The sequence below is a fragment of the Bacillus rossius genome (genome assembly GCF_032445375.1).
Source record: "Bacillus rossius redtenbacheri isolate Brsri chromosome 4 unlocalized genomic scaffold, Brsri_v3 Brsri_v3_scf4_2, whole genome shotgun sequence".
Classification (NCBI taxonomy): domain Eukaryota; kingdom Metazoa; phylum Arthropoda; class Insecta; order Phasmatodea; family Bacillidae; genus Bacillus; species Bacillus rossius.
In genome coordinates this window covers 7,215,474-7,359,652 of record NW_026962011.1, presented here as the reverse complement: position 1 = coordinate 7,359,652, position 144,179 = coordinate 7,215,474, and the positions used below count along the sequence as shown (strand labels likewise).

Sequence of the window (144,179 nt, the reverse complement as noted above, 5' to 3'; positions counted from 1 at the left end):
AAGCTTGATTTTGGTAAATATATATCGGTAGGACATAGTGTGACTGTGTAAGTAGTATAAAAAAAATGAAAACAGTAAAACAAAATAAACATAACAGTGGCGATGAACAAATAACGTTTCCAAGACTGTAGATAAATCATATCCAAAAATAGTTCACAGAAGTTTTACAATATTCCAAAACCAATAAAACGCTATTATTTATTTTCTGTAAGATAAGTTACGTTAAGTTGGTTTCGCTGATATTAGAATGTTAGAAATTTAAAATAACTTGATTAAAAACAAGCATGAATGAAACTACTTGGTTTGTTTAAAGGGTTATTGGCGGGCATTCCAGCTGCAATTATGACATGAGTTATTATTCTTGGTTAATTAAATTCACGAGAAACCATTTTAGCTCAAGTAATTATTTCGTAGAGTGAAGCTATTTGAGCCGCGTAGGCTTGATGAAAAACGTCGTGAAAGTCTCCAAATACAATTGGTGAGAAACTCACCCATGTGTACCTATCTCCGTAGCGTAGTTGCTTTAAGCACCCAATCGGATTCGAAGAGTAGTTATAGGTATCGAAACCAAAATTAGTGTTTAATCATGTGACGTATTTAGTCGTGAGTTCATGTTAGGTTTCGTTGGTTTACCCCCCTCCCCCCCCCCCCCAAGCCGATATATGACTTGCAAAGCGTCACCTGATGTTTGTTTACGGGCACTGACAACCAAACACTTTCGGCAGAACAACAGTGGCAGAATTATAAGCAAACTATTGATACTACTTGTTACAGTTGAGGCCAGTTAAATTATAGACACTAAAATTACTTAAAAGCGAGGGCCTTAATAAACTCATTCCAAATCACAATACATGTGATAGAAGTTAAATTTCTTTGGCAATTCAAATATCAACTGGTAAAAATATCGTAAGGGGTAAAACGGAAGAAAGAGAGAACGAAGACAATATCCTAAAATCTTATAGTATTAATAAGATTTATGGAAAGTATTAAAAAGATCAAAATGAACATATTGCAGTCATAATATCATTAACAATTTTTAATACAATCAATATTTAAATGCCATTTTACACATTACATCCAATTTTACTCAGGTTTTCAAAATGCATTTATATATATATATGTATATGCAAATGTGAGATGGGATGACGTCAATAATGCTCCACGCGTGACCTAGCCAGTCCGCGCTGACGAGGAGCACAAGGCTGTCGGACGCCGATCTGCCTCCAGTGGCGCATCCAGCCGTGGACTCTGGGGAGGGCGGGTGAGCGCTATTGAATACCTGCCATTTTAAATGGGAAGGATGACATTTCGAATAAAAGATAATGACCGCTTGAACGGCTATTTAAACACATTTCTGACGTCTTGAAATGTAATAACAAAAAATTAATAATTTTTATATTTAGAAAATTGCATGCAACACATAGTAGAATAAAAATGTAAAATTTAAATTTATTATTAAAACATGTACCATTTTTAAATGTCAGGTGCTGAATGGAATAGATTATTATTTGCTATCTCCCCAGTATATTTTAGTTCTAGTGATTACTGTTATTGCTACCGGGAGGGGGTGGGGGGATAGAGTAAAAATTTCCCCAATTGTTCCTCTCAATAAGCTGCCTCTGTCTGATTTTTTCACAATTATATACTGTTAAAATGTTTCATCTAAAATATACGTGAGAACATATGTTACAAATTATCCTTGGGGTCGTCTTAATTTTACGTAGGGCTATATCTGAGTACATGTATGGATACCAATTTCTACTACTTCGAATATGAACTATCAAAATTATCTTGGAGCATTAAATTTAAACATTAAAAAAAAATTGCTAAGTCTTAAAAACATGTGAGCGAGTCTTTCAGTACTCACCAGAGATGGTTAACATCTGAGCTCGGTAACGAGCGAATACGTGTGTTCTCATTTACAAGATATACTTATAATAAGAAAGTCGGAGACAAAATTTAGCGCAGTATTCTTAAAAAAAATTATGCAGAGCGAGATAAATGTACGCAAATTGTGTTTTCAACTACATTTCTGGACGCGAACCACACAACAAGTTCTACAACCCGCCGTGCCGCTATAATTCGCTGCCGAAGCAGCTACGTCGAATTTAACTCATTTGGTTCGCAGACCGAAATTTTAATCTGTATAATGAAACGGCTCTGACGAAAGCAAAAAAAGAAAACAACTTGAAAAAATTCTAAATCCCGGCGTTGGACCTGATTTTCGAAAAAAAAATATATATATATAAAAATGCTGCCCACTTTGTTCAAACTGATTAAACAGTTGATACTATAAAGTTTGCAATTAGTTTTGCAAAGTTTTGTTCGCGCCATCCGCTATATGTAGCAGCACCGTGGTTACAGCATTTCCGTTCCAGGCGAGTTTTTTTGTTCCATCCGCGAAACTACTCCCACCAAATGCCGTAGGCCTATGTCGAGAGCTACGATGTTTCCAGCTGTCTGTTCACCATTTTTTTTGTGCAACAGAAACGAAGCTCTTGTAAGTGCGAGCACGGGGTGGTTTGTACGAGGATCCGGTCTCCTGGAACTACGAGTTTCTTCGTCGTAAGTTTAGTGTAATCGCTAACGGTACACGTTGGGGTCCCGCGCGGGAGAACGGGCGGTCCACATCGCGGCTGTCGCGGGCCGGGGTCGAGCAGCCCGCGGCGGCCTCAGGGCGCGCGGATCTGACCTTTCCGCCCTGGAAGAATGCTTTAATCAACTTCATCAACTTGATACCCATGGAAATAAAATTTTTTTACACCCAGAGGAATTGGTTTCAACGTAATTACTTCATTGCCCAAAAGGTCAATAAAGTCCCTGAAAACAAATATAATATCATAATTAAACTTTTTTTTCTTTTTTCAAGTTTATTAAAGTTCTGTCAATATCCCTCCCCCCCCCCTTGTTTTTAATCTTACCATATTTTAATCTGCAAATATTTGCTTTGACAGTGTAATTCTGCTGAGAGCATAAATTAAAGTTAATTAATCGAAATTTGACAAATAAAATTAGTAATAAAAATAATTATGTTGAGAGGGAGCGAAATAAAAGAATTTAATTTTCTCTCGAATACACAACTCTGGAAAATATTTAATAATGTAGACTTATTTCATCGTTCAGTTTAAGTACTAATCACTTAAACTCCAATACAAATTATGAAAAAATATATATAATTCACGTTCAATTGTAAACGTAATTGGCAATCACACGAGTTTATTTAATTTTTATTTTTTTGGCTCCCGAAGAATACATACTAATTTGGCACTCTATACATTTTTTTCCCCTTCGGCTAAACTTTACAATTGGAAAATATTTTATTCTTGCACTCCAGGAAAACAAACGTACATCTATAACACTGCGCAAAAACGTACACAAATAAGAGTTTTTTTTTTTTTTTTGTAAACTAGTCTGTTACATCGGTGTGTTTTACTGTCATGATATTTGGCTGGATAAAAAAAAATCTGAGCTATATTTGGAAAATAAAACGCTATTAAGGGATAGTTTAAGTATTAAGTGGAGTGTTTTTTTTAATTTAATACAAACCCTTAGTGATGAAACGAGACGAGACGTGGTGCTGCGCCCTGCCGCACGCCCGGGTGATTGATTCGTCGCTGCCGCGCTCGGCGCGCTTGTCGCTGCGGGCGGGCGATACGAGGCTCCCGTCAGCCTCTAGCGCGCGATACGGGGGCCGAGCCCTGGATTAATGCTGCGAGACACCCGTCGCCGTGCGTCGCTTGGCGATACTTTATATATGCGCGACCAGGCCAGGGGTGAGACAAATACCCTCCGTCTGCGCATGTGCAGGTGTGTCCAGCAGGCTGTGCTGCTGTTTGTTCGACCTCTTCATCAGTAGAAAATCTGCAGGGGCATACACTAGTGGGAGTATAAAATTAAACTATCATTTACCACTTAACAAAATGAAATCATTTTAAAAAGAAACAGCTGATAAAGTGGGTCTTCCACCCCCCTCCCCTTCATCAAGAAAGGAAATTCTGCGTTCGCTCTTGGCACTGCCATAAAAATTCCTCTCCAAATGCGACCCCGAACACAATAGCCGTTTTGCGCTATCGCGTGTGTTTCACGGTAACGATCGACCGCTCGAACTTTGGACGCACCCAAAAAAAAAATAAATATATATATATATATATTGCAGCAGTGTCGTTGGGATATTTTTTCATCATTCTCTCCCATGGCCCAGGTTTCCCACCGAGTGATTACTACTTCTTCAAGCCCACGAAACAGTGGCTTGCGTTTCCACGAAGGGCAGAGTTGCATTTCGCGACGCCGTTACAAAATGGCTTAGTTCCCAGGTGGAAATTAGACTCGAAGAAGGCATTTGAAAATGTATTAAACATGTGCCTGAATATTTCGTGATCGTTGTAGTTCTAAATTGTATATAATAAAATTTCTCTAACTACGAGCGTCTGACTTTGAACAGCAAACAAAGGGGTTATTTTTTCGATGTAAACTAATATATTATTTAACGTGAGTTTCCGTCAGAGAGAGAAATTTTGTACAGCAATGTTTTGGGTGGAAAAAAAACACTGCTGAAAGATAAATTTTTTACAAATTTTCGTTACAAAATTTAATAAAGATATTAATCTATATGAAACTGGTATCTACTTTATGGAACTTTTTTATAAGTATTTTAGATCTCGGTATACGGCATTTGTATTTATATTCTATGTCCAACAGTGTACATGGCTCGTATCATATGTCTAGCAGTGTACATTACTCATGTTGTATTTCAAACAGTGTATACTTCTCATATACAATATCCAGAATCGTAGAAATGTACACGGCTGTGTATTTCCGTGGTATTACGGAAGGGCGATTCAGCAATTTCTAATTTTCAAGTAGAATAAAAAGAGTCTAGATTTTTGTATATTTAGTATCCGATGTTGTATATTTAGTATTTTTTAGTATCCGATGTTGTATATTTATAGCACTGTCAAAGTTTTATGTAAATAATATTATCTGTAATTACATAAAGTCGTATTGTTATCCTTCTAAATAATTACGAAATTTTCTTTTGTATCTCCTGAAAATCTGAAAAAAAAAAAATAATAATATTCTCTCTCACTGATCGTAACACCTGAAATTTTTACGAATCAAAGGACTTAAGCAATTTCTGCAGCAACCGGGGAAAAAATGCAAATACACGATGCGAGATACAATTACATAGGTATGTGAAGAAGAAAAAAAGCTCCTGTGGTTTTTGGAATTCACCGGTCATTTCGGCTGTGAAAACAGGAAAGAAAAAAATGAACCAACCGAATATATTTTGGTTCGTTTCACATCTGTGAATGGAGGAAAACGAAATGTGCGACATCCCGTCGCTGTGTTCGATTCGTGCATGAGAGCGTGGTAATTTCCCTTCTGGTGGGATGGGTATTTCATTACACGCGTACATCCGTGCATCTGCATGCGATTCTGTGAGAAGTCCATAACGTGGGGGTATTGGTAAAAGTTATCAAGTCCAGTTTTCTGAAAGCTGGTGCATTTTTTTTTAATAACCAAGGCAAAGAGAACGTTTTCTGTGCACATAAAAATAGTCAGGAAGTGTAAAGCATATTTCTTGTTAACGTTTCCGTCATAGTAAAATTCTCGTTATTTACCGATAAAAAAATTCTCTCACATGTTTCTATTATCAGCAACAATATTCTTTTCCATGCAGAGACTTGATTTGGACCGTAGTGTTTCGTGGGAAGAGTAATAAACACGATAGTTTATCTCTATCTTAAGTGAGTGAGAAATGTTTTGGAAAGGCCCATGTGGTTGTACCGGAGGAATATTAAAAGCACGTGTATGTCAGGAACTGGCCGTCAATGCAGGACGGGTCACCCCGCAGAAAATAAACACAGCGCGGGGATTATCTCGAGATGCCGGCCACATCAAAGAGTCGTTATCACCTGGCCCGCGGCCCCGATACCAGCACTAATGGCGGGCAGGTGTGAGCGCGCGCGGAGGGTAAATCTGAAATTGATAATGCCGCGCGTGAGAGCACCCTCAGCCCGCCCCTTTGCGGGGAGCGACCCGCGATTACAGAACACAACCTGCGTCACACCTGACGGCCGGGACGTGCTACACGATCTTTCAACTTCCAGATATCGCCCGCAAAATATTTCCAGGAAGGAACGCCTTTGGTAAACTTTCTTCGATTACTAACGAGATGTCGCTGGTTGAGTTTAAGTGACACCGTGTGTTAAGTGTCCTCTAAAAAATAACTTATTACAGTTAGTTCATTTGGAGGTATTGACTACTTTACACGCAAAATTAAAAAAAAAATCTTATCTGCAACTAAAATACCATTGTTCATGTTGGAAATAAAAAGTGTGTATATGGTTTGATAAATTGTACCTATGCCTACATATTGTTTCATATCATCTGCCTGATTAGCAAAATATTTATGTCTTTAAGGACTAATTTCATAACTGAGACAAAAAAAATACTTGTTAATGAAAGCCTTACTACTAGTTTTAACAAACTGTGTGAATATCTTGTAACGCCTCAGGTTTACCTGTTAACGAGAATTAATAATAGTGTTAAGAGACACTAGCGAAAAGCTCGCCAGCTAGGTCGCGCGATTGCCCGCGGGTGGGGCGCGGACCATTAACGCTACTCGCCTAATCTGATTAGCAGTGGTGCCCCGCTACCATTCCCTCCCCCCGCCCAACCTGGCTGAACCATTCATCAGCGCTTTTTCGTTGAGACCGGGACCTCGCTGCGGCTCTGTGGGTTGGGCACATTCTCAGAGCCCTACCTTCGTGAAATGGCATAAGTAGGACGCAATTGTTCTGGGAGCTTCGGGTGTCAAGTCGACCCTGATGACGCGACTCTTCGAATGGGAGCGAGACAATTTCGGAAGGGGGCTGAGGTGTATAAAACGGCAACGCTCGCCCCCGAGGCAGTAGGTGAAGAGGGCGAGTTACCTCTTGGGGAGCGAAGGTGGATGACGAGACACATGCTTCGTGCACGGTGAGTGGTGCATTGGAGACCGAAGCATCTAGAACTGAGGTGTGTGTGACGGACGAGTGAGTACTGAGGCAGTGAGTTGAGACAGAGGTGTGCGGTAAGAGACGAGCAGCATAGCGAGCCACTGTCGAGCATAGCTCCAGTGGGGAGAGTAAATTGTGGACCTCGTGAAAAAGCTATGAATTTGTGAATATACAATTAAAATATTATAACTTAATAGTTTAAATATTAGATAGTAATTAAACTGTGTTTAATCAATTGAGCTATCATTTTATAACCTATTTTCCCACTAGTAACAATACTAAATCAAGAAAACACTCATATATAAATCCCTTATGTTAAATAAAAATCGCAACAACGTTTTACATAAACAAACAAAAAACAAATTACAACAAATAGGATTTAAGTAAACGAAGATTGGAAATTTTTGTTTGTTTTTTTAAGACAAATTGAGTTAAAAGATTTGGTTGAATATTTTTTTCCCCATTTAGAATGTCCCCATCATCAGGCTTGGTGAGGGCGTGCAAAACAAATTTATGAGGTTTGCTTATTAGGCCCACGATATATAACTGAACTGCATCGCTTACTTAATCTGCATGTTCTTCATATGAATTGTTTACAACGTAGAGGGAAATTTTACAAATAAAAAGCTGATTAGGGAAGTCGTGCATTGATCTGGTAGTCAGCTAATAAGTAAATTTCCATAGTTAATATCTTAAGCCTAAGAGGAGTTACGTGGTAATGCTTGACTATAATGACTTATACAAGAGCTTTAATCATAATTATGCATTCGAGAGTGCACATCTTTAATCTAAATCCTGTAACAGTACCGCTGTGTCCACACACGAGATATTGGGTGCCATGCCTGTTGAATTATTTAGGAACCAACGAGTTTCTGTGCATGCTTAGCTGTCCAAGCCAGTCATTCCTCAGTTAAAATAATGTCAATCGCCAACATTCTACCCATGTACACATAAATGCAACACTTCATAATTATTGTAGGCATTCAGTGATAAACCGATGTGAAAGTGAAAGTATCACTAAACATTTTGTGAGCCATACTTTAAAAAAAAAATGTGGTTGCGTGGCCACCGCGTGCGTTAAAATGAAACTTCACACTTTAATAATCATCCTGAAAGATAAAACAGTTATATATTACTTAAACGAAGAATCTGAAATATATATACACAATAGAGGTTCACACTAGTGGTTCAGAATATAATGGCGACGAATAACATGCAAAGAATCTGACAGTAGTTTGACACTCTCCTTTCTTCGTTTGTTATGTCAACCCTCCCTCTCTCCTTCATCGAGAGCTCCACCCCTGAACGGTTTGCATTTTTTTTTTCGTTACGCTCCGATGAGTCATCGCCTGCACTTGCCCTGCCAGCTGTCAACAAGTATCGCAACAAAAAAAAATTGGTTGTCTGTAAAGTTGGTTTACGGACGATAGTTTAACGTGACAACATCATAACAAAACATTGATGAAATGATTGCATCCTACTTTATGAATAAAATTTTTACTTTTTACTTTTTTACTTTAAAAATAAAAGGATAAATACTTGAAATTATACTAGCAAACAGATTTTTAAAATGAAAGAATAATTAACCTTTATTTCTGAAATTGTTGTTTTAATAAGCAATGAAAACCACATTAACTTTTCATTACACTTTATAAACAGTCGAGTGGAAGAGAGATAGATTCGGCGCAAGCGTACAATGAGCGTAACGGGACACCGCGTCACGGGACAATGAGCGTAACGGGACACTTTTTCGTGCGTGCAGCCGGCGTTCATCGATTTATTAGACGTTGTCACGTCAAAAAAGTCGAGACTCCATGAGAGCGGGAGCGTGCTGAAGAGTCGTCGACGGCTCCGCAACTCGTCGACTCGTCGACTCGTCGACTCGCCCGCACGTCGATCACGCGCAGCGGAGCACGTGACGTTGGGCGGTAACTCAATTATTCCTAACTCGATTCCGCATCGGGCAGCGTGGCCTCCGACACTTTTCACCCTCGTTGAAAATTCTGAAAGAGCGCCGCGTCGCCGTCGAAAGAGTGCGGCTTCCTGACGGCCGCGGATTCGCGCACCAAAGCGCGACTTAAAAACAACTTCTGAAACCGACGCGATATTTAAATTATTCAGCCGAGCTGTGGAGAGTCCAACCATAGGGGGGGGGAAGGGAAGTCCCAGCTCGTTACCATTTCACAGAGACCACGTGCCACGTGATGAGACTGAAAAAAAAAAATGTTTCACATCGTCTTTGACTACAATGCAGGGAACCTAGACCAGAAGGCGTTGCGGTCTCTCGGGTGACGATGGACCTTGATTCCAGACATCAGCGTGCGAGGGCAGCGGGAAGCGATGTCCATGCATCTGCTGGGTTTTCTCGGAATGCTCCCCCACATACAGCCACAGCATTCCGTCGCCGTGAAGTTCAGATGGTGGTCAGCTAGTGGTCCCACCCCAACAAGATAGTCAATTATTTTATTCATTTATTTATTTGTCTTATTTTTACATGTGACGAAGTTAAGGCATGAACACCACTTTGTCTTGCACCTAACCACATATTTAAATATACATATTACTTTTACAAAAAAACATTAACTAGTAAAACAAAAGAGTTATCACATAAAACAATTTATAAGCTAAGAAAATAACTCAGCTTAAACTACTGGGAAAAGTATAATTAATTAATTTGTCATTAATATTTATTAAAATGTTTGTATTATTCATTTAAATTATATTTTAATCTATTAAAAGCCATATTTAATTATATTTAATTTTTTAATATCTAAAACTATATTTAATATGTTTTAGGTTAGTATTTATTTATATTTTTATATTTAATGCCATATTTTATATGATTTTCTGTTGGTACTAAACTTGGAAGTTTAATTGGTAGATGATTGATCAGTTATGGCTGAAATTTTGTTAGTGTGTAATTTAATGCTTGATTCCTAGAAGTCATTGAAAACGTGAATTTTTCCAGTCTATGCCTATTAAATTATTGTATTATAATATATTAAATGGTAAGCGCTAGTAAACTTGTCATGCCTCTCAGTATCTACTACCACTGTTAGCTGTTGGTGCTTCAGAAAGTGATATAAAAACCGCCTGTATTCACTTTTCACGAACGAAGAAGCAAGGTTTTACTGTACCAGAATTTTAAAAGTACATAATGAGATCTTAGATATTGCTCAAATTCTATCGATAGATACCGGAAAAGTTCGCGAATTCGTTTCGCGATAGGCTAAAATACAAATAGTTATACATCAGTGCTGCCTCTGCTATTGGCTCGCAACTCACCTGGATGACTCTGGGCCAATTAGAAACACCAAACCAAAGCTTTATCGAATCACAGGCTGCTACGTTGGGACGTCTCACAAGACAGCAGCCAATAAGTGGGTGACATTTGACCGAGTGTACGTATAACTATGGAGTTCATCCTATGGGGCATTGAACCCGCGAATTTTTCCGGTCCCTATCTATCGATGATAATTTCACTAGAAAAATAACTAGGTATAGAAAAATTGTAATACAATTTTGAACTAAAAATAATATGATATTAGTGCTAATATTTTAAGAACCTGTACGCGGTACTTATTTTATTTATTTACTTTCCAGTGTTTCGCAGAAACACTTGAAGCAAATGGTTTCTTTCTAGAAGGTTCATTCCCTTCACTGCATCCCTCGTTTGTATTATGTTGAACGTATTATTTGTATTGTGCTAACCGTCTCTAATGTCCTCGCCACCGACGAGACGTTAGACGCAAATAAATCGATTCACGACGGTTCAAACCAAATAAGGAAACGCACCCTTAGTGGTAGAGCAGCTTGATTGTGGATTATATGACGAAATGGCGGGGTATGTAGTTACGTGTTCCATCCAAACCAATAGGTAGGTAATTCTTAACGTAACCGGTTTTTTCCCCATCCTCATTTCCAGACAAACGTGGTTGCATTTCCGTATCACACACACACACATATATATATATATATATATATATGTGTGTGTGTGTGTACCCAAATCAAAATCATAACTAGTGACTAACATTAGCCTGTACAAAAGAAATAAGTTAAAAATGACTAAAATAGTTTTAGAATATATTAGATAATACATGTGATTATTAACGTAAAGAAAGTAAACATGTTACATTTTTTTCTTCCCTATTTGCTCTAAGACCAAAATATAATATATTTTTTGTAGTTTTCCAAATCAGGCCAAAATGATACGTTGATAAACAGCTAAAAAAAAATATTAGTATGTTGTTCTCACCTACGGATTACAAAGTATAATGCCACATTTAAAAAAAAAAAAAAAAGAGTAAAATTTTAAATGCAGTCTGAAATTGAAATAAATGAGGGCGATACTCAAAATTCAGCAGCAAAATACAAATTCTATCTATTAAAATAACTGCAGTGGCGATCAACAAGGAAAATTAAGTATGGAGCTTAGTTTGGTAAAATATAAAAAGATGAAAAGAAAATGCATGCGTTCATGTACGTGCAGCGATGAAACTGAATGTTAATTGGACATCCGAGACCAGTAGGTAATAATATATATGAGGCGTGGTGAAAATTTGCAATGTAAATTGGAATGCATTTGCCCCGGACAAAAACATTTCTTTTTTCTGAGAAGCTTCTGCGTAACAAAACTGTATGCGCATTTTTTAAAAAAATCAGGGTAACATTCCAGTGTCACGTATTTTTTTGTAGTTTGCTTTTGTAGTTACCGTTCGAGATATGGCACTCTGGAACTAATAAAACCTGCAGAACAACAATACTGGAACCACAATAGCGCCACCCGAATAAATTATTTTCCTAACCAATTCCGTTCAACACATCTGTGACTAGGTCGCGACAACATTTATGAAGCAGAGACAGGCTTTCCAATTAGAAAGATTTTATTTATTCATCGCTTCACGGGCGTGTCAGAGAATTTTTTTTTTTTATTTTTTTTTTTTTTAGAATATGGGTATACTGATGTATTGGTAATATTATTATTAGAGTTTATTTTTATGTTTTGTTTACAAAATTTGTTTCTGAAATCTTTTAAATGTATTCACACACAGTGATCATGCTAAGTTAAATCAATTAGATATCGATTAGAATAAACTGTACACACCTATGGATGTCGTATGTTCGATGCATAGTTAATGATCGAATAGAAATTTTAACAACACAAACATTTAATATTGTTTGTTACTTGGGTAAAAACTGCATGATTATAATACCGCCTTATATTGCTGTGGCATCGCATTCTGCGCACAACGTCCATCACTTATTTTGTTTTTACGATAATGTGATGAGGTCTAAATAGTTCAATGTTATCCTCCAATGCTTATGTATTAGATTTATCTTAAACTATAATACTAGTTGCCATTTTATATTTGCTATAGTTGTTTAAATGCTATGTTTGATCAAAATTGAATTTGAGAATTATTAAAATAAAATTTTGAAAGGATGTGCAAACAAGCTTTGAAATTTTAATTTAACAAATTAACTAATTATTCTTAAAAGGTATTTCCTTGCAATATTTTTTGGTACTTTGTTTGCTAGAAATACATTATGCTTTAGTTCGTAGGATAACGATTTTTTACGAATAAATGTACATAACCATAGCTCTACGTGCATTGTTACTTTTAAAGTTCTGACGTAGCAAATATATAACACTGGCTAATGGTCAATATAATAAAACTAACCACAGGATAATTACATTATTGTAACTAAATTTGCATTTACTTTTTTAATTCATGCTCTAAATATTAAAATCTAAAAATTAGTTGTTTTTCACTGCTCTAAGCAAATAAAAAAAAATAGTTTCAACAATTTTTTATTCTAACTTTACTGACGGAAATATTTTACACAGTTTCGTGTTTAGAGTGCGTATTTATGAACATTTATCATTTGTACAACACGTGATGATAGTTTTAATCAATGTGTTGTCGAAATAAGTTTTCTGTGTATGCTGCATTCGAATTATGAGCCAGTTTGAAGGAGAGTACTAATAGTCCAGTCAAATTAGGCGTAAAGGTGGACATTTAAAATAACAAACCAGGACCACTGGGAAAATGTCGAGGACACCTTCCTTTGCGTCCATACAAAAATCCCAAAAAATCAGGTTGCGGGTTTTCCGCCATTTTGAAAAATACTGTCGCAATTTTGAATTTACACATATATATACTAAAAAAATCGTAGCAACTAAACGGATTCACTTTTAGGGATGTTTTTTTTCCCTACATACTTCCTATAAATTTATCTTTCCATAAATGTTACTATACACATAATTTCTTTACCTGATGTTTGCGTTTCGTTGTTTAAAGTATTGCCGTTAATCGTTGTTTTTACTTTAGGCTGAAAATCTTAAGAATTTACACCAATACGGTAGATCGCATTCAAAAACGTTTCAAACAAAAGTTGTAGAGCATAAAACAACCTATCGAAAACAATTTTAACATATAACATACGCAAATAATTAGCCTTGTAGAAAGTGTTTCTCTGCGCGGTGGCGTTAGCTTACAAGGGAAGTAAATACACAACATATTACAGCAGAATTGTTATCCTAAATTTTAAACATTAAAGCGTTTTTCTTTATAAAATGTTATCGTAATGCCCATCAACTATTATTATGAGTAGTATAGGATAGGGGCTCCTGGCACACGGGTTCTGGGTGTGGTGCCGGTGCCGGTGTCCGCCATCTTGGATTGTGACGTCACGGCGGCCATCTTGGATGGTTGTGACCTTGACCTTTGACCTTGACCTTGAATTTGATCCTCAAAACGGGTCAAAATTTGCCAAAATTGGGCAAAATTTGCCCAAAATTCCTCAAAATTCGCCAAAATTTCCATTTCTGTGGAAAAAAATTCCGCCAAAAAATCTCAAAAAATTCCACAATTCAAAAATTCCCGTTTTCGAGAGAAAAATTCCCGTTTCGAGGGAAAATTTCCCGTTTTTAGTCCTTAAAAATCCCAGCGGCTAGAAATGTCCATATGTAGGCTTAAGCATCCATGTCTACAGCCTACGATAATCCTCTGACGTCATCATGGATTATGACGTCACTGTTGCATTTTCCGTTACGGCCGCCATCTTTAACATTTTTATTTATTATCCGATTTTAATGAAAAATTTTTTAAAAAATATAAAAAAAATTCAAATAATAAAATTTTAATAAAAAATATTTAAAAAATAAACTTTTACGACACGGAGTTCGGAGTCCTCGGTTCGAACCCGGTGAGGGCAAAAAAATTAAAAAATGGCGACCGATCCTTCCCTCACAGTGACTGCTGGCATACTGACTCCCACCACTTTTTTCATAGCATATATCATCCGGCAGTATGACGTCATGTACGCCATCTTTAAATTTGGACGCCATCTTGAAAATCTTTATTTATTATCCGATTTTAATGAAAAAAATTCCAAAATTCATCAAAAAATTAACGTATTTGAATTCTGTTTGATTATACCGATGTACGTCCTTGGTTAGAAACCGGTGAGGGCAAAAAATAAAAAATAAAAACGATCAGATCCTTCCTCCACAGAAGCCACCTACAGACTGACCTACCACCAATATCAAGGTATATATCGTGAGCTGGTATGACGTCATGTCTGCCATCTTATCACCGTCCGCTGAAAACCATCATATTGTTTTCGTCTGCTGGAGTGTGCTGGCGTCATGTTAATATAATTTTCTGTTCACCATACCTTTAACCTCGTCTATTGGCATTGAACTTTGTCATTGACCTTGAACTTTAACCTTGACCTTGAAATTTGGCCTTGACCTTGAAATTTGACTTTGTCCTGGAAATTTGACTTTGTCCTTGTCGACCATCATGGATCCGACATTTTATGTTCAGTACATGCTACCAGAGGATACCACCTGCTGGAGTACGCCATCTTGTGTGTGTACTTGTATTATAGAGTACATTTCCATCTAGATAATTTTATTCTAACCCGCTAGAGTGCAGTAATCATTTATTACCGAGGTGCCCCCGCCATCATGAAATTCGACCGCCATCTTGAAATCATGTAATAATGTAGCTAGAAATTCGGGAAAAAATCCAAAATTCATTAAATAAATCACTCATTAACTTACATATCGATTCGATCCGCTCCAGTCCTTGGCTCGATCCTCGATCGATGAAAACATTTAATTTTATGAAAAAAAATAATAATTCCAATAAACCATGTTCAACATTCATAAAGAGACTTTAAATCCTCTACTACCATCATCCTATCAGACGTCAAGACTACCATATTGGAAATTCGTAATTGTAATGCTAGAGATTCGGGAAAAAGTTCAAAACTCATTAAATAAATTTGTAATCTATATACTGATTGATTAGATCGACTAAGGTCCTTGGTTAGATCCCTTGTCGATACAAAACAACTTTAATTTTAAAAAAGTACCAGAAAAGTGTAAGGTTCGAGGAATAAAACACCTAAAAGTCTTTTACAAACATAATATTTATTACACAATTTCTATCCTACTACAGAATCACTTGCGAAAGCCAGCAATCTTATAAAAATTTAGCCCTGCATAGACGTACAACGACTACTTCTTAGCTCCAAATGGCTCCAAATGCTCCAAACGGCCTCCAAATGCTTGACAGCTCCAAATGTTTCCAGCAGCTCCAAATGCTCCAAATTCTTGACAGCTCCAAATGCTTCAAAAGGCTCCAAATGCTCCAAATGACTCCAAAAGGCTCCAAATGCTCCAACAGCTCCAAAAAAAAAGGCTCCAAATGCTCAAACAGCCTCCAATGCATAACACAGCTCCAAATGGCTCCAAATGTTCCAAACGGCCTCCAAATGGCTCCAACAGCCTCCAAATGCTTAAGACAGCTCTAAATGACTCCAAATGCTCCAAACGGCCTCCAAATGCTTGACAGCTCCAAATGTCTCCAGCACCTCCAAATGCTCCAACAGCTCCAAAAAAAGGCTCCAAATGCTCCAACAGCCTCCAAATGTTTCCAGCAGCTCCAAATGCTCCAAATTCTTGACAGCTCCAAATGCTTCAAAAGGCTCCAAATGCTCCAAATGACTCCAAAAGGCTCCAAATGCTCCAACAGCTCCAAAAAAAAGGCTCCAAATGCTCAAACAGCCTCCAATGCATAACACAGCTCCAAATGGCTCCAAATGTTCCAAACGGCCTCCAAATGGCTCCAACAGCCTCCAAATGCTTAACACAGCTCTAAATGACTCCAAATGCTCCAAACGGCCTCCAAATGCTTGACAGCTCCAAATGTCTCCAGCAGCTCCAAATGCTCCAACAGCTCCAAAAAAAGGCTCCAAATGCTCCAACAGCCTCCAAATGCTTAACACAGCTCCAAATGGCTCCAAATTCTTGACAGCTCCAAATGCATAACACAGCTCCAAATGGCTCCAAATGCTCCAAACGGCCTCCAAATGCTTGACAGCTCCAAATGTCTCCAGCAGCTCCAAATGCTCCAACAGCTCCAAAAAAAGGCTCCAAATGCTCCAACAGCCTCCAAATGCTTAACACAGCTCCAAATGGCTCCAAATGCTTGGCAGCTCCAAATGCTTCAAAAGGCTCCAAATGCTCCAAATGGCTCCAACAGCTCCAAAAGACTCCAAATGCTTCAAAAGGCTCCAATTGCTCCAAGAGCTCCATCTTGAATTGGTTCCAACTGATTCCTATTACTTTTATCGAACTTGGCATGATTACTAACATGTCTTTATCAGTATACATTTTGACTGGCAGTGGTAACGTTTTTTACACCTTTAAGTTATAAGTTTTATTTAGAAATCAGATTTCGATAAATGATAGCTTCCATCTGGAAAGAAAATATATTAATTTATCTTCAAGTTTATACACATACATTTAATTTAATCCATTATTGTATGTAGCCAGCTTCCCTCAGTTCTTTGAGTATGAAGGATATTTCTTTAATGTTCGAATAGTTTCCTGCACAAAGCGATCCATGTAGTAGTCGTAGCCTGTTAACCAATATGTTAGGATCTTCCCATGAGGTATAATCAATCTCTTCTGCTGCCTTCATCATCCTTGCATGTTTATAATAAATATTATCTCTGGTGTCTATCGTTTTAACACCAACCACAAGATCACTTTCGTCATCTTGCCAGTGATTATCACAAGCTTGATCAGGATAATTTATTTTATTACGTCGTTTCCATCGTTTTGGTCTCAAACCACCATCACAGTCTTCGCTCTTGCATGCTTTTGGTGCTTCAGTACAGTACTCAATCATGCCAGCTTCTGATGTGTCACCACAGTCTTCAATCATGTCAGCACCACAAACTAGATCAGGATTATTTGTTTTATTACGTCGTTTCCATCGTTTTGGTCTCAGACTGCCATCACAGTCTTCGATCTTGCCTGCTTTAGGTGTTTCAGTACAGTACTCAATCATGTCAGCCTCAGATGTGTCACCACAATCTTCAATCATGCCAGCCTCAGATGATTCATCAAAGTCTTCGACCTTGTAAGCTTCAGGTGGTTCTCCATCTTTCACATTTTCATGGAGACGACTAGATATTGGAGTAAATATATTTTCATTTCTAATGTGGTTACAACTTCCTTCGTTTGTTTTAAATTTTAAATTATTATCTTGATCTAGATCAGTAATTTTAGCATTAGCTTTTTCGCCTTCGTTCCTCTTCAGCGATGTTGTAGCCCAGTCTTCGTTATCTTTATTCATCTTAATTGTACAGGTCTTGTAATGTCTATCCAAGTAATATCTTCTACCAAAGGATTTCTGACACTGACTGCAATGAAATGGTTTTTGACAAGGACCCAAATTACACTCGCTTCTCTCATGTCGTTTAGCATTCTTTCTCAAGGTAAACACCTTGCTACAGTATCTACAGTGATGACGTTTTGATACAGCAACAAATCCCGTTTCAGGATTCATATTAGTTATTGAGACTAATGCCAGATGCAAACTAAGAGTTTTAAATTAGATATATTACTTAAATAGAATTTTTTAATTATTTCATCAGCGAGAATTAATTTATCTCATTCAAAGGTACTTGTTGCAAGTAGTTCTGCTTTTCAACAACAGATGTCGCCACATGTTACTTGCAGGTAAATAATATTTAGTTCTTTTATGCGGGATGCGGGATGCTCACTAACGATCGCAAAAGAAGGATGGCCTCGCTAGACTCCAAGGAGAAGGAAGTTCGTCCATCCTGTTAGTGCTTCTTAGATTTCTCAGAGATTATTTGACTGAGTAATGATATTTTTTATTTTTTTAATTTCCACCTGATAAAAATATTACAAGTGCTGATTTATTGACAGAATTTCAATAATTAAATGCAACCTTGAATAAAAAAATGACATGACTCATTAAGTAAAAAATTCTTCATGCAGAGATCAATTCCTCATCAGTAACCAGAAGCACTCGGAGAAAACCATCAGATGTCTAGTCAGGAATAATCAGAAGCACCCAGAGAAAACCATCATAATATTGTCAAGAATAAACGGGAGCACACGGAGAAATCCACCATAATATTGACAAGAATAATCAGGAGCAGACGGAGAAAACCACCGCAAGTTTTCTTTGATATCATAAAATTTCAGGAAAAAAAATAATAAAAAATAAAAATAAATTAATAAAAAATAAAAAAAAAAAACAAAAAAAATACATAAAATTCTGGCTTGTACTAGAACTCTATCTTTGTTCAACAATGAGAAGTTCACAAGCTAGCAGAATATATTTATGTATTTTTTATTTTATTTTTTTTAATTTTTTATTAATTTATTTTTATTTTTATTTTTTTTTTCCTGAAATTTTATGATATCAAAGAAAACTTGCGGTGGTTTTCTCCGTGTGCTTCTGATTATTCTTGTCAATATTATGGTGGATTTCTCCGTGTGCTCCCGTTTATTCTTGACAATATTATGATGGTTTTCTCTGGGTGCTTCTGATTATTCCTGACTAGACATCTGATGGTTTTCTCCGAGTGCTTCTGGTTACTGATGAGGAATTGATCTCTGCATGAAGAATTTTTTACTTAATGAGTCATGTCATTTTTTTATTCAAGGTTGCATTTAATTATTGAAATTCTGTCAATAAATCAGCACTTGTAATATTTTTATCAGGTGGGAATTTAAAAAAAAAATATCATTACTCAGTCAAATAATCTCTGAGAAATCTAAGAAGCACTAACAGGATGGACGAACTTCCTTCTCCTTGGAGTCTAGCGAAGCCATCCTTCTTTTGCGATCGTTAGTGAGCATCCCGCATCCCGCATAAAAGAACTAAATATTATTTACCTGCAAGTAACATGTGGCGACATCTGTTGTTGAAAAGCAGAACTACTTGCAACAAGTACCTTTGAATGAGATAAATTAATTCTCGCTGATGAAATAATTAAAAAATTCTATTTAAGTAATATATCTAATTTAAAACTCTTAGTTTGCATCTGGCATTAGTCTCAATAACTAATATGAATCCTGAAACGGGATTTGTTGCTGTATCAAAACGTCATCACTGTAGATACTGTAGCAAGGTGTTTACCTTGAGAAAGAATGCTAAACGACATGAGAGAAGCGAGTGTAATTTGGGTCCTTGTCAAAAACCATTTCATTGCAGTCAGTGTCAGAAATCCTTTGGTAGAAGATATTACTTGGATAGACATTACAAGACCTGTACAATTAAGATGAATAAAGATAACGAAGACTGGGCTACAACATCGCTGAAGAGGAACGAAGGCGAAAAAGCTAATGCTAAAATTACTGATCTAGATCAAGATAATAATTTAAAATTTAAAACAAACGAAGGAAGTTGTAACCACATTAGAAATGAAAATATATTTACTCCAATATCTAGTCGTCTCCATGAAAATGTGAAAGATGGAGAACCACCTGAAGCTTACAAGGTCGAAGACTTTGATGAATCATCTGAGGCTGGCATGATTGAAGATTGTGGTGACACATCTGAGGCTGACATGATTGAGTACTGTACTGAAACACCTAAAGCAGGCAAGATCGAAGACTGTGATGGCAGTCTGAGACCAAAACGATGGAAACGACGTAATAAAATAAATTATCCTGATCAAGTTTGTGGTGCTGACATGATTGAAGACTGTGGTGACACATTAGAAGCTGGCATGATTGAGTACTGTACTGAAGCACCAAAAGCATGCAAGAGCGAAGACTGTGATGGTGGTTTGAGACCAAAACGATGGAAACGACGTAATAAAATAAATTATCCTGATCAAGCTTGTGATAATCACTGGCAAGATGACGAAAGTGACCTTGTGGTTGGTGTTAAAACGATAGACACCAGAGATAATATTTATTATAAACATGCAAGGATGATGAAGGCAGCAGAAGAGATTGATTATACCTCATGGGAAGATCCTAACATATTGGTTAACAGGCTACGACTACTACATGGATCGCTTTGTGCAGGAAACTATTCGAACATTAAAGAAATATCCTTCATACTCAAAGAACTGAGGGAAGCTGGCTACATACAATAATGGATTTAATTAAATGTATGTGTATAAACTTGAAGATAAATTAATATATTTTCTTTCCAGATGGAAGCTATCATTTATCGAAATCTGATTTCTAAATAAAACTTATAACTTAAAGGTGTAAAAAACGTTACCACTGCCAGTCAAAATGTATACTGATAAAGACATGTTAGTAATCATGCCAAGTTCGATAAAAGTAATAGGAATCAGTTGGAACCAATTGAAGATGGAGCTCTTGGAGCAATTGGAGCCTTTTGAAGCATTTGGAGTCTTTTGGAGCTGTTGGAGCCATTTGGAGCATTTGGAGCCTTTTGAAGCATTTGGAGCTGCCAAGCATTTGGAGCCATTTGGAGCTGTGTTAAGCATTTGGAGGCTGTTGGAGCATTTGGAGCCTTTTTTTGGAGCTGTTGGAGCATTTGGAGCTGCTGGAGACATTTGGAGCTGTCAAGCATTTGGAGGCCGTTTGGAGCATTTGGAGCCATTTGGAGCTGTGTTATGCATTTGGAGCTGTCAAGAATTTGGAGCCATTTGGAGCTGTGTTATGCATTTGGAGCTGTCAAGAATTTGGAGCTATTTGGAGCTGTGTTAAGCATTTGGAGGCTGTTGGAGCATTTGGAGCCTTTTTTTGGAGCTGTTGGAGCATTTGGAGCTGCTGGAGACATTTGGAGCTGTCAAGCATTTGGAGGCCGTTTGGAGCATTTGGAGTCATTTAGAGCTGTGTTAAGCATTTGGAGGCTGTTGGAGCCATTTGGAGGCCGTTTGGAACATTTGGAGCCATTTGGAGCTGTGTTATGCATTGGAGGCTGTTTGAGCATTTGGAGCCTTTTTTTTTTTGGAGCTGTTGGAGCATTTGGAGCCTTTTGGAGTCATTTGGAGCATTTGGAGCCTTTTGAAGCATTTGGAGCTGTCAAGAATTTGGAGCATTTGGAGCTGCTGGAAACATTTGGAGCTGTCAAGCATTTGGAGGCCGTTTGGAGCATTTGGAGCCATTTGGAGCTAAGAAGTAGTCGTTGTACGTCTATGCAGGGCTAAATTTTTATAAGATTGCTGGCTTTCGCAAGTGATTCTGTAGTAGGATAGAAATTGTGTAATAAATATTATGTTTGTAAAAGACTTTTAGGTGTTTTATTCCTCGAACCTTACACTTTTCTGGTACTTTTTTAAAATTAAAGTTGTTTTGTATCGACAAGGGATCTAACCAAGGACCTTAGTCGATCTAATCAATCAGTATATAGATTACAAATTTATTTAATGAGTTTTGAACTTTTTCCCGAATCTCTAGCATTACAATTACGAATTTCCAATATGGTAGTCTTGACGTCTGATAGGATGATGGTAGTAGAGGATTTAAAGTCTCTTTATGAATGTTGAACATGGTTTATTGGAATTATTATTTTTTTTCATAAAATTAAATGTTTTGCATCGATCGAGGATCGAGCCAAGGACTGGAGCGGATCGAATCGATATGTAAGTTAATGAGTGATTTATTTAATGAATTTTGGATTTTTTCCCGAATTTCTAGCTACATTATTACATGATTTCAAGATGGCGGTCGAATTTTATGATGGCGGGGGCACCTCGGTAATAAATGATTACTGCACTCTAGCGGGTTAGAATAAAATTATCTAGATGGAAATGTACTCTATAATACAAGTACACACACAAGATGGCGTACTCCAGCAGGTGGTATCCTCTGGTAGCATGTACTGAACATAAAATGTCGGATCCATGATGGTCGACAAGGACAAAGTCAAATTTCCAGGACAAAGTCAAATTTCAAGGTCAAGGCCAAATTTCAAGGTCAAGGTTAAAGTTCAAGGTCAATGACAAAGTTCAATGCCAATAGACGAGGTTAAAGGTATGGTGAACAGAAAATTATATTAACATGACGCCAGCACACTCCAGCAGACGAAAACAATATGATGGTTTTCAGCGGACGGTGACAAGATGGCGGACATGACGTCATACCAGCTCACGATATATACCTTGATATTGGTGGTAGGTCAGTCTGTAGGTGGCTTCTGTGGAGGAAGGATCTGATCGTTTTTATTTTTTATTTTTTGCCCTCACCGGTTTCTAACCAAGGACGTACATCGGTATAATCAAACAGAATTCAAATACGTTAATTTTTTGATGAATTTTGGAATTTTTTTCATTAAAATCGGATAATAAATAAAGATTTTCAAGATGGCGTCCAAATTTAAAGATGGCGTACATGACGTCATACTGCCGGATGATATATGCTATGAAAAAAGTGGTGGGAGTCAGTATGCCAGCAGTCACTGTGAGGGAAGGATCGGTCGCCATTTTTTAATTTTTTTGCCCTCACCGGGTTCGAACCGAGGACTCCGAACTCCGTGTCGTAAAAGTTTATTTTTTAAATATTTTTTATTAAAATTTTATTATTTGAATTTTTTTTATATTTTTTAAAATTTTTTTCATTAAAATCGGATAATAAATAAAAAAGTTAAAGATGGCGGCCGTAACGGAAAATGCAACAGTGACGTCATAATCCATGATGACGTCAGAGGATTATCGTAGGCTGTAGACATGGATGCTTAAGCCTACATATGGACATTTCTAGCCGCTGGGATTTTTAAGGACTAAAAACGGGAAATTTTCCCTCGAAACGGGAATTTTTCTCTCGAAAACGGGAATTTTTGAATTGTGGAATTTTTTGAGATTTTTTGGCGGAATTTTTTTCCACAGAAATGGAAATTTTGGCGAATTTTGAGGAATTTTGGGCAAATTTTGCCCAATTTTGGCAAATTTTGACCCGTTTTGAGGATCAAATTCAAGGTCAAGGTCAAAGGTCAAGGTCACAACCATCCAAGATGGCCGCCGTGACGTCACAATCCAAGATGGCGGACACCGGCACCGGCACCACACCCAGAACCCGTGTGCCAGGAGCCCCTATCCTATACTACTATTATGAAACGTGTTTGTGGAACTCTGCATGTAATTTTTTAACCCGAACTATTTGTTTTGCCTTATACCTGGATAGAGATAGATCTGACATTCAGTCATTCATAAATTGGCTTCATGACTTCAAAGACTCTCAGATGACCTAACTTCTCTTTCCAGTGGGGTGATTGGAGACAAATCTTTAAACTGTGACAAAGCTTGGGAAGTTGGCCAATCAAATCTTAAGAACACTGTAGGCAAATGTTTTTCTGAAGTTTACTACCGTCGCACAGACAAGGTGAAGTGTTAGACAATGCAAGTAAAGCTGTAAGAGTACACAATGAAGAAATTGTGATCAACCCAAACCAACTTTTCCACAGAATGCTGTGCCTTGTAAGCAGTGGCGTAGCCAGGATTTGTGTATAGGGGGTGTTAAGAAGCATGCCACACCCCCCCCCCCCCACTCCATATTAAAACGGGTGATCCGGGGGTCCTCCCCCGGGAAAATATTGATTTTAAGGTGTAAAATAGTGCTATTTTAGCAGTTTTCGGCACTTAAATTTAAATTTTGTAATGGTAAAATTATTATTAATTTTAATATGAAATTTGTTTGAGTGATGAATAAGAAATTAATTAAAGATTTGGTGCTAAGGGGGGGGGGGTTGAACCCCTAACCCCCCCCCCCCCCCTCCTGGCTGCGCCCCTGCTTGTAAGAAGTGATGAAGAGCATACGAACTGGCTGCTCATCCTCCATCGCTGTTTGATGATGTATCTATTCGTAAGGGCACGAAGTCGTCTCTTGTACATGTCCTTGATGAATTGTCGTCAAATCAGTTGTCTCTTCCAGATAATGCAGTATATACAATTGATGGTGGCCATTTACTGCACAAAGTTGTTTGGCTTCGTCCAGCAACATTCAAGCAGATGTGTCAGCAGTATGTTAAATATGTTGAGGACCATTATGTTCACTATAATATCGTATTCGACGGATATCAAGCAGGACCCAGCACAAAAGATGTTGAGCTTCTACGCAGACAAAAAAATAGAAATTCAGTAAAAGTGTCGAAGACAATATTCATGTGCAGTGTTCACAACAAGACTTTCTGTCAAACAAGACTAACAAAGATGGATTCATCAAACTTATGAAAAAACATCTCCAAAAAGCTGGGTGCAATGTTTACGAAGCATATGGAGATGCAGATACGGCTCACACATGTTGATACCTGGTACGAAAACAAAACCAGATCGCATATATAGCAGTCAGAAGCTGCAAGCCAGTTTAGGGAACATGAAGAAATACATGTTGTTCCTTCATGCAATTACAGAGTGCGATACCACTTCTGCTCCTTTCAACAAAGGGGAAAAGAATGCATACAAACTGTTTTTTTGATAATGATTTGCTTCAAAGTCAAATTGAAGTATTTAATAGTTCATCATCATCCAAAGATTCAGTTGCAGATGCCGGAGAGAAATTTTTTCTAGCAATGTATGGCGCTAAGGGACAATCTGATCTCGACACAGCAAGACATCACCTTTACCTTAAGACTGTGGGCAAGCAGCAAGTCAGTGGTAGCTTTAACTTAGCAAAACTCCCGCCCACAACGGCAGCAGCACGCCAGCATTCCCTACGCGTTTATTTACAAGTGCAGCAATGGAAACATGTGGATCTGTCGCCCACAGAATGGGGCTGGATGCTTAACAACAGTAGGCTCCTTCCAGTTCCAACACTACAAAAACCTGCTCCAGACAACCTCATGAAACTTGTAATGTACAACTGCAAAATTTCATGTGGAAAAAACTGTGAGTGCAAACGAAGTGGACTTGAATGTTCTGGTATGTGTGGTCAATGCTCTGGTATGTGTGGTCAATGTTCTGGATATGGCTGTAGCAATAGTCCTTTTATAAGCACCAACTGTGAATTTGGTGAAGAAGAAGAATTTTCTGACATTGATGTGCAAAGTTCATTAAATTAATAATTTCCTTTCTGTTGATTCCAATTTGATAGGACAAAATTGAGTGTCTGAATTTTCTTTGTTTTCATATGTTTAATTTCAAGTTCTTCGATTCTGATAATAAGGAATCATGTTTACCATTCAGTATATAATTGTTTGTTAATTCCTTAATATTTATATGAAATTTAATTCTGATGAAACATCTGCAAAAAACATTTATATAAACCACAAATATGTCCGTCTTGAAGGATGCAATGACTTTTAAACAATTGTGACAATTTCAATATGTTGTACAAAGTGACTTTCATAAAATTTTTTGGTGACCATTTGCATTTACACATAGTTAACATGTCAACAGCATTCATTAACATTTTGTTTTAATGCTTAATAGTATTTACAAGACTTGCAGTGTATTTATGTAAATAACAGAGAACATGCTGACCAGTAAAATATATGTTTTACAGATGGAACTGGACAAATTATATTGACATTAAAACTGTACTTTCTGTGGTACAGTGGAAATAAATAAAAATTATAGATTTTGAAATAAATTTTTAAAAAAATCAGTTCACGAGTTTTATATCTCATAACATAAAAATGTATTTCCGAGAATATTATTGGTTATTAAAAAAGAGAGGGCAGAGTTAGACAATAGTAATTTTATACTACTTTATTGACGAGACTTAGGATAACATTGCATGAAGAAATACACTTTGATGTTTGAAATTTAGGATAAAAATTCTGATGCAATATTCTGTGTATTTAATTCCCTTGTAAGCTTTCGCCACCGCGCAGAGAAACACTTTCTAAAAGGATAATTATTTGCGTATGTTATATAATAAAATTGTTTTCGATAGGTTTTTCTAAGCTCTACAACTTTTGTTTGAAACGTTTAGAATGCAATCTACCGTTTTGATGTAAATTCTTAAGTTTTTCAGCTTAAATTAAAAACAACGATTAACGGCAATACTTTAAACAACGAAACGCAAATATCAGGTAAAGAAATTATGTGTATAGTAACATTTATGGAAAGATAAATTTATAGGAAGTATGTAGGAAAAAAAAATCCCGAAAAGTGAAACCGTTTAGTTGCTACGATTTTTTTAGTAAATATATGTGAAAATTCGAAATGGCGACAGTATTTTTCAAAATGGCGGAAAACCCGCAACCGGATTTTTTGGGATTTTTGTATGTACGCAGCGGAAAGTGTCCTCGACATTTTCCCAGTAGTCCCGGTTTGTTATTTTTAATGTCCGGGTTTGCCTTCATTTTTGCCTAATTTGGACTATAAAGCCTACAAACCTAAACACAGCCGTAAACCTAAGCCATATTTACTGTGTCACATGTTTAAGCCATCCTCTCCGCTAGGGCACGCTAATTCTCTCTGCCACAAGACATGTGTAAACATCTTAGCTCTCGGTATACAAGATTTGGTAGCAGTAATTTCGTGAACGGAAATGTGACTCCAAGACGGCGGATCCACATGTAGTGACATAAACCCGTGTATAGTTATTTGGTAAATATTAGGGTACTTACCAAACGTGTTGGTGTGCCAAATAAAACTATTTGATAGTTAAACTACCCCGGAATATATTTGGTATCTAAGATAGTCATAGTGAAGAGTAATCTAAAGTTTTAAAATACCTAAGAAGACTGGATTTACATTGATTATAATACATAAACACCTTTTAGTGTGTAAACGGGCTCGATAGCACAACGATAGAGCGCGCATCTGTTAACCTCAAGGGACATGGTTAGAATTATTTCACTAGATTTTATTACATTTTTAATAACATTATAAAATATAATATAATATTGTTGAATAAGCTCAATATAGTTATGGTTTGTTTTTAGTAATTATTTACACTCATTTCAGTCGTTTAAGCAAAATCAAATATACAAACATATAGTTAGCGTTATAATATGGATTTTAAAATGTTTCAGGTTAATATTTTAGTAATGTCATAGAATTATTACTTCTGGCGTGTGTGGAGGCTTTATAGTATTAAAATTTTAATAAACTTTATCAAGATGGACAGTAATTAATTAAAATTCCTTGTCGAAAATGAGGTTAAAAGCCGGGATTAGAATTTTTTTAAAAGAATTTATCGCTTTTATCGTAGCCGTTTCTAATAGTATAACATTTCTGACTGTTTCGTGCTGCTATTTGCAACGATGGTGGCATGCAACGTTTAAGATACAGGCAGAGAATTCTAGTGACGGGCGCGGAAAGTGTGTGATTAGCGTCTAGAAATTGTGGTATGAGCTTGAAAAGCGAATATTTTATTGATCAGTATATTTATCACACTCGGTGTTATTTTAAAGATTTTTACTTTAAATTTCATGTCCGCGTTTATTATTATTATTATTATTATTATTATTATTATTATAAGTATTTGCAACACGAACAACATGAGAACACATGAATTTTCTCGTTGCCACCGAGGTTATATGTTTACACATCAATGACGAACACTGAAAGACTAGTTCACTCTTCTTTTTTTTTTTTTCAGAATCCCTTGAGGCTAAATGGCGTCAACTTAGGAGCTGGAGTAATAGTTACGGCCACCAGTGACGTTCATAAAGGTAAGTAAGATGATTTGTGTATAGGTATAGACTATGTCACAAGCAGTAATGAACGCACGTTGAGTGTGTGAAGGGGAAAAGGAGTGGGGAGGAGAGGGGAATTGGGAAATTATATTACCCCTCTAAGTTAATTTTTTTTTATATTTTGGTTAAGGTGGCGCGTTATTTTTGGTGATGCAGGGTGAGCTGGTACAACAGCTGTAATCGGCGGGTGCAAATCAAATAGCCTGCGATGTACCCAGGTAGTGTTTAAAATCGGCACGATAGATATTACTACCAAAGTGAATTAATTATTTTGTAAATTCATAGGAAGCGTTACTATTTATGATCAAATATTAACTGCAATTTTTAATACGGAATCAAATCATTTATTAATGTTAAATATTAGTGAAAAGCATAAACTTTATTGTTTAATTTTATTATTGGTTAAATTTAGATTTTTTTTCACGATAAATCATTAGGTACCACCTGATCGCTTCTTTGATAAATGAGGAAAATTAAATTAGCAGGTGTGATTAAGTTCATATTTTATAGTCAATGTAACAACGCTTATTTAATAGAGGAGGATCACTTACAGCATACTGTAACTGTACCTCACTTTGTGTTCTGCAAGTAACAATTTGCCAATAAGCAAGTCATCAGGGGATTATTTTTGTATAACTATACTACATATCAATGATAGCTATCTAGTTCCACCGTTCGAGCTCGAAACACGTTGTCAATCGAATTTTTTCGATAAAATAATCGTCACGCACTTTGTATCACGTTACTTCATTTGCGGATGCATAGATGGCAGTGTAGTCAGTGATTGTTTGTGGGGTATAGAAAAACCACTTAATAGTTTCCGGTCTTTAAGCTATAATGTCGTTGCCTGGAACAACAAGCTACATAAGAAGTTACTCATGTTGAGATTGAAAACGTAACAGTCCAAACCCTTTTTTGTTGACGTAAGGTTTTAGAATACATAAATTCTATTTTTTATTTATTTTTTACCTCCCACTCCCCTACCTCACGACGCCTTTAAAATTGTCTTGTATCTACCACTGTTAACGTGCTTCGTGTTCCCCCCCCCTAATTATAAAGATTTTTTTCATCTATATTAACAATGCAAATACAAGAATTTTCTGCTTATTTGAAGCTCTACGGTAATGTACGTAATTTATTTAATTGAACATTCCTTTTCATCAACTATTTTTTTTCTCTCTGTGAAATCGTGCATTATGGAATTTTTAGTATTTTACTAACGAAAATATTGAGGCAGTAAGGATTATTAATTACTGCAAAAGATAAAAAAACAGCTGCTATCAAAATTCTCTCTTAAATAGATACAAAATTTTACCTTTACATCTCTCGTGAACATTATTTTTTTTTTGTTTCTAAAATTTGCTCTCTTTACAATAGTGAGCATATTCATATTCATATTTCTGAATATTTTTACACTTTAATGCACCATAAAGTGGATAATAACTCTTATAAAACCATTTTGTTTAAATAATATGAACCTTTGGCTCCAAAACTGACACTTGACAAGTGTCAGTTTTGGAGCCAAAGGTTCATATTTTAATTTAAATGAGTTAAATAAATTCTTTCTAACTTCATCATCGTCCGGAGAAACTTTGATAAACCTCCTTAGAATGTAAAGCGAATTGTCTTGTAGTGTTTTTCGTAAATTTCTACTTGGAGAAATACCATGATTAGAATTTGTACAACGTACATAGTCATTATAAACATGTATAAATGTTAATAATGTTCGCAGGCTTTCATGGCCATTGTCTGAAGTAGCTTGGCTTCTGGTTTGTAGTCGTGTCCTTGGCGAATAATTCACCAACGTTTCGGTCGACATTGCAGTCGCCATCATCGGTAGGTAACTGCTCCTTGATGATGGCGACTGCAATGTCGACCGAAACGTCGGTGAAGCTACTTCATATATAAATGTTGTGGGCATTTTGAAAAAACTACTGTAACGCTCTACATCAATTACTATTGTACTTAAATATATTTTCAAAACTAAACTAAATGAAATGGGTTAAAATAACTATTATTTTAAATCATACAGTACCAAAATAAGGTTGAAAAATAAACTATTTGTATAAAATTAATTAATATGAATGTTTGCAGTCATTTGTAATCATACCACATGATATTAAGCAGCTATTGTGTATTTTACAGAAATGTGCTCATTAGTAGCCTTTAGACAGAGGCGCCCTCTCACACTTATTAACAGTTTATTAATAAGTTGTTGATTTTAGCTGCGTCAAACATGAACCAATTAATTCAGACATGTCTGTCCATACATTACACTGGCCACATGTTGTGTAGTTCACCTGCCTTAATATATCCTCGCTTGGATGAAACGTGCTCCCTGATTTACAGGCGCTGATAGGCAATCAGAGCCTACCTTCCTTTTGATTGGCTAGTTGATGCGGCTAATCCAGCCAAGGACGAATAGGAAGAAGAATGTAAACTTTATAACCTTTGTAGGCAACTGCTACCCTGAAGAAGGCGACTGCGATTTTGACAAAAAAAACGTTCGAGATTATCTATTAAAATTTTATGTGTCTGGATTCGAAAGTTCCTGACCGATTCAGTCAACGGTCACTAAATCCCGCGGACTTCATTTCGTTGGGTTGGATTGTTCCCTGGATATGAGATCACGTGCGCCGATTCCACAGGCCTCCGCCTAATTTGCATTGCGAGGAACGTGACACTCGATAGCCGCTGCAGCGTCTCGGGTCTCCAGAGATGCGCCCAAAACTTCATTACGAAGTGGGACGTGTCCTCGCTTCGTTTCCCTAGAGTTCGAATTGTCACGCTCTCGCCCAGCGACAGTCTTTGAAAACAAATTAGCTGATTTTTTTTTTACATCGAATACAGAATCGCAGGAATTGCGTTCGCATAAGATTCCAGTTTCGCTACCAGTACAAAATTTTGATGTGTAACATCTTAGTGCTATGTATACAACAATTGGTGAGCGTAATTTAGTGAATGCCACGGAAGTTAAGGGACGAAAATGTGTAACAACAGTGGTGCTGCTATCTGTGAGGGATGGCGTGAAGCAAAGTTCACAAAGACCAAGGGGTTTATTTATAGAATTTTAACAAGATGGGCAGTATTTTTAATAAAATTCCTTGTCGAAAATCAGGTTCAAAGCGATGGTTAAGTATTTTTTTCAAGTCTTTTCGCTTTTATCGGAGCCGCTTCAGAATATAGTTAAAAATTTATCTCTACTAATCGAATGATTCGATAGTTGACATAGCTGCTCCGGCAACGAATTCTAGCGGTGGGTGTGAAACTATGTGTGAGTCCCGTTCAGAAATTTAGTGATAGGTATTGAATATTGGTTTATATAATTAAAAACATTTCTATATAGTGTATTTTGGTGATAAAAATTGTTTTTATAAAGTTTTTTAAGTATACTTATATTACGTGGGGATATATTTCTGTATATAAAAACATTATTTGCATTATAAATTATTACATTATTATTTAATCAATATAATTAATTTATTAATTGGAATAAATATTCGGTATACTTATTCATTCTTATTATTAAATAAAATTGATCTCGATTTTATGGTTAATTAATTAATTTTATACACAAGTTTATATTAATATTGAATTATGAGTATTTAGTTAATTGATATTTGTTAAAGTAAATTTCAAAATTAGTTCAGTGTCTTGAATCAAAAAGTAGTTTAACTTCTAACGCGCGTACTTAAGTACACACACTTTTTTTTCTTTACATGCACGCAGAATAAAGGAAGGAATGTGCTTGTAGTCTTTTTCACATTTCAAATTACAAACATTTTTATCTAACCGTTTCAATCATCACACCAAATGTTCTTTTACCATTTTTATGTAGGATGATGGCGGATCGACCACTGGTTCTATGGCACAAGGTTTCGCTTGGATTAGCCGCTGCACATGAAATTCAAACGTTGCTGGTTCGTTAACATCCACAGTCCGAAAATAAACCGTCTTTATTTCTGCTGGAGAAATAATTTCTATCATTAATTGGGTACCGTGGGTTTGTGGCACCGTCTCTTAGGGTTACTGTACCTACCGAGAGCCCAATTAAAACGGCACGTTCGCTGTTGAAAATTTTCACCTTGATTTAACGAAGAACATGGATTACAAATGGTCCAGAAATCTTCGTAATTTTACGGGTTCTCAGTTCACTTTTTTAACATTAACTCACACGAAAAATATTAATGAATTGGCTAAAATGCCGTAAATTAACTGTAATTCCTAACAGTGTGTATAAAAACAAATGTTTTCTCAACAAATAAAAATGCTATTAAATTGGCTTTCGAAGAAACCACCAGGATGTCGATATCAGTAAGCCGAGAAATGAAATGATTGACAACATAACTTGGTTTCCCTCGGCCATTAATCAATCTACCGCGTCCAACGGACTTATACTCATGTTCTCCTACAAGACCTACCATTTACGGTGACTTAGCGTGACAAAGCTGAAGTGGAACTAAACCAAGAGGCTATCGTGTATGATTTTATGTAGAGTTACGTTTGAGAGACTCAAATATATATATATATATATATATATATATATAATATATATATATATCTGTCCTTAATAGCGTCGTTATGTGCGTTTACGTCAGTTTTAAATATGGTAATACGCATTCGTATGGGACAATTTCTTTCACTGCATCAAAAACTGCAGAATTTTTTGCTCAAAAGTTAAAGCGCTAAAAATTTTAGTACAGTAATCAATTATTTTTCTAATGGAGTATTATACAGCCCATTTGAAATCATTCCCCAACTTTCCTGTATTTCGTCGTTGAGTTTTAGCGTCTCTAAATACCCCGTAGTTAGTGGGACGTAAAGCTTAAATAAAAAAAGGGCGCGTGTTCACCTCACACATTAGAAGTGAAACTTCACAGCTAAGAGAGATGGGAAGTCTTCAGAGTAGCTACTCTAATATTCGAAACACGCTTAATAATGCGTTGAAAATAATTCTTTATTTACTAGTATCTTCCCATGTCTTCAGTGGAATCTGAGAATTAATTAATGGGCTTATGATAGCTAAAATATGATACATAACCATAATGGAAATGTCTGGACGAATTATCATTATTCTAATGCTAACACAAAACCCAACTTAGGAGTTTAGAGTTTAGAGTTGCAAATTACGAGTAACAAAAGTATGCAAAAGTATGAAAAATTATGTAAACGTTTACGAAAGTATTTGAAAGTATATGAAATTATTTTCTGATGCTGCTGCCTTCTTTAACCGGCTGTAAAGATGTTTCAGTTCAAATCTTTTTTTTTCTTAAACATGCGCCATCGAGCATTATTATTTACATACATACGTTACACACGTTACCTGCTCACTTAAGTTACCCTGTGGTTCTTATATTACTCTACCGGCTGTTGGTTAACCATATTTGGCGTATGTCCAAAAAAAAATTCTTTTCTCATTCTTCCGATTGCAAGGACCATTCAAAGAACGTATTATTCGCATAGGCTATACAAAATAACATATAGTAATGAAAATATTATATAGAATCACATTTTAAAATATTAAAACGTACCTGTTCCACTGGTGCATTAATTCGCACGTCTGAAACACGAGTAACTTATAAGGGTACCAACACGACCTTGAAAGTCACCACTTGGTGCCGTCATATATTAGAAATTCGGATTTAAATCGGAGAAAATATTTTACACAGCTGAAAATAATCATAAATGAAAACTATTATAACTTATGAACACACATAACTCATAAAATGTCAAACGATAGGTACGTACAATAAACTCAGAAATTTAACAAACGTTCTACCTTAGAAAAACACACAATTATGAAATTATCGTACGTTAGAATCTCATAACCTAGAATTATTTATTTGGTGTGTTTCTGGATTGTGTGTTCCTTAGTTATGACGTACCGAGCCCTGCGCAGGAGATGGCACGTGGCGCTGCCCGGCGGCGACGCCAGACAGTCGCGCTCGCGATTTAGATGCACGTCTTGTGCCGTCGTCCTCTCTCTCTCTCTCTCTCTCTCTCAACCTAAGATTCACTAAACACGAGTCAGACGACTGAATAATTCGCTTTCGTTGGATGTTTGTTGGATGTTTTAAAAGTAAAATGTGAGTTTCGCAAAAATTCCTTCTTTTTTTTCGTGATGGGAGATTTTAGTTTGTCTAGGTGATGGTGACTAAAAAAACTTAGTTGTCTGTAAAGTCGGTTTACGGACGATAGTTTAACGTGACAACGCCATAACAAAACATTGATGAAATGATTGCACACTTTCATGAATAAAATTGAATCATTTTTATTTTAATAATAAAAGAATAAATACTTGAAATTATACTAGTAATCAGATTTTTAAAATGCAAGAATAATTAATCTTTATTGCCGAAATTGTTGTTGTAATAAGCAATGAAAACCACATTAACTTTTCACTTCACTTTATAAACAGTCGACGAAACAGTTCACGTGTAGATGTAAGTTGTGTGCTGCCGCTGTCTTTCTTCTCCACGGACGCATAGGCCAATCGAGTGGAAGAGAGATAGATGCGGCGCAAGCGTACAATGAGCGTAACGGGACACTTTTTCGTGCGTGCAGCCGGCGTTCATATATTTATTAGACGTCACGTCAAAAAGGTTAATTATGGTAGGTCAAATACATAAATAATAGGTACCAAAATCTTGCAAAAGTTAATTATTTATTTTATTGTTCCGCGAGGACAAGTCTAGGTGATCGCCATTAAAATCAAGAGCTGGTTGGGTTAGGTCAACGAAATTTAAAAAACTCTGACATCGTTGAAAATGTAGCGAGGTGGAATTCATCCCGACACAGCGGAGTTGCACGGCAGCGAGAGGGCAACTTGGGGATATGTTCGTGTAACGATCGGAGGTCTGTGAATCTTGGGCTTCCCACCCACCCTCCCTTGTGACACGGGTCGAAGACGGCTGGAGGGTTGGCGCGGGCAGGCCAGAAGAACAGCGCATTAGGCGCCGGGGGCACGTGCGTCATTAGGGACTAGAATTACCCCCGACCGCCTGCAATTAAGACCCTTCCCATCCCGGCTATCAACAGTCGCGCAGACACACGTTGTCTCGATCCCGGCGGCGATACTCACTTTTCCCTCTCCCCCCCCCCCTCTATCTCTCACTCCCTCTCTCTCTCTATCCATCTCTCTCTCTCTCTCTCTCTCTCTCTCTCTCTCTCTCGCTGCTGCTGCGCCGGGGGAATGACGTGACACTTGCTCCCCTGCTCTGTATTGTCTGCCCCCATCCCTTTTCCCTCAACTACACTTCAACGAATTTTCAACTGCGGTTGCTCTGATGTAGTTCCGTTTGCCAACAGTCGCAATTAAGGCCCCCGTCTACCCGGACACACACACGGTGCGCAGAGCTTAATAAAAAAAAATATTTGAAAACTACTCAAGATATCCGAGTGAGGTCCGTTTACAAAATAGCATTTAAGAATTCGCTGAGGGCCGAAAAGTAGTTTTGTTTCTGTATTGAGTTTTTAAACTGTGTTTATAGAAGGGCGAAAATGGCTAAAAGGCGTGTTTTCAGAGTAATTTTTAGGCATAAAACAACCGATACAGATTCTTAAAAGCACTTTAAGAGACTTGCATCACACATTTACCTTTAAGATACAAAAGCCAAGATTACAATGGCAAAGGCCAAAGGCCTGAGGCCATGTTTCACTTGCAATGAATTATCATGTGGCCCGATGTGTCTCAATATTTAACATTGAAGTTTGCGTTTTAGGTGCAAATTTTGTCTTTGACAACTCCTTGAAGTTAATTGTCCGTATTTACTGCGGTTGGGCATTTCAAAAAATTAACTTTTACAGCCCTAATTTTCTAAATATTTATCAATAAAACCTAGAACCAACAAGAAACAAAAAAAAACCTAACATTACTGATGAAGCCAGCCATTACCTACTGCTCGGTCTTTATTTTTTTGTCGTTAAAGGAAACGGATTATACTTTTGGATATTTCCCATTCCAATGGGTTTCTTGCATTTGTCGTTGGGTCTCAAGTTTTCTCACCAGAGCGTTAAAGGTCACACAAGTGATCGTGCAGATGGAACTACTTCAGTGCCGTGAGAACGAGCCCTAAGTGACCCGGCCCTTCCCGTTTTTATTCCTGGGTCGGCGCCAAGTGCGACGATGGCTCGGTGCCGACAGACGAGAGACAGGGGAGGTTAAAAGTGCAGGAAAGCCTCCCAGCATCGGAAGTGCCTTCTGCAGGATAAATTTAATTAACTCGAACTTTCAGAAACATCTTCTTCCTGATAGCATCCGACGGATCGACGTCCGGCTCGAAAGATTTTTGGCAATAAATCTTCGAGAAAACGACTTGCTTCAGGTCTAGTCTCAGTTCATCTCGAACTTCGCGAGGAGAAGACTTTAATCAACTTTTGCTGTTTCCAGAGTTTTTTTTTTTTTTACAGTGGTTCCAGTCCTCTCCGATTTTCTTTTCGATTTAATCGATGGTGGAAGCAGAAATTTCTCCGACTGAAGCGTTAACAGAAAGTGGATTAGAACAGACTATTGTATGAAGTAATCTGGAAAATCCTTTGAATTATAAACTTTAAAAAAAAATTGTTTGTTGGAAAATGTTTCGTTTCTGGTAATTTTCTTACTTTATGTTATTCATAGTTTAAAAATGTGAGCGAATCGTTCACTACTCACCAGTGATGTTTAACATAAAACTTGGATAAAGAGCAAATCCATGTGTTCTCATGTTGCAAATACACTTATAATACGAACTCGGGCTTCAATCACGATATTTAACGTAGAATTGTTAAGATAATACCGAGAGTAAAAAATATACGCAAATTGTGTTCGCAACTACATTTCTGGACGCGAATCACACGTAATTTCCGCACCCGCCGCTAGAATTCGCTGCCGAAGCAGCTACGTCGACTTCTGTATCATTTGATTAGCAGACCGAAATTTTAAACTGTATAATTGAAATGCCTGTGATACAAGCGAGAAAGAATCGAAAAAATACCAAACTCCAGCTTTGGACCTGATTTCCGAGAAGGAATTTTCTTAATTTTTATGTAAAATTACAGATCTTTGTAAATGTGTACATTTACGTGAAAACAACTGAATCATTACAAAACCAGACTTCGCAGTAACACTGGGTTCGGATTCTCACCCGGCCATTTATGCTATGTGTTGTCCCAGTGCCTCCAATAGTTTAAGTTATGTGTAAATAGTTTCCTGAATAGCTTTACGACCAAATTATACGAATATTCTATTGTCTTTATCATAGTTTAAAAAATAATGTTTGAAAAAATATCAATTAAAATATAAAATTGTGCACCAATTTTCGTAAGAAATATTCAGTATTATCACTAATCAAATATGAAAAAAAAAAATCATAGCCCTGTGTTGTACAAAGTTTGTATCAATATCTTCCTTAAAAAAATTACAAACAGTTTTTTTTTTTCGCAGCTGGTTTCCAAAGGAATGTTTTGGTGAAAGTACAGAGAATGTTCCTCCGTGTGCAGACCCATCAAAACCTTGGCGCAACGCGAGACCCGCGTTTCCGGAAGCAACTCGTAACTCGATCAGACGCCGGCCCGCACTTGTTCCAGTTGTTTCCGAGCGCGTAATTGAATAATGAGAGGTGGCCTGCCATCAGGCCGTGTCACTCCGCGTAATGGCAGGGCACATCCGCCCGCCGCGGAGAGGCTGGCCGGCAGACGGGTGGCGTGATGTCCGCTTGCTGCGTGCCCGGCCGTACCGTCTTCTTTTCCGCCGTTCTTGCCGACAAGTTTTTCACGTCCCGCGGCGGCGTAGTAATTTCGAGGTAATAAATTTTGCCACCCAGGGAGGTTGTCTTCGGACTTCCCTGGCGCGTGGGTGGCCGTTGCTGCATTGCTGCTGTGCCGACGAGAGTGACGAGTCTGGTTGGCGAAGAGATGGCTGCCGTCAAGGTAACTTGGAATTTTAAGACGCGCCGCGGACAGATCGCCCTGTGTGAGCGTGAGCGTATCTATTGCAGCAAGGAAATTATTTCCGTGTGAAAGATCGCAGGCTTTCGCGCTCATTGCCTGGAGTTGCTTGGCTTCTAGGGTTGTATAGCCGCGTCGAATGGGGAAGATATACAGCCGACGTTTCGGTCGACGTTGCAGTCGCACATCATCAACTGCTCTCCGATGATGGAGACTGCAACGTCAACCGAAAAAAACCGTCGGTGACGTCTTTGCATTCGTCGCGGCTACGACTCCAGAAGCGAAGCAACTCCGATTTCTGTGTATCGTTTATCGGCGGGTTCTTAGATGGATTCATTTTAGCAGTCATGGCGGACTAACTGGCTGTCAAGACGATATGGCCGAGTTTGGCGGCCATTTTCACGGGTTATGTTTATGTTTAACTAAAAAAAAACCGTAGCTGGCTTTAATTTCAATGAAACCAGCTTCTAGGACTAAAAATAATGTTAATATTTAACACGAGTTTTATTTAATCTAATTAGTTTGATATTTTATTGTGTGCCAGAAGGTATGAAGTGAGTTGATTTATCGTTATTTGTGTGTTGTTATTTATTCTATTTATTTATCTGTTGTAATTTATTCTAATTATTTATTTCTGTGTATTCTTATAACTTTATTGTAATAGATAGGGTAAATGTTTAATGGAATAAAATGTTTTTCTTAATTTCAGCTAAACTCTTACGAAACCCATTACCCTAACTATTGAGGGAGAGGTCTACCTTCCCTGAATACCTAGCTGCGCCGATGCCAATGCCCCAACTCGTAGTTGCAGTGTTAAACTGTTTTCCAGGTTCTAGTTCCAAATGAGGAGGGATGAACATCGAGCCTCGCCACGTTATTTAGGTATTATTGGGAAACCAATAAAAATTTCTATTTAAAAAAAGAAGTTTTTTAAGGAATTTGGTCAACATAATTTTTGTTTATAAATGGGCCTTAAAGTTCTCAGGAACCATGAAAAAAAAGCACTTATTCAAGTGATTTATTGACTGTAGACGCCTTGCCTGTTGATCACGAAGCAGCACAATGCATCTCTCTCCAGTCAACATAACCCTCACGGGGACTGTCTCGCCAATATTGCTTGTTTCCCCGCTCCTGCCCCCCGCCGAGACACGTCCTTGCTGCTATCGCCCGCCCGTATTCATTCAGCGTTTATTGAACATGCTTTCTATCTCCGGAACGCACGTCTCGCTTATATTTCCTCATCGTACGCTTTCAATTGTTACGTGTTTTAAAATTATTTTTTATTTATGATTGTTCAATAGCAACTACGTTAATTTTACCATCAGTCGGTTTCACAGAAAAAATATATATATTTCTGTTCTTTTACTAAAGATTTCGTTGGAAACCAGTTGCCAAGAAAGAGTTTTTAATACAACAAGAAATATATTGTAACTTTCTACAACACTTGACTATGGTTATTTTTGCAAATATGAAATACGTTTTTCGAGATAATACTGAGTATGTATTTCTTACCAATAAATTTGCGCGTAATTTTATATTTTAATTGCTGTTTCTTTCAAGAATTTTTTAATCATAAAATATTTAATAGAATGTTAAATTATTTGACTTTATTTTGCTTTATTATGCTCATTAATGTGATAAAATAAAATATAAAAAATATATTAAATTTGGTTTTAAGTACTGATGGCATACAAAATAAGACTTTTAAGAGGGCGATAAAGGGCTTCATTTAGAGCTGTTTTAGTGGTCAATGCGACGGCAAGTAGAGGTCAAACCAGTTAATGCAGATGAATGAGATTTTTACACTTCATTGAGGAAAGGTATAATGACTGATCCCAGTTGTCAGAATGGGGTTAATGTGGTTATTAATAAGCAAAATTAATTAGTAAAAAGGTTTATATTAGTGCAAATTTGACAACTTGCAGAAAATAAAGTAATCGGAATAACAAAAAAGTAAAAACTGAACGATTTACATGTAACATTCTTTTATATTATATGATTTTTGGAAATAATTATCTTCATACAATTGCGAATTACTTACACATGCGTAAGTCACTGCACATTCATGTTTGAGCCGAAAATTTGCCACTTCACTGTTTGGAGATAGGACACTTTTATTCCATCCCTTCAGCAAGACCCGAGCGCTGTAGATAATCCTCGCCATTAGAGTGGTCGGGTTCCCGCTGTTATCTGCGCCTTGTTGACGAATGTGTAGAAGGGGTGTAGAGGAAGGTCTGGTTTTCGATAACACATGTCTTGTCGGGTTACTCTGCATTTCTCTTGTCATTGCATTCGCGTCCACTGCATTTACATTATTCTTAGAGTATTCTTTGCACATATATATTTTATAGTACCGTTTATTTACAAATATTTAACTGGATTGTGGATATACAATTAATTATTTTTAGTTGCTTTTAGGTTACTTGGCATTATTTTCAACCAAATAGTAATAGTTGTATAAAAATTAAATGAAATAAATATGCCGTGGGATATTACCTTGCACGGCATTTATTGGGGGATAAGTTTTACAGATTTTGCAGTTCCAAAACTTATAAGCACAGTACAAAATACGAATAATTACACAAAACTGTAAAGCTGATTTGTAAACAAAATACATAAGTTACAATAGTTTACCTCGCAGTTCCTAAAAATTGATAATATACATAAAAATATTACAAGTTTTCAAAGCTATCATGTTGTTTCATTACGTAGCATATAAAAGTATCTCTTGTTTGTATCCCATTTAACACTAAAATGTATTTTAAATATAATGTATCACATATATAGCATATGTATATTTCATGAATAGTAGTTACTGAAGTAAAAAGTTTTTCCTTTATTACAAAATTAAATTCACAATATATACTATTCATAACGTAATTTCTTCTTGCTTTTAGCATTCTCAGATATAGTTTCTGCAATTGGCGTACTTTCTTCAGTCTTTGTGCTTTCCTTTAACCTTAAATCAAGGTAAAAAAAACACATGTTTTTTTTATTAATAACACTGCCTGAAGCTATACACTGAAAACGACCCATGAATACTATCAATAATTTGTGTACTTACTTATTTTTCTCTCTCCAATTTGCTAGATTTTTACCTCTATTCCGTTTTCTTCGGACAGACAAATGAAATTTACCACGAGCATTACATTTTACAAAACGTGCGTTTGTTTTCGCCATTTATAAATGAACATCCATTCATATATCCCGAGCTAACACAGCGACAGCAAGGAAAACTAAATCCGACTGCCTCGCAGTGCCACCCCATCCCATTCGGTCCTTATCGTGGGACTGAGAAGTGTCGCCTATTGCGAGGGACTCATAGCAATATAGGTCTAACGTACAATATCAGGCGCACGCTTCAAGCAGCTGGAATTTCTATTAGCTATTTATCCCACTCTTAATGTTAACAAGCCGGGTAGTATCAGCCTGGCGACAGTGGTTGCCATACACTCTGTTCTGTCAGGCAGACTATAGTTGGCGATCTCGGCCACAGGGCAGGTTCGTACCTGCAGCCATCGCGGCGATGGTAATGACCACTGGGTGGTCGGGGCGGGATGGTTCTGCAGCGGTTCCCCGTGTGCAAGGGGACAACACAGGCGCCCACGACCACCCTCCTTCACTTCATTCTAGCGCTCGACGAAGGTGCAACAAAGTGCAACGAAGTGCGTCGATGTGACGTCACACAGTGGCGATAGTCGCCCCAAGTCGACAGTGTGCGTCCGTCCCCCGGGGGGACTAATCCTGTGAATACCCAGTGCGCGACTTCTGAAGTCCCTGTCGCGTGTCGTGACACGCCCAGTAGACGTACCTGCTTAGTCCTCCATATTTGTTTTCGATTTCATTTGCTACGTGCTTTTAATTTCATTTACTGCTTACGTGTTGATTTCACAATGTTGAGTTTTTCATACTACATTTCCCCGCGTGTATGCATGTCTGTGGTTTCAACTCAAGGATCTGAAATCAAATGGACAAAATATCAAACCCAAACACGGGAAACGGACTAAATAAAATGTTGGGCGCTGTCGTCTATGTATAAATTATTCCTTGTAATAACAAAGCTATATGCCTAATGCGCGCCTTCATTGGATGAAAGAGTTTTACAAACCAAACTAAACACAGTCCTGAACCGCTGAGGCGCCTCACGAGGTGCTGTCAGTCGCTTGTCGTCGACGTCTGGGCATTTTTATTATTGCTCGTTTATTTGTTTTCCGTGTGGTGTTGTATTGGTTTTATTCACGCGATTCCTTCTTCGTAATTTCACACGGACTTATTTGTAACTCGCAAACCTTGGATCGTTTTACATGTTTTGTCAGTATTTACACTTGACATTTGGTCTGTCTTCACTGAAAATTTATTTTTTTACTTTTATTAGGAAAATCCTTGGAAACTCAGTTGCCAACGATATCAATTTTTCAGAACTGCAAGGCAGATCTTTTCTCCAAATCAAATTAGACGAAGCGCTGCCTTGCAATTTGATAATGTGATATAGTTGGCTACTGAGGTTCCAAGGATAGTCTTGTAAAATTACGACCATTTTGTTGGATGTTGGTTTTTTGCTACGAGAAAATGTTCTTCAAAAACGCATGCCCATTATATATCACCGAACTACCGACAAAATACCTTAAAAAAATTATTGTTTGTATCAATTTGCGATGCATATATCATTGATATTAACATTTTATTTTAACAGGAAACGCTTTCGTTTTCTAAACTCCAACATATCCATTTTTCTGTCAAAAACGTTCATTGTTGTGTGAAATATTGAAAAGAAACGTACAAATCAAAGAAAAGGTTATTTGTCGGCCAATATTTACTTTGTTGATTGGGCCTCCTTTATGAACGATGACAACTAACTGCAGAGGCTTTTTAAATACTTTTGCTGCATTACTTTATTGAGGTGATTTATCACGCAGTTTATATCACGAACCGCTTGGAGTGTTTTAATTAATCGCTTCATCACACACAGTTGAAACCTCTGAAAAAGCGAACGTGTTTTGTATACTACTACAGAAGTGTGTGGGTCTGAGGCTATAAAATTGCTTTCACACTCTGTAAACCACAGAAATTCCATTTAATTCATGTGCGTCCAAGTCGCTTCATAGAAGAGCACGTATGTGGATGTGTATTGGCATTAGTGTACAACTCAAAAGTAGTGGCATTACTGTATAATTCAATACTGGGTTGGTACAAAGCATTTTTCTTTATAGCAGTAAAGTAGAAAGAGACTTTGAAAATAGATTACTTTAAGGCGATCATTTTCGTTGACTATCAATCGAAATAAATTAAAATGCACAGCTTTCATTACTGATAACGTAGACATAGCATTAGGAATATTAATAACTTAAACAACAGCCCACAAAAAAAAGTAAGTGTGTATTGCATGCTAGTCGAACATAATATTATGTGAGCGTGTAAGGCTTCTGTGCACTGTGCTAAGATTTGCGCCACTCTGTAGGCGAAATATTTTTTTTTTCCTTATATTGGTAATAGTAAAAACATATGTAAGAAAAATGACTGTTTTATCCAGATTTATGACACTTTTTAAGGCTTGAAGTTTGTAATATGTATCTGCTCAGTGATTAAATACGAATATAAGAAGAAAAAATTAGCAAGTCTTTCAGTAGGTACTCACCAGTAATGTGTAAACGGCTCCGATAAAAGCGAAAAAGACTTGGAAAAAATTGTAAACCCCAGCTTCGGACCTGATTTTCGACCAGGAATTTTATTAAAATACTTTCCATCTTGTTAAAATTCACTAAACATTTTATACTATAAAACTTTTCTTTGTCTTTATGAACTTTGGTTCTCGCCATCCGCCATAGATATCAGCACTGCGGTTACACATTTCCGTTCCTAGACTTCCAGCGTATCCACGAGATTACTCCCACCAAATGCCGTATACCAAGAGATAAGATGTTTGAAATTTAATGCATTTTTACTGTAGAGCCAAAGTTATGTCGCTATTTTATGGTTTAGTTATATATCCTTGATGCGTATTGGTCAAGCGGACGTGTCATGTGTTTAGAGGTACCGTAGAGCAAAGGTTTTTCTCGTGCTGGCTCTATTATCTGAAGTCAATGAGTGCTAAGTTTTGAAATATCTGATAGATATTTTATTAAATAATGTTTTAAGTAAATTTTATTGATTTTTTAATAAATAGTATAAATATTTGTGCATGGGATACATATTTGATGACTGTCACTTCAACCATCCACGTAAATATCTTGCTCGTTTGTTACGTTCGAAAGTGTTGTTCGGTAGTAACGTTATCGACATATTCAATTAATTTTATCATCGAAAAGATCTGTATTAGTTTACATTTTAATTTAAATATTGGATTTATATACTAAAATTGAATATGTGATATATAATAAAACTTACCATTTATAAAAAAAAACGTAACTTTTTACGTGTTTTTTTTTCGGTTCCTCAAACATTTACATATATCTTGTTGATTACGCAACAACGGAGAGCACACGTGTACTGACATATGAAGTTTTTGGTGTGTAATAATTTAGCTTTCAGTATACGCGTTGAGTAGGGGTCATTTTGATAATGGAACGGAAGTCACATGGAACAGAAATGTGTAACCACAGTCCTTAAATCTGTGACAGATGGCACAAACCAAAGCTCACAAAACCATAGGGAAACTTTATAGTATTAAATTTTTAATGAATTTTAACAAAATATGCAGCATTTTAATAAAATATAAAATTAATTAATTTTTTGTAAACGATTTTATTTTGTGGTTAGTAATGGTATAAACTTCATAAAGAACAATGCTTTACCTAAAAAAATAATTATATGATTAAGGCAGCAGTTAAATTGCCCCTTCGCTCACGTAATCATGTGCATAAAAAATCGTTTTTGCAGCATGCCATGGCAATTACGAGAAAAAAAATCTATGTTAATTTAAAAAAATTTGTTTCACACGACAATGTGTAGGTCTCGTTGCTGTCTCAGCAATTCCCGGCCTGCTCCATCCACTCGGGGCGAGGGATCGTGTCGAGCAGCGCCGGACTAACGCCGCCGGCTGCAGCGCCGCGTCGTCCTCCAGGGAAATCCCGCGGCGCTGATGGAATTCGACTGGCAAGTCTCAACCTGCGCGGTCCCGGCTTCAGAGATGCGCAGCGCCAGCCCTGCTCCAGCCGTGTTCCCTCGGCGGCTTGCGGGCTAATGGCGAGCGTAATTGAAGAGGCGTCGTGCGAGCACGTGTCGGCTTAAGGCGCGCCAACACAACGAATAATCGAATAAAGACTAAAAAAAAATTGGTTGTCTGTAAAGTCGGTTTACGGACTATAGTTTTTAACGTGACAACGTCATAACAAAACATTGATGAAATCATTGCATACTTTTATGAATAAAATTAAATCATTTTTATTGAATTATCACTACTTTGTATGGAAACAAAGAAGGAGTGAAATGAAATCTGCAATTTAATTGATAAATTTACTTTTATTTGCACTCATTAATTCAAATATGTTTATTACTTTAACAAACAGATTATTTTACTATAACTTTTATACATGTTTGCTATTTAACTTCTCCCAATCTGTGTTATTCTGTTAAGGATAGGACGATGATAGGAAAAGGAGGAAACGAATGGGAGTGTTTCAAGTTTAATGTGCCTCTAAAAATTCAAATCGATGGTTGTTCCAAACGAGTGGAAGAGAGATAGATGCGGCGCAAGCGTACAATGAGCGTAACGGGACAAAGCGTAACGGGACAATGAGCGAAACGGGACAATGAGTCATCCTTTTTCGTGCGTGCAGCCGGCGTTCATCGATTTACTAGACGTCACGTCAAAATAAATAAATTGGAATAATCGTCTGCAGTTTTTCAACACACGACCTTTAAAATTTGGTCACGCTATTTGGGCTATCCCTCCATCACGTGTCAAATAATTTAACTACTTTTCGGTTTATATTTTATCTCTTACTTTATTTCAGAAATTTAATATTCTTTTGAAAGCATGATGTAACTTAAGTAGCTTGGCTTCTGGGTTGTAGCCGCGTCCTTGACGAATACTTCACCGACGTTTCGGTCTAAATTGCAGTTGCCATCATCAGGACTCCCTGATGATGACGACTGCAATGTCGACCGAAACGTCGGTAAATTATTTTCCAAGGACTCGGCTACAACCCAGAAGCCAAGCTACTTCAGACAATGGCCGTGAAAGCCTCCGAACATTATTATGTAACTTTTTTTTTTCATCTGTAGTAGTTTAATTTCCCCCCCTCCCTTATGATATGATTGAGGGGGAGGGAGAATAAATATCAGATGTAATGGGAGGGACATTCATTTTCTACCATTTAATTTAACCTGCAAGCTTAAGGAAATAAGTCTGCAAAAATACGAGAGAGTTGCCAGTTCTGATATTTTTAGAATATTTTGAAAATTATTGCTTTTAAATAATATATGTAACTGAACCAAATCCAGTCTTGTTTTTACATTCAGTTTTCTCCAATATATAGTACGAAAAAAAATGTTTGAATTGCTATTGCCAACAATGAGGAAAGGTATTTTAAAACTTACAATACATATTTTGCATTGGGAACGCAATACATTGGAAAAAAATAATTATTGTTTTCAGTGTAATGACCATTTTGAAGTGGCTTCAACAAATATATAATACGTTTTCTTTATCTTAAAAATATTTAGAACAATTAATTTGATAGGTTCTGGAAATAAAACTTTATTTAGCAAGTTATTTTTTTAAATGAAAACTAACAATTTTTACTCTTTTGATATCGAGACTTCAAACAATAAAATATGTGCTTAAGCTTTATTCCCGCAGAGTGCTTAAAATTAGTGTAAAACGTAGTTGTGCAGCTTCTTTTCGAGCATTATTACCTGTAACATGGGTGATAAATTTATTTTGTATGCTGTTTCAGCACGTTGTTTTTATTGTCGTTCGGTTAGTGAAAGAGTGACTTGCAAACTAAACTTTAGACCCCTTTTATTAACGCGGTCGCCGAGTTTTCTAACAACCTTGGGACAAATGAAACATTGTATTCGCGGTAGAGAGTTTTTTTTTTCAAATGCCGTGGTTTGTAAATCAGGACGCTGGTAGTGTGAGCGTTTACTATTGTATTGTGTAGTTTGCCTGATAAATTTTTATTCAGAGAGCTGCGATCTATCAGACGCACGCAAGGTTGCCAACACTGTAACCCCCATTTTTCACTGTCATAGTTTCGTTCTGACTGTGGACACGTACTGGAAAGTCCGTGAAAAAATAAGTGACTTTGACGTTAAACGTTTTACCGACGAGATAAAACATAGGCTGTGTAAAAAAAAGAAGACTATAAAAACAAGGAGCTCAAGAAGCAACATCGGTTAAAAGTGTGTGATTTGTTTTACCCGGAGTTCATAGATTCGTCGGCCAAACACCACAGAAAAACGTGAAAGCACCACCAATCTAATTATTTAAAAAAAAAATTGATTAAATATAATAGGCATGAGTTCCAAGAAAATAGGTACATTTAGATAAGTTAACCTAAATCTAACCTGGTAGCAAAACTACGTAAAAACAGCGAAATAACTTTGTTTTTGCTGTTTTAACTGTCACGTATCGCCAATTTATTAAAGGTACGAATGTTAATAAAGGATTTCAGTTCTCATAAATGTTAGTGTTCTAAATCTGTTGGTAATAATAACACTCTCTGGTGTAGCCTGTCACTATCGTAATAGACTCGTACCATCTATTTCTTTTATGGCCCACTTTCACTGTCCAGCATCACCACGCCGCCGACAACATTCTGCTTAGGCACCCTTACTGCATGGGAGTGACGTCAAAAACACTTCCCTGCCATCTAAATGCACAGGCAGTGAATATTCTCCGAGCTAAGCAGTCAGCGCACTCTGTCTCCAGGCTCTTTGCAAAAGAGAGAGAGAGAGAGAGAGAGAGCATCAAAACACTTCTACATCAGGAATTTTGAAAAGAGTTTTTCACTGACGAATGAAGACTATATTTCCCAGCACAGCTGCAATCCAGGAGCTAGTTCTTTAGCATCCTATATTGTGTCTGAACACTCGGGAATTCCTTCTGTGCGCATGATTTTTCATAATATTATAAATTTCTGTATATAAGAAGACGAAAGGATGTCAACAAAATTACGAAATATAGATTTCTATACTAATACTTGACTGTAACTTTATTACTAACGTTTTATTAAATAACCTTCAAGTTAATTATATTTGGTTAAAATTGTTTTAAAATTTACAACTCGTGTGGCATGTAACACAGTTATTTTATTTTTTTTTAGTTTATGAATGTCATTTTTTTAAGCCAACTTTCATGACAAATTGTTTGTATTATTTTTTCCTCAATCTACATAAAAAGCCCTATAATGAAATTTCAATTCTTAATTGGTATTCACGCTGATTTTATTTCCATTCATATTATGTTTTATTTCTTAATTATTTTTTGGTAGTAGGTACATACAAAATATAAAAATTTTATGGGAGTTTGCTTTTATCTCTGTGGTCCTGTAATTGTATGCTAATTCCTAGGTATTTTTATACATCATGGATGATTCTATATTATATTCTGAAAATAATCTGATACAGGATATAAAAATAACACTTACCTCAAGGTCATAGGCAGAATTTGTATTAAAGAAAAACTTAGTCTCTTGGTCTTCTCACTGTTTCAGGTTTGTTTTATTCGTTCACCAGCTTTAATTATTTAGTTATCAAACGAAGTTAATGACATACATAAATAATTAAAGAATTTATCCTTGTCCTCTATTCTTCCGTAAAAATTCCTGAACCTACCATCTACAAACACAGCTGTTAGTGAGATGTGCATGCCATCTCCTTCTTTCAACGTTTTTACAAATCAAATTGTAAACGTAGTAAAGCACTACTGACTCCATCGCACATGCACTGTTAGAAATACAGTCAATTTGCGGACTTTTCAATTAAGAATTTAACTCAAATAAACTAAGAGTTCTTAATTATTTCAAATAACTTAATCTTCGTAGAAACTACGCCGTATTTTGACTTCTCCGTATTATATTCCGTTCTAAACGATTGTAAACACACGAGTGGACAAAAGAACAGTGTTCTTAATGTAGACTTTACCTGTTTTTATATGTTATGATAATATACCAAGAATAAGTATTCTTTTGGATCGTGTTCAAAGTAAGTGAACTCAGTGTCCGTGAATGCACGAAGACAGCCGTGAATTTACTAAGATTCCTGGAAAATTTGTAGCAAGCGTTCTTTATAAACTGAAGGTGAAAATTTTTGACAGTGTGTCAAACTCAAATGAGTGGGTTTGTTTGGTGTAACTGCGTTGTTAATAACGCAACCACAGCTGTAAGCAGCGTTCGTACACGAAAAGGTGTGAATAAAAGGGGTTTTGCCTAGAGTTACATTCGTAAATACAAGGGCTGTTTTTTTTTTAACCTCCGAAAGGCTATATAAAAAAAGGAAATTTACATAACATAGTAATTCTACCACCAAAAGTACAGTAGGGTCTTACTTATTTTAATACATAAAAGCCAAAACTATTGAGGCATTTGTCATATCGTAACACAACTTATCTATGCATGTTTCGAAGAAGTTAGCCGCCAGTGAATAGAGATAACAGGACAAGTGCCTTGATCACCCGCTCCCTCACGACACCGCTGTAAGGCGGGTGGACTAATTGTGCTGAGTATTGTGCCTCATTTATCATATTCTTGCGGATAATTCTTGACGCGGGAGCCAGTGCGCCGCGCGATTAGTCCACCCGCCTCACAGTGGTGTCGTGAGGGAGCGGGAGATCAAGACACTTGTCCTGTTATCTCTATTCAATGGCGGCTAACTTCTTCGAAACATGCATAGATAAGCTAGTGTTACGATATGACAAATGCCTCGATAGTTTTGGCCTTTATGTATTAAAATAAGTAAGACCCTACTGTACTTTTGGTGGTAGAATTACTATGTTACGTAAATTTCCTTTTTTTATATAGCCTTTCGGAGGTTGAAAAAAAAACAGCCCTCGTACCTCACAGATCATTCCACACACAGGAATTGAACCCAGAACTCTTCACACCGAAGTTTGCACTTCGGAGGATGGCTTTAAGCCAAAACCAGAATCCAATAAAACTGAGACTCAGACAGGTTATTTTTCTACTTATTATATGAGATAACTTTCACATCTGTGTGCTTGTGTGTGTCGACTGCTATATAATTTTACCCTGCTCAACAAATTTGGATGGAATTTCATATCAGGGGTTTCCAGATTCGGAATTTAATTTATCGTGTCTTTCGTTCAAGTTGGTTTTCAAGCTCTAAGCATTTTATGGAAAGGCCCTAAACGACATAGCCCGCTATACGTTGCAAATATTGAACGCATCAAAAAAGTATACTATAAAATTGTGTCAGCATTCTGTTTCCACTCAAAATAACATTAAATTATGATTAAGTCTTTGAACTATGTGCGCCTTTGTCATCTGTTTTTTTTGAAACCTTCTAGCTTACGTATTGTAGTCAAATACTTAATTTTGTTCCTTTTAAATGTGTTCAAATTACAAACGAATTTTTTAAAACTTGTCTAACACTTCTTGGTACTCAAATTAAGGCCTTGCTAACATAAACATCAATAAAATTTATTAATATCATTCAAAATATGGTACGCCTAATTACTTTAGATTCTCATTCCAGAGAGCATTAAGAAGCTGAAATATACCCCAATTTTATATAAAATAATTAAATCAAATATCCCCTTTTAGATGAACCATTCTAGTAAAATTTAATTTTTAGTAATTTTTAAAAGTTCTCTCAATAATAATTTTGGTGAACATTGTTTCACACGCACTGACGTTCTACCGTCGTACATAATCAGAACCATCCCCAAAATATGAATCGCATCATAACATTAATTTTAAAAAATAAGAGTTTTTACTTTATAAGAAAAACCTAAAACATTAAAAAGATTGTTTTCCATTCATGCTTCATTTGTTTGAATATGATATACAAATATTTTCACTTAACATATTTATATTATTTTATTTTTTCAATATTTCTTCCGTAAAACAATTTTTTTTGTAGATAATGTTTTTCAAAATAACTTATTTCATCGTTTTGTAACAAAAATTGCGAAACATAATTTTTTTGAAGTGAAAACTTCTATAGGAAGGTTTGGATAGGGAGTAAATTCATGTAATTCGTCATCGACATGGTCACGTGACGTGAATGTGTGTGTGTGTATGTATGTGTGTATGTATGTGTGTATGTGTGTATGTATGTATGTATGTATATATATATATATATATATATATATACAGACACACACTCAGTGGTGCACAGGCAGGACGCGTCTTCAGTCCCTTTACATCAGTGCTGTGCTTATGTGAATCGAATGTGTGTATACAATGTTCAAATTGTGTTTTTGTTCAATTTTTATTTTAAATCTTAAGTATAAGATTACTATGCAGTAAAAAGTGAGTATAAAATATATTAATATTCTTATATAGATATAATAATTTGAATAACGAAGAAAACGGAGTCTTTGTAGCAATATAACCTAAAAATTAAGAACATCATTATTTATTTTTTAATACCTAAGTACAATTACTATGCAATACGTATTTCATAGTAATTTAGGAGTTATTTTACTAACGTGATAAATCAAATTTATTGTGTGATAATATTTTTTCGTAAAAATTGCGAAAATGTTTTAAATTCTGTCGGCAGTCCTCACGACTGCTTTGAAATTTTTTTTATAAATAATCATTCTGTGTCCTCCAGAAAATCTAATACATATGAAAAACAAAATTTTTGTTCGTATTCTATGCACTCATGCATCGTTCATCCTAGTGAGTTGAAACTTTGCACATTTGACCTTAGAAAAAAGGGGAGTGTCAATGTCTAGATGATATTTCGATAGAACCAACCCTCAAAGCAGAATTTAGTATCTTTTTTTTATGAAATGTGTGCTAGCAAGTGTACCTCTGTTAGATAATTACCGTCAGCATCAATTTTAAAACAATACCATATTAAACTTCATTTTTTTTTTTTTTTTGTTGCAGTCGGTGAAATATTACACGAACTTGTGCCAGGAACGTTCTCCATTTTGCGTTTACCGCAAATGACTGTTTATACCCTCAACACCCAACAGCCGATCAGAGGCTTGTGTAGAAGAGATGTCGTTCTGGACCACTCTGCCCACCTGTTTGGGTTGAATGAGAAAAGGCCTCGAACGAGACATGTTCTGACTGTTGGACATGTTTACCAGAAGTAAGCGCGTGTAACCGCGCCCTATGTTGAAGTCCTTCGCACCACCTCGTCAGGTAGTGCGAGTCTGGGGTGTCACGGGTGGACGCGCGCCGGCTCTCAGAGTTCGAGTCCCGAGTAAGGCATGGGTGTGAGTTTGCATCTTCTAAACACGCTTGAAAAAAAACCACACACTAGTCAAAAAAAGAGTCAAAGAATTAATTGAATCATTCGATATAATTTGCTAGGTGTGAGGTGGTTTGCTCGTTGGTTGTGAAAATCACCAGCAAGCCAAACATTAAAACAAAAATCACAAATTATTTTTTTTAACCACGGCTTGGACTTGAATCTTAAAGGATCCCGGTCGGTTTCACGAGACAGATCCAGGCAAACGCTGGATGGAGCCTGGCCAGTCCCTCTTCTACACTGTTACAAATCATCGCCTTTAATTTACGAAGAACGCTGGTTACTAATTGTCAAGGCATATTCGTAAATTTACGGACACTTGAGCTAACTTACTTTGAACTTGAAACCAGAAGAATATTCTTATAAAATTAAGAAAACACTCAAAAACTGGTTACGTTATAGAGTAAAAAAAAAATCACTCTTATTTTGTTAACCTTTATTTGGAACGGAACGTACAACTCGGAAGTTCAAACGTGGAGCAGTTTCACAAAGGTTCAGTTATCTGAAATTACGAATAACTCTTCGTTAATTTGAGTGAAATTCTTCGTAGAAAAGTCCGTAAATTTGTTGTAATTTCTAACAGTGTACTTTCACTGGTGTAACTGAAATGTGTGCCTCTGATGTTATTCTAGACGAGACGTAAAAATTTGAATTTGCTCCCCCCAACTATGTACGTGTCGTGGTTGGAAGGGGGGGAAAAATCCACTTGCAATCGTTCAGTTTATTCACCTCGTGGAGCTCGTTCATCGGAGCTGCCCTCACGCACTTCGCCGCTTTCGTTTGGTGTCGGCCAGGCGACATCCTGGCAACTGCGTAGCGTCGAGAGAAGTTGGCACCGCAATCAATGGGCGTCGATCCAATTTATTCCCGAATCAGAGAGAGATTTGCATTGCAAAGAGGGCGCCGCGAGTTCACTGGCTCAATTTCCACACATATGTTTTAATCTAACGCGTGAATTATTTTCGCATGCAAATCTGAATAGCATTTCGCACAGTGTGAAAATATTTTTTTTAGAACATTCATAAACTGTAATGGAAGGTTTGAACCTATACAATTGAATGTTAAATTTCCCATACAATTATTATAGGCTAATATATTGTAGTATCTAAATGTTTATTAACGTTCTACAATTATTTTAGAGTGCAGATATAATATTTAAAAGGTATTGTTAACAATATTTGGGTGAGAGTTAATTGTCCTAATTAATAAGATAACCTGAATTTCCTTTTATGTAGTTTAAAGACTCCACGATAGCAAACATTTTTAATTTGGCAGCTTTACGATTGTCAATGAACCATTATATCCTACTATAGGTACATTATTCTGATTGTGCCATAATGATTCAGCCCACAGTAAGATATTCTTCAGGTCTATATCATGATGTACGTAGCATTTAAGGAAGTCAAAACTGTCATTGCTTCACAGCAAACTAAGTTGGCTTTAATTGGGGAAGATAGTGTTTTTTTTACGTTTAAACTGAAATTTTTATACTTTTTTAAGTGAATGCTACATTTCATTTAAGTTACAATCCGATTTTAAAAAATCCCCTTCGGCACAACTACAGGCGTAGGTATATATCTAAGTACCTATAACTTCTGTAAATGTTCTGGGAACTTTTATAAACTTCTGGAACATTTTAAGAAATTTAATGTAATTATATAATTCTCTTGTTCCATGCCGCGGAAATATTTCAAATCTTTTTAACTGAATACATCTAGCATTGAATAATTTATAACGTGTTTCATATAGTGCCTTTATGCCATATATTCACATTGTCCTAACTAAGGAGTTATTGATTTATTTGTCCTTCTACCCCTGTTTTATTTTCCACCCCTTGGAGCATAAAAATAATTCGGACGAAAGTTGTAGATAGTATTTTAAGGTTTCACAATAAATAATAACGGTAATAGCGTACGTACATAGTATAAAAGTTATATTATTTTTATATTCTACCTCTGTTTTCGTTTTTTAAAAATTTGCAGCAATGGTTCGTCTTATCCAAAATTGTTGAGACAAAAATTTTGGATGAAAATTATAAGATTTATACTAACTATTTGAACAGATTCGATTATGTGCTTACTAAGGGTGTTATTAATTTGTTTCCTCCGACCCTTTTTTTCCCCATCCTTTGCAGTTATGGTTGGTCGTTTCAAAAATTTATTTGGCTAAAGGTTTTTGGTACTACTCCTACGAATTATGTTGCGTTCAGATGCGATGTTTGCCATATTATGTAAGTTGTATCAATTTTTTTCTTTTTTTCAAACATCTTCCCCATTTCTACCATTTTGGCCAGATTTTTTCTATTAACGAACTCAACCGTGATTTTACATTATTTTAAGTATGAGTTTGTAAGTTATTTGTGAAAAATTATGGCAGTTATCGTGTCCACAAAAATGTTACATCAATAAATTAAATATATTATAGATATATAAATAATATATAAACTATTGAGTTGACGATGTTTTTGGGTTCAGTGGACTATGAAACGAAAAACTATATAATTTTTTTCTGGAATTTGCACCATGGTAACATTAGTCAGTCTTTCTTCGAAATATAACAAAAAGTAAAATATATACTAATAAAATAATGTCAAATTTTAAGCATAGCAGTAATTGTAATGCTTTTTACAGTTGAAAAAGATTTATTTACAAAAAATGTTTCAAGCTGCATTCACTCTCACCAGTCACACCCACATTTGAAGCATCGATTGTCACAGATATCTTCATGAATTCACGAGATAATTATATTCTTGATGTTTGTTGTGTTTAGAGAAGCTAGAATCTAAATTATAGCAATTTCAAGGCGTTGAAATGCATTTTTTTTCAAATGTAAAAATTAAATTATCGCAATTTTTAAGTAAAAATTTAATAGAAAAGAATGTACAACTGTAAATTTCTATTCCATGTAAATTGGTCTACAATTAAAGTAGTTATACTCACTTGGGTCACATTTTTACATCTCAAAAATACGTCTGGTGATAAAATTTGTGACCGAACAAAGGAAATCAGGAGATCATTTCAAAAAAATTTACAAGAAAATGTTTAAATAGATATTTAAGTAAATGCAATGTTATGTTAGATAACCTCAAGGCTGTACACTCGTTGAAATTGCAATAATTCTAAGGTTTTTTCAACGAAGAATCCACCCCAAATAAATGGAAAGTTCTTCGTAATATCAGGTAACTGCGTCTTCATAGAAAATACGCCGTATTTCGACCTCTGGGTTATGTTTTTATGGTAACCACACACGTAGAAGAAATAAGAATGTTTTTGCAGGATTCTTATTAAGTTTTTGAATGTTTTGATAGTAAGCCAATATTATTTTCGTGGAATCATTTTGAAAGCCAATTTATTTAGTACCTGTAAATTTATTAAGATAAACGCAAAGTTACGAAGATCCCTGGATAATTTGTAACCAGAGTTCTTCGTAACTTTAAGGTGAAAAATTTTAATAGTGTACTAGATTGTTCGCTTGAAGTACACTTCAGGTGATAAGTTTCTGTTTATTGTGTAGTTAGCTCTGAATATTTTAAGAATCGTTTAGACCCACTCAAAACAACGTTATTGTACTGAACTTTTTTGCTGTTCACAAATTTAGTGGCAAAATGTATAAGGTTGACTGAAATAAAACTCAGTATTTTTTTTTTTTTTGCTTTTTATCACTTTACATATTACAGAAGTCGCACTGATTGCAATTAAAACTTTTATTATTACCATTTTGGTACCTACTAATATCTCTCTCCAACCGGTCTTATTATAATCTCGTGAACCTGAAAGATGATAAGCAAAATATGTTATAAATTAATTATAATGTAAAATGAATTTATAATACAATCATTAACAACCATGACATCAGTCAAACCTTATATAAAATATTAACTCTATTTTATTTTGTATATTAATTTGTGTTTCTTATTTAATATAACTTGATCGTAACAACAGGTAAACAAAGTAATGTAAAGTTTCAAATGACGTAAATGTAATGTTTCATCATTTTATTTACATTACTTAAACAAATTAACTAACAATTTTATCTTTACATTTGTTCTGCATAATTAGAAGTAGTATTTTGAGTATTTCTGGTTGATGCAAATAAGAAAACTATTAGCTATTTACAAAAATTAAAAATTAATTCAAAAACACATGCTCGTAAGGTATTGCATTTTTAGTATAATTTTACCATATGCTATGATATTTATTGTTATCAAATAAGTCAAAAGTAATTTCATATCATTGTTTATTTTCAGCAGCATACTTTGTTCTAGTGTTATTCAAAAAACACTATCACAAGAAAAGTGTGATTTTGAGCAGTAACAACGCATAAATTATGAAACTCAAAGAAATGTGTTGAAGAATATCTCTTTGATCATCTAAGTCCACAAATTTAAAAACTTCATGGGGGAAAAAAGTAGCTAAATGAAATCACAAAGCCCTAAAGTAAAGTCGTTAATAAGCAATTAATTAAAAAATACACTTTGTCCTTTTTGAAACTTGCAATCTGAAAGTTAAAAGAGTTTTGATTTTTCCACTTATCAGATCTTGGATTGAGACATTTGTTGAGACCTCCGTAGCGCAGTCTGCTTTCAGTTCAAGGAGTTCTGGGTTCGAGTCCCGGATAAGCTCGTTGGTGGTAAACATTGCCATGTTCCACCAAGGTTATCTGGATTCGATTCCCGGCGGAGGTCATTGTCCAATTATTTTCGCGGGTGAGAAACGTGTTCGGTCGTTGCCCCAAACCGCAGGGGTTTTCTCGGGGTACTCCCGTCACTGCTTCGTCCTCACCTCATGGACACCTCCGTCGTCTCTAATGACCTCGACGGAACGAACTTAAGGATCGGTCTCAAACGCAATGCGGATCTTTTAAGGTTTCCCGTAATTTATTTATCCAAGAGCTATTTCTAAAATTCATTTTTGTTCAGCCACAAATATTTTCAACAGCTATTCATTAAGTTTAATTTTATGGGCATAAAAAGTCGTGCAAGTACCATTACGAAGTCACTTGCTGGCATTTTTAAACCCATGATATTTGTGGCAGAACAACAAATGAAATCGAGTTAAATTTCCAGAAATAGCTTTAAAAAAAGCGAAAGAGTCTTTCAGTACTTAACAGAGATGTGTAACATTTAACATCGGTAACGATCAAATTCACGTGTTCTCATGTTGCAACTAAACTTATAGTACAAAACTCTGACCCTAAATTTATCGTATAATTATTTAAAATAATGCCGAGCGTGATTAATATATTAAACTTGTGTATTCTGCTATGTACATTTAATGACGCGAATCAGACTTAGTTTCCGCACCCGCAGCCCGGAGCAGCTACTAAAGTAGTATTGAATCGTTAGAATTGCACAGCGAAACTTTAAACTATGTAATGAAACAACTGCGATAAAAGCGAAAAAAAAAATACTTAAAAAAAATTCCAGATACGGCTTTGGACTTTTTTTTCCGGCGAATGAATTTTATTAAAAATACTGGCCATCGAGTTGAAATTAATTAAACAGTTAAGGCTTTGTGAAGATTGGCCGTGTTTACACATTACCTACAGTTCCATTCAAGAAATTACTCCTAACAATTGCATGTGCCAAAAGCTAAAAAAAAAAGTTACACATCAAAAAAGTCGTGCAAGTTATGTTAATTACTGAAAACACTTTCGGGCCTTTTTTTACACAAATGAGACGGTGGGTAACGAGTTGAATTTTTATAAATAGCTTTCGAGGTAAAAGAAATGACGTAAATAAAACATGTGAGGAAAAGAAAAGAAAGCTGGGATGCGAGGCAGAGAGGCCCACCTGCACGCGGGGCGGGGTCCCCAGCGCGTACAGCGCCGCCCCCGCTATGTCCTCGGGCAGCAGCAGGGGGTTGGACTGCACGAAGCCCGCCTCCAGCTCCCTCTCGGGCGCCGTCAGCAGCGGCGTGTCCACGAACCCGGGGCTGATGCTCTGCGGGACACAGTAACAACACGAGGAACATCCTCAGCTTCCAGCTCTAACGACTGCTCACAGATGAAGCAGCGACTATTCCGTAAGCGGTTTATTTCAAAGTCTTTAAAAACAAAACAAAAGCATGTATAACCCAGCAACTTTGTAATAATTGGCCTTGGACATTTCCGTTCCGCGCAGCACCTCCCTCCCTAACTTCCACCCCTTCTTCCCATCCGAATGGAGGGCCACTCCTCCCTCAAGGACCAAGGACAACGTACACGAACACACTTCACTCTCTTAGCGATGTGACTGAAAGGTATTCCCGCTAACCCAACACCGTATCGTGTAATCCGACCTGCGAAGCACTATCCCGGGAGCGGCGTATCCAGACAGCGCACAACTGGCAACTGATCCCCTCCACTCCAATCCGCTAGAATCACGTGACCGCCGCCTGACACTGGGGTCTGCGCAGGTTGAAAACAAAGTTGCCGGAATATAACATCATAGCTCTCGGGACACTGCATTTGGTAGGAGTAATTTCGTGAATGGAATGGAAGTCGCATGGAACGGAAATGTGTGATCCCTGTGCTGCCACAGATGGCACCACGGTGTTGGCACTAACCAGAGTTTTCAAATCCAAAGGAAAACCTTTTTAGAGAATTGAGTTTTTGATGAATTTTAATAAGACAAGCAGTATTTTAACTAAAATTCCTGGTCGAAAATCATGTATTTTTTTTTAGTCTTTTTCGTTTTTATCATAGCCGTTTCTTTATATAGTTTAAAATTTCGGTCTGCTAATCAATAGTGGTCAAATACATGTGTGTTATTCGTTTCAAAAAAATTTTGTTTTAAAACCAATTTTCGTAAATACTTAACACGCTCGGCATTATTTTAAAGAATAATAAGTTCAATTTCGTGTCCGAGTTAGGTTTATAATTTAACTAGCTGCAGTACCCAGCGTTTCCCGGGCTGAACACAGGGTGAAGGGGAACTGTTTAGAGATCAGATGCAGTTAGTAATTGTCTTCTTAATTTGAATGTCAAGTGTGCAAAATAATTTATATCACTTTCAGATCCCGACAGACGTTGTTCTGCCAGTTTATAGTTATTTACCTGGTCTGTATGTAATCTATACTCTATAAAGCAATATAGAAAAAAATAGGAAAATAAGGGATTACTAATATTGAAAAGATCTATCTAGCTAATGCTCGGCATGCATTGCAATGCCTCATTCAGTTTTGTTTTGTAATATGTTTGAAGTAGTTACACATATACAAATAATCTATCCATGTCTCTAAATATATATTTATCTCTATCTACATCTATAGTCCTATATATCTATGTATCTCTCTATCTGTATTTATCTCTTTATATCTACATGTATACCTCACACTATCTCTATGTATTCTATATTAGGGTACTGATTGCTTCGTTGTTAATATCACACGGGTGTTTTTTACTTTTATGGGAAAATTAAGAATGATAAGGCATCTAGTGCGTGGCAACAATGTTAATAGGCAATAAACTTCTAGCGCCTGCGGCATTGTCAACACACACTTCGTACGTGTACTGCATGTTTTATCTAACCCCCTCCAACGCATTTGATTCTAAATTGGACTTTTAGTAAGGATCCCTAATGTTATTGATAATATAATATAGCCTATAGCCTTCCTCGATAAATGTACTATCCAACAGTGAAAGAATTTTTCAAATCGGACCAGTGGTTCCTGAGATTAGCGCGTTCGAACAAACAAACAAACAAACAAACTCTTCAGCTTTATCTTAATATATATAAATCTCGTGTCACAATGTTTGTCCTCAATGGACTCCTAAACCACTTAACCGATTATAATAAAATTCGCACACCATGTGCAGTTCGATCCAACTTGAGAGATAGGATAGTTTAAATCTCAAATTATAGTCGCAATTTTAATTTATTGCTATTTATTTGTCTGTTATTATTTGACAGTCACAATTATCTGTTAACTCCAAATGATTCTAACAGATGTCGATACCTTTCGACTGGGTTGAGTAAGTAATCAATAGATGGCGCTGCTATGGTAAATCTACGAACGTGTCATATAAGCTACATTTTAACAGCATAATTACCACGTGTTGTTGACGCTATAAAATTAATTAAATTTATTTTGTAGTGAACGAAATACCGTATAATTCAATTATTTCCACTTTTTAAATTTTTGGTGTTAGCATGTTACTTAGACTGAAGTGTAAATTGAATTCATATTATAATGAAGATAATACAGTGAAATTAATCCTGTTTTTTACTTATTTGTACTTCATTGATCAAAACTTTATAATTTAATTTGAATATATGTATGTAAGTATTATCACATAATTATAAAAGTTAATTAGAATGATTTTCAATTTTTTTTTTTCAAATATTTAAACGATTAATTTATTATTTTCAGTCAAATGCCATGGAAAAAATCTAACCTCAACAACGCGAGCACCAGAGAGGCACGACGCAAACGTATTAAAAGAGCCCATCAGTTATATGTATGTAAGTATTATCACATAATTATAAAATTTAATTAAAATGTTAATGCAAAAATGATACACAATTTCCTACACTTTTTCAATAGTTGTACAAATATTTTTTTTAATGTTTTTATTTAACCTCTATTAAAAAATATTTAGCATGTTTAACTCCAAATGATTCTAACAGATGTCGATACCTTTCGACTGGGTTGAGTAAGTAATCAATAGATGGCGCTGCTATGGTAAATCTACGAACGTGTTATATAAGTTACATTTTAAGAGCATAATTACCACGTGTTGTTGACGCTATAAAATTAATTAAATTTATTTTGTTGTAAACGAAATACCGTATAATTCAATTATTTCCACTTTTTAAATTTTTGGTGTTAGCATGTTACTTAGACTGAAGTGTAAATTGAATTCATATTATAATGAAGATAATACAGTGAAATTAATCCTGTTTTTTACTTATTTGTGCTTCATTGATCAAAACTTTATAATTTAATTTGAATATATGTATGTAAGTATTATCACATAATTATAAAATTTAATTAAAATGTCAATGCAAAAATGATACACAATTTCCTACACTTTTTCAATAGTTGTACAAATATTTTTTTATTGTTTTTATTTAACCTCTATTAAAAAATATTTAGCACTTATTATTTCAATGTGCTATGATAACAAGTTTTTCAGATTTTTTTTCTTATATTTAAACGATTAAATTAGTATTTCAATTCTTATTGAAATTATTATTTAAACTCTATAATTTAAATATGTACATGTCAGTATTATCACATAATTATAAAAGTTAATTAGAATGATTTTCAATTTTTTTTTTCAAATATTTAAACGATTAATTTATTATTTTCAGTCAAATGCCATGGAAAAAATCTAACCTCAACAACGCGAGCACCAGAGAGGCACGACGCAAACGTATTAAAAGAGCCCATCAGTTATATGTATGTAAGTATTATCACATAATTATAAAATTTAATTAAAATGTTAATGCAAAAATGATACACAATTTCCTACACTTTTTCAATAGTTGTACAAATATTTTTTTTATTGTTTTTATTTAACCTCTATTAAAAAATATTTAGCACTTATTATTTCAATGTGCTATGATAACAAGTTTTTCAGATTTTTTTTCTTATATTTAAACGATTAAATTAGTATTTCAATTCTTATTGAAATTATTATTTAAACTCTATAATTTAAATATGTACATGTCAGTATTATCACATAATTATAAAAGTTAATTAGAATGATTTTCAATTTTTTTTTCAAATATTTAAACGATTAATTTATTATTTTCAGTCAAATGCCATGGAAAAAATCTAACCTCAACAACGCGAGCACCAGAGAGGCACGACGCAAACGTATTAAAAGAGCCCATCAGTTGGCAGAACAAATTGAATCAAGAAATCCAGCTCAAAGAATCAGGACAGCAGAAGGTCATGCACAAGAATCTCAAGAACAGTGTAACGAACGTCTTCAAGAGAATATCATAAGAACAAGAGCAGCAGGAGAACGAGACATAGCCACAGTAGGAGCACAGGAACAATAATTTCAATTTATACATGTAAGTAATATCACATAGTTTTATAAAAGTTAATTAATATATCAATGAGAAAATGGCACAAAGCTCCCCACACTTTTTCAATAATTGTACAAAAATTTTTATATTATTTTTATTTAACCTCCATTGAAAATTATTTTGCACTTATTATTTCAATGTGCTATGATAACATGTTTTTCAGTTCCTCTTTCTAATATTTAAACGTTTAAATTATTATTTTCAGTCAAATGCCACCGAAAAAATCTAACCTCAACAACGCGAGCAGCAAAGGGTCACGACGCAAACGTGTTGAAAGAGCTCAGCAATTACTAGAACAAATCGAAACAAGAAATGCAGCTCAAAGAATCAGGACTGCAGAAAGTCGTGCACAAGAATCTCAAGAACAGCGTGACGAACGTCTGCAACAGAATATTACGAGAACAAGAGCGGCACGAAAACGAAACATAGCTACAGTACGAGTACTAGATCGACAAAGGCAACGGATCAGCCGCTCATTAACACGTGCATCATTCGTTCGGCTTGCCTTTGAATATGCACCAGATATTAACTACTCAGCGCATTCAAAAATTGCTATCGGTGGAATGGATAAAGTATGTCAATATTGTCAGGCATTGAAATTTCGGAATGAAGCAGCCGGTATGTGCTGCGCATCAGGAAAAGTTGTGCTGTCACCTCTACCCGCTCCGCCGGAGCCTTTATTATCCCTTCTTACTGGCAATTCAGATGATTCCAAATTATTTTTGCGTAAGATACGCAAATTTAATACTTGCTTCCAAATGACGTCATTTGGGGCAACTAAAATTTGCGATCGTGCATCCGATGGACGTAATTTTGAAACTACATTCAAAATTCAAGGCCAGGTGTACCATAAAATCGGATCACTGATGCCAATGCCTGATAACAATCCGAAATTTCTTCAAATTTATTTTATGGGCGATTGTGAAGAGCGCGTGACGACTCGGTGCCTGTATAATTTTATTGAACAAGCAGAGGAAAGAGCAATTGTGATATTATTGGAAAATTTTTTAGAAGATCACAACTAATTCAATTGATCAAAAGAGTTTCGCCACGACTGCAAAATGACAATTATCAAATCGTCATAAAAGCCGACAAAGTACCATTAGGTGAACATGCTGGTAGATTCAACGCTCCAACTGTTGATGAGGTTGCTGTTATCATGGTTGGTGATCCAGTTGACAAAAGATCTATAAAAATTACACGGCGAGACAACACTGTCAGTACGATTTCGGATCTACACCGTTCATATGACGCACTACAATATCCATTGATATTTTGGCAAGGACAAGATGAATATCACCTTAATATCAAACAGTATGATCCAAATACCGGTAAGTTTGACAATTATCTATTTACTTTCTTACTGTATGTATAGATTTTAATTTCGTATTGCATTTTATTTTTTATTTTTTTAGGTGATTACAGAAATAATAAAGTTAGCTCAATGAACTACTACGCACACCGAATAATGGTTAGACAACATCAAGACAATTATATCCTTCGATATCGTCAGCTGTTCCATCAATACATTGTTGATATGTATGCTAAGGTCGAAAGCGAACGCTTGCGATTCCTTCGATTCAACCAGGCAAAACTACGATCGGAAGAATATATTCACTTACGAGATGCTGTTGCTGGAAACATCGATGGAAATTTAAATCCCAATGACATCGGTAATGCTTTCATTTTACCTTCAAGCTAAATCGGCAGTCCACGGAACATGCAGGAATACATACAAGATGCGATGACTTACGTACGTCATTACGGCCGACCGGATTTATTTATTACATTCACATGTAATCCGAATTGGGAAGAGATACAAACTTTACTATTGCCAGGACAACAAGCCATTCATCGTCATGATTTAACTGCACGTGTGTTTAAACAAAAATTGAAATCCTTAATTGATTTTATTGTTAAATATTCAATTTTTGGTATCACACGTTGTTGGCTGTATACGATAGAGTGGCAAAAGCGAGGTTTGCCTCATGCCCACATTTTGGTTTGGCTTAAAGATAGAATCCGTCCTGAAGAAATCGATCAAATAATTTCAGCCGAAATTCCAGACCCATTAATTGATCAAGAATTATTTGATATTGTCACCAAACACATGATCCATGGGCCATGCGGTGCTTTCAACATGACGTCACCGTGCATGGAAAATGGAAAATGTAAAAAAAACTTCCCAAAGCCGCATACGAATGACACGATCTCGGATATTGATGGTTATCCAATGTATCGCCGCAGAAGTACTGAGAATGGTGGCCACACATTTACAATGCGACTGCCGAACTTTCCAAATCAAGTTGAGTTTGATAATCAGTGGGTGGTACCATACTCACCACTACTTTCAAAAACTTACAAAGCTCATATCAATGTTGAGCTTTGCAGTTCTGTTAAATCAATTAAGTATATTTGTAAATATGTAAACAAAGGCAGTGATTTGGCCATATTTGAAGTACAAAACATAAATAAAAATGACGAAATAGCACGATACCAAATGGGCAGATACATTAGCAGCAATGAAGCTATTTGGCATATTCTCAGCTTTCCCATCCACGAAAGAGATCCTGCTGTCCAACATCTGGCAATACATCTTGAAAACGGTCAACGTGTATACTTCACTGAAGAAAATGTTCTCCAAAGAGCGTTCGAAGCTCCGAAAACGACTCTAACTGAATTTTTTACATTGTGTCAAAAACCTGATGTTTTTGGCCAATTCGCGAAGACATTGGTGTATGGTGATGTTCCACGTTATTTCACATGGAACAAATCCAGTAAAAAATGGGAGCCACGGAAACAAGGAAAACCACATCCTTCCATTACAGACATATTCAAAGCTAACACATTGGGGAGACTTTACACGGTACATCCAAAGCAACGTGAGTGCTTCTATTTACGTTTGTTATTGGTGAATGTTCCCGGACCAACGTCTTTTGAATTTTTACGAACAGTTAATGGTCGAGTATTCAATACATACCAGGATGCATGTCGTGAACTGCAATTGCTAGAAGACGATAACCATTGGGACTTAACGCTTGCTGATGCTGCGTTGACATCAACACCGAATAACATTCGTCAGTTGTTTGCAATTATTTTGACGACATGTTATCCCTCGCAAGCACAAACTTTGTGGGAAAAATATAAAAATTGTATGACAGAAGACATCTTGCACCGAATTAGACAAACAAATCAATGCCAAAACATAGATTATACACCAGAGATGTACAATGAAGCATTGGTCTTGATCGAGGATTTATGTGTTCTTATTTAAAATTTACCACTTAATCATTATGGTATGCCATCACCTAATCGTCCAGCCACCGACTTAGTCAATACCGATTTACAACGAGAAAATCAATATGAACATGGAAGTTTAGCAACAATTATCATGAACAGTGAACCATTACTGACAGCAGAACAAAAAATTATTTATGATCGGATTATGCTGGCTGTTGCTGCTGAACAAGGCGGTTTTTTTTTTCTTGGATGCACCCAGTGGAACCGGTAAGACATTTTTAATATCGTTGATTCTTGCCAAAATACGGTCGCAACAAAAAATCGCATTAGCAGTAGCATCGTCAGGCATTGCGGCTACTTTACTGGATGGTGGGCGAATAGCACATTCAACATTCAAGCTGCCATTGGACGTTCATAATAAACCAGATGCAATGTGTAACATCAAAAAGAATAGTGGAATAGCTGCAGTGTTGCGGAAGAGTTCTATAATAATTTGGGATGAGTGCACAATGGCACACAAATATTCACTTGAAGCATTAAACAGAACTATGCAAGATTTAAACAGCAATAATAAACTTTTCGGTGGTGCTATCTTACTTTTGTCTGGTGACTTCCGGCAGACCTTACCGGTTATACCTCGCTCTACTTTCGCGGATAAGATTAATGCATGTTTGAAACAATCATTCTTATGGCGAAGTGTTGAAACACTTCGATTGACCATAAATATGCGAGTACAATTGCAAAATGATCCATCAGCACAAATATATTCCGAACAACTACTAGATATTGGGAACGGTAAAATAGAACTGCAACCAAATACGCAATGCATTAAACTACCAGACAATTTTTGCACTGTTGTTCAGGATAAAAATGAATTGATTCAGAGTATTTTCCCGGATATACAGAATAATTATTTGAATCATGAATGGCTTAGTCAACGGGCGATTTTGGCAGCCAAAAACGTTGATGTTGACGAAATTAACTTCCAGATACAACAGTTGTTACCAGGCGATCTGATGTCTTTTAAATCAATCGATACTGTTGTTGATGAAAATGAAAGTGTAAATTTTCCGATTGAATTTTTAAATTCATTAGATATCCCTGGAATGCCACCACATAATCTTCGATTAAAGATTGGTTCCCCTATTATTCTCCTCCGTAATTTGAATCCACCTCAATTATGTAACGGTACGCGTTTGGTCATCAAAAAGATCACCGGAAACATTCTTGAAGCAACCATTTTGGCTGGGAAGTTTAAAGGAAAAGTGGTCCTGCTGCCACGTATTCCGATGATACCATCAGATTCTACCATACCCTTCAAAAGGCTACAGTTTCCAATTCGTTTAGCTTTTGCCATGTCTATAAATAAATCTCAAGGTCAAACAATGTCCATTTGTGGTTTAGATTTGGAAAATCCATGTTTTTCTCATGGGCAACTATATGTTGCGTGTTCACGTGTTGGGAAACCGTCGAATCTATTTGTGTTAGCTAAAGACAGGTTAACCAAAAACATTGTGCACCGATTGGTGTTAAATTAAATTGAAATTGAAAGTATTTATAATTCAAAAAAATAGATATTAATGTTTAAAAGTTTAAGACTGTCTGCCTTGCCTACCTCATTCATGAGTTTAAGCGTCACATGTTATTTACTGTATTATACTGTAATATACTTATATTTGTTATAAAATTAAATGGAAATATTAAATCTGATAAATTTTTATTTTGTACCTATTGATTTCTGCTTAATATCAAGTGTAATAACATTTTAATTAATTGTGTTCAACGTACTTCCCCTTCAAATCTCAATCCAGTGAATTTGTATACCAACATCAACATTTTCGTCTTAGTTCGTAAATAATTTCATTGTACTAAAGGGTTATAGTAGTAGAAAGTCAAATAAGGAGATCACCATATTACACATTCTCTTATTGTTCCTCTTAGATTGTTTACTATAATGTAATATATCAAAAACTTTAGCCACAGCAACGCGTGGCCGAGTCAGCTAGTAATATTAGTATAGATTTTAAACTTGAGAACACATGAATTTGCTCGTCACCGAGGTTCGATGTTACACATCTCTGGCGAGGACTAAAAGACTTGCTCACAACTTTTGTTGTGTATTTTTATATTTTATTCTCTTTTCCACTTTGGAAGGTGGACAGCTTCCCCCCTCCCCAAATAAATGACTTTAGGTGTAACAAGATATTCGGCTCAAAAAAATTATCACCCGCACAATTTCTTTCATTTCGTAACTTTGCTAGCTTATCACCCATGAAAATATTTGTAACTTTGTAAGAAAAGTTTGTGATGAATTCCAAATGTCCTTTTCTTCAGTAAGTAATCTCGAAAGTGGATATGTAAATTAGTCTATTTTTTATGTACATGGGAGTGGCGATTTCTAATTTCCCGTTTCAGTGTACTCGGATATATTTCTAAACTTGATGAAATCACACTCTCATACTTTCCACTACAATATGAGCACCTTCTTTTTTAAGTATATTTTGCCAACTTCCACATTTTCAGTTCCATTGGCTGTTATCAATGACGTAATAAAAACAAACTTTTATTTTTACACCTCGTTAAAAATAAACTGTTGAATGTTTTACAACTATTGGATTGTAACCAAATAATAAAACGATATATATTTCAATGATTAAATTTAATGATTGCATAATATAACGTTTAAATAAGTTATAATTAGCTTAAACTTGTTAAATATTTTCGTTCTAAGATTTTGTTACAGTAGTATATAATAGGGCATCCGGGGACTGGGTTCTGGGTGTGGAGCCGAGAGCCGAGCCACATATCTTGGATTGTGACGACACGACGGCCATCTTGGATGAGCGTAACGGGACAACGCGTAACGGGACACAGAGTAACGGGACAAGTAGAACATTGAACTTTGACCCTCAAAATACGCCAAAATTGGGCAAAAGTTGCCCAAAATTCCTCAAAAATCGCCAAAATTTACATTTCTGTGGAAAAAAATTCCGCCAAAAAATCTCGAAAAATTCCACAATCCAAAAATTAGGATTACGAAAATCCTCAAATGTTAATTTGTCTTAGAAAGCACCGAAATGCCTGAAAGCGGCTTAAAACTCCTAAGAGAAAGCCGCTTAAATGCCGCCAACCTTGAAAATAAGGATGTCACGGCAGCCATTTTAAAATATGACGTCATAGTTGCAATTTGCGTTACGGCCGCCATCTTTAACATTTTTATTTACTATCCGATTTTAATGGAAAAAAATTTAAAATTTATAAAAAAAATTTAATAATAAAATTTTAATAAATTAATTATAAAAAAATTGTACTTATACGACACGGAGCTCGAAGTCCTCGGTTCGAACCCGACGAGGACAAAAAAATTTAAAAAAGGCGACAGAACCTTCCCCCGCGGTGGCTGCTGGCATATTGACTCCCACCACTTTTTTTTCAAAGCATATATAACGTCAGGTAAATTGACGTCACGTCCACCATCTTGTCCTCGTCTGCTGGAAGCCAACATCATTGTACCGTCGGTGAGAGTGCGCTGATGACATGTTAGTTTAATTCTTATCTGCTAGAGTGCAGTAATCATTTATTACTGTGACACCCGCCATCTTGAAAATTGGCCGCCATCTTGAAAATCCGTAATTATTTAGCTAGAAATTCGGGAAAAGTTCCAAAATTCATTAAATAAATCACTCATTAATTTACATATTGATTCGATCGATTACTGTCCTCGGTTCGATACCCGATCGATGCAATAATGTTTAATTTTATGTAAAAAAATAATAATAATTTCAATAAACCATGGTCAACATTCGTAAAGAGACTTTAAATCCTCTACTACCATCATCCTATCAGACATCAAGACCACCATATTGGAAATTCGTAATTTTAATGCTAGAGATTCGGGAAAAAGTTAAAAATTCATTAAATAAATTTCCAATCTATATACTGATTGATTGGGTCGACTAAGGTCCTTGGTTCGATCCCTAGCCGATACAAAAAAAATTAAATATAACATCAATTTAACATAATAGTAACAGGTTTGAGGAATTAAACACAGCAAGTTCTTTTACAAACATAATATTTATTACATAATTTCTATTCTACTACAGGATCACTTACGAAAGCTAGCAAATTTATAATCAATCATTTAGTTCCGCATCGGTGTGAAATGACTAATTCTTAGCTCCAATCGGTTTATACTAGACAGAGTCCAACCAGAACCTTTACTGACATAGTTCTCCTCTTCTTGACAGAGTTTCCGGACACCGTGTTTAACAGTTTGCTTCACATCGTTAGAACTGTAAATTACTGCAGCCGATGTCTTGAATGAACACTTTTTCACTTTGTCATCGAACGGATATGGCTTTCCATATAGACAGTACAACCACAAGTTATATTTTAATGGACCGTTCGTTGCTACGTCATCAGTAAGCTGATTGATTATGTTCTGTCTGATATCATTAAGAAAAGTACAAATGTCCTTCGACTCACCGAAAGTATTTAGATAATAGTAGTCCTTCAATGTTCCACGAAACGCAGTCTGCGCCAAGTAGAAGCCATTATCGTTCACTTGTAATGCTCCGAACACAGTCTTAGGTTTAGGTCCATGTTCAGACGTCATAGCAATCGGTTGCTGCGCATCTGTTTTTTGATTGTACGCTCACTAGCCTTCAATCTAAAGCGAGGAGTCGAAATGTCTGCAGGTAATTCAGCAGTAGGCACACGGACTTCACCTTTACATATTTTCGCATGTAGTCGCAAACTATCAATTCGAGTAAACCATTCATGACAATCATCACATCGAAACTTTATACGAGAAGGATTCTTTTTGCATTTGCTCCGCTCATGTCTTCGTGCATCATGGGAAAATGTGAACGACATATCACAGTAGCTGCAAGGATACCGTGCTGATGTAGACGAACCTTTCAGACCCGATCCAGATATGGACGTTGCAACAGTAGTACCATTTCCAGGCATACTCTTATGAACATCGACGCATCGCTGTTGCACCGAAACCTTTACTTTCTGCCGCACAGCAGGACCTTTACATGTCTTCATGTGCGTTTTCATATTATCTTTTCTGGCAAACTGCTTATGACATTTCTCACAAACAAACATTTTACGATATAGGTTCTTGGCACATTCTCTCTTCTCATGCCGTCGAGCATTGCTGCTGTTTGAGAAAATCTTGTCACATTAACAGCACCGATGTTCGTTAACTGTAGTCGATTCGGCATCCATTGAAGTCTCCATCGAGGGCGAAACGAAGTTCGTCGAGTTTTCCTGCACAGCCAGCACTACCGGCATTAAAGTCTCTTCTGCTGGTGGTATCGCGTCTGATGAAGTCTCCTCCAGTGTTGTCGCCGTGGTTGTCAACGGAATCTGCTCCTTCTCCGTCGTAGCTGTCGTCAAGGTTCCCGTAGACGATGGTACAACCTCCATCGAGTTCGACGTTAAAGTCGGTAAAGATGCCATCGAGTTCGCAAGAACAGGTAATTACGTGATTAATGCACCAGAAGAAACAAACTAGGTGATCCGTACACCGTCGTCGTCAGTTACAAACTGAGCAACCTGCTGTCTAGGACTCGCTTATATACATGCACCGGATGGAATAATACGCTAGTCAAATCAATTACAATTTATTATAATAGGGTAGACTGGGGGAAATCGGGTCAATTTTTTGAAATTCCTGAATAAGTATAAAACCAAAATTAATTTACCATAAAATTATCTACAGTAATATCAGTCATACATTTATGTAAATATTTACATACATACATTAGCAAACATTCCTTACGAATTGACATTAAACTTGATAAAAGGAAAATGAAATGTTTTGACCCGATTTGGACAGAAGTGGGGTAAATCGGATCACAAGTGGGGCAAATAGGATCAAAAGATTTTATTTACTGTTTTGACAGACACATTCCGCATACAAACTGTTTACACTGAAAAGCATTGACACAGCGCTCATGGTACCACATTTTGCAAGACTAGCACTCAATCCAGTATCCAGCAGTGCAGCTTCTGATGTCTTTGTATGCAATTTGGCACATGTTGCAGAGAAAATCTTCCTCATCATCCTGGCCTTCTTCCAAAATTTCCAACTCGGATGTGTTTTTAGTTTTTGTTCGCTTCTTCGTCTTCAGAAGTTCAATCTTGCTTTGCTTGGAACTTAATTTAACACCTGCTTCTTGCTTTTCAATTTCCTGGATTCCAACAATGTGCGATTCTCTTTTGACAGTAGCCTTAGAGAAGCAACGGTTTTTCGTTCACCTATTCTCTTTGGTGTTAATTTTTCCGGTGTTGGTAACAGGCATGTCACTTCTTCTGTGGTGCTCCTTCCACTTACATCTTTGGCAGTGAACTCGTAATTATATATTTACAGGGATAATATTTTCATTATTTTAACATGTCCTAAACTTTAATATTATTATAAGTACTTACAAATTTTAACTATAGTTAAAGTTATGTGCCTTAAATTCATTTTTTCCACTTATTTAGAATAGGTCTTAACTTAAAAATTGAGAAAGAAGAATAAAGTGCTTCACAATTTATAGCAAATATAAGAAGCGACCCGATTTCCCCACTGTATGCAGTGACTCGTTTTACCCCAACGGCAGCGACTCGAGTTACCCCATTTCGCACTTTAAAAGAAAGAAAAATATTATAAATTCTGTAAAACATATAGAGCTTCAGTAATGTAGAATAATTTTAGTGGGGTACATATTTTCGTACTCCATTACTTAAACTACAATACTATTTCGAAATGCGAAAGTAAAGGCTTATTTGAAACAAAATAAAACTTACATTGTTAAGAAATTTCCACTTCAGGACTACACAGGTTCGGGTTCATGTCGCACAAACTACCAGAATGTTGTTACAGACGATGTTCGCCTTGTAGTGGACGGTTGTATAGACAGATAGCAACACTCTTTGGTAGGTTCCGTAGACTCCAGTTCATTCTTTCGGCCCAAGACAGCAGATCTTATTACGATGACCCGGTTTACCCCATGACCCGATTTCCCCCGGTCTACCCTACTAGAGTCAAAACAACATTAAAAATAGAAGCACCATCAACAAAATGGAAGCACATTTGGAAGCACCGACAACGAAAAAGCAGCACATTTGGAAGAACCGACAACGAAAAGGTAGCACCATCAACGAAAATGCAGCACATTTGTCATTGACTCCAATATTCATTGGCTCCAATATCCATTGGCTACATTAATTCGCTCGCTCCAATATTACATTGGCTCCAATATTCATCGGCTCCAATATTCATGGGCTCCAATATTCATTGGCTCCATCAGTCATTGACACCAACAGTCTTTTGGTTCCAAAAGTCTTTTGGCTCAAAATATATTTGGCTAGAATTCTTCGAGTCTAAGAGACTATGCGGCCACATGGATACGAGTCTTAAGAGTGGTATATACCCCCTTTTAAAACCAGTTATACATGCGTCCACTACTAGCCTATTTTCTCGAGAATTATGATAGCTACAGCTTTCAGATTATTAATCTGACGAGAAAAGTAATGCAGTTTTTCCAATATAGTTTTATATTTTGGAAATCGTGACGCAAAATATATTGAAAAAAATGGTAAAAACAAGAAATTCGTTGACGAATTTCTAGTTATTCGATGAGAAAAATGAAAATTTGAATCTATATTGGAAAAGATTATATTTTTCTGAATAAAATGGTATATTAAAAGTATAAGGTCACAGCATTAAATATCTGTGTATTTGGTTAGGAAAACTGGCTAATTTGGCATTTTTAGTGTCTGCCTTGTGCTGCTCGACGGGAAAGTTGACGCCAAGCTCCGGGAAGACGAGCAGGGTGGGGATGACACTGACACGCCTCAACGTCGCCCGCGGTAGGGGAAGTGCTGATCTGTAACGGTGATAAACCTCCTCCTCCCTTCTTCCTCCTCCCGCTACACAGCAACACCATTTCTCTAAAGGATTCATAGTCCAGGCATTTTATGAGAAAAAGGGGTCGATTTATGGACAAATTGCGAGAAAAGGTTTTACTATATCAAAATTTGCAGACAAATTTGTAGAATAACATATCCAAAATCCACCGAAATCCACTTTATTTTGGTAACGTTTTTCCCGGGATTTGTCCCGGAAAAATGCGGAATAAATTAATAACTGTAAAACGGTGCGTTCTACGAAGAAAGGTATAGACACTAAAATTAAAGAGAGCCAAATTTACCATAACATATCAAAATTTTACAAACATTCATTAATAACTACTGTTTTGTTTTCTGGAATTCGTCACGGAAAAACCTAAAATATTGAAATAAATTGAAAATGGCGCATTTTACAGCATGTTTCAGGACAAAGTTAAAGTAAACAACGATTTTCATAGTATATTGCAAATTCACAAAAATCAACACAAAATAGGTTTTTGGTTTTCCAGAAAATTTCCTGAAAAAAAAAAGGACAAAACGAAAACGTATCGTACGTCAAAGAAATTCGTGACTAAAATTAAAGACTTTTTTGTATTAAATATAATTTCATTTCAACAAAATCTGCTCATATATATAAATATATATTTACATATGTATATAGTTTTTTTTGTGACTCGTCCTGGAAAATCTTTAAAAATTCAATAAAACGAAAACGGAACATCGTATTGAAAAAGTTTCGGTGGGACAAACAGAAGCACACAAGATTTCCTATACCAGATCCTAAATTCACTGAAATCTGGTATATAGATTTTATTTTGTGATCGGCCACGGAAAAAGTATTGAATATGTAGGCAAAATAACAGAAAGCATTGTATCCCATGTAAAATTGTCGGATCCGAACTATATTTAATTTCCATAATATACAAGTATTTTAAAGTCACTTAAATTATATTCCTTTTTCAGTTAGTGATGTGTTAAAACGTTTTTGAAATCTACCAAAAAAAAATCAGACTCATTTCAACTGCTTATTGTTTGAAAGAAAAATTTGACACGTCCATTCTCACAAAACATATCATACAATTAAATTTACACAAGATTTCCAGTGACCTGTATCGAGAAGAAATAGAAAAATATACACACATTGGGATGCACTCTGTAACACACAATACTGAATAAATATGCATTAGGTAACATACATAAGTACTTTAATTTAAAATATAGGTTACCTAAACAAACATCAGCGTGATTTTATATTTCTATTAATGTTAAACTGATCCAAAAATTCGGAAAATAACCTGCATATCAGCTCGAAATGTTATTTAATAGAATCATCCTGTTTAAGAGCGTTATATACCCATTTTTAAAACCAGTTATACATGCGTCCACTACTAGCCTATTTTCTCGAGAATTATGATAGCTACAGCTTCCAGATTATTAATCTGACGAGAAAAGTAATGCAGTTTTTCCAATATAGTTTTATATTTTGGAAATCGTGACGCAAAATATATTTTAAAAAATGGTAAAAACAAGCAATTTGTTGATAATTTTCTAGTTATTCGATGAGAAAAATGAAAATTTGAATCTATATTGGAAAAGATTATATTTTTCTGAACAAAATGGTATATTACAAGTATAAGGTCACAGCATTAAATATCATTGTATTTGGTTAGGAAAACAGGCTAATTTGCATGGATATGTAGGAACACCCTACCTAAAAAGCCGTCACAGTAATTGCAGTCCTCGGGAGGTAATTCGCGCCGGTTTTTACAGGTTGATCCATGACAGTTTCCACAAGCCGAAGAACATGGGATGCCGTGTTTCCTACAACTGCAGTTGGATGCACCGCAACCATCTTCGTTGCAAGTGCACCTGATTACCTTCAAAAGGCATTCCATAACTGTTGGCTTGTCTGTCGAAATTGGCAAATTGTCTCCATCCCCATTCTTCTGGATTCATCTTAATTCCCTTCCATTCTTGTATCTGATAGAAAACCCTTAAGAAATGGAAACGAGCTGAAGCACTAGTTGGAGGTAACTGTTCTGGTTGTACACATTTAGAACTAGTAGCTGCATTCTCACTTAACACTTTACAACGCAAAGTGTCGAAAGTGTCACTTCTTGACCCATTGTACAGGCGTACTACAGCTGTTCTGCCGATTTTACAGTGTCTTCTTTTGACACACTGGGAATGCTATCTGAAAATACTTTCGCAAGTTGCCTGAAGGCACTGTCATTCTGGAGAAGATCCAATATTTTCCCCTTTATACCATAGATGTGTGATGTCGTGTCACATCCCATGAATGCATGACAGAAAAGAATATTACTACAAATTTCATCACCGAGCTTCAGCTTTAGCTCCTTAATGTGATATGTTTTCTTCTGCCTTTGTTCACTTTTTAAACACAAACAGTTATGTGATTGTGAGCCAAAATATTAGAGTAAAAGGACAAGTAAATCTGTGTCTGTTCCTATAACTATTGTCAATTGTTCTTTTGCACATTTAAAGCTTCTTGGACAATGTAAATATCTGCATCACCTGGTGCTTCGACAACAGGACATTTTCTTCGCGTACATGTATTGCTAATAACCTTAAAAATTGTCCTTTATTTCGCTCGTTCAAAAAAAAACATATCTTTACGGAGTGATAGCTGCATTTCTCCTGTGAATTCAACTACAGGTGATGCATTACCTCTTGCTCTTCTAATATGTGCTGTGTCTTTAGTACTGTGAGTTTTCCCATATCCATCAAATACAGTAGTTGCTAATCCATAATTTTTCAAGATGAAACTCACGTACAGCTGAGCGATCTCGTTGTATGTTGCAGTATGGGACCAAGGTAACTGATGAAGTAAATATCCTCCGTCAATGACATATTTAATTTAATTTTATATATTTTATCGTTTGCAGAGTTATAACACATGGATACATAAAATCACTCAGTACAAGGGAATGGGAATTCAATCGTATAAATAGTAACTACATATACCAGGACAATAGTACATAAATTTTAAGCACATTTTGATAAAGGTCAATTATATAATGCAATTTTGTTGCCCTTAATTTAATTCACGATTTATTTTGAAGTACGGTGCACGGTTTCCGTTTTTTTTTCTTTCGATAAATTTTTTCCGGGACATTTCCTGGAAAACAAAAAAAAAACAATTAAATGTTGATCTGTGTTAAATTCTCATATATTATGAAAAACATTGTTTACTTTATCTTTTTCCTAACCCATTATACTGTAAAGTGCACAATTTTCGATTTATTTCATTTTTAATATTTTTTCCGGGACTAATCCCGGAAAACGAAGCAGAATTTATAAGATGATTTTCTTGAACTTTGGATATGTTATGGAAAAGATAATGTTCTTTAATTTTTGTCTCTACAGGTTTTGTCGTCAGATGCACCGTTTTTCAGTTATTATTTTATTTCGCGTTTTTCCGGAACAAAACCCGGAAAAAAGTTACCAAAAGAAAGTGGATTTCGGTGGATTTTGGATATGTTATTCTACGAATTTTTCTGTGAATTTTGATGTAAAAAAAACTTTTCTTGCAATTTGTCCATGTTTTTTTCATATCTTTCCTGGACTATCATGGCGAGTAGCTTGAAAAGAATCTTCACTCGGTAGCAACCTACATTGTACAAGATTTTTAAGTCTGTTGATTCGTTCAATGGTTCGTTAATGCTGTTTGTGAGCTTTCGCATAATATAAAAAAGACGCAATTATCTGTTAGTCGGTACGCATGAAAAAAAAGCAAGACAAACGAATCGGTAAGTTAGGGCGACTTTATTTAAGTGCGAAACGGAAGAAAAGAAGAGCAACAGCTCTGATGGAGTACCAGAAACAAAGGTAAGATATAGCGATACCGATATTAATTTTTCTTTTATTAATGTAAAAGAACACCGGAGAATTCCAAACCCGGCTAAAAACTATTTTAAGAAACATATGTTACAAATTAGTTTGTACAATGCATTAAATTTTTTAGAAAAATCCGAAGAGTTGAAGAATATGGTGCAGCACAGTAACTGATCCCCAAACGGCTAACTTGACGGCTCATTTTTCTTTACCAAGATAAAGCAACGCAGAGAATGAAAATATGGTTCTGAATCCTGATGAGGAGTAAGTAGCCAGTGCTTTATACTACACAAACTGCGAACTGTATTTAACGATAACATTTAGAATTAGAATTTTATTACGTTCGGAGTCTAATGAAAGGCTTAAATTTTTCATATAAATAATTTTCAGTCCAGTAATTAACTTCTATGGATTTGTTTTAGGAAAATAATATATATACGCCTAGTGTTACGGACAGATTAAAGAAAAGTTAGATACTCGTTATTACTTTTGTATGTAAGTCATTGGAAGTTATTATGGCTTGACGACCATACATACGTCATCGATTATCAATTTCAATTAGTAATTTTAAAAAGTGAACTAATAGGGCATTAATCCAGTCCTAGAAAAGTCCATGTGATGTGAAAAATACTAGTGCTATTATAAAACAAGCCGAAAGATAATTAAATAAATCAGTATGGGCGAAGTTATGAGGGTGGGGGAATAATTGCGAGAATGGAAGGCAAGCTATTGATGACTCACTGTGTTCGGTTCCAAAAGACAGTTTCTTCATCCCCCACCTCATTTCCCTTGTTTGAGCGTGTCTCAGTTTACAAATGCGTTCGACTATCAACAAATTATTGTTACTTGTGGTAGCCGCTTGGCTGGAAAAATGCCAGGAATCCTTACTGCTGTATGTTGTAATATTCAACTGCGTCATTGGGTGATTTTCCATGTTTCCTTATAAAAAATATTGAGTGCGAAAAATTTTCCCCTTGTAGGCTTTCTAGTAAAGGACGATATACAATATGGCTCTCCTGCAAACAAAACATTCAGTAAATATATGATGACATAAATTATTATTGTTCCACGTAGGCATTTCTTGTTTTTGAATGTTACTTGTTTCTATGCAAGTTTGTACGTGCATGCATGTGTATGCCCGTATCTCGTGCTGTACTTACATTCTGGAATTAGACTTGTCATATTAGTGTACAATAAAACTCTCTTACATCATATCCCACACTTACTGATTAGTTTGCGAACAGTGGTAGTGTTTATAGGCAGGATTATAGAATTAACTGAATATGTCACTACCTTTAAAGAGAAATTCATCAACATTTTGAGCGGAACACACAACTATAAAATTGTACTCAAATATTAGAGCCAAAATAGGAAATTTCGTTACTTTTGGAATTTTGATACTCGACATGTCACAAATATATTTTGTTTTAATCTTTGCAGGACAGTCACCAAATCGTACGCCAAACTTCAGCCACCAATCCAACTGCTGGAAACGGAAGCCGGTGTTTTTCATTGGTCCACGGAAGTGTCTGACACCATCATCATAGAAAACAACATCGTTGAAAACTTAATAAAATGACGTATGAAATGAGCAGTATTCAACAGGAAAGAGAGGTATTTAGAACAAACATTTATCGCTGATTTAGAATTTTTGTAATAAAACGTTTGAACCTATTTGAAGCCAACAACAACCTGCTAGAACCTAGTAAGAGCCATAATATACTCTCATGACATACTTAATGTTCCATCAGTACAACATGGCAGGCAGTCCGAAGAAATAGTTATCAAACAGCTAGAAGACCAGGAAAAAATTAATATAAGTAAAGCTGGTCTTTTTATTGACCAAGAACACCCATTTCTTGCCGCAACATCCGATGTCCTTGTTGGCGAAGGCCGTCTCGTAGAAATTAAGTGTCCTGCTTCGGCATATGGAATGGACATAAATGAAGCCATGCGAGAAGGCAAAATAAAGTATTTGAAATATTCTGAAGAAAGTCCTACTGTCATTTCATTTAAAAAAGATCATGAATATTTCTATCAAGTCCAGAATCAGCTTCACATAACCAGAAGGGATATTTGCTAGTTAGGCATCTGTACTTCGAGCCAAAAGAAATTAAAAGTACCTATTGGAAATTTTCAGAGACGACACATTCTGGAAAGAAAAAAATGGAGCCAAAACTCGTTTTATTTTACACACTATGCGTTCTTCCGGAATTAGTTGATCCTAGACACACAAGAAATATGGAAATTCGGGATCCACCGCACATAACAGAGGCTATCAGAAGCCATAAGATAAAATGCATGGGAAAACGAAGATAGTCCGAAACAAAACCGAATATTACACCCTGATTACATTAAACGTGAACATTTTTCAAGCTTTTGCAGAACTTTCAAGAAAATGTTGGTCTTGGATAATCATTCAAACTAATTTTTATAGTGACCTGTTTGATTTATCAATCTAAGTCGCCTGCTCACTTAGCTTCATAAACTGTCACCTTTCATACTGGAAATTATTCTTGCTCATTGTTTCCATGAACCTTCATTTATAGTATGCCAGCACCTACATGTGCATAAGAAAGTATAGGCCGTGTGGTCACGTTCAGTGCCTACCTATAGAATCATTACCGTAATTATTTTGGACATGTAAAAAAATAAAATGTCTTACCTATAATGTAAGTTTTAAAGCTGAGTTAATCTTTCCAGAATGGTTAAATGCTCAAGTGAGCAATGGTGCTTCAAAATTATAGAAGACATTGCTTGTTTAGCTGAATAAATACTGAGGTGGTCGTAACTGTTACTTAGTTTGAAGGAAATAATTCATTTGGCAGCCAATTGAGAAATTTGTAAAATTTGTAAATGAGAAACAAGAGAATTTCCTAAAAAGAGTGTTCGGTATGCATAAACTTCTTGTCTTGTAAGTCCTAACAAAAAGGAGAAACGAAATAAATTTCGTTAAATAATGTATAATAGCGACCATAAAAATATTTTGCTTCAGTGGTAAGCAAAATTAAATTCTGTGTTTTGTTGTTTTAAAAGTGTGTGTGCATTAAATCAAATAGTATAAATGCCTGTCTAGTTAAAAATATAAAGCTTATGTACATTTTTTGTGCGTCACAGGTAAAACCAATTTGTGTGTATTTCTACTAAACTTGTTTAAATAATCTGTTGTCGTTTACTGTATCGGATTTATAAAATTATTTCTATTTAAGCATTTGTTTCTCTTAAGTACCTCTCTAAAGGCCATCTACATACTTTTAAGATTGTTGGACTTTTCTGCAAACAGTTTTGAAAAAAAATTTGTGATGTAAAAATATTTGTGTTTGAAATGTCTATTATACCGTACAGTTTTTTTTTAATTTGTCTTTCTTGGAAGTAAATCGTGCGCACGTTGGTTTAATTTATAGTGCTCTTTTTAAATTTCTTTGTCTTTTATAACATAATGAACATTGTCTATTGGTGTGAAACAAAATGTATGAATTACATGTGAAATAAATACATGTTTTTTAATGTGTAATTATGTAACGATTTCTTGTATAGTGCCTTTTTCTACCACGTCCAAATAAAATATATGCTACCTGCATGATAACTCATTGCCATGACACAAGTGAAACAATTATAAAGGAGATTTTTCCATCTTATAAAGTCACGAACACTTTTTTTTTTAAATAATACATAAGATGTATGTATTTCGAAACGCTTTTACAACTATCATTGACAGATGCGAGTTATAAAAAATACATAACATCGATTCGGGAAATATATTTAACTTCGGCAAGATTTGTTTGCAGAATAAGGTAAGTTAATGTTTCTTGGAGGATATGTAACGTTTAATATCCACGTGACTTCGAAAATTACGATGTAATGTCACTTTTCCCATTTCATGTAAAAGTTTGTGTTTTTAGCAAAAACAAAGTAATGCATTTTATCTTTTTTTTTACTTATGAACTACTAAACACGCGTAAAAAATATGCTACCATTACGATAAACATACTTTTCGCGTTATTTGACATTTGAGTTGAATGAAACGTGTGTAGCCACTGTTAGCTCGCGCGGCGCTCCGCTCCTACGGGGAAGGCAGGCAGGCAGGTAGCAATGCTGTCGAGACATCCCGACCCGTACCGCGCCGTCATGAGGAGGGAATGACCACGGAGTGAGGGAGGGTAAACCGAGTCTATCCCCTCCACCGACATCATTTCGCCAGGACGCGCTCCTAGTAGGCCACTCCTCCAAGGCTAAACTCCGCCCAGGCTAGAGGTATTTTGTGCTGCTCGCGCCGGATTCTGAGTAGCCGCTTCCCTATATACCACTCTTAAATGATCTAGCTGGTTACGAGTTATACATGGCTTGCGAGACTACAGAGCTACGAAGCTTCTAGTACACAAGTTTACGTGACTGCGAGGATACAGGACTACAAGTCTGCATGAGTACTTGACTACGAAGCTACTCGTCTACAAGGCTCCTGTTGCCGCATCTGTCTTCGACGGAATTTTCCTCTTTTGTTCCAACTGCTCCATCAGCATCGTGTTATAAGATTACAAGGTTGCTTGCTTACGTAGCTTCAAGTCTACGAGGCTCCAATGCATCATGACTACGAGACTACGAGCCATGAGGTTACGAGTCTATGTGATTGCGAGTCTTCAAGGTTACGTGATTGCGAGGCTATAAGACTACGAAGCTTCCAGAACGCATGGTTAGGAGACTACGAGGCTACAATTCAACGAGGTCCCAAGACATCATATCTACACGACTACGAGCCATGAGGTTACGAGACTACGTGACTGCGAATCTTCAAGTTTACGAGACTGCGATGCTACAGAGCTACGAAGCCTCTAGAAAACGAGTTTACGTGACTGCGAGGATAGAGGTCTACAAGTCTGCATGAGTTATTAACTACGAAGCTACTCGCCTACAAGACTCCAAATGCCGCATCTGTCTTCGTCGGAATTTTCTCTTTTGCTACATCTGCACCATCAGCATTATGTTATAAGATTACAAGGCTACTTGCTTACGTAGCTTCAAGTCTACGAGGCTCCAATGCATAATAACTACGAGACTACGAGCAATGAGGTTACGAGACTATCCGATTACAAGTCTTCAAGGTTACGTGATCGCGAGGCTATGGGACTACGAAGCTTCCAGAACGCATGGTTACGAGACTGCATGACTAATTGACCCCGCGGTTACGAAACTTCATGTCTCTAACTGTCTACAATAGCACTATTCAGTAGTGAGAGTTAATTTATCTCATGCAAAGGTACTTGCTGCAAGTAGTTCCGCTTTTCAACATCAGATGACGTCACGTGTTGCTTGCAGGTAAATAATATTTATTTCTTTTATGCGGGATGCGGGATGCTCACTATCGAACGCATAAGAAGGATGGCTTCGATAGTCTCCAAGGAGAAAAAAGTTCCTCCTTCCTGCTAGTGCTTCTCAGATTTCTCACGGTCCGCCATCTTGGATCGCGACGTCACGTCGGTCATCTTAGATGGGTGTGACCTTGACCTTTGACCAAAACCGCAGGAATGATCGCAAGCACACGGATTAACCATCAAAATATTGGCACGAATAATCAGGAGCACACGGAGAAAACCACCATAATATTGACAAGAATAATCAGAAGCACACGGAGAAAAACGACTAACGTTTTCTTTGATATTATAAAATTACAGGGGAAAAAAATTTAAAAATAAAAATAATAAAAAAAATTAAAAAAATACATAAACTGATTCTGCTAGCTTGTAAAATTATCATTGTTGTGCAATGAAAGAGTTCTTGTACAAGCCAGAATTTTATGTATTTTTTTTTATTTCTATATTATTTTTATTTTTAAATATTTTTTCCCCTGTAATTTTATAATATCAAAGAAAACGTTAGTCGTTTTCTCCGTGTGCTTCTGATTATTCTTGTCAATATTATGGTGGTTTTCTCCGTGTGCTCCTGATTATTCTTGCCAATATTATGATGGTTTTCTTCGTGTGCTCCTGATTATTCTTATCAATATTTTGATGGTTAATCCGTGTACTTGCGATCATTCCTGCGGTTTTGTTCAAAGGTCAAGGTCACACCCATCCAAGATGGCCGCCGTGACGTCGCAATCCAAGATGGCGGACCGTGAGAAATCTGAGAAGCACTAGCAGGAAGGAGGAACTTTTTTCTCCTTGGAGACTATCGAAGCCATCCTTCTTATGCGTTCGATAGTGAGCATCACGCATCCCGCATAAAAGAAATAAATATTATTTACCTGCAAGCAACACGTGACGTCATCTGATGTTGAAAAGCGGAACTACTTGCAGCAAGTACCTTTGCATGAGATAAATTAACTATCACCACTGAATAGTGCTATTGTAGTCAGTTAGAGACATGAAGTTTCGTTGCCACGCGGTCAATTAGGGCGCGGTTACACGGGAGTCTGAACTACTTCAGGTGAACATGTTCAGCTGTTGAGTGCGGTTACACACAGTCTGAACATGTTTCGTTCGAGGCCATTTCTCATTTAACTTAAACAGGTTGGCAAAGTAGTTCAGATCGACATATCTTCTACATTAGCCTCTGATTGGCTGGTTAGAATATAAACAGTCTTTTGCAGAAATTCTAGATGGAAAGTGTTTCTGGCACAAGTTCGAGTAATATTTTACCGAATGCAACAAAAAAACCAACAGATAATTATACATATTTTTTAATTTATCCTGACCTTAATTTTCTTAAAACTGAGATAGGTACTCTCGCTCAAAAAATAATAAAAAATAAGTTTAAAAATTTTACTGTGCATGTTCATGTTTGAATTCCCGATTTGTAAAAAAATATTGAGTAATATGTAAACACATTTCATTTCTGCTGATAATGCTGTATAAACAAGTGAGAAAATCCCGCGTTTTCTGGATGCAATTAAAAAATAGAGATCAACAACACAGTCATTCGTTGACAGTAGACAATCGGTTTTAGAGCTAAACACACTTTTCATCAACTACCGTGTAACCGCACACTTTCGCGTTTGTAAACGTGTTTACTTAAACATGTTCACCTGAAGTAGTTCAGGGTCCCGTGTAACCGCGCCCTTAGTCATGCAGTCTCGTAACCATGCGTTCTGGAAGCTTCGTAGTCCCATAGCCTCGCGATCACGTAACCTTGAAGACTTGTAATCGGATAGTCTCGTAACCTCATTGCTCGTAGTCTCGTAGTTATTATGCATTGGAGCCTCGTAGACTTGAAGCTACGTAAGCCAGTAGCCTTGTAATCTTATAACATAATGCTGATGGTGCAGATGTAGCAAAAATGAAAATCCCGACGAAGACAGATGCGGCAATTGGAGCCTTGTAGGCGAGTACCTTCGTAGTCAATAACTCATGCAGACTTGTAGACCTCTATCCTCGCAGTCACGTAAACTCGTTTTCTAGAGGCTTCGTAGCTCTGTAGCATCGCAGTCTCGTAAACTTGAAGATTCGCAGTCACGTAGTCTCGTAACCTCATGGCTCGTAGTCGTGTAGATATGATGTCTTGGGACCTCGTTGAATTGTAGCCTCGCAGTCTCATAACCATGCGTTCTGGAAGCTTCGTAGTCCTATAGCCTCGCAATCACGTAACCTTGAAGACTCGCAATCACATAGACTCGTAACCTCATGGCTCGTAGTCTCGTAGTCATGATGCATTGGAGCCTCGTAGACTTGAAGCTACGTAAGCAAGCAACCTTGTAATCTTATAACACGATGCTGATGGAGCAGTTGGAACAAAAGAGGAAAATTCCGTCGAAGACAGATGCGGCAACAGGAGCCTTGTAGACGAGTAGCTTCGTAGTCAAGTACTCATGCAGACTTGTAGTCCTGTATCCTCGCAGTCACGTAAACATGTGTACTAGAAGCTTCGTAGCTCTGTAGTCTCGCAAGCCATGTATAACTCGTAACCAGCTAGATCATTTAAGACTCGTATCCATGTGGCCTCATAGTCTCTTAGACTCGAAGAATTCTAGCCAAATATATTTTGAGCCAAAAGACTTTTGGAACCAAAAGACTGTTGGTGTCAATGACTGATGGAGCCAATGAATACTGGAGCCCATGAATATTGGAGCCGATGAATATTGGAGCCAATGTAATATTGGAGCGAGCAAATTAATGTAGCCAATGAATATTGGAGCCAATGAATATTGGAGTCAATGACAAATGTGCTGCATTTTCGTTGATGGTTCTGCCTTTTCGTTGTCAGTGCTTCGAAATGTGCTGCTTTTTCGTTGTCGGTGCTTCCAAATGTGCTGCTTTTTCGTTGTCGGTGCTTCCAAATGTGCTACCTTTACGTTGTCGGTGCTTCCAAATGTGCTTCCTTTTTGTTGATGGTGCTTCTATTTTTAATGTTGTTTTGACTCTAGTATTATAATAAATTGTTATTGATTTGACTAGCGTATTATTCCATCCGGTGCATGTATATAAGCGAGTCCTAGACAACAGGTCGCTCAGTTTGTAACTGACGACGACGGTGTACGGATCACCTAGTTTGTTTCTTCTGGTGCATTAATCACGTGATTACCTGTTCTTGCGAACTCGATGGCATCTTTACCGACTTTAACGTCGAACTCGATGGATGTTGTACCATCGTCTACGGGAACCTTGATGACAGCTACGACGGAGAAGGAGCAGATTCCGTTGACAACCACGGCGACAACACTGGAGGAGACTTCATCAGACGCGATACCACCAGCAGAAGAGACTTTAATGCCGGTAGTGCTGGCTGTGCAGGAAAACTCGACGAACTTCGTTTCGCCCTCGATGGAGACTTCAATGGATGCCGAATCGACTACAGTTAACGAACATCGGTGCTGTTAATGTGACAAGATTTTCTCAAACAGCAGCAATGCTCGACGGCATGAGAAGAGAGAATGTGCCAAGAACCTATATCGTAAAATGTTTGTTTGTGAGAAATGTCATAAGCAGTTTGCCAGAAAAGATAATATGAAAACGCACATGAAGACATGTAAAGGTCCTGCTGTGCGGCAGAAAGTAAAGGTTTCGGTGCAACAGCGATGCGTCGATGTTCATAAGAGTATGCCTGGAAATGGTACTACTGTTGCAACGTCCATATCTGGATCGGGTCTGAAAGGTTCGTCTACATCAGCACGGTATCCTTGCAGCTACTGTGATATGTCGTTCACATTTTCCCATGATGCACGAAGACATGAGCGGAGCAAATTCAAAAAGAATCCTTCTCGTATACAGTTTCGATGTGATGATTGTCATGAATGGTTTACTCGAATTGATAGTTTGCGACTACATGCGAAAATATGTAAAGGTGAAGTCCGTGTGCCTACTGCTGAATTACCTGCAGACATTTCGACTCCTCGCTTTAGATTGAAGGCTAGTGAGCGTACAATCAAAAAACAGATGCGCAGCAACCGATTGCTATGACGTCTGAACATGGACCTAAACCTAAGACTGTGTTCGGAGCATTACAAGTGAACGATAATGGCTTCTACTTGGCGCAGACTGCGTTTCGTGGAACATTGAAGGACTACTATTATCTAAATACTTTCGGTGAGTCGAAGGACATTTGTACTTTTCTTAATGATATCAGACAGAACATAATCAATCAGCTTACTGATGACGTAGCAACGAACGGTCCATTAAAATATAACTTGTGGTTGTACTGTCTATATGGAAAGCCATATCCGTTCGATGACAAAGTGAAAAAGTGTTCATTCAAGACATCGGCTGCAGTAATTTACAGTTCTAACGATGTGAAGCAAACTGTTAAACACGGTGTCCGGAAACTCGGTCAAGAAGAGGAGAACTATGTCAGTAAAGGTTCTGGTTGGACTCTGTCTAGTATAAACCGATTGGAGCTAAGAATTAGTCATTTCACACCGATGCGGAACTAAATGATTGATTATAAATTTGCTAGCTTTCGTAAGTGATCCTGTAGTAGAATAGAAATTATGTAATAAATATTATGTTTGTAAAAGAACTTGCTGTGTTTAATTCCTCGAACCTGTTATATTATGTTAAATTGATGTTATATTTAATTTTTTTTGTATCGGCCTGGAATCGAACCAAGGACCTTAGTCGACCTAATTAATCAGTATATAGATTGAAAATTTATTTAATGAATTTTTAACTTTTTCCCGAATCTCTAGCATTAAAATTACGAATTTCCAATATGGTGTTCTTGATGTCTGGTAGGATGATGGTAGTAGAGGATTTAAAGTCTCTTTACGAATGTTGACCATGGTTTATTGAAATTATTATTATTTTTTTACATAAAATTAAACATTATTGCATCGATCGGGTATCGAACCGAGGACAGTAATCGATCGAATCAATATGTAAATTAATGAGTGATTTATTTAATGAATTTTGGAACTTTTCCCGAATTTCTAGCTAAATAATTACGGATTTTCAAGATGGCGGCCAATTTTCAAGATGGCGGGTGTCACAGTAATAAATGATTACTGCACTCTAGCGGATAAGAATTAAACTAACATGTCATCAGCGCACTCTCGCCGACGGTACAATGATGATGGCTTCCAGCATCGAAGACAAGATGGCGAACGTGACTTCATGTTACCTGACGTTATATATGCTTTGATAAAAAAAAGTGGTGGGAGTCAGTATGCCAGCAGCCACCGCGGGGGAAGGTTCTGTCGCCATTTTTTAATTTTTTTGCCCTCGTCGGGTTCGAACGGAGGACTCCGAGCTCCGTGTCGTAAAAGTACAATTTTTTATAAATAAATTATTAAAATTTTATTATTTAAATTTTTGTATAAATTTTAAAAAAATTTTCATTAAAATCGGATGATAAATAAAAAATTTAAAGATGGCGGCCGTAACGGAAATTGCAACTATGACGTCATTTTTTAAAATGGCTGCCGTGACATCCTTATTTTCAAGGTTGGCGGCATATAAGCGGCTATCTCTTAGGAGTTTTAAGCCGCTTTCAGGCATTTCGGTGCTTTCTAAGACAAATTAACATTTGAGGATTTTCGAAATCCTAATTTTTGGATTGTGGAATTTTTTGAGGTTTTTTGGCGGAATTCTTTTCCACAGAAATGTAAATTTTGACGATTTTTGAGGAATTTTGGGCAATTTTTGCCTAATTTTGGCGTATTTTGAGGGTCAAAGGTCAATGTCCTACTTGTCCCGTTACTCTGTGTCCCGTTACGCTCTTCCAAGATGGCCGCCGTGTCGTCACAATCCAAGATATGTGGCTCGGCTCTCGGCTCCACACCCAGAACCCAGTCCCCGGATGCCCTATTATATAGCTACTACTTGTTAGAATAGAGGTTTTAATTATGTGACTTTATTAATTTTACAGCCAAACTTTTTTTCTTCTTTTTTTCTTTTTTTTAAGCCCCTGTTTTATAAAAAAACAGTTTGTAATTGTTTTTTTTAACTTTACACTTGACTACCTATTTCTGTACTTTAAGGTCTCTGTTATGACGCCAGCCCCATCGAATTCTGTCAAGTCATTCAGATCATATTATTGTCTTTATACTCTCGTCATACATTTAAAATGCGATCTTAATTGGTTCATTTTCTTGTACGTATTGTTACGAGTGGGAAAACCGGATCGAGAAGAATAGCCGAGATAATTAACAAGAATTTTATTTATTACTTAATATTAATAATATTAAGTTATAAACATTCGTCTGTCCATAAATTAATCACTTATTCATTTAGTCCACTATTCACTCTCCTCACTGGAGCTCGGCTCGACAGTGGCTCTGTATACTGCTCGTCTCTTACCGCACCTCTGTCCCAACACACTGCCTCACTACTCACTCGTCCGTCGCACACAGCACAGTCCCGGGTGTTCCGGTCCCCGACGCACCAAGATTCACGCACGAGGCTCGTCGCTCGTCGTCCGCTATCGCTCGCCAAGTGGGTCTTTTGCCCTCCTCACTTCCCTGCTCTCGCATTGTCGCTGCGATGGTTCGCGCCTCCGTTACTCCCGCGCTTCTCGCCGCAGGCCGGTCTCCGTCTGAAATACTTGCCATGTCCCGAGCGTTGCGTCATCAGCATCACCATTCGAAGCTTCGAGAAAAAACGGCGTACCAGTTACGCTACTTCACGCAGGCGGGACTCCGGATACGTGCCGAACCCTCGAGAGACGCAGAGATCTCTGGGTTCGATTGCAAAGCGTTGGAAAAGGAGGACAGGGGTAGCGAGGCACCACTGCTAATCGGATCAGGCACTTATAGCGGTAATGTACATAGGGATGGGTGCTACCCCAGGCATGCGTGCCGACTGGCCGGTCAGGCTCATCGCTTGATATGCATAAAACTTTCGATACATCTACTTAAATAATTGTTTGGATATAAAATTATTTTTATTGCCTTTTTTTCAATAATATGATACATAACTTTTCTAATTGTGAGGGAGGAATAAGTTTGTTGGTAATCTCGTACACTCGACTCAAGTGACATAACGGCGCGAGGCGTAGCGGAACCAGCCGGTGCGACGCTCGTAAACTTGTAAACGCCATTAACGCCCGATGAGGCCGGACAGACCGCCAATGTCTCCCGCCGCACCGCAGGGGAGAGACCGACCTCGGACACTGCGCTGGACCGCGGCCGGCTGGTGGCCACGGCAGCGGCGCGCCGTTAATGAGGCCGGTAGTTTGTGGAGGCGGTGAAGATGAGAATCACTATCCACTCCCTTACCCCATTCCCCACCATCACCACCAACCCGTCACGACGGACAAAAATCTACTTTACGCGTGGAACAGCGATCTTTTATTTTAATGAGCCAGAACATGAGCTCTTGCCGGGATGTCAGCCACTACAACCACGAGAGCACGACACATGAAATAAAAAAACTGAAGTTCGCATGTGCTGCTATTGAACTTAACTTTGCAACAGACAAAAAATCTATATTCATGTTCGGCAAGCTGCCTCCTTGATATTTACAAGAAACGTGTTTTTCTCTGTCATCTCTTTAAAGAACAAATAACGACTTGTATTATGTTGATGAATATTCTTATTTTAATCAAAAAAATATATGCAAATACATATTTAATATTTAGTGTTGGGTACAACGTTTGTCACTTTTTTTTTACTTATGAAAAAATACTTAATACAGAAGCAATGGAATTTCCAGGAAAAGAAAGAAGGCATGAAGAAATATTTATTTGATTCATTACCATTGTATTTTTTTCATTTTCGTTTAAAATAACATTTCCAATATCTTTGCGCAAAACTGTATGCTCAACAAAACTTCTTATGGATAAAATAATTTTAACAAAATAAAACTAAAATACGAAAAGAAAAAAAACACCCTGTTTCAGCGGTTACGCCACTATTAACACTCAGCATAGTAATTGGTTTTTTACAGTTTTGATAACTAAAGGTAGGTAGGTATACGTTTCAAAAATAAATTTTTTTTTTTTTTATATTGCAGATCATTTTTTTTTTCATCTTTGACATTTCTCGTTGTCATAGAACGTTGCAAATTCAAATCTTAAACGACATGCTCTTAAATAATATACGTTTGATTTCCACCTTTGATGAACCTTAGGAAATGCTTTATAAGATCTATGTCTCGCCTATATTCCAAACAAACGAAGACGACTTTAAATATAATTATCATGCAGGGAAAATTTTGGCAAAGACCATGTGTTAAACATATTTGAGTGTATTTATATTCTTTATAATGAAAGTATTGAGTTTTTCCAAGTTGCACATACAAATGTAATGAATAATCTACATATATAATTTTATTGCTTCCATTAAGATTTTTCTACAGCGCCGTAACACTATTGCTCTCAAACAATTGATGTATTTATCACTATAAATTGTTAGCATTATATGTGTGTGTGTGTACAATGTATGAACTCGTTTACTACGTTTCGGATCAATGACAGTACCTCTTGTAAAATATCGGAAAAGAATGAAACTGAAATTGTAATATGTTATGTTACCAGTGAGCAAAGAAAAAATCCATACACAGGCGAGTTGAAAAGGGGAGAGAGATATATAGCGCGAGATAGAGGAGAGGTGTTTATATACGTGTGATAATTAAGTGACTTATTATATCGAAATTTAATGCATGATCTTGTCAGGATAATGCGATTGGTATGCCCAAATTCAATAGCGTTTCATAATTTTGTGTCTGTTCGAAAATTAATTTTATTATAACGAGAGAACCACGAAAATAAGCTGACAGTAAACATTATATATGTGTGTGTGTGTATTCGTGTGTATCGAGAATCTACATGAGAAAAAGGTTTATAATATTGTCTGCATTTCAACAGTACCATTGAACAATATTTTTTTTCTTTATTTTTAAAAATTATGTTGCTTTCAGCGACATATATATAGGTTATATCATCTTCGTAGATTCATTTTAAGATGGAATCAACTTGAATAAATATATGAAATCTCAGAAAACCTTTCTTGTAAAAAATACTAACCAAATAAAAAAATACGTGTAGAGATTCATACAATAAGTATAAAGTATATCTCCTTGCTCGAAAGAAATATCCTCTCTCCGACGTAAAATACGTTAAATTCTGATAAAGTTTTCTGGTAGAAGCACTATGAATAAGAAAGATAAGATAATGGCAAGGAAAATTTCTTTTTCTGAGTTTTAAAAATGTCGGTGAGAAAAGCAAACATTTACGTCGCAACTGAGGTGGCTTTCTACGGGATAAGTGCTATCAGCGTTTCATTTTTTTGCGACGAAACTTGCTTCAGTGTACCTGAAAATTACTTTACTTGTGGCTTGTTGTTTACTTTATCTCAGAAAGTGACTCTGTAGCTATTTGTTATTTTTCCAACCAATGCTATCAATCACATAATTAAACGTCATTTACATTCATCTGTAATGTGAAAACTATTTATGCCCTCTGGTAAATTTACTTCTAAAAAACGACAAAGCAACTTTTCAAAGTAATAAAACTCACTAAACAATCCAAAAATGGGTATTTTTTTCTCTTTGATTGCTTGTAAAAAACTGAAACTGATACTGAATCAGAAAATCAACTTAAGAAATTAGCTATTTCTAAACTGTGAATTTATTTCCGCACGTGTTTTTTCTCACGAAAATTAATATATATTGTAGCAAACTGTAACAATTTTATCAGAAGACACTCTCGATACCACAAAATTTATTAATTTTTATCAGATATTGTATACTTTCCAAATTATCCATAAACACGATTATATTTCGGATGCATGTCTTTCCATAATTGCACGCAAAGAAAAAAGACACGACTCCACCAGTGCCCGCGCGACGTATTATTTTCGTGAACTACCAGCTTCTTTTTTTTTCTTGTACTCATTCCGATATTACTTCAAATTTTGTGACGCCAAAATTTCACGAAAGGAAAATATAATCGTGCAGTCACACTCTCAGTAAGAAAAAATTAAAATTATATATTATTTTGAAGTCTCTATGATGATAATCTATACAGATTTGATGATGATTGGGTGACCAACTCTAAGGCTGGTTTAAATCCTCAGCCATTGCCCCGTGGAAGGGGTATCTGTAATTTTCTTAAATCCTTAAGCATTTAACGGGTACGCAAAATGTATAACGTAGTTATGTAAGTTAATTGTCCATCGGTCACGTAAACTGAAGTGTAACTGCTCTAGAACAAATATTACACATGAGAAATCCGATAGTGAAATTCTGAAGAAGTACAGACTCTACTTAACACTTGATCTTAAAACTACCATGACAGAGATAGGTGGCGTAGTGGTAAGACACTAGACTGTCTTTCATGAGCACTCGTATTTTAATAATGGAACAGAGGTTTTAATTTCAGTTTTCCACAGTTTTAAATTAATTAAGGCTAAAATTCTCATCGACATGGGGGTTATCAGAGACGATGCAATGGCATTGGATTGGAATGGAGCATTGACGGAATGAATGGATGTAGATGAGGGGAGAAGGAGTACCCCGAGAAAAACCCTACCGGTTCACTTCCACCACGTTTACCATTTGCGAACCATCCGGATTTGACCCCGCCAGGAATATAACACTGCTGGGATTGGTGGGAGGAAGGGTTGGCTCACCGGGTGGTCCACCACCGTGGCTTCTTCAGGAGAATCCTGAGATTGTCCACGCCCAACTTCTTACGGAATGTTCCGTGCTTTGTGTTCGCTTTGCGTTTCCGCCGCTTGAAGAGTGTTTAGACGGTGCTTCTTCGGACACTCGTCGTTGGCTTCTTTTATCGCTCTCTCAGAGCGAATTACTGGCGAATAAAGACGTTAAAGTTGATCCTTTCAGACGGTGCCACTATAAAAATGCAAGAAGATGCCAGCGTTTGGTAGGAAGTTTCGTTGGTACAGTAGTTCAGATTGTAATACACTATCAAGCTTCACATGATGGTGTTAGGAACTACCAGCCACTGTTGCGCTTTGTGCTCGAGGTCTTCAAGATCAAATTCTTGATTCATTATGCAAAAAAAGGTACAAAATTAGAAGTTTTGGCGGTATTCCCCATCCACAAAGGAGGAGGTCCCGCAAATGTACACAGTGCCCAGCTGCTTCGTTAGCTACCGTGTTGACACGGCACTTCTCGTGTAGGTAGGACTGCTCAACTGCAACTACCTCAGCGACCGCTGGATGGGTCAACTTCATTTTTTAAGACGCCAGCGAATGTAAGAAGCAGCATCTGTTTTGCAGTTTCAACATCGGATTCACCGGCGAACTAAAAAACTGCCTACAAAATAATAATAAAAAAAAGCATCGTGCATGTAAATCTATCTGGGTACACATTCAGTATGTAGAGCTTCAGATGGAATCAGGCAATGTGAAAACTGCTCAAGATATCCGAGCAGAGTCTGTTTACTAAAAGCATTTAAGATAACGCTAAGGCCGGATGAGAGTTCTGTTTCCGTATGTTTTTTTTATTAAACTGTATTTTTAGATGAGTGAAAATGGCTCAAATTCGTGTTTTCAGAATAATTTTTAGGTAAGAAACATTAATGTGTAGAGGGTGCAGCATGATAGTGCCGACGATACGTAGTGTTCCTAAGCGGGCACCCATGTAAGTATGTACTAACCACGCTCGTCGATGCTTAACTTCGGACAGATTCTTGAAAAATTTAAGGGACTCGCTTTACACCTTTGCCTTTTTTTCTCCAGCACATAATGTTACGGTGCCGATTAAATCTCATAGTTGCTTTATACACATATTGCGTGCCAGTTCAGAGAATTGCGCTTAAGCCTGTATCACACGATGGAAGGTTTCATTCAGGCTCCGCTAGAAGCTTCCAGCTAAACTGACAGCCAAGCCTCCACGGCAGTAACTATGGATGTTTCGATGGAAGTAACTATCGCACGTAATATTGCGACTGCTTTAGGCTTGGCTTGTGAGAATAGTTTTATTATGATAGTTATATTATTTTTGTAGGTAGAGACCACATGTTCACAGAGTATTGAAACAATAAATATGATAACTTCAATCCTTCATAAATAAAGATTATTTTTTTATCACTAGGGGCACACTACCACTTCATTCTGGTTGGATAAAATTTCCACCTTCTACGAAACCTTCAACAGAAATTCGAACAAGACCGATTACAAAAATCTTGGATGAAAGCGGCCAATGCTCGTGTAATTCTTCCACAGAACCATCCAACGGAGGACCTACCAAGGGAACTTCCATCTTGTGACGCGGCCCTCAGGAGCACCACAAACACGGCCCTGCAGAGCGATAAGGGAGTACCGTGGCCAGGCTCCGCTGCGGGCATCCAGCCTGACGAGGGTCGGCGCGCGGCGGGGACAATGCAGCGCTCCCCTGGGGCTGCGAGCTGCTTGTTAGCGCAGGAGCAGGCGACTGGACACCGCCCGGCGGGTCCCGTGGTCGCGGAGACAATGGGCCGTCGCGCTCGTAACGAACCTTCCCGCTAACGAGATGACAATACGACCACGGGCGCGGGAATTGCTGACGTTCGCCTCTGAGAACAGCACATTCGAGCTCCAGGCTGACGGGGGCCCCACGCCATCCCCTTTTATCACAGCTGCCAGGGAGGAAATTTGTAGGATTCGCATGGACGGCCCCCGGAAAGTCGCCGTTACGAGGGTTGGAAAAAAAAGGGGGGAGAGGGCACGAAAGGCTTTGCACGTGGAGTTAACCACACAAGTTATATCTGGTCAAAGTGCTAACATATTTATACTGCACATATTTTGGTGTATATGCATGTGATAAGCAGAAAACGTAAAAATTTACACAACGTTTTTTTTCAAAAAACATAGCTTTTGTCATAAAACCCGATTCACAGCCATGCTTTTGGAAGTGCAAGCTCTGTGAGGGGGATTCTTAGTTCCAATGGGGCCCGGGCCAAGCTGCCCCCCCCCCCCCCACACTAGAGATCTACGCCCATGACTGGTTCATTTGAGATACCAACATTTCTTAAGATAAAGTAGCACAACGTTCGTAGAATTGTAAACTTCATTTTGGCATGAAAAAGAATTTATTTTTGAAGCTTTTATTTTAATTCTCTCGGAAGGGCCACCAATACACCTTTTTGCACGGGGTAGCTATTCCATAACCCCCTTCTAACACTATTAAGGCCTCACCCAGAATATTATAGCCCCGCCAAAGTTAATTGCCCGAGAAACTGTAAAGTTTACATCTGTCGTGGGTTTTTCCAAAAATTTTAATTTTGTTTGTTATGTAAACAAACTATTTTTCAAAAATTGCATTAATTCTCTTGGCAAAATCGAGAAATTTTTATATAAATTAATTTGAAAAGTGTTTGCACAAGCTTTGATAAATTATAATTGCGAGTGACTCGCTGTCCTTAATTCCCTGGATTTAATCATTAGTGGCCTTTCAGCAAGTTGAAGCTGATGTCCGCTGGCCAGCCTGTATCTGTCTGCATGAAGATGACCAAGTCTTTGAAAACATTTACTTGTTGAGACATGTTGAGCACGAGCACGTGCATTTCTAAGCTAAATGGAGCGTTGTGAATTGCATCTACCCCAGAGGACTTGAAAACATATCTTATCGTGGTATGCACGACGTGTTTGGTAAAATAAGTTCAAGCCATGAAGTTATGTTTAATAAAGAGGTAAGTTATATTTCACACCGTCTTAATTTTGAGACTGCGTGCAACCATTATTTCCGCGGTGAGCACACCGTTATTCCTGATTTATTCGCCGGGCTCTGGGGTGAAATACTCCACGTGCTGCGCAGAAGCGGAACCACGCACACGCACATGTACGCACGCACACACACACGCCAACGTGTGTGCACACGCATTGAAGAGAAATGAGTCGAGGTGTAGCGCTGGCGCAATAACGGCTGTGAGAAAAGAGCAGTATTTTCTCCAGGATACCATTGCACGCGTCGTAATAACAGCATTACCATAGTAACAATGTAAGTACGTATATAGCATTTCTAGAGCCTGGTTTACGCCTACCGAATAGCTACCGTGGCAATTGTGAGATTACGAAGAATACTTTTACAGCGGACTGACACAAACGAGATAGTTGAAAAAACCCGTAAATACAGACAAAGGTTTGATTTATCGTGTCGTGACTGACTGGCTCTCAGCACCTTACAAGTCCGTTCTTCGATGACACGCAAACGGATACGGATCACGTAAACGGAGACGGATCCCACGGAAGAGAGTTTCTACGCAGACGGAGACTGACACGGTATGGATTTGCTCTGCAATGCTGAGCTCTTGCGTTTACGTTGCTCCGTGCGATGCGACCAACAGGAGCCGAAATCTTTGGCTGCGGTGTCGGCCATGTTTGTTTATGTTTCTAAATACGTAAAAATTGGTTCAAGCACAAGAATATCAAGTTTTATATTATCACTTTTTGATTTATTTTTATCATATATGTAAATTATTATTTCGTAACCTTGAAATGCAATCTCATTGGTAGCTATTGGTCACGTCTCCGTGCACTGTGGAAGCAGCGGACGCGCCGGTGAAATGTTGCGGGGGATCCGTCTCAAAGCGGAGCGGGCCCTAAGGAGTGTTCACCCAGAGGTCGGGGCGACGAAGGCGGCCTGAACGCGCCCTCGGCAGACGTCTCGGGCCTGTCGCTACGGGCGACCCCGTCCTGCCTCGCGCCCTCGACATTCCTCATAACGCGCTGTCGCCACGACGTTGAAAGGAAACCTCTCCCCCTCTCCCCCTCACCCCTCGCGCCGACCCCGCCGGCCGTGATGGCCGAGGTCCTTCGCCAGACACAGCGCGATCGAGAGCTGGCAAGACGCCGTAAACAACCGCGAAGCGCGCTTCCTCGGCTCCGACTTCATTCCCGCCACTCCTCACGCCCGGTCAGGGGCGTGTCTGCAGGCTGACAAGGGCGACCCTCGCTGGTGCTTCCAGCGCGGTGTCGCCTCTGTGCTGGCGCGCGGTCTGCCCGTCAGGCACAGGACGGCTGTGAGATCTGAGCGGTAACCGTAACATTAGGTGGCGGAGAAATGAAGACAGAGATCCTTGGTCGCGTTCAACAATCTTTGCAGGGCGTTTCACATCTAAAACTCATTTTGAAAACACGCATTTTAGCGTTGTACATAAAAGAATGTCCCAATTTCAATGGTATGTTATAACATTTTATTTTAGACTACTTGAAACAAATCACACATCAAATTGAAGGTAAACTAACCTAATTTTTCTTACATTTGTCCAATATGTGCACATATCCAACCTTAACTTCAGTTCTTCTCACACATTGGTTAACCGGTCCGGAGTAAAGGAAGCAATAGCTTCTATAATTCTGTGTCTCAACTCTTGCACTTATTAGGTAGCGGCGGAAACTAGACACGATTCTTTTTTAAAGCCCCAAATGAAAAAAAGAAATGGCATGGCGTTATGTCAGGTGAACGTGGAGGCCACCGAAAAAGAGCTTCGACCGTTACGACCAAGCCAACGGTCAGGGACTTCGACATTCAACCACCCTCGTACACATTAGATTCCAATGGGGAGGGCTGAAATTACAGGTTCACTCTTAGCAAGTTGCAGATCACAAAATGATTTACGCTCAGGAGTCGCTTTTTTTGCGTAGGTGGCGCTGCAAGCGAGAAAACAACAAAGCAGTACTAGCACATGCGTCTATCTAAAACTGTTTTAATAACTCTTTAATTGTGACCTAGAACCAAAACTCTACAATTGATGCTATTAAAATACATTCTCTGTACAGTTTAAAAATGAAATAAGAAACAGAACTACTGATCCACCCTCAGAATATTCTTAAATGATTTTTCATAAACAGACACTTCTCGGATATCTTGAGCAGTTTTAAAATCGCTTTGTTTCTTCTGAAGCTCTGCTCACCGTGTGTCAGTTCGGGTAGGCAGGGGCCTTAAAATTCACTGCCTGGAACTGGAATCACAACAGCGCGACACGTGACGCGATGCGACTTGCTGTAAAAACGTTTTGTCTGTAGAACTGCAACAATCATGTAAATTGCAGATTTTTTTTTAATCCGTGCATTGGCAAAAAAAATGTTCGAATTCTTGTCCGGGCATTCATGCTTGGTGTTTTTTTCCTAGTAAATATACTTAAGTATTTCCAGTTCTAACTACGCGCATTAGTACGTATATTAAAATAAAATAGTAAAAGTACAAAATAATTTTTTTTCTATGCATTGAAACTTCTCATTTTTTATGAACATGCTGTATTTAAGGCTATGTCTTACACGCCATGTAGTTATTCCCCCCCTTCATTTAATGTCAATACTGCTATTTTTATTATTTTAGCTCGATACCTCCCTTGTATTTTTTTTTTTTTGCTTTGTCACTAATATTTACAACAGATATTCACTTAGTGAACTATCATGGATGTAATAAGGCGCGCTCGTGATGATAATTACGAAGACATGCGACATTGAACTCTCAACTATGTCACACAAGTGAATATAAGTATATGTTGAAAATATTTGTGACTGTACAAAAAAATATGCAAGGGAATTTTTAAAATATCCCGTAAATAAAAAAACGACGAAAAATTTAAAAAAAAATCTAAGCGTGAAACAGACTATAGTTGTTACACATCACTCGCTCACTTTTTATTTCTGAAGCTCTGCACACCATATGTGTGTCCAGGTAGGCGGGGCCATTGAGTACCATAAATTGCAATAAAAATTGTTCGTCTTTAACTTCGAAAACGTATACCAGCTTTGGGAATCACTTTAAACTTTTAACTTTTAACTTTTTTTTCCCCTGGTGAACCTGGAGGGTGAGTCTGACTGTCGAGTTCGGAACCGGCCAGCAGCAGTGTCGCCGGCGAATACGTCCGCCAGAACGGGGCGGGGGGAGAGGGAGATATGTGGCGAGCGGTCGATGAAAGCCGGTCGAGCGATATTAACGAGCACGGCGAGAGGTATTGCAGGAAGGCGGCATGCCAACCCCGCACCCTCTTTGCGATGAGCTGCGGAGACGGGGTCGCGTGGGTTCCCGACGTGGAACTCACGCCACGGTCGTAATATAACTCTAATAAATATTATAATGTCGCTCCACAAAAAAAAAAGTTGACATTGGACAGTAACATAATGCTTATGCTTGCATAGTTACTGTAGTTATTATTAGAACATACGCTAAAACATAATTATGAAAACATATAAAATTCAGCTATATATAGTACATGCTTGTGCACAGTATTTACATAGTATATTAATATAGGTTACTGTTGAATGTCAACTTTTTTTTTGTCCGTTGTGTCCGTCCTTAACCCATCCGTCCGTCAACAAGCAGAGGGATTCACAATGATCCGCACGCCCATCAAATACTTCTCCATTTCGATGCTGCCAACTGACTGCAAGACTCTCTTGTCTAGGTAGATGAGATTGACGTTCATGAAAGTTAAGCACTTAATAAATCATTTAACTCAATTGTTTCTGCTCTAATATTTATTAAAATATTTTCAGTTGTTGAAAATGTATTGAAGCGTAAGTAAAAATATCCCTTCCGCCACAGCCTGAAGGCGTTGGTAGATTTCGAAGTACCTATTACTTCTGTAAATATTTCGTAAACTTCTATAAACTTCTGTAATATTTTAATAACTTTAGGTACTTAACATATTTATGTTTTCCAATATTACAAAATGATCGGTTAAATATTCGCTCATTTTCCATACAGTTAAAATATTATGAATATTTTTAATTCAATGTATCCAGCATTGAATAATTTAGAACGCAGCATTGAATAGCTTAGAACGAATTTCATATTATATGCCAACTAAGGTAATTATTTAATTTTTTTTGACCTTTTAACCCTTTTTTTTCATCTCTTGAACTAATAACGTGCTCATATAAAAAATTGCTTTGCACCAAGGTTTAAGATAATATAAAGATGGTTTAAAATAAATTCGAACGAATTTGACAACAATAAAGTTTGAATTTTTTTAAATTGCAATCCATGTTTTTAAAGCAATAGTTCGTTTCATCAAAAATTGTTTCAGCCAAAGTTTTATATGCAGTTTAGGATTCACACAATAATTGAACTGAATATGATAAAATATCCATTAAAAAAGTAATCATTTTTTTTCCAAACCATGTTATTTCCGCCACTTGCAGTAATGTTTAGGATATACAAATTTTTATTTTAAATATAGTTTTAGTTAATATTTAGACAGTCAAACAAAAATAAGAATGGATTCGATAGAGTACCGGTATAAAGTTTTATTTATTTTCTCATTCCAACCCCAAGTTTTTCAACCCCCTGCAATAATGGTTTGTATGGGTCGCCCCCAGAAGACCGTAGCGACACTAGACCGTACGCTACCTACCTGGCCAATGGTAGTGGGGGGGCGGGTCATGCGGGTGGGGGAAGGCTTTCCCCTCACGCCAGTTAGCCAGTCATTTAGCTGTTCCTTCAACACGCCTGCGTTCACAGTCCTGACAGAACAACCACGCAAGTCAAAGTTTATGTTTTTAATGAAATTATTGATAGTTTATTATAATTTTTAATTAACTGTTGAAACGCATTTGTTTAGTCACTTAAGCTAATAGTTTAATTAAAGGTTACGGTAAGTGATGGTTTTTTAATATATCGAAATGCGATATAATTTTTATAGCTTAATAGCCCATGAATTTTAGTGTTCTACCTGAAAAAAAATAATGCAGTTTAGAAATTTGGCACAGATGTTCCTTTGGGTGTTAAAAATTGATCCTAAAAAGTCCCCATCTCTCAGATGCTGGCTTCATACATTTTTAAGGCAATAAGGGCGTAAGTGCCGAAATATGCATATCACGACTGTTGCGTGAAAAAAACTCATTCTAATATATCAAAATTTGGTCAAAATTTTAAAGTTAAGGGCCCTTAGTCCTTAATCATTCGTTTTATTACTTTATACATGGCAAAAATTATCTTATAACCTAATTTATACTCAACTAATGGAAGTAAAATATATCACTGCTCTATACAATCACCAGTTACATCAAATTCACCACTGATAGGCAAAAATATACCTATATAAAAAATTTTCCGTTATTTTATTAGCTTTAAATCGGTTGGTCAAACATGTATATGCGATAATAATTGACTGACGTATTAAGGATTACAATGAACTACTGTACAACAATGGGTTTTTGAGAAATTTAGGTCAATATTGACTATAGCATATTACCTGGAAAAAAAAAATGTAGTCTTGAAATTTGGCACAGATGCTCCTTTGGGTATTAAAAATTGATCCTAAAAAGTCCCCATCTCTCAGATGCCGACTTCATACTTTTTTAAGGCAATAAGGGTGTAAGTGCCGAAATATGCATGTCACGACTGTTGCGCGAAAAATTTTCATTCAGTTGTATCGTAACTTGTATAAGATGTGAAGTAAAAGGCACTTAGTTATTTAACATCCATTATTGTTGCATAATACACAGCAAAAATAAGAAACCTGATCTAAAATCAATTAATGGAACTACAAAATAAAAAAATAACCAGTCCATTAAAGTCCTTCATCAGAACGATCATTGATAAACAACATTAGTGAATGTTGCCCCACGACATTTGGTGCACATAATACCACACTGCAATCCACACTTCATCCGCACACACTCGCATTTGTGGCTGCATTCACTTTTACAGTTACATGATATCAAATTCAGGAGCTGTTCTGGAGCTGTAGGAAGGGATGTTGTTATAGGAACAAGTGTGCCACTCACACTTTTCCATCCCCACTCAACAGGATCTAATGAATGGCCCAGCCACTCTTGCACCTGTAGGTAAACCCGAAGAGAATGCTGTTCACATGCGGCACTGGTTGGTGGAAGAGAGGCTAGCTGGAAAGAAGCACTAACAGGCATCTTTGCTATCTTGCAGGTATACATATATACTCTCATTTCATCCAAAGTGGAATACTTATCATGTCCCTGATACATTGCAATTGCAAACTTTTCTCCAGCTGCAATAACTATCTTCTTGTCCGCATGTGGACATGTAAAAACATGTACTGTTCTCCGAATGGAAACATCGTTCTTGATGATGTTCCATGCTTGCTTCTTTCCCTTACCGAAGAAAGCACTGGTTGTATCTGATCCGGTCATAGCAAAGATCTTAAAAAGGTGTGAGGTAACCAATGAGAGCATTAGTGTAGACTGCAAAGTAGTTATCGATGGAGGATACCTCTTGCATGTACTTGTGTGGCCAAGACCTACTACATTTGGTCAAATATGTGAGGTTTATGTTACATTCGTCCAAAAACATTTTTCTGTGACAGCAATTGTAGTGTTTGATGGTTATGACAAGTTAACCACTAAAGAGGAAGAGCGAAGGCGGCGTTCTGCAGGGAGGTCTTCCACCGATATTTCAATAGCTGCTAACAATGTTGTTACATCGACGCAAATGGACTTTCTGAGGAATGGCCATAACAAAAATGGGCTCATCAAATTATTAGTAACTTATTTTCTAACTTCAGGTCATCACGCAATTCAGTGCTCAGGAGATGCTGATACCACTATAGCAGCTATTGCTCTTCAGTATTCAACAAGCTGTTGTGTAAAAGTAATAGCTACTGATACAGACATCCTTGCGATGTTGACTGCGAGGTTAGAAGATGCACACATTGAAATTGTCCATCCACCCTCAAGCAAGACAACAGGAAAGATTTACAGTATATCAGCTATTCAGCAGGACATTGGTGAAATGAAAAACTATGTTTTGTTTTGTCATGTTATGTCAAGTTACGATACAACTGAATTAATATTTTTCGCACAGCAGTCGTGATATGCAGATTTCGACACTTACGCCCTCATTTCCTTAAAAATGTATGAAGCCGGCATCTGAGATATGGGGACTTTTTAGGATCAATTTTTAACACCCAAAGGAACGTCTGTGCCAAATTTAAAACCTGCATTATTTTTATTTCTGGTAAAATGCTATAGTCAATATTAACCTAAATTGCTCAAAAACCCATTGTTGTGCAGTAGTTCCTTGTAATCCCTAATATGTCAGTCAATTATTATCGCATAGGGTAGAGTGGGGGAATTCCGATCACTTAAGCAAGATTGTCCATATTATGACAATTTGTTACGGAATTGAGGTGTAAAACAGAATATATATTCTCCTATATTATGACTTGACTTGTGGGTATTAGAAATAAAGAAATTGTTATTGGTTTGGGAAAATTTTTTTTTTAATAAGTCATATGTTTGGTCGGAATTACCCCGACGTTTGGGTAATTCCGTTTTTTTATATTCACCAATATATTTAAATTATTTTGGACATATGGCTGTCACTTAACTAATACTTAAAGCACAAATAAATGCATAGCACACTACAAGCAAATGAATTAAAATATTTTGTGTGAAAAAAAAATTGTTCAGACAAAATAAAAATTATGTAAATTATAGCTGATAAAATCAACTCTTAAGTGATTGGTATTTATGACTTCCAATAGTCACAAATATAATTGTCTGGTGTATCAAAACCAGTGCACTCTGCATGAGCCCACTCTGAACACGAAGTGCACCTATACCAAAGTTCATTGTCATGTCCTTCATCTCCACAAAGAATGCAAAAGTCTTTGGCATTGCTTATTGTTGGTTCTATGTCATCACAAGGATCAGCAACTGCATCATCTTCTGAGGAACTAACTGGAAGTATCTTTTTATGACTGTTTCTTTTTTGGCCGGGAATCTGGGCCTAATTCTCCATGAAGTCCTTTCTTCTTTCTTATTCGAACTTTTTTTTTTTTGCAACAGCCCTTTTTGCCCTAGCATCTTCAAGACATTTATTTTGCGGAGTTGAAGTTAGGATCTGAGAATGCAATTTTTTCTTCTAGGCCTTGTCTTTGACTCTATTGCGACCCGAGAAATTATTTTTGGCACTGGAGCCACATCCTGGAAAGAACACGAAGGACCAGCACAACTGGAATGTGTAAAATCCATATTGGGCGAGACAATTCTGTTCCCAGTAGTTGAACTTGAAATAAAAGGAGAAGTGACAGTGGTAAAATTTTCAATTCCTCCTTCTATGATAGACCTATCCACTTTTGCAGGTTACTGGGAAAGAATTCCTCTTCAGAAAAAATATCTGGATCTAGAGGGAAAATTTCAGTTTTCCGAAAACCATTGACTGCCTTCTCAATTGTTGCTACCTTCATTAACGCAATGTTAAAGAGTCCTGAAAGTTCATCTGGACTGAGTTTTTCGTGGGGATGATTTACCATCCATCTTCTGCATGCTTCGTGGTAGGCCTTCTTCAGCGGTGCATAGAAAGCAACATCCAAAGGCTGCATTCAATGGGATGTTTGTGGAGGCAGAGACAGCATGATTATTCCATTGTGATGACAAAATTCATATGACTCGTGAGATATGTGGCTGGAATGGTTGTCCAGAACAAGCAATACTGGATTGTTAGGATCTGGTTTACAAAAGGCACTGAAATGTTTTAGCCATGCTAAAAATAGTTCCTCGTTTATCCAGCCTGACTTCGAACACTGATACAAAGAACCTGGGGGACCATCTGTGATTTCGGCACTTACGCCCTTATTGCCTTAAAAAAGTATGAAGCCGGCATCTGAGAGATGGGGACTTTTTAGGATCAATTTTTAACACCCAAAGGAACGTCTGTGCCAAATTTCAAACTTTTATTTTTTTATTTTTTTAGGTTTGCTCGATTTTTCCCCTAAAATGCCTGGGCTATAAGTTTTAAACATTATAATATGGGTGGTAAATAAACCTACACATGTGTAGATCTCATTTACTATTCACTGTTATTTAGAATGCGTTTCTATATTAATTTGCGGTAAATTATACTAACTTGTTTTTACTTGTAAAATTAACTCTGTTTATTTTTGCACCTTACATAATATATCTTTGAAACTTGTAACTTAAGTTACTTTGCCCATACGTTTATTTCAATCAGTTTTCGTGTATTTAATAAAATGTAGAAGTAACTTTTAAATACATCTTTCATTGTGTGAAAAACGCTAGGCGTTAGTTATTCGCGCGACAATTTTTCACCCAGTGTAGGCCGACTTGTTTACTTGGCAGACTTCTCTCTCCTGCCCTGGGGGTGCCGCACAGCTAGTACGACTTTCATGCTCCATATTATGTCTGTTGTACTTTTTAACAGATTAAAGCGGCTTAGCCCACCCATTCACGTTAGTTTATACAGTTTACATTTATTTTTGATAAATGTTTCGTTGGGTGCATGGTTACACGATTTGTTGATTAAGTTCTGTAAAGTTACAATTACGCCTAACAAAAGCTGTATGTAAAAATTTGTTAGAGACTTGACAATGACTGTTATTGTTGTTATTATTATTAGGTACGTATATAGTCTTAATAACAGCTTCAAATTATTATTGTTATGATTATGTATATCGTCATAATAACAGCTTCATATTCTAATGTTAAATGCATAATTATTTAAAAAAAAAATCTTTTTGTAACAAACATTCTACAGGCGTAGGTAGTTTCGAAGTAACTATTCTTCTGTAAATATTTTTGAAACTTCTATAAAATCCTAGAGCATTTTAAGAACTTAATGTAGCTGACATAAATACCTATCTGTTCGCCAATCTTCAAAAAGGATTGGTGTAACATATTCTCATATTACATGAAGCGAAAATATTTTGAATGTTTTTAACTTAATGTCTTAAAGATATTCATAATATGTCTACTAAGGTAGTCATTAAATTATTTTTGATTTTCAAACACTTTTTTATATCTTATACTAATGTCATATAATTTTTTTTTCGGACAAAGGTTTAAGATAATCTTAAGATTGTTATTAATAAATTCCAACGAAATTGATACTAAAAAATTTACTTTCTTTTTAAATTTCGAACCCTGTTTTTATGTTAATAGTTAGTTTCATCAAATATTATTTAAACGAATTGTTTTAGATAAAACTTAGGAATTTTTACAATAAATTATATTTAATTTGATAGTAAAAGTATTTAAAAAAAGTAATGTATTTTTGTTTTTCTACCCTTGTTATTTCCAGCCCTTGAAGTATTGGTTTGTATTATCAAAAATTGTTTTAAACTAAAGTTTTAAGTAACATTATATGATTAACAAACAATTTGAACGGATTTGAAAGTGCACCACTAAGGGAGTTATGAATTTTTTTCTTCTGCCCCTTATTTTTTTAACCCCTTGTAGCAATAGTACTTCCAATCAATTTTATTGTTTCAGACAAAGGTTTTTGATAAAAATTATAAGGTTTACCAACAACTTGAAGAATGTTAAATTGTAACTAATGAGAGTTATGAGTTTTTTTTAAATTCTACCCCTTATTTTTTCAACCCCTTGCAGTAATGGATGTTCCGATCGAAAATTGTTTAGACAAAAGTTTTAGATAAAAATTATATGATTGATACACAATTCGTACGAATTCTATGTTGTACCTACGAAGGAAGTTATGATTTTTGCCACCAACCCTTGTTTTTTCAACCCCTTGAAGTTGTGGTTGGTCGTATAAAAATTTATTTCAGATGAATGATGTACTGAATACTTTAAGGTTTCACGATAAAGGGATTTATGAGTGTACATGGTACATTATGATTTTTTTTAATTCAACACCTTTATTTTTTCCACCCCCTGCAACAATGGTTCGACATATAAAAAATAATTTCAGACAAAAGTTTTAGATAAAAATTATAAAATTTACTAACAATTATAACGATTTTGATGGTGTACTTACTGAGGGAGTTATGAAATAAATATATTTCTTAATTTTTATCGTTACTTTATTTACTACATTACTGCAATGGTTCGTCTAATCAAAAATTGTTCCAGACAAAAGTTTATATAGAAATTATAAGAAAAATACATAATTAGTACAAATTTGATGCCTTACCTACGAACACAGTTATGATTTTTTTTGTCCGCCAACCCTTGTTTTTTCAACCCCTTGGTGATACCGTCGGTCGTATCAAAAACTTATTCAGAGAAAATATTTTGGCATTACTCCTAAGAATTTTAATAAATTCAAAGGATGTGATATTTTCCATATTGCGTGATTTAGAACGATTTTTCTGTTTTTGAAAAAACCTTCCCCATTTCTACCCCTTTCTTCGGATATTGCTCATTAACGAACTCGATCGAGATTTTCCACATTTAGATTTTCTATATTAGTTTGGAATTGATTTGAGAAAAATTAGGACAGTTATCGCGTCCACAAGAAAGTGATATATATGTATATATATATATACATATGTATAAATATACAAGCTTTTGAGTTGACGATGGTTTTGGGGTCTATGGACCATGAAACGAAAAACTATGTAAAAAAAATTCCGGAAGTCGCACCTTCGTAACGGCTACAATAGGTAGTACCTATTTCTTTGAAATCTACCTAAAATACGTAGGTATTAAAATTCTTCTATGCTAATGCACAAAGCTGTTTCGAATTGCTGGCTCCCTTGAGTCACGCGAGACAATTCATATGCTCCTGGGGTTCTCCTGAAACAGTAAAATCTGCAGCTGTGTACATCAATTTAATTTTACCAAAAGAAATGCATTTACCAGTGGTGATTGTACTTTGTTTCTAATTTTATTTTTGGTCAATGTTACTGCAGAAAATATTCTTTCAGTTGCTGCGTATGAATGAGGCAAGCATAGCATGGCTTTAATGAACACTGTTATAGAAGGGAACATTTGGTCTCCTACAGCATTTTTCATTCCAAAAACTGTATTCCAAAAATCCATTATATTTCTTCTCTACTGTAACTTATAGGTAGCTATATTGTGTGTAGGTGTTGACACTGCATTAATAATTCAATTATTAACTTAATTTGATTGTTAGGTAAAAAGTGTAGGACTATATGTATGTACAAATCCTTATTTTACTTAAAAAACACAATAAACATTTATTCAACACAACACAGTACACTATAATGACACAAGGATTTCCAACAATAAAATATTAGAATTTTTCTTCCTAAATTTATATATTAAAATTATTATTTATATGAATATAATATCACGGATGAGTCAGAAGTAGATGATGTACACCCAGGACAATACGTTGAGCACTATTAGATAGAACTCCAGTCAACAATACAATATATGAAAACAAACAGGAAATCGATTAGGAAATATTCACAACATAAAATTAGTGTTATAAATTAAATTAATCATATATCATTTCCAGAGGTAAATACAATTTTTGGGTTATGTCAAGTGGCTTTAACTTGGTTTGTTCAAATTTCTATTACAGATGTTGTTGACAGCTTTTAAACATGAATGCATGTAGTTAATTGGCATTTAGACTGAGCATAAATAATAACAATCAAACGAAATAGTATGGTAAGAAAATAAATAAATAGTACTTAAAATAAAATCTGTGTGGGTCATTGTTACCGCACACCATAAATTCGTCGTCTTTCTTCAGTGCTTCAACAGTCTTTAATAAACGCCATTCCCTATCCAGGTTATCGAAATATTTTTCTTCAATAACATTAAGAAAACATTTGGCAAGTGGCATTATACTGTGATTGTCATCTGATTTATACTTTTCTGGACTCAGCAAGGCTAAACCTTTTAGAACAGAGTCATTAAAATTTATTTGTTTTAAAACTTGGCTCCAAAATACAACATAGAAGGCCAAACAATTAACTTTCAATAGTGTTAACCTACATCACTTGGTCTAACTATGCTCTTATCTAATCCCATCAAAAAGAGCTTCCACTCTCGCTCCTAGATAAACTTTGCTTATGTCTAAAACTGGCCGTTGTCAGCTGTATTTTCTTTTTCAATTGGATTATTTGAAACATATTGATGTTTCATGTAAGATTTCATTGTCAGTTTCATTTTTTCTCCCACCGATGAAACCAGAACATGAAAACGATATTAGTACATTGATAATCTAAATTTAAATTAATTATTACTGTCGACAGAATAAAAGCCAGGAACAAAAAATATGACTTAATTAATGCCGAACGACCGAATTGAGTTCCTGACCTGACTCGTCGTCGTCAACTGAAAAATTAGATTCCCTTCCACTCCTGTGTGTGTTTGAATAACACTTAATAATAAAACAATTTAGTGTAAACATAATATTATATTCAAGGCAAAAAACTCGAAAAAGTACTAGCTGGGGACACCCTGATTGTGTCTGAGAGTTGGCGTACTTATGTTGTTCTTCTCCTGGTCACGTTCCCTTTCCCCTCTAGCTACCGGCCAATGGCAGCGAGGGGGCGGGGCTAGCAGTGATTCTGACACACTTTTCTCTGATACGGTCTAATGACCATACGGTCAAGCGGTGTCGCCCCGGTTTGTATTATCACAAATTTTTTCAGACAAATGTTTTGTATAAAAATTATAAGGTTTACAAAGAATTTAATCGGATTTGATAGTGTGCCTACTAAGGGAGTAATATTTTTTTGTTAATCAAACCCTGTTTTTTCCACCTCTTGTCATGGTAAATTGTATACAAAATTAATTCAGACAAAAGTTGTAGACAATGATTCAAAGTTTTACAGTAAATTAGAACGAATTTGATAGTGTACATGGTACGGAAATTATGTTTTTTAAATACTACCCTTGTTTTTTTTTCCAACCCCCTGCAACAATGGTTCATATTATGAAAAGTTGTTTCAGACAAAAGTTTTAGATACAAATTATAAGATTTACAAAAAATTGGAACGAATTTGATAGTGTGCATACTAAGGGAGTTATGAATTTTTTTCTAATTCAATCGCTTATTTTTTCAACCGCTTGCAGCAATGGGTTTTCTAATCAATAATTGTTTCAGACAAAAGTACTAGGTAAAAATTATAATATTAATTCATAATCTGGACGAACTCAAAGTTGAGCCTACGAAGGGCGTTATGATATTTTTGTCCTCCAACCTTTGTTTTTTCAACCCATTGCAGTTATGATTGGTCGTAACAGAAACTTATTCAGACAAAGTATTTTGGTATTACTCCTACGAGTTATAAGTAGAGACATGCAAAATTCGCGGATTCATTTCGCGATAGGCTAGCATCAAAACAACTATACCTTCGTACCGCTTCTGCAATTGGCCCACATTTTATCCGCGGAACTGTGAGCCAATGGGAAACACTAAACCAAGAAAGTGCCGAATTACGGACAGCCTAGTTGAGACGTCTCACGCGTCAGTAACCAATGAACAGGTGTCATTTCCGCGAGTATTTAAAGGACTGTGGAGTTTATCCTAGAGGTCAATGAATCCGCGAATTTTGCAGGTCTCTAGTTATAAGACGTTCAAACGGATGCGATTTCTTTCCCCATATTATGGGAGTTACAGCGATTTTTCTGTTTTTCAAAAAACCTTCCCCATTTCTACCTCTTCGATCGGATATTGCCCATTAACGAACTCGACCGAGAGTTTCCACTGCCAGATTTTATGTATGAGTTTGTACATGATTTGTGAAAAATTGCGACAGTTATCATGTCCAAAAAATTGTGATATTATATATATATAATTTTGTTTTGACGATAGTTTTGGGTTCTGTGAACCATGAAACGAAAAACTATATAAACATTTTCCGGTAGTCGCACCATGGTAACGGCCATGGCAATGGAAGCAATAGGAGTGTTGCTAACAGTGGTATAAACCTGGTGAGGAGCGGGGTGGTTACCGTGACCCTGATGCCGCTGCCCAGCTGGACGAGCTCCCTCCGGAGGCCCTCGGTGAGCGCCGTGACGGCGTGCTTGGACGCCGCGTACATCTCGTTGTCGGCCACGGTGGAGGCGTAGTGGCCGTACATGCTGCACACACACGAGACACACAGTGCGGCACTGGGCGGAGGCCGGGGGTTTCCTTCCGTTCCCAGCCCGCGCTCGCCGAGGCCCGGCGCGGAGACGGAACACGCGAGCGGCGGACACGGGGGCTGGTGCCCCGGGCGTCGCTTCAGGTGAAGGAATGCTAGGGGGGGGAAACAAACTGACAGAGAAATTTACTTGAATATCGTAGTGTTAGAACACCAAAAAAAAAAATAATAATAACTTGAAGGGCATTTGAACTGAATTATATTTGTATTGAAAAGATACGTAAATGCATATCGTCAAATATTTTAATAACTGGTAATTTTTTTTTTCGCGTACTATACAACTTGCGATGTATTCAAAAGGAAATGACTGCAAATTTATATGTATATATATTTGCTTATCACCTAAGTTCAATAAAATACATTAGGAAATGTGAGGTTTTGGTTTGGTTTGGTTTGGTTTGAAAAAAAATACGGGGGTGGGGGCGCACCAAGATGAGTTCTTTCCCCGGGTGGAAACTAGTCTACTTACGTCCTTGTCTCCCAGAACATTCCACTAGCGCGTCTGCTGCTCCCAAAATGCACGGAAACGTAACAAATGTCAACCAATAGGATTTAATTTCAAATTTACGACATATTAATAAAATTAAAAATATATCTTGCTCCAAGATCTTAACACGAACATAATTTACATATATAATACAAGTAAATGAGACGGTTATAATAGAACACTAGCTACATATTATTGTATTAAAAAAAAAAAGAAGTTTTAACGTATTAAGAAAATAAATAAAATGGCTACCACCGCAGCCAAGTACTCGGCTTCTAATGGTCGCACGGAGCAACGTAAACGGAAGAGCTCAGCATTGCCGAGCCAATCCGCGCGGGTCCGTCTCCATTTACGTGATCCGTCTCAATTTCAGTGTCATTGTAGACCGGTTCTTAAGGCCTTGTCACACCCAATACAACTTAATTTTACCACAGAGTTAAGGATTGTATTTGGAAGAAACGTGGCTTTCAATTTTCTTCGTCAAATGAAGGTGAACATAGAACCTCAACTATGTTTTTTATCATGTCACACTATCAAATTTTATTTTTATTCTGAACTAACTCAATTTTGTTGAAATTTTTTAAATTAAATAATACACAACAGTGCTATATGGAATTTTTTTTAAATTGTACCGGTATTTTTTAATTTTCAAACTTTTAAAACATCCATAATTTTAACTCACATAATAAATTTATATAATATTAATTAATTTGAGTGATTTTTAAAAGTAATAATGCAGTTAAAAATTTTCCAAAAGTTATTTTCGTGAAATTTTTAAACGTTTAAGTTAATCGTTGCAGAGTAACAGATAAAAATATAATGCTGTAGACAACAGATGGTTGGCTAAGCAACACAGATTAACGTTAAATTGTGCAAAAAAGACAGCGCTAAACCCACCCCTCATGTGCCACGAGAATGCATTAAAGACGCGAGAGACTTGTCCTTTCAGATTCACTTTTCAAAAACTCTTTAGGCTGAAAGACCCTATGATAAGGTGTTCGGAAATATCTTTAAATATTGTCATGAATCGCACGCGCAAGCTTCGAAGTATTTTAAGGTATGGACCCAATTACGTACGACCGTTTGTCAACAGAACGTTATTGGTGGAGGCGGCGGGTATCGACCCCTGTTACTCTCGCAACCATGTTATAGGGCCTCTCATTAACTGCGTTTGGAATTATCACAAAATAATAAAAGATGCAACACGGTGTCCCCTGAAAACAAAGTATATTGCATCAATTTTTTTTTCTCGGTGGTCAGTTATCAGGATTTTTTAGGTTTATTTTTTTATAATTCTTAAAGTTCTTTTTTTTTGTGTCATTTGAGGTTTCATCTTCTCATTTCTTAAACCTTTAAAGACAACAGTTTCAGACGATCTACCCCTATACAACAGGTTGCATAAACACTTAAACTCATCCTCGTGCGACATAAACACTCCCTTTAAGAATAAAACTGGTATTCTGAATTAAATTAAAACATGAAAATTTATAATTGGCAAGACCGATAAAATTTATTCAACTGTAGCTCCATCAAAACAAAATGGGTAGGATTGGGTCAGACTCATACAGCAGAGCGAACTTAAATGTTTAATAAGTTTGTAACCTATTTCAAAGTTTTATAGAGAAAATTAATTGCTTGAATATATTCTAAACGTGAACGTTACTAATTGGTACACATCATTAGGTGAAAGTTCATTTAGCATAGCACAGGATCTTGTGGGTCTAAAAACATACATATTATTTATCAGAACTGCTTTAATCACCACACTGGTTCACGGAAGAGATTGGCTAAATGAATTGGGATCGGCTGTGATACCTTTTAGAACCATATGCTTCAGAAGCATTTGATGATCTAACATCATGCACTCTACGACAATTTAAAATTACAACGCGAATACTATAGAAGAAATTTGCAATCAATGAAAACTATTTTGTTTGGGAACCGCATTAATTGAGAATTTGCGAATTATTTATATATTATATATATATATATAATATATATATATATATATATATAATTCCGGCTACTTTAACTTGGGCTGAATTTACGACTGTTGATTCTTCCAGAAATATTTCCAAAGTAAAAGTTGTTTCAATAACACCATAAAGTTTAAGCAGGAAGAATATTTAAACTTAAAAAATTACTTACGCCGAAAATATTATCTTATGTTCATATAACAAAAAATTAAAATATTCTTTATATAGTTTTACAATACTTAGTGTAATTTCGTACATAAAAATGCAAATTAGTTCATTTATGTCTATACCTCAGAGGCATATGACACGATGTCCACATTCGGGAAAAATCACTTTTAATCGTAATCTGGACCACAGTTTGACGTTATTTCTAGTGGCAGTCAAAAGTAAGATCTATGATACCTGTTTGACAAAAATTGAAAAATAGTTTAGAAATAAGTGAGGCGCTATTTAAAACGCTTTAAACTGCTCTCATGAAGAATATGGTTTTTGTGACATAGAGTCTTTTGCCTCCGAGGTGCAGATATTAATACAAATGCAACTTGGTAAAATGGTTACTTTGAAGCAGGAGGGGGCGGAGTGAGCTTCGTTCCATTTCCGTTTCATTAAACTGGTCCGGTATCCCATTCTGTAATATTATCGGACCAAAACCCACCATTGTGCTGGTAACGAAAAGTGAAATGACAATGTGACAGGACTGAATGTCACCATTTACTACGGGTGGAGGGGAAAAAAGTGGGGGTGATATTTGCGGCCTTTCATGGCTCTGCAGGTGTAAAATGTTCGATTGCAATAGCGGGAATTACGGTTATCAATCGTGGGCACGAGACTTCGACGTTATTGGCTGGAGTGAAGAGATCGATGTGTGGCGACATTTGCACGTCTGTTAGCTTGTGTTTCTTACCTTTTAGTTGTTTTTTTTAATTAATTTTTTTTTATATAGGGCACTCATGCAGTTTGTGTCCGAACGTATATATATTTTTTAAATCATCTAATTTACAATTACTTAACGTACCATTTACAACTATGTTATTTTAATCCTCTTCAAAACGTCTAAAATTATAAAAAAAGCTGCCTACTAATACTCACATTGTAAAGAAAGAATGTGTGTTTTTTGTAACACATACACACACTTAAACACATACGCACATGTATATACATATATAAGTGAGTGTGTGTGAGTGTGCGTGCATATGATATAAAGGCTTGTTGCTTTGATATATATATTTACATCCGTAAATGTCCTACATTTTTACTAAAGCCCTTATCGTCCAGGAAATAATTCACACCGAAATAACATGAATGTAGTTCCGAACTTCACATGTTGCACTGTTTAGTGTCTAAACCAATTAAATGTCCTAAACTAAAAAAAAATACCACGAAGAATGAAAGAATTGCTGTCTGTAGACTTAAAGGCGAATTTACTGTTGTTAAAATATGCAACGAAATAATTAGCTTACTCGTTGAACCAGAGTGATCAGTTACTTTTCTCTTACGGGATTTTTGTTGAATGAATTGTGATTGATGGATTTTGAATTACGGTTTAATTTTGAGCCACTGGAATCGCACCATGCAAGGGCAGGTGAATTACCTAAGTGAGGACCATATTTCATATTGGTTCTATAGCAAATGAAGTGATGATTTATGGATCGTCTCACTGAATGCTGATTACAGTGCATTAACGTCGCAACAGCGATGACATGTACTGTAAGCAGTGATGATCATAATACTGAACACTTAATTAATCATTTTCATGTTCTTCAGCAAACACAATATTCTGACGTTACAACTTTTTAAAGATTTCACCCAAAGAACACTATTTTAAGAAAATTATGCTTACGAACAAAGTGATTGTAAGGGAGTACGTTCTTGGGTGCAGTATGCAGTACGAGGTTCCATTACATCATTCTTACTTGCAAGCAAAGATTTAAATTATAAATTAATTTTCATTTAAACTTTTATTTTAATTCAAAAAATGTTTAGAATTAAGTTTCTTTTAATGATTTATTTGATTAATAGGCAGAATAAAATTACCAAAGTAGGTTGCCACTATACACACATACAACACAATAAAAATCAATAAACAATAAAATATTTAAAATATACATACATGAAAACTTGGAAATTCTTGATAAAATTAAATACTTTAAAGAAAAAACTAAAGAAAATGTTTATTTTTTATTTATTTATCAATAATTTCTAATATCTTAGTAGTTGGTACTTAGCGATTTAAATTATTTTCGAAAACATTTAATGGCTTATAAAGTTTTAAAAATATTAAAGAATAATAACTGATACACGTAGGGGGGAGGAAAGCACAGTCAGAGGGGAAGTGAAGCCAAGAGAGGAAGGAATCACAGCTGTTGCACCATACTGAAAAACCTACATTATTTGTCCATAAGAAAGCATTCAGTGTGTCTTGTGACCGACATATGAGGAAAGGGAGACCTAGATTTCAGAGGGACGAGAGACACGCACGAAAAGTTCCGAAGTTATCAGGAATTTGTTCATCGCTCGCGAAAAAAGCCCATGTTGCAAGGATTTGTATATTTTACGGGCATAAAGTATATTGAAAAAGGCTAACCTAACCTGACCAACCTTTCGTTTCAGATACGATAACCTAACCTAAGATTTAAATTCGTTAAACTTCGGAACTGTTTAGGTTGTTATTGTGTCTTTCATCCCTGTGATCTGTAAGCTTTCCATCGGGAAAGAGAAACTGTCCGGTCGTTGCTTGGCAACGCCCCGATTTGTTTGGCTTCTCTTTCGCTAGCGCACGCATGCTCCATCTGGACTCTGCAAATATAGTCTGTGTAACGTAGCTTGTCTCAAATTTGCCCGTCATCATTAGTGATATTAATCTACCATTGTTGTCATTGAACGAAAGCAAACACTACGTTATGCTTTGCAAGTGAAAGTTGTGAAATGCAAGAGCGTACGAAGTAATCTACAATAGGCTTTAGCTAATCAGTAATGTAAGTTTAATATTTTTGGTAATACTATATTATTTCGCATTTTTTAGTGCTACTCTTCTGTGTGTAATTTATTTTAAATCTTGTTAATCTTACAAATGATATAAAATCAGAGTTTTAATGATGAATTTTTAAGACGTCAGAAATTCGTTAGTTTTTGATGTGTAACTGCAGTGCTGCCATCTGTGGCGAATGGCGCGAGCCAAAGTTCTCAAAGCCAAAAGGAAACTGTATTCATAAACTGTTTAGTGATTTTTAACAAGATGGGCAGTATTTTAATAAAACTCCTTGTCAAAAATCGGATCTACAACCGGGGTTTGGTAATTTTTTTCAACTCTTTTAAGCTTATCGAAGCCGCTTCATTATAAAGTTAAAAAAAAAATTACGGTCTGCTAATAAAATGAATCGATAGTCGACGCAGCTGCTCGGGAAACGAGTTCTAGCGGCGGGTTTTGTAAACTACGCGTGATTCGCGTCCAGAAACGTAGTTGAAAACGCAATTTGCGTGTATTCATCACTCTCGGCATTATTTTTTTTAAAAGAATTCTGCGTTAAACTTCGTGGTTAGATTTTCATATCATAAGTGTATTTGCAAACACGAGAGCACGTGAATTTGCTCGATACCGAGGTTAGGTTGTTGCACATCTGGCAAGACTGCAACACTCACTCAAATTTTTATTTTGAGGAAGCTGTTATTTTTTTAAAAAAATAAACTGCGGATTCTCATTTCTCATTTAACTTGTAGTTGCATATTCCACGCCATTCAAAATTCCGAGGTCGTCCCCGGAATGGGAAGCTGAGTGACGCGCCTGTCCCGGGGGGATGTCAGCTCCATGTCCGTGCCGCGCGGAAGCTCTGCCAGCCGGGCGGGGAAGAGGGGGTGGCGGGGGAGACGCGCGTCCGTCAGACCTGTTGATGTGGATGACGTGTCCGTCGTCGACCCCTCGCTGCCTCATGACGCGCACGGCCTCCCTGGTGCAGATGCTGAGTGCCAGCACGTTGGTGTCCAGGATCAGGCGCCAGTAGCTCGTCCGGCCGTCTGGACAAACACACAGCGTTCTCGGTCGCACAGTTTCCGCTGCACTGTGTATATGTGTGTGTATATATATATATATATATTTTTTTTATTTTTTTTTTTAATGGAACAAAAATCTATCGGTAAATTTTTATTACCACATAATAGTGTTCGCAGCAATACTGGGTTCGGATTCCTGCCCAGGCTTTCATCCTTCGTGTTGCCCCAGTAGGTACTTCTAACAGTTAAAAGTTATTTTGTTAAACCGTTCCCTGAATATCTTTCCAGTACTAACTACGCATATTAATAAGCACGATAAAACAAAGTAGTCAAATTTTTTTTATATTCTATTAACTTTTCGATGGATAAAAAAAATCATGTTTGAATGAAACATCAATCAAAATATAAAATTATTCGCCAATTTTCGTACGGTATACTCAGGGTTATCTCGAAATACGTATTTCACGCATGCAAAAATAATCATAGCCATGTGTTGTAAAAATTTACAATAAGTTTCTTGTAAAATTACAAAATATTTCTTAGAAACTGGCTTTCTAAGGAACCTTTTGTAAAATTAAACAAAAAATAATAATTTTTGTACTAAACATTTAGGCTTAGGCTTATGTCAAAGATTTTGAAAAGCAACCATTTGGGGAAACAATGGGTTTTGACATTTGGTATTAACAATTGTTGACTGCTCCAATAGGATTTAGTAACCTAAATTAATTTGATTCTAATTTTTCGTGTCATGTTACGTATCGTTTAAAGTCGGCTTTTTTTTTTTTGTAAACATGCACCCTTCACAGGCTTACAATTTGCCAATATAACTGACAAAATTTTCTGAAGACAGCAATGCCTTGTTAATTTGTTTTCATACGTACGCCAAACACCACGCGATCTTGTTAACACAATCTTACTTCCAAAGGAATATTTTGATTTAAGAACTTGTTTGAGTGATTAACGAATATTGTACGTGTGAATTAATTGGTGTGTGCCGTTTATTGGTGTTTTTGGCACAGATTTCAAATTTAAGATTATAAATTTTTTTAAACTAATTTAATTTTTGTCCGACTACTGTACACTTCTATCAAACCTTTCTCAGTCTAGTTCTCTGTCCCTTGTTCTCACCACGTAAGACGGTATTTCTGCCAGCACATGCTATGCTAGCAGGATGACTGCTATTTCTCTCGCTCCCTAGCATGTCCGGCGTCTGTAATATTAATTCCCTACATGACTAAATTTGCATAGAGCAGCTTCTGGCTTGCAAGCTCTATTTCTTAGAGGCCCGCTGAGCCCAGCGAGTCTCGGCACGACCGAGTATCTCGTGGACCCTCTTTCCCAGCCTCGTTGTGTTTTTTGTTTATCCTCACTCCCCAGTCCCCCCACTCCCTTTTGGTTCTCAGAATTTAGCCCAGGATCATTGCCCTGACGTGAACTCGCCAGGTAGTGGCCTACTTCAAGGACGATTAGCCACAGAAAAAGTATGTGCAAATATGGACCACACCCGACATCTAGTGGCAGAAATAGTAACTTCTGCACTTGTCGCCAGCGAGTGGAGCTAACGACGCGACACCTGGTGGCGACATTGCTAACCTCCCTCTACTTTCCCCTTTAGGCCGCAAGAGAGCATCACAGGCTGCGCCATAAGCCCCTATGCTTTCAACTCGCATCCAGTAAAAGTCGATTCTATGTAGCTTTCTATGCCAGCCGGTAGAGAGCACGATGGTCTTGCTTCGGCGCATCAACTGATGTACGCCCACCTCGGTCACCTCCGGAAGTTCTCGGCCCAGAGCCGAACCTTCCCCCTCTTTTCCCTAGGGCCGAGTGCCCGTTTTAATTAGGAGCATTGTCCGCCATTGCGGCACTTAGACTTCGGCTACTTAACGCGGAGCAGGACGGCCTGTGTCATCTCGGCATCTCCTCTGTTGAGAGGCTTGTTCGCGGCAGCAACGAACTTTTCATTCGAATAAGTAATGTAGTCAGCTGTGTTAAGGGATGTGATCCCAGTTTCGAAGTTTAGTAGTAGCCAGTCAGTCGTTCTAATTAGACAACAAGTCGTGTCTTAGTTTAAATTTTATAATTTTTTTTATTTTTCTAAATTATGGTTTCTTCCGCGACATCCGCGCTATTCTTGGTCCGCGCCTTTTGGATTTCTGCCCGAGACTATTCGTGAGTCCAGGAGCTACACCCTGTTTGTAATTACTTCGGTTTCTTTTCCTCCCCGAATTCCCATTTTTAGGCTTTTTTTGCCGAACTGTGTTTGGCTGTCTGGAATCAGGTCTAATTCGTCTGAATTTGACTTGTGTTTCAGACAGGGTCCAACACTTGGGGGCCGAAATTGCACCCAACATGTTGTCCAGGACCTCGAGCTTCGAGTCTCTTTAAGAAGAGCTTTATCCCGGCCAGACGTTCAACTTTGAAGCCCCGGGTGATATTTAAAAATATAACTTCTCCCTACAACCAACGGACGAACTTATCTTAATGAATACCAGCGAGCAGTGGCATAGGGAACTTACTTAACAAATAACAAAATGTGAAATTGTTTACATGAAACGATAATTACAGTAATGTGTGGACGAATCTAACATGCTATAATATGTCAGCAAGGATACTTTAAAAATTTTTCTGTGCTTGATTTGTTGTTAAAAGTATAGTATAACTTGTTTTAATCATAACGGGCCGGCCCCCTTTTAATACCATGTTAATACCCTTCATTGTGAAACTTAAATAATCTAAAACAAATGGCAAACAGATTTAATTTAACTCTTTTTAAATAAACCAGGAAACCTATATAATTATGTAGTGATTTATTTATTTCTTATTTACCTATTTAAACGATCTATAGCTCCCAAGTTGCTTGTGTTCAGGGAGTATCAAATTGTCTTGTTCACCGCCTCGTTCCACCTCTGGTAATACTTGTATTTTTCTTTATAATTTTGCTCAGCTGTTTCCTAGGCTTTTTTATAAATTTAAAATAATCTAATTTTGGGGCACGAGGGGCGTTACAGGTGGACTTATAATGACGCAAGCGATCAACTGTCTTTAAATAAAAAGAAGTAATTTCAGCAGCTTAAACTCCAGCCCTTAAGAGTGTGTGTGTTATCTGCACTTAGTTAATATTCAAGCAGCCCAGCGCTCATCCAGACTTAATGCGGGGTTAATGGAATTCCAATATTCATGGTGTTTAGGCTTTAATATTAAAATTCTTCACATCGTGGACTCAGGGCCAGATTACACGAAAGGAAAAAAAACACGTAAAACAAGCTTCATTTTTAGCAGGAGAAACGATATATTTTTAAGGGGTTGCCTCTACCTGGAGACCCAACTGCGTGCCCATATAGGGATACGTTCAGGCGTGAGGCGAACACTTTCTTAATGTCGCTTTCAAACAAACATGATGTAACACATAGAACTGCCGAGAGAAGAAAAAATACTTTATTCTAAAAAGTATGAGAGTTTTTTTTTTAATGTTTGTGTTAGAGGTTAACTGTTACTTACAAATATCTCCCTTTTTATATTGAAATGCTTTCACTAATTGCATTACTTCTTAAATTTTCAAGCCCAAAATTAATTTAATATTACAGCTGTGTTTAACATAATGATTTATTGAATATTTGTTAAATAAACAGTTAATGTGGTAATATATTTAATTTGTATGCATGTTGCATAGGTACTAATTAATGTGCCAGGTGATTATAACAATTATTTTATATCAAATCTTGAACAACTTGGGTACCGACTGGAATATATAGAATACCCTTACACCTTAAGCGTTCTTAGGTGTTGTCATAACATAACTTAGGTTGATTGTTTATAAAAGTTGTTTATTTATTAGATTTGAAAAATTAAAATAACATTTTATATTTCAAACTTTGCATGAAATATGAGCATATAGTCGTATGGTAAACAGTTATGATTTACTAACAATTAATATGTAGCATTTCTTACAATACTCTTTTAATTTCTTGACATCATTCATAAAAAATAATCTAAACTTAGTTTTCCCAAAGTCCTAGAGACAAGTTTTTCAAAGGTCAGGTATAAGTAATTTTTTTGTTTATTTATGAATGATATTCAATCACTAAATACTTTTACAACAAAAATTACACAAAAAAAGTTAATTCGAAACTTTGTAACACACTATTTCATCTAGTGAAGTATCCTCAACAGCAGCCCCCGGCAGATGTGAGCAGGTGCGTAGTATGGTGTAGCTGGCCGCCATAAAATACGAGCAGTGCGATAAATCCACATGTGTTTTTGAGTGACTGGCGTTCCGTTTTTCGAACGGAGCACGCAGTTTCCATTCAGTCAATAAGCTTTAATGGTTTTTGGGATGGTTTTATGCGATGTGCGAGCACCTCCTGTGGGTCGCGTGGGAAGGAGTCGGCGGAGCCCTCTCCGAAACACACCAAATATATCCCTCCCTACGTCAGCATGCCGCTATTTTTTTTTTTTTTTTTTTATTTTTTTTTATTTTTTAGAGCGTGGCGTGAGAAGTTTATTGTTTCCCAGCGACGACAGTGTGTCCTGCCTCGTAGCGCAGACCCTGTTTGTATTTGGGGGTTCAACGTTTTGATCCCTTATGGATACAGACCTCCAAAATTTTATTTTTTTTTATTTGAAGAGAGAGCGAGAGATGGAGCGCGCACCATTATACATTGTACTCATTATCATTGGACCATGCACATTTGACGCTTGCCGAAGGAGAAAAAACAAAAAAAAACTGACAAAATAAAGATCAACTTATCATATGCAATTCGGCTGGTAGGTAAAATGTGTCAGCAGACAGTGGGGGAAAAAAAAGACACCAACTAATTCAGGTAAGCTTACCTACAAGTGTATTGAGTTATTCTTAGTATCGGAAAATAAGGTGAATTATGCAGATCTGTAGTAGGTTTCTGTGAATATTTTTTTTTTCTCATTCGAATCGAATATCACAAAATTCACGATTATCAAAAAAATTTCGAACCTAATTTTAACATACAGAGAATTTTTTTCCACACTTCACACAGGATTTCAAAAAAGGTTTATACAAAGTACTGTAAACTAAAAAAAAAGAGAGAGCAAAGAGGTTTAAATTGTAGGAAAATTTAAAAAAAAACTGGCATATATTAAAATTTTAAGTTTGCAAATATTTTTTTATGTAACTGATTTTATACATAAAATAGGGTTTTATTTTTATTTTTCAATCATACTCACTGATTCAGTTAATACAAAAATGTGTTAATAATATCACAGAAAACAAATCTAAATCTCTTAACTATTCATCTTGGCCCCGCCTCAGTATTTTTTTTTTTTTTTTAAGTGTTCCACATGTTAAGGAATACCTATTGATGACAAATAATTACAAGATATTAATGTCGAATCTAATATAAAATTATTCACGAATATCGAATATTTTTCGAGTTATCGCAGACTCCTAGTCTTTAGTAATAGATCACTGGTAAGGGGGAAAGGAGGGTCCGTCAGAGGTTGTCCCCAGGATACTGCTGCTGATGCCGTATCCAGTCACGTGGGCAAGATAGATGCGCCCTTCCTCAGAAATAAATTACACGTGACCAATATACGTTTCGGGTAACAACAAAATTATATTTTTAGCATAATATAACGGAACTTTATCAGTTTATTAGTGAAATATCTAAAGATGAAAGGTAACAATTAATATGTGAGTCACCACAGCTCTCAAAAGATTCTTTAAACTTATATAAAGCTCTGAACGTCGTTTGATAGGAAGAGACACAATCATTTCAGTACACAGCCGCCAAATAGTCTATGATGATATGACCAATAAGAGACCACCGTGCGTGCGAACCACGCAAGATGGAGGAAAGAAGTTAGAGTTTTGGTATGTGCAATCTTTTCCATGTTAAAATGTTATTAAAGTTTAGATGAGAACGAACCCTCTCCTCCTTTTTTTCCATTAAGATAGCATAATATTTTTTTTTTGTTTGTACTAATGAAGTTCAACGATAACTCCTTGCTGATGTGTTGTTAATAAAACTCACTTCATAATGGCATCATTACGATTCTTCCTATCAATTACATTTCGAGTTATTAAACAAAACATTATTGTGTACTTTATGAAGGCCTCAAAATTAGCCTTTATGTGGCTACGGTTTTTTGACGTGACAACGTCTAATAAATCGATGAACGCCGGCTGCACGCACGAAAAAGTGTCCTGTTACGCACATTGTCCCGTTTCGCTGTGTCCCGTTACGCTCATTTTATATTGCTCTTTGCTAACCTGAACCTCCTAGCATTGCGACCGAGTCCGTGGCGTAATTCTGTTTTCATGCATTTCAAGGTAACATTTTCATTGCTCTTTACTAACCCGTTCCTCCTAGCATTGCTGCAGAGTCCGTGGCGCAAATATATTATTTTTGACTGCATCTTGGTGTTGGGTAAGCCATTTTCCTTCACATCTTCCTTGAAACACTCCCATTCGTTTCCTACTTTTCCTCTCATCGTCCTATCCTTAACAAAATAACACAGATTGGAAGAAGTTAAATAGCAAACATGTATAAAAGTTATAGTTAAAATAATCTCTTCGTTAAAGTAGTAAACATATTTGAATTAATGAGTGCAAATAAAAGTAAATTTATCAATTAAATTGTAGATTTCATTTCACTCCTTCTTTGTATCCATACAAAATAGTGATAATTCAATAAAAATGATTCAAGTTTATTCATAAAAGTATGCAATCATTTCATCAATGTTTTGTTATGACGTCACGTTAAGCTATCGTCCGTAAACCGACTTTACAGACAACCAATTTTTCAATAAAATTTTGGAAACAAAGAGACACTTCAGCTTTAGAACCCACCATCTCCATAGACTAATAACATAATGGCCCCGATGTCCATAAATCGTGAATGGAGTGCGTTGGAAATGGTGACATGTCGAAACGTCGGAACAAGAGTCGAACCAGTTAATTCTGCATCGAGCAGAAGGAGGGGGGGGGGAGGATATTTTCCGCAGGGCCTCATGGGGGGGAGGGGGTTGGTGGCGTGTTGTGTCCCGAGGAGATAAAACTGCCGGTTGACGGCGCGTGAGTGACTCTAGGCATCAGTTAGGGAGGTAATTGGCGTAATGACCTCGTGCGCGCCATGTTGGAATTGACGATTGTTTTATTGACCAGAAAGTGGCGGTTTTAAACTCGCATGATACGTCTGGTGTGCGCGCATTTATCGTCACGCAGTATACCTTCAGACATGTCCAGGTACACTATTCAGAATATTCACCTTAAATTTACGAAGAAATCAGATTACAAATCATCGTAAGTTTACGGCTATCTTCGTAAATTTACGGACACTGAGTTCACTTACTTTGAACATGAATCCAAAAGATTATTCTTGGTATATTAACAAAACATTCAAAAACTGTGTAAGATCAGGGGCGTAGCCAGGGGGGGGGGGGTTAGGGTTTCAACCCCCCCCCCCCCCTTAACACTAAATATTTAATTAATTTCCTATTCATGGCTCAACAAATTTCATATTAAAATTAATAAAAATTTTACCATTACAATATTTAAATTTAAGAACCGAAAACTGCTAAAATAGCACTATTTTACACCTTAAAATCCAAAGTTTTCCGGGGGAGGACCCCCGGACCCCCCGTTTTAACACCCCCCATACACATATCCTGGCTACGCCACTGTGTAAGATTACTGTAAAAAACTCTTCTTTTGTCCATACATGTGTCTACTTTTGTTTAGAACTAAATATACAACTCGGAAGTCGAAATACGGCGTAGTTTCTACTAATATTCAATTATTTGAAATTACCAATAACTCTTCGTTTTGTTCAGTTAAATTTTTCGTTGAAAAGTCTGTAAGTTTGCTGTAATATCTAAAAATGTAAAAATCTGATAAATATCTTGCGGTGTTTATTCTATTGCTGAAAGAAGAAAAGGTGAATGTGTAGTTTTACGTAACATGTTTGTGAACAGAAATTTCTCACCCACGTTGTTGGTCATTTAATTTTATTCTCATTACTATAATAGAGATTTTTTCTAAATGTATCATAATTCCTCTCCACAATTTGTTGTTCGGTCACAAATTTTGTCTCTAGATATTTACTAATATTATTTGTGAGCTGTGAAATACAACAACGTTGATCATTTAAAAAAACAATTGCCTTAATACCCTAGTGGATAACACTTTGTGAATTTTCAGTGAAAAAATTATGACGAAACACAAAGATCAAGAGATCTAACGTAATAGCTTTACAGGAACAGCACGTAAATAATAATAGTGATAAGGAAATAAAATAACCAACATTGCGAGCGACAGAGCCGTAGGGCAACAACATTGAGAAAAGGGTTTCTTTGAGCAGAGGCATTTTTGTTTGCAGTTAGCGAAATAAAAACGCAGAGTTGATTTAAACAAATATTTTGTAACAGGAAAAATTCTGTTGACCCAACAAAATGAGTCCGTAAACTCACTCGATTGTATACATACTTTGAATCAATTTCTTTGGGAATGAAATATGCATGGATAAGCAAAAAAAAATCAACAAGTAATTAATTTTTGTTTCTCGTATTCTGTACATAACAACCATTTTTTTCTCAGTGAATTCCAAAATAATGACGGGATATGAAACACTTGATTCATACTGTGTGTTCACATGCTGAGTAATGCCGATGGTAGGTACCAAACTATCAACTGTTGTGCCTCGAGATAGACGCCTTAATATTCTCATCCATCTTGGTCAGCTCAGTTGTTAAGTTAATATAAACAGCAAATCTCTTACGAAATGGATCTCCGCTATTTTCAACCACTCACTTATTTATTTTACGTCTGCGTTACATACTGTAGGATTTATTTTCACTTTTAAGCATTTTGAAAAAAAATGTTGATAAATATTTTATTTTTATCGACTATCTTCCTTGTTATAGACATTCTTTTTTATTTATTTATCTTTTCGAGACCCAAACATTTCGTAAATACCAATCTAAAATTTTAAATGATTAAGATCGTTATGTTAAAGTTTTTTTAGTTGTAATTATGTTATTAATGATTCTTGTCAAATATTTTCACATATCGTTCGTGAGATATGTATGTTTTTGAGAAATTTTTGGATAAAACTGAACTTTATAACAAATGAAATTTCTAAATTTGCTTAAAGCAAGATTTTGAGTCAGTTTACGTAATGTAAATTTGAATATTTTTCGATATAAATACATAATATTAAACAATATTCTTAAAATAAAGAGAAAATTTGTCTCTAGAAAGCTTTCAAAACGTTCTGAAAGTAAACTAAATGCTGAAGAAAAACGTCAGTTATAACAAACTCATTTTTAAAATGTAAAATATCAGTAAAATTAACTCTACATAAAGCACGTACTCATTCATTCTCAAGAATAACCTGTTTGTTACATTTATATCCATGTTAGGATAGCCTAATCCACACGTTAGTGAGTAAGTTGCGTTTTCCCATTAAGTTTATTTCTGCCATGGCTTTTTATTATTGCTTTTATTTATGCAGATAAGACAAAGAAGGCGCTTTGTCGGAGAAGAATAAATTGCTCGTGTCACAACGGAACCGGAGGTTTAAGCATGTGACTTCATAAATCTGTAACTCCCGTCCCAAAGCTGGAGCAGCCAATTAGCGTGGAAACATTGCGACTCCGAGCAGAACTTCATTAGGAGCGTTCGCTTTTGACACGGTGCAAGCACGGCTAAGGACTCGTCCTGTTGAAACACGAACAGCAATCAACATTTTCGTATTGCGCCTTAATCAAGATCACCGGTGTTTCCCTGCGGTGGACAGAGCCAAGGAAAAATTAAAATTTTTTATCGTTCTTTGCTCTATGAAAAATATTATTACTTGGTAATTGTCCTAACTAGTTCCGAAAAAACACCGCATGGCGAAAGAGGCACTTACGAGGCAGTTAAATACTTGATTTTAATGTAGCTTTGGTTAAAAGCCATGACAAACGGAAAATATTTGTTGTATTCCAGATATATTAAATGGTTTTTCCACTATTCACTTCATTGTTAAGAAGCTAATAATAATTTTTCACGTTAAGTATGTCTCTGATCTTGGGACCATGTAGACCTATAGTTTCCCTTTAAATGTGCATTTGTCTCATTAACTGAGCTATCAAATTTCTTAGCCTATTTTTTTTATGGGCGTGAATGTATAACGAAGAGCGTTTACTAGTTTAATACTTCATTTATATGATAAGACTTTATATTCTATGCATGCGGTTTGCTTGGCAGCGCCTTGTTGAATGCAAGAGCGTGTCAGGCGAGAGGCTGCCCTTGGAATGTTCACGGAGGGTTAGAATTAACCACCAATATAAATAATGGATGAGCTACGGCTCAACTAAGTCTCTAGCGTCATTGCGCTCTGGAATGCAGACGATCACATGAAGAAACTTAATAATGTGCCTTGGCCCTTAGTAACAAATGGGTGGAGTTTAAGATTTATTTATAAAAACAGAATAGCAGTTACCATCCATGTACGCCCGATAATTTTATGTTAACGCCACTTACTTTCGCGTAACCATTCCATCCCATTCCGTCCCTACAAGGCAAAGTGTAAATTGTGATATATTTTTTACTTCATCCATAATGATATGCTCGATAAACCACCCGGTGGATCCGTAAACATTCCACCCCGTGCCAATATTCACATCGTAGCGTCTCTAATGAGATCGTGTGAGGAGCTCGTTTGTATTTGCACTTGCACGCTGTTATAGAAAGAAAGTGAACAAATCTGAGCCTGTTCACTTGTTCACGACACACACACACACACACACACCTACACACACACACACACACACACACACACACACATATATATATATATATATGTTTGTGTTCATATATATATATATGTTTGTGTTCATGTAAGAGTCACGGCTATTTGTTGTGTTTTCTCTAAAGTAATCGTTTGTACTCCAGTTCGTAACGTAAAATATATGAAATAATATAAAATAGTTTTTTTTGTAGGTTCGTCACATTCGCTAAAATTAAAAATTTTATTAAATAGGTTTTACTTTACTGCGAATTTCAGTAAACCTATTGAGCGATTTGAGGCAGTTGTAATATACTAGAGTTGCACTCCACAAGATTCGTGTTATAATCCTGAAATAATTTTTATTTCTTTTTTCCATGGTTTTCCGAAATCACTACATGAATGTTGGAATGGTTCCATACTGGGTCAAGGTCGATTCTTTTCCCAACATCCATTATCTGTGTGGTTGTGTGTTGACCGCTGCAAAGATCACGCTGTGTACAATACTTTAACCTTAAAGGAGCCTGCATAGTCAGGCGTATATCTGTGTTGGTGAGGAGGGATGGTAAGCGTATCGCTCGCTGGTGGTTCTATCACGGTGTCGCCTCTAAGCGCAAGGCTCTGAACTGGCGCGCAGTCTTCTCGTCGTGCATGGAACAACTATGAAATTGGACCGTTAACGATAACATGAGATGGCGGAGAAATGAATACATAGGTTCAATGCAAGGGCTTTGTGATTTTTATAGAATCTGTACTGGGCGTTTCAAGACTAAAAATAACTCCGAAAACACGCGTCCTTTAGCCTTTTACACTCTCCTAAAAATAGAGTTTCAAAACGAAATACGGAAACAGAACTACCCATCCGCCCTCATGGTGTTCTTAAATGCTTTTCGTAAGCAGATGCCACTCGGATATCTTTAGTGGTTTGCAAATCGCTTGGCCTCTTCTGAATCTCTGCACACCGTGTGTGTGCCGAGGTGCCCCTTAAATGCAATCCCCTTAAATTAAATAAAAATATTAAACATACCTAGTAATAACTGTAGTCTGTGAAACAAATGAAAAATGTTTTCCTCTTTCTTCACCTGGGATGAAGACGGTTTTGATAAAAGGCTTCAAGTGGAATTTTTCGATAATATGAGCCATCTCGAGGAACACCGCCCCTCCGCCTCGGCTCCGCGGAACTCCGAAATATTCCCAGTCCGAAGTTGGAATCCACCCGGAGGCCTTAAGATATTTGGGGGGAAGGGGAAGAGAGATAGAGTAGCCGTTTATAATATCGAGCCCTTGTCTACCACTTATTTGTCAACTTCCGGACCGCGAGCTGCTAGGCACTTGAGAAAGGCGCGAATATATTCTTTTTAAAACTGTATATTCAGTTCAATTAGTGCGTGAAGCCTTCCTACTTACTTCTGTTCTCATAGTGGGAAAGGCATTAAGACGATGGTATGATTATTAGTTTAAATAAATACCCGTACATTACTACACGTGTTGTCCAAAATTTTGGTGCGATGGGGACGCACGTTACATCTACGAAATGCAAAACAGCTAAAACCATTCTTAAGTATATAAAAGCGAGCAAAGATTAGAGCATTAATACGATATCAACTGTGACGGATATGTAATATTTTTTGCATGTCTGGTAATTAAATACTCTACAGGTTCCATACTGTATTATTTACTTATATGGATCAACGTGTAGCTTATTTCTTGTACCATTGCTTGATACGTAAAAAAAAATTACTGAACAAAACGTTTGGTGGAGAAGAGGAACCCAACTTAACCTCAACATCATAAGGAAAAACAGTCAGCATCGAACGACAATGTGTACGCTGAAACATCTCTGAATGCTAAAAAAAAAAAAAAAAAAGAAAAAAAAAAAAAAAAAACCGTTTCATATGTTGATCGCATGGGTTTATTTCGTCCCAATGTAGTGCCAAAGAAAAAAAGTGATTAAATTTGTAGAATTTTATTCGTTAAGGCACGATTTTAGGGCCCACATATCTACTTTTGAGTATTTGTTATGTTATGTCACAGACTTTTATAAGCGCGTTTAAGTATATCTTACCACAGAAGCTCTAAAGTGAAGATAAATATTTATGGCAGATTTCATGTTAGTATTCGTCCTCTCGCACCATAGAGTTGGTCTCTGTATCTACGAGTCCGTTTGAACAGTATTTGACACCTTAATAAATAAAACATTTGTTATAACCATACTTATGCACTCAACATAGCCTAATTAAATAAAAGCATCTAGTACTAATGTATAAGCATGGCATGTGTTTGAGGAAAATCAAGGAAGTATTTGTAGAAGTGGTTTAATAGTCAATTGTGCATCTAATTTGTATGCTTCTAGGATATTCCTCATTTAAACTGGTGAATACCAGCACATACCTACACATTCTGATGTCAGCAGGAAGAGACGGTCACTTACCGACAAGTCCGGCTTTGAGAGCTATCCCGGCATTGTTCACCATAACATCAACTCTTCCTAGGTTGCTCTCTATCCATTTGAAGGCAGACAATATGTCTTCCTCGGAAGTTAAGTCCGCTGTCAGAGGATACAGCTTTCCAGGCTCACTTTGCAACGTCTCGGAAAGTTTCTGCAAAAAAAACATATTTCATATAGCGTTAACAATTAATTATTTATATGAATTAGTTTACCTATCATAATGCTACAAAAAGTATTCATGTAAAAATCACTTACTCGACAACACGTTCTCAGTAATCCATTCGTAGACGGAATATTTCAGCTAATATTTTCAGCTAAAATAGAACGTTAATTATCTTTCTAACGAAATTTAGAAAAGTATATTTGTGGTTAACACATCATAAACTTTTGCACAGAAAGGTTTAAACCTTAAATTATTAGGAAGAGTTTCCTTATGGGCCAGCAAACAGAAATACGAATCATGCAGTAGAACGTTTTGGAACTGTCGGTATAGACACAAAAATAGTTTACATTATGCGTAAGAAAATAATTATGTTTTATAAGAATTAAATGTTTATCTTTCCAATATATTTTATACTTCAAATATATTTCATTTATTCTGCAAATTTAAAAATAAATGCGTAGATAGTTCTGGATATTTTACAGGCTGCATTAAAAAAATTAAACTTCGTTAAGCTTGGCTATGAGAACATTTACTGTGTTTTACTAACGAAAAGTTTTATAAAGTTAGTTTGCACGTAATTCCTGAGTTTAGGATAGTCACAATAATATTGTTTTGCTTAAGCGACTTGGTGGGTGGAAACACTTGCTGCAAACGTGTTTCTTACAACAAATGAAAGATAACATACATCTACACAAAACAAATAGTGACATACACCCGTATCAAACAAGAACTACACTCGATCTCAGAATACCATCTCACTCCACCAGCCAATATGCCAAAAACTGTAATTATGTGGGAATCTGTTTATATAATAGTCTACCTCGGCATGTTAAAAATATTAATAATAAAAATTTTTTTGCAAAAGAGTTAAAAAAATAGCTGAAAAACAGTTTTTTTATTCTTTCAAAGATGTTGAAGACTTTATAAAAATAAAAAATAATAGCAAAGATTTTATAGGGCAATTTCAATCCCACTTGTAATTTATGTTATTAGGCCTACTATCTTTATTGCATACAAATTATGTGTTATCTGTTCTGTTTCACTTTTAATTATACTTTCAGTAGTTTCATATGCTGTAATTAATAACTTATAAGTACAATGTAATTGTATATTTTGTGTTTTTTTTTAATGTGAAATTGTATATTTTGTGTTTTTGTTTCTTGTGAAATTGTATATTTTGTGCTTTTGTTTTTTGTGAAATTGTATATTTTGTTTTTTGTGAAACTTTATATGTATATATATTTTTTTCCTATGTGTACTTGACATGTATCATACCCCAGAAATGGGGTTAAAGGATATGAAAATAAATAAATAAATAAATAAAAACTGCAACAAACTTTTGAGGCGAACGTCATTCAATGTGATTGTAACAGTCTGTCTGCAGCAAGACGTTTGGCTCAGTTTATACTATTGGTTTTTTTGTTTCATATAATTAAGATTTATTTGTAGTGCTTAGTTTTTTTTTCACATGCATTAAATCCGCGAATCCCTGCACAGAAAATCACAAACATTCTACTGTAAACTTCTAAACACAAAACTATTTACTAACTTCACTAAGAGCTGCTACAAAGAGTATGTTACCATTAATTTATGATAATTTATAAAATGAGTATTATGGAAAACTGGTTTACAGTTGAAGAAAAATTTTACATATTATTTTATTACATGAATTTACATAATTTTAGTCGGGTTTTTAAGTTCACTGTATTAGTTTCTGTTGTAACATTGAATGATTCATGTAATTTTTATGTTCCATTTTGAAGACCTTAAGGAAAAATTTACTTTACTTCTACTCTACGTTTGTTTCTCAGACATGGGGAAAGTATTGAGGAAGGAAAAGAGTCACATAAACGGAGCAAGTAAAGGACACCGGTGTCTACATTTAAAAAAAAATATATATCTGTCTTAGCTCGTGAACTAATTTTCAAGTTTGTGATTACACTAAACCGGTGAGATTTTCAGAAGAACGCACCCATATTTTTTTCCACGAACTAAACGTTCTGTTGGTTTACCAGCGGGGTAGGAATCGCAGGCGAACACGGAGAAAGAAGAACAAGTGAACTGAAAGGCGATGTAAATTCCGCGTGACACTTGCCATTTTAAAAAAGCTTCCATATCGTAGGCATCAAGTTTTGTCAATAAAAACCTCTGTAACGAGTATTCCCAGGAGGTGATACATCAATACATCCATGCATGATCGTGTCTACAGCAACGGACAGAAAACAAAGTGGGAAATATATTTATCTCTCTCTCTCTCACACACACACACACCATATGTGAAATACGCTGTCGCTTTATTTTGTTTATACACCGCTTCCACGCCTATATCGTTACACATGCACCGCACGCACATGTACCCACACACACTCACGAGCATACGAAGTTAAATTGACTGTTGTATCTCAATTAATTATTTGGAATACATTTACCAAAGTGTGGTTTTAACGCTTTAAACGAATTGTGGACACTTAAAAACACATTGCTCTAAAGTACGTAAAACTCAAATATAAACAACAACAAATATATATAATGTGGTTTCTTAGCTCTATTATAAATCTAGCAATAAATACATAGGTATGTGTTGTAAAATTTACAAATTTTACTTGAAGTGTCACAAGAAATATTTTATAACTAATTAAAATAGTATCGTTTGTGAAATGTGTACTAAAAAAATGTGAGCGAGTCTCTCGGTACTCGCCAGTGATACGTTAACATCTAAACTCGGTAACGAGCAGACCTATAATACGAAATTCTGACACTAAATTTAACGTAGAATACTCTAAAATAATGCTGAGCGTGATAAAAATACGAAAAGTATTAATTTCCGGCGACAAAAAAACACATTTTTCCCCCCTTTTTAAAACCTAACTATAATTCTTTTCACCATTATGGTAAAACCCAACCGAACTGAACCCAACCAAGTCCAAATAGTTTGGCTAATTGTCATTTATTTCCTACAAGTTTCCTCAATGTCGGTGCATTTGATGCGCTTCGGGTAGTTTCGGAACAGTTATTATTGATTTCGTGCGCTGGTGTAGACAAGTTAACTTTGAAAAGAACGAAAAGTAATGTAAGTGCACTTGATGCGTTAAGGGTGGTTTCGAAACAGCTACGATGCTTTGATGCGCATTGTGTGGGAAAGTTGTGTAAGCAAAGCTGGCTTCATTCTGGTAATCCACGCCATGCGACACTCTACTCAAACATGTCCCAATGGTATGCAAAAAAAGTTATATAATATGTGTATAGCGAAAATTATACACATTATTTGTCATGCAAACGATTGACAAGTAAGTATGAGTTAAATAAAAAATATTCAAGTTAATTCCAGAGTCGGAAATAATAAATAAAAATTACTAGTGATACAAAAATATAATAAAGGAAGGATGTGTTTAAATGCAGGTTAGGCCTACCTTGTAAATCTTGGCATACACACAAAACAGCATCGTTGGTAACACACGAGCTATTGCGTTCAAAACGCAATAATTATAAATATATTACATGGTAGTTTCCTTATAATTAAGTTTCATTTGGCACACCATACGTTTGGTATGTAGCCTAATTTTTACAAAAGTGACTGTGTATGGGTTTATGTTGCTACACGTAGGTCCACCATCTTTGTCTGACATTTCCGTCCATCAACTTCCATTTCATTTTCACGAAATTACTCCTACCAAATGCCGAACAACAAGAGATGGATTGATAACACTTTTAAAAAAACTGTTCTGTGCACGCAAGCCTGCAAGAGCAAAAATGTACACCCGCAATTACAATCCTAACCACGTAAACAATTCCTTGCTTCCACAGTTCACTTCGACACTAATATAAACGAAATGATGCTTCAACAATTTTGCTCTTTAAAAATTATGTGTGCACATATCATTGATATTAATAGTTAATTTGGTTTAGTTGTTTTTCCTGTTTAATGTACGGCTACTGAGTGTTTTACGCTCTCATAAAAACTGTGCACGATTCCAAAACGAATTACTAACTCATTGATTGCGATTAAAATTGTGGTATTTGTGTTCCTCACTGACAGCGTCTTAGGCTACGATTAAAGTGGATGTTCGTTGGTGGATATAAGCAAACTGAAACCTCTATGTTCTGACAAACTAATCCGAGCTATTCTGACTAATTCTCTTTCGTCAGAACACTGTAACCGTAATCTTATTCACCGCAAACACTTAGACGTGACAAAGTCTTCAATCTCGGTACGAATGCTGGGTGTCATCCCATCATGAGCGACTCCAAAGCTGTGGAGTTTGGAACGACTAGCGCTGGGAGACTACGGGCCAGAAGACAACGGGGAGACAGTGTTTGGCAGAGGAAGGTTGACAACTATAAGCATAGGTTGGCACGAGCTTCTGCGAGAGCGCTGAGGTCTCGGCGCGTCGACTTCGGTGGGACTCAGTGGCGTGTGTGTGTGAGGATGGAAAAAAAAGGGGGGGGGGGGGGGTTAACCATAAGACAAAACTTTCCCACCGAAACTTAACTGTATAGACTCGACTACTAAAAACTGCTTTTTGACGTGACAACGTCTAATAAATCGATGAACGCCGGCTGCACGCACGAAAAAGGAGGACTCATTGTCCCGTTACGCACATTGTCCCGTTACGCTTTGTCCCGTTACGCTCATTGTACGCTTGCGCCGCATCTATCTCTCTTCCACTCGATTGGAACAAGCATCAATTTGACTTTTTCGAGGCACATTAAACTTGAAACACTCCCATTCGTTTCCTACTTTTCCTATCATCGTCCTATCCTTAACAGAATAACACAGATTGGAAGAAGTTAAATAGCAAACATGTACAAAAGTTATTGTTAAAATAATCTCTTCGTTAAAGTAATAAACATATTTGAATTAATGACTGCAAATAAAAGTAAATTTATCAATTAAATTGTAGATTTCATTTCACTCCTTCTTTGTATCGATACAGATACAAAATAGTGATAATTCAATAAACATGATTCAATTTTATTCATAAAAGTATGCGCTTCAGCTGAGGATTCGACACCACTTAAAACTCGAAACTGTGAAAATATTCAGAGTTGAAGTAAATATACCTTAGTAGAGTAGACTTTGCTCGTGGTTGTTGCGTTTGTCTCACTCGGTTAACATTTGCAGTGATGACGTAATGATCGTTGGTGGGGAGCGTCGAATTGAAGTCAGTGAGAGCTGAAACTCTGGAAGTAATAGACTGATTTGGGTGATTATAACTTTAAGTTGCTCGTTAGTGAGCACTGGGTGGTGTTAGTTGGGTAGAATAACTAAAAAATTACTAACTTTGGTTTTGATGTCATTAATCGCAAAATGCCTAAGCAAAATCGGGTTATGTTGGAAAAAAGAAAGTAAACAAGAAAAATCACCCGTGCAGAAGCAATCTAAAATACAGATAAGTATCATAGGTATCGAATTAGGCAAAAAGTAGCCGAGAGAAATGAGCCAGCGGGGCTGAACGAGCCCCCCAACGAGGCGCGATATTTGCGCTCGAGCGAGCCTCAGCCGTCCACCTCGCGAGAAGCGACGGGGAATGCAGAAAATGGTTTTGTAATGAACGTCGATATGCTCTTTAATGATTCTGATGTTGATATGAAGTCAGTTGAGTCAGTGGTTGTGAACGATGTGCCGAGTTAGTCGCAGTTTGTTGTCGCAATTTTTTGTGTCGCATTTTTTCTGGCGTGGCCGCCCAACCGTCAAATAAGACGTTCATCGAATTCACGTCAAAAAATAAAGCCACATCAGTTTTGTTAAATTATTGTAATTATTTCAAACACGACATTCCCGTTCAGTGCGATGGAAATTCATGAAACAAACCCCTGACGACTGTAGTCCGAAATACAGTCTACTCAGAATTTATTATACTACTGTTTGCGTTAAAGTTCCTATCTCAAATGAACGAAACAGTGATCAGTATTTAGTGAGGTTCACAATTATTTTATTTTAACGATACATATTACCATAAATGCGTATGTTTGGCTGTATACGAGAAAAATAGCTTGGGTCTTTGATAATAATTAAAATATTAATTGAACAGGCAGAATACTTTCTTACTTCCACAGCTTACACTCCACGAGAGAACGTGAATGGTAATTAGTGAGGGGAAAATGATTAGGAGTAAAAATGAAATTTAAAGCGCGTCGCTTGATAAGTCGAAAATGATAATGAAGTTCAACTTTCAAATAAAATCTTTTACAACTAGGTTAATAACTTAACTATTTAGTCTTCGATGTGGCATTTGTGTTGTGAAGTGAAGTACTTTTAATTACATGCTTATAGTGAAAAACTTGCTTTCGCTCGTTGGAACACATGGCTCTGTAGCTGTATATTTCGTGGTAAGATACAGTTTTTTGGGTTTTACATATTTTTAAAATAAACAAAAATTAATTTCATTTACACGTTTATAAGTCAAACGAGGAGGGACGTTATATTTGGCAAAAAATATAAGCACTTACAGGTGCCTAAAATATGCTAAATTTGATGATTCTATGTGTCACATAAGTATGGAGAAAAATTTTAAAAATCATAAAAAAAATGTATTTTTATAACTAATTTTTTACTTATAACACATGATACTACGCTAAATCGCATTGGTATAGAAATCATAGAGATATTTATTTCGATAGAGTAACCATATTTTAAGCATAGAAAATATTTCAATATTCGTGAAAAAATTAGAAAATTTAGCCTGGATATAAGAAGCTGGATGTAACTAAGTTATGAACCAAATTTTAGAGCTTACCAATTCTGATTCAATGGTATAATCCGTGTTTTAATTTTTTTTTTCCATTCGTTCACAATTGACTTCCGAAGAAAGGTAGCATTGACTTCAAAAAAGGCGTTTAAGCTCTTTCAGATCTGAGTCTCCCACCCCCCACACGAGGTGCTGATCGTTTTTATACTACTATACAGTCCCTTGCTTTCAACCTCATGAGCCAAATTTTAAAAATTTCAACCGTGGTTAGAGATGATGGAAAATAGCATTTATCAGTATACATGATAGCATTTATTTTAAGTTCTACGGCGTTTATTAGCATTTATAATGTTTTCAAGCATTTCACGATGCGTCGCTGTATTCACATGTTCCTGATATTTGTTTTTTCCAGTTAATGAGTTGAAACAGGTTTACAGTATTTTAAAAGTATATTACACAATGCTTACAAAAATTATGCATCTTAAATGGAAGCCATAATTTTATTCAGCGCATTATGTTGTACGTATATTTTAAACCTTAACCTAGATTAATGTTTATTTTACAACAGGGAAGGAAATAAATTGAATTTGCCATGGACAAGTTCGGCATAGGGGAATTTTTAATCTTTAAATACACAGTTGTATTTGTATGTGTCTGACACGAAAAATAATAACTTTACTCGAAAATACTTAAATTTAGATATAGTATTGAATGTAGTTATTTTTCTGTCGTTATTTTTGGTTTTTACAATAAGGGATTTTAAGAATATTCTAATAACAATAAACTATTGTGGTCTCCATCCTTCAAGCTAACCTAACATGCTTGTAATCACAATTTTAGTGTCTAAATGGACCAATTACATGACAAAGCTTGGGTTAAGGCCTTAAATAGTTATGAAAATTTTTGTGTAAAAATAATTTACTAGAAAACAGTAATTTCCATGGGAAAAAAAAATCTGAAATGGTAGGTTTTACATCTATAATTCTTTGCTTAGCCAACAACACCTAACTTAACAAAGAGTTAAAATAATTTGTTTTAGTATTTTTAATGTTGTTAACATATTTATTATAATGAACTGTCAAATTGTTTTAAACCTACCTAAACAAAACAACCGTTCATTTTCAGCGCAGGTAAAATAATTATTTGAATATCACATTGATATTTACAGAATAGTAACAATAAGTTATTAAAACTGAAAAAAGAACACAATTTTTTTGTACTATTCGTTACTATGGACACTCTACCAGTGTGAATTTTACGGAGTTTCCTTTAAGCCTTGAAACGTGTATTTGAACAACCAAAACGTAAGTAGTATTTTTTTCGCACAGGGCTTTAAATATTACTAAGTTTACACATGAACGTGAAACATTCAGCGGAATGCGAATTTGTTTAACATTTTAGTATGCCAAACTTCCAACATTTTGATTCTTAACATGAAAAATTAACCTTAACCAAAATCCATGCACTGTTTCAGTATCAACGTAAACATCATAGAAAAACACATGTTGATTTGTAAGACATGGCACATTCAACTTGAATCGTTGAGGACTCCATGTTTTTCAATGCCTTTCCGCGACAAGCGATATATAGCTCACAGAAATTTCCGGATTAAGTTTTTAAATCGTATTTTCAGAAGAGTTAAAATGTCTATAAGCCATGTTTTCATTAGACATAAAACCACCGGTACATATTCTTAAAGCACTCAAGGGACTTGCATTACACCTTTACCTTCATTCCTATACCATATAATGTTAACGGTCAGTGTTCAAATTTCACAGTTGTCCTATGCAGGAACGATAAGACTGCGCGCCAGTCCACAGCCGTGCGCTTAGAGGCGATACCGCGCCAGAAGCACCAGCAGACGTCGCGCTTATCATCCCGCCTCACAAACACCCCTGACTAGACGGGCCCCGGAACAGCCTCTCGGAGATGGCGAAGTTGGTCAGTAACCGGGCCGGTATACCTGCAGGACCTCGAGCCTCCTGGCCACGCCCACGACGACCATGCCCTTCTTGACGAGCTGCACGGCGATGGCTTCCCCTATGCCGGAGCTGGCGCCCGTCACCACGGCCACTCTGCCCGCCCATCGCTCCATGGCGGCTCTGGCGGCTCTGGCGCGCCCTCTGGCTGCCCGCGGTGTTATCTCCGCCCGCCAGGCGGGTCACGGGTCACGGGTCGGGTCGCGGCCGCAAGCACTGCCCGTTGTCCGCCACCCAGCGACGGTCCGGCGGCAACTCCATACATGCTACTGGCAACGCTAGGTTCACCCGGGCTAACTCAGCATTGTGCAGGGTTGCAGGGTAGAGGTCCTAATATGATCACTAAAATAAAATCTGAATATGGCGATTACCCGTGTACACCTTGTTCAACCCAACGCTGGCTGGGTCATAACATGTTGCATCATTTTCTGAACACGTTAGGTTAGGTTGGTTAGTTAAGGTATCAACTAAACCAAGCGGATAGGAAGTTGCCAGACCATACACAATTATTTCAAAGATATGTGTTTGCTACAGTAACAAAGTTCGCTGTGGTTGTAGGACTGAGTTCAGTTAAACAGAATTCAGACGCTCAGTATTGGTTATATCTTCAATACTTTCTCCATTCATATTCAAAGATACACACTTACCTTGGAAAGCAGTTTATGTAGACCATAAATTTATTGCATGGAGGTTTTCAAATTATTTTATCGTTATTAACCTGCAGCCAAAGTTTGTCGGTCGAGTTCAGACTCGCCATGTATGTGTGTGTGTACATAGGGATCTATACTAATATTATAAAGCTGAAGAGTTTGTTTGCTTGTTTGTTTGAACGCGCTAATCTCAGGAACCACTGGTCCGATTTGAAAATTTCTTTCAGTGTTCGATAGTATATTTATCGAGGAAGGCTATATTATATTATCAATAATATTAGGGATCCTTACTAAAAGTCCAATTTAGAATCAAATGCGTTGGAGGGGGTTAGATACAACATGCAGTACACGTACGAAGTGTGTGTTGACTATGCCGCAGGCGCTAGAAGTTTATTTCCTATTGCCTATTAACATTGTTGCCACGCACTAGATGCTTTATCATTCTTAATTTTCCCATACAAGTAATAAACACCCGTGTGATATTAACAACGAAGCAATCAGTACCCTCATAAGAGTTCAATTAGTATTTAAATACTTTTTATCAATTTAAATCGCAAACCTAAACTATTGTTTTCTTCCTCTCTCTGTGTTTAATTTGTTTTTTATTGCCCTTTTTTTCAAGTATATACATTTTACAGACTTGAAACTTCACAGTAATGTTCCTTATGTTAAGCAGGATGACATTTTCCGAAAATTAGAGCCCATGGGTGGTTAAAACCAGGCAACAGTGGGTACTTTGTCTGCATGAGAAGAGGATTTTGCATTGTTCATGCCTTCTGCGTCTCCATGGCAACGGGCATCGCGCGGCAGTGGCGTACCCACAAGAAGGGGCATGTATAATGAGCGGCACAAGAGTGATCTGCCTGTAGACTGCCGTAGCGAAGTACGGGTACATCAGATTTACGTTGCGTGCACGAGTCGGGAAACCATCGGTGCTATTAATTTTCTCTCCGGTACATTCTACAGCATTGTAATAAATTTTCACTGAATTTATTTTATTTACCATTACTGTAAATGGGAGATGTGGCTTAATTTTTTTCCATTAGTATAGCCGTGTGAAGCCGGGTCGGGCAGCTAGTATAAATATATATACATACATACACTAGCTAATAACCCGCTTCCTTGCTCACGCAATTTCAGGTTATTGATATTATACCATTGTAAGAAAAGTTTGTGATTAATTCAAAAAATAATTACTAAAGAAATATACACAATAAACTGCCATGTGTATTAAAGATTTAATTCATTAAAAATCGTTTAAGAATGATATTTTCTAATGTGATTATGCGTAGGCTTTTTTTTTGTACTTTTAGTACCTATAGATCAAGTATCTGCGTTCATAACTCCCGTTTTAGTGTGTTTTATTTCACCTCAATGAAATCACGCCTATTTTCCCTTTCATAAGGTAGCCAATTTTTAAAAAATGTAATGATGCGCCTATTTCATTTTAATTAATATTATGCTATCGTTTACACTTACGCTTTCTTTTATTTTGGTTATAGCTCTGCTTAAAATAATTTAATTATCTAATTTTTTTAACTTAAGGTTTTTAAAACAATGTCATATTTATTTGAAATGTAGAGTATAAGTAGAAATTTTATTTTTTAACTGTTGAGTGTGTAATCATTTATGCTTAGTACTACTTTAAAAAAAATAATATTTTTAACCTTTCTCGCCTTTTCCCACAGGGATGCCTATGTAACAATTTTCCAACAACGGTAAATTCACCGTATACAAATAACCATTTCAGTTATTAATGCTCAGTTATTGACATTCAGCTTGATTTGATATACATATTAGATTTTTTAATGATAAAACCAAAATTATCCCCTTTACAACCCAGGTTTATTATTGGTACCCAATTATTTTCTAAATCTTGATTAACTTCGAGACATAATTAGAAATTACTTTCAAAAAATATTTATTCCTTTTTTTCCCCTAGGGGTTGATTTCGCACGATGGTAAAATTATAGTTGGTAGTTTTCGTATATAATTTATTTTTAACCAATAACCATTCTTATAATAGATAAGATTCAGAGATATATTTCATCTTAAAACCCTATTTACCCCTTTTAACCCCTTTCGTAAAATGGTGAAACTGTGGTTGGTAGTTTTTGTATGCTTATTATTGGAGCCCAAGTCTTTTACGATGCTTTATTAGCTTCTGAGATATAATTATTTATCTTAAAACCATATTTACCCCTATTTCACCCATTAGGGGTTGAACTTCTCAAAATAATGAATTGTTTTTAATAGTTTTGATAAGTTAATTTTTGCTATCCAGTACAGTTTATTATGTATGATTAGCTTTGGAGATATTATTAATGCTTTGTAACAATATTAACTCCTTTTTCACCCCCTTAGAGTTGAATTAATTAATTATATATAGTCTAGTGTTTGATTTAGCAAAAAAAACTTACTAATAAAAGGTTTCATCAAAATCCGTCAATAAATTTTCCGAGTGATGCCGGAACAAACAAACGAACAAAAAAAAAAGACAAAAAAAATAACATTATTTTTGAATTTTAAATAATGTTAGTAGCCATTTTCAATGTTTCTTTCCTCTTAAAAATTATATCTTATGCACATAAATTATACCTCTAACGGTTTAATTAATAGTTTGTATATGTATATATACTGTATACATATATATCTATGTGTAGAGAGAGACAGACAGAGAGAGAGAGTATTTTATACGATCATTGTTTAGTACAACTGAAGCAATTTCAAAAATAATAATAAACATATAACACGCAGATAACCAGATAACTTTCGAGTATCCTGGACGATCCCTTGATCCGGCGCTGAAGCAACACTAACTTACGACGCAGTCAAGTCGCGAACTTCAGTGAACGGCTCGAAGCTGTAATGGCCGAGAACAAGCGTAACACCCCGATAAACGGAGCTCGCGACCTGATCCCTCGCAGTTCGGCGTTGTACGAGGCCCACAGTAGTTGGTGGATCGCGACGGAGCGCTTGTTGCTGGTGGTTGTTCGTCTTCGCCAATTAGTACTTAGTAGAACGGGGGAAACCGGATTAACGTGGCTGCTATGGCAACGGCGGTATAACCCACTTCCTATTTCATTTTTTTTCTCTCTCTCCAAATAAACACGTGTTGTTTAATGAGAACAATTGCTCCAAGACAGCAGCTTCAACAGATGTAGGCTACAGAACAAGCGGCGGAAAGCAAAGCCCAGTCCGCACAGATCTGCAATAAGTTTCTGGTGCCAGTCCAGAATCAACAGCACGCGAAATCAAGTCATCTCAGGTGTTAATTGGCTGGTACTGCATTTCTCTTTCCTCGTCGCGCAATAATCGGCAATGTGATTTTTAGGTGATGGTTATCGGCTTTCAAGGCTTGTCCACCGACACGGATCTTTCGGTGAATTATCATTTACAGTCTGTACCAGTGGGGCCAACTTCACTCTACTTCGAGTATTGTTGTTTAAACTAATCCGAGGCTCTGACACACATGAAATGGTAATAAATTTCTTCCAGCTATATTTTAATGCCATATTTTTCCGTAAATCATCATTATACATATATATATAAATTAATGTATATATATATAGGATTGATGAACTCCGTATTTGTTTGACCGATGATAATGAAAGTTAGCACACCGAAGTGATTTTTTTATGGAGCAGGATCTTAGGCTATCCATTTTTGTAACT

The 144,179-nt window shown here is 36.5% G+C and overlaps 1 protein-coding gene across 3 annotated transcripts; it reads right to left on the bottom strand.

Moving 5' to 3' along the window:
• Nucleotides 1–55,761: 55,761 nt before the first annotated feature.
• LOC134542415 (farnesol dehydrogenase-like) lies at nucleotides 55,762–139,986 on the bottom strand. 3 transcript variants are annotated; one of them, XM_063386628.1, is made up of 6 exons: nucleotides 139,840–139,986; nucleotides 131,007–131,175; nucleotides 117,728–117,857; nucleotides 111,192–111,321; nucleotides 58,020–58,169; nucleotides 55,860–55,997 (listed from the first exon to the last, which is right to left on the bottom strand). In XM_063386628.1, the coding sequence occupies exons 1-6, from the start codon at nucleotides 139,969–139,971 to the stop codon at nucleotides 55,956–55,958; spliced, it is 753 nt and encodes a 250-aa protein (XP_063242698.1). In that variant the 5' UTR covers nucleotides 139,972–139,986; the 3' UTR covers nucleotides 55,860–55,955. The 3 variants fall into 3 exon arrangements, with proteins under 3 accessions (XP_063242697.1, XP_063242698.1, XP_063242699.1); XM_063386627.1 differs by having other exon boundaries at nucleotides 55,762–58,169; XM_063386629.1 differs by lacking the exon at nucleotides 55,860–55,997 and having other exon boundaries at nucleotides 58,022–58,169; nucleotides 111,169–111,321.
• Between the last annotated feature and the right edge of the window lie 4,193 nt (nucleotides 139,987–144,179).

Bases quoted from the DNA above. Each gene is read 5' to 3' on its own strand.
- LOC134542415 (XM_063386627.1), bottom strand. From the start codon at position 139,971: ATGGAGCGATGGGCGGGCAGAGTGGCCGTGGTGACGGGCGCCAGCTCC. The intron at 117,858-131,006 runs GTAAGTGACCGT...GTGTTTGTCCAG, and splicing joins TCTCAAAGCCGGACTTGTCG to ACGGCCGGACGAGCTACTGG. The intron at 58,170-111,191 runs GTAACCACCCCG...TGTGTCCCGCAG, and splicing joins GCAGCGGCATCAGGGTCACG to AGCATCAGCCCCGGGTTCGT.